Source organism: Camelina sativa, chromosome 19 (assembly GCF_030686135.1).
Source record: "Camelina sativa cultivar CO46 ecotype springtype chromosome 19, ASM3068613v1".
Classification (NCBI taxonomy): Eukaryota; Viridiplantae; Streptophyta; class Magnoliopsida; order Brassicales; family Brassicaceae; genus Camelina; species Camelina sativa.
The window spans coordinates 13,109,237-13,233,361 of NC_141898.1; the positions used below are offsets into that span (position 1 = coordinate 13,109,237).

Below are 124,125 nucleotides of genomic sequence, written 5' to 3' on the forward strand. Positions count from 1 at the left end.
ATTTATATTTATTTTTATTTATTTTTATTCGCCAATCTCTTACTTGATAACACTGTAGACATTGTTGTTTAAGTCTGGGCGAGGCAGTTACTAACTACGTTTTTGTTTTTGAGCGTCATTCAAAAAAAAATGGTTTTATTTAGTCAAAATTTTTGTTGGGAACTATGATTTTTCTTTTTAGTCTACTGCCTTGGTTGATTAATGTTGCAGATTGAATCCAAAATCCGACTAAAGAAAAATCCAAAGGCTGACCAGTAAACCAGAGACATCTGAATTTCCAACATAATCCATAAAAGCCTGAGGTAATTTCTGCGCTTTTCGTTTTACCTCATCAAGGAGATTGATGTTCATAGAGCTTGACTCTTTGTTCATACCTGACAAGTAAGATTTCAAAAGAAAAGAAAATGGTACTCCTCTCCCTTATTCAAGTTTTAAAAAAAATCCTGAGAGTTTTGTTTTAAAAAAAAGTGTGAATAAAAGATGAGATGATTTTGATCAGTTTAGAGAGGTAGGTAAATTACCTGTGACCTCATTATTCTATTCTTGAGTCAAATGATCACACAAAGCTTGGAAGCGAGGGGTAGGTAAATTACCGATGACCCTATTATTCTTCGCCTACAACTTTGAGGAAAAAAAAAAGAGAAGAAGATAAAAAAACAAAGCAAAGCTCGAAGGAAGATAAAATAGAATAAGTCTGGGGGAGAGAAAGAGCACCACATGTTGTACAAGTTATATCTTGCTTGTTATGGTATAGTACGGGAATGAGTCTAGAAGGTTCTTGACATTGATCAAATTGATGAGTTCCACCGATGAAGGCTTAGTGGAGGAAGTAGTGGAATTTGGTTTGAATTTGGGATGCTATGAAAGTCAACGGAGAAGTACATGGTGGTTCGATTTTGATTTGTCTGCTACGCATATGGATTATTGTTTGAATGATCATGGCAATACTTTATAAAGAAAATGAGTTCTTGCGTTTTCAAACCTCTTTCACAGATCTAAGTTTTTGTTTTGCTTGAGGGCAAGCAAAGACTAAGTCTGGGGGAATTGATATATCATGGTTTTTAGGTGTTTTTAATCATGATATAAGTCTTGTTTATAGAGTCTTTTTGGTATTTTTAGAGTCTTTTGAGTCTTTATAGGATTTAGCATGGATGGGAGCATAATGGAGCTAAATAGGAAGATTTGGAGCTTATTCAAGCATTGAGGCTGAAGCTGCAAAGTTGGGAGACGAATTCAGAGAAGGCATCGATCGATGCTTCATATGTGTCGATCGATGCATAGCCAAAGAAGACAAATCGGAAGTTTTCCCACAATTTTTGAAGATTTACATAACCGCCCCAAAATTTTCCATATTTGCATCATTAGTCCCTGGACATGTTTTAAGAATATATTTATAGGATTTTTATGGTCATTGTTTAGACCTAAGCTTTATTTTTCCCTGCAACTTTTGAGAGAGAACCCTGAGAGATTTTTGAGAGTTTTTGGAGAGAAGAATCAAGACTCATTCCAGAGAAGATTCAGAACTCTTTTTCTACTTCTTTTAATTTCTTAATGCAATTTATTCTGAATATGATTTGTGTTCTTACAATTATGTCTGAGTAGATCTGTTTGTTAGGTTTATGGTTTCTCATTAGGGATTTCATGGATTGTTAGATTGATTAATTGTTTGGATTCATTATCTTTCTTGTTCTTCATCATATGTTGTTCTTAATGTTAGATCTTTGATTAGTCATCTAGATTTAGATCTTAGGATTATTAATTGATATGAGAATATAATTGATTTTCCTGACAAAAACCTTTGGTGAGCAAAATTACTTCTTGCAAAGAGATTTGATTTAGTAAATTTGTGAATTTATCTAAATTTGATTTTATTGCTGGTTTTTAACTTGAATTTTGCAAAGAGATTTGGATTTTCGGGTTTTAAAACTTAGATAATATTTGCAGTGAGAACTGATTTATTTTACAATTGTGTTTAGAGTTCAAGAACGGTGCTTAATTATTGAATCTTGCTTGCTTAATTAATTGATCTGATTTTCCATGATTTTCTGAGAATTTCCCTAGGCCTAGCGTTTCATCCATGTGAATTTACATCTCTTTTATTTTCTGTTTTTGCATTGCTATTTAAATTATAATTTTGGTTTAGCATAATAAAAGATTATTAAAACTATTGTGTGATCTAGAGTCCTTGTGGATATGATCCCTAAATACTAGAATGATTTCTTAATTTGAGAGAGTAGCTCTAGGGTAAATTTGAGCATATCAGTTGCTATCCAATCTTTTTTTTGAGAAGGGGTTTCTCCCAAAGGGGTCTAAATGCCACGATTTTGGCTTTAATCCCCAAAACCGAATCAGCAAGTGTCATGAAGGATTATAGGCCTATCTCATGCTGCAATGTGGTATATAAGGTTATCTCGAAAATTCTTGCTAATCGGCTAAAGATGCTTCTGCCTAAGTTCATTGATGCGAATCAGTCTGCATTTGTCAAGGACCAGCTTTTATTGGAGAATGTTTTGCTTGTCTCAGAAGTTGTTAAAGACTATCACAAGGACACCATTTCTCCACGTTGTGCAATGCAAATTGATATTTCTAAAGCCTTTGATTCAGTACAATGGGATTTCCTGTTAAACATACTTGAAGCACTGGAGCTACCTGCAAAGTTCATTCATTGGATCAAGTTGTGTATCTCCACTGCCTCTTTTTCTGTTCAGGTGAATGGGGAGCTCGCATGGTTTTTTCAAAGCACACGGGGTCTGCAACAAGGGTGTTCATTGTCTCCTTATCTGTTTGTGATTTGCATGAATGTGCTGTCTAAACTCCTTGACAAAGCAGCGTCTGAGAAGCGTATTGGTTACCATCCCAAATGTAAGCCTATTCAATTGACACATTTATGTTTTGCTGACGATCTGATGGTGTTTGTGGATGGACAAAAGCAGTCTGTTGAAGGCATTCTAGATATCTTTGATCGGTTTGCTGCAATCTCTGGACTGCGGACCAGTATTGAAAAGTCCATTATTTATATGGCTGGAGTCTCTGATATTTGCTGCTTAGACATTCTCCAACATTTTCCATTTGCTCATGGCCAACTTCCGGTGCGCTACCTCGGTTTACCTCTACTCACTCGACAAATGTCCTCTGCTGATTGTCTCCCACTTCTGGAAAAGGTCTGAGCCCGTCTGACATCTTGGAGTGCACGAACTCTCTCTTATGCAGGTCGCTTGCAGCTTCTGACCTCTGTTATCTCTGGTACACTGAACTTCTGGATCTCCACGTACCGTCTTCCTAGTTGGTGTATAACAAAAATTGACAAATTATGCTCTGCTTTCCTCTGGTCTGGTCCAGAGATGAGTGGCAAGAAGGCAAAGGTCTCTTGGCTAGAGGTCTGTCGACCAAAAGCTGAAGGGGGTTTGGGGGTTCAATCTCTTCGGCTTGCTAACAAATTAAACTGTCTAAAGCTCATATGGAGGATAATGTCGGGACGGGACTCTCTTTGGTGTAGGTGGATCTCTACCACTCTGCTCAAAACACGATCCTTCTGGGAACTCAAATCTACCACTAGTCTAGGCTCTTGGATGTGGCGGAAGCTTCTAAAATATAGACCACTTGCTAAGCAGCTTTACAAAGTACATGTTAACAATGGGACATCAACATCTTTTTGGTATGATAGTTGGAGTAGATTGGGTTGTGTCCAAGAGATCACTGGGAGCAATCAACATATTGAACTTGGTATTCCTTTGAATGCTACAGTGGCTGCTGCGAAAGAGGAACACTATAGGAGACAATATCGTTGTCCCCTTCTAAATTCCATTGAAACTGAACTCGCGGATCTCACTCTCACTGTCGATGAAGACACCTCCATGTGGAAGGGTCTGCACAATACCTATCGAGCGAAGTTCGTAACTCAAGAAACAACTGCTCTGCTCCGTGACCCTCAGCAGGTGGTATCTTGGGCTAAAAGTATATGGTTCACGAACGCAACCCCGAAGTACGCGTTTGTTTCCTGGCTGGCTATTAAGAATAGGCTGTCCACAGGAGACCGTATGCAGTGATGACACTCCAACCAACGCACCGACTGTGTCTTCTGTGGCTCTGAGGAAACCCGTGATCACCTCTTTCTTTTCTTGTCTGTATGCAACAGCTGTATGGACACCGCTTGTACGTCGGCTACTTGGTACCTCATTCACAGTCGACTGGAACACTCTTCAAGCTACACTCAGCGACATCACAGTTGACAAGATCACGCTCTTTACTATTCGTATACCTATCAAACCATTGTTTATCATCTTTGGCAGGAGCGCAACAAGCGTCGACGTGGAGCCAACCCCACTCCCTTCTCTCACCTGGTCAAGCTCATTGATAAGACAGACCGCAACAGGTTCACGTCAATGCGCAATCAAGGGAACTACTCTTATGATGAAGGGATAACCTTATGGTTTGCCACTCGGCCTCCTTGACTACTATCTGTTGTAACTCTTATATCAGCTCTAGTTCAATTTTTGTTTAGAAAATTAAGCAATTGGTAACAGTCATTGTAAAATGGTCTTTTTTGGTTTGAATTAATTTAACATTCAATTCAAAAAAGAATAAAAAAAGAAAGTCGTCGTGTGTTGTGAGAGTCTGAGGGATGGATGGATGTCGACATCCACTGCATCGACAAGATATTCATTCTCGGGGGATAATCAAGTCAGTGAATTTGGTTTTGATCCGCTTGTTACATATCAGACAGGACCTTGGCCAGTTCTTCTTAATTACGTTCCAAGTTTAGTCCAAATCGAGCGACCTGCTGGAGGCAAAAGAAAACGAGGTGCCTAAACAAAGCTGTAGCTACATGTAATATTGGTTTTTGTGTCTTTTCCTTAATTTATCTTGGTCATATTCATTAAATAATCCTCTGATCGAGCGAGCTGGAGGCAAAATGAGAAGAGGAGACTAAAATAACCTCTACATGTGATCTCTTGTAATTTTTTTTTTCTTTAATTTATCTCGGTCATCTTCCTTTTGTTTTTGTTTTTTGTGTTTCTCTTCATTTATCTTTGAACTTATTTATATCTCTCAGTAGTAATTCTCCTTGCTTTAAATACAGCTTTTTTAAGTTTTATGATAAAAACATGTGATCTAAAGAAAGAAAGAAGTGTGTTACTATAATCCAATGACAAAAGTGTCTCTCATGTACAAAGCTCCCTGTTCCGAGACCTCCTTTTTCACCTAAGTAACTACAAGTTGTACTGTACAGCAACTACCCATTCACAAAATCACAACCCACCATCTATTTAAAATCACAGCTAAGCTTGCGTTTTTTGGGTGGGGTTATATGGATATACACCGTGGAAAAAGATTATAATAGATTAATAGTGTAAAAGACTCGGTGTTAAACAAAAATTGTGAAAAAAGATTATAATAGTGTAAAAGACTTGGTGTTATATGGATATACACCGTGGCGTATCAGCCTTAACCTAATTACATGAGTTTGAGGCTCATAACAAAATATCCAATGGCATCATTTGCCTTCTTTACATCAAGTCATTGTAGGCAGCCGTGTGCTGATCTCCCCACCTAGCGTCAAGCTTAGCAGGAGGAGGAGGAGCAGCCAGAGGAGCAGATGGTCGTCAATACCAAGGGCTTGCATTCCAATCGTGGCAAGGGTTGAACATAATAAGTATAATAGTTTATTTGAAAATAATAGAATAGTTTAAGAGTATGTGATCCTAAAAAAGAGAAAATAATAAATAGTACTAAAACTACAAAAATTAAATGTTAAACATAAAGTGTTAGTAAAAACACAACCATCAAAATGAAAATCAAAAATTCATGGTAAAAAATTATTTTGGCAAAGAGACATAACTCTTAAAAAAAATTATATAGTGAAAAGTCATACTGAATCGAGACAATCTTGCCAAAAATATTGTTTAATGTAATATAAATATAAGAATGTTGTAAATAATTATGATAAAGAGTTGCAACTATTATAACAATTATCAATATTTATACTATTAGTAAAATCTATAGTAAAAAAAGTGATCTTAAATGATAATATCGAACGAATGGTTGTAATAAATAAATGTAACTTTCTGATAAAATAATTATAAATTTAAAATATATTTAATCTTTAGTGAAAATGTATCAAGGAAAATTATAGTAAAAGTACACAACTTCTAAAACTAAAATACATATTCTACAAAGTGTTAAGATAAATAGACTCAACTCTAAATTATATTATAAAATTGAAAATTTATATTGCTATAATCATTTCTAAAATCTCTAATTAGATTATAGAATAACATTGGATACTGGATATTAATATATTAATATTTTGATTATTTTGATTCAACATAAATCAGAAAATATGTTTCAACGAACAATGATTTGTTAGTAACTGAAGAAGACACAAATATATATAAATTTCAAAAGATTTGAATATTGAATAGACACAACTATTTAAATTAAAAGTAGTGATGAAAAAATGTGAACAATACATGGTGAAAAGACACAGCTTTACAATAAACAGACACAACCGTATATATTTTTTTAGAATTACAACATATTTTTTTACGAAATGGTACGGAAAAATCACAACTGTTGTTGGCTTTTATCCATATTGCTATTATTATATATAGATTACTAGATTAAGTCCCATGCTAGAGCATGGGTTAAAATTTATTTTATTTATTTTGTATTTTTTCTATTAAATATAATTTATGTGATTGTTTTTAAAAGTTTTTTTGGATAAAACATTATGCAATAAAATCATATGCTAAATATGATGACTTGAAAAAGACATCTAATTTGTAAGTTGTATATTGTTAATGATTCTAGATAAGTACTCTTGCTATAACACTGGTTAAATTTTATTTTATACAAAAGTTTGTATATTTTACATTTTCAAATAAATTTTTAATATGTTGTATTAGTTTATGTATGTGAAGTTATTTCAACAATGTATATTCTACATCATGACTTGAATGTCATTATAAGACATAATTTTGTAAATTTGGTTTTTAAAAAGTGAGTTATTATATTATGAGTAATTTAATATATTGTTATACTTTTTGTTTTAATATAATTGGTTTCTTGAAATTCTTTCATTTTATAGTGCATATTAATGACATTGCTATAACAAATCAATTTAGAGTGTTTATAGTTTCTAACTTTTATATCAAGTTTCAATATTTTAAAAATATTTCAAAATAAATTATTTAAAGTTTATTATATTATATAAAATTATAAAATTCAACAAAAAATATGAAATAGAATTTAAATATTCAAATTTGGACCCGTTACTCAGTAAATTTTTTTAATTCAATAGATATTATTTTTAAAGAATAATATTACTAAAGCTTGAATATTTTATAGATTGAACAATTTATATTTGTTTTTAAAAATTCAACTTATGGTATATCCGGAAATAAAACTATTTTTTAATTATAATAAATAATATGATAACTTATTTGTTTCACAAAATAGACTCATATAAAAAAATGAGAGGTGAAGTATAATGATAATTAACATATTAATATGTTAAGTTAGATATCAAAATATTTTATTTGATGAATAATTTAATAAAGGATATTAATATGGTAAGTTAGATGATATCAAATGATTTTTTTAGAATATTCTCTTTAAGATTTTCGAAAACAACGTGCTCTAGTAATAAAATCTACCAAAAATAAATTAAGGTTGCATCCACTATTTAACTTGTAACCAATAAATCTATCAATTAATCTATAACCTATTTGTAACTAAGTTATTAAAATTATATATCTATAAAATAATGTGGTGTACTTTCGTTTCATTATAAAGGGATGGTTTAGTGTGGTGGGCCGACGTTTTCATGGGCTTGGGCTTCTTATATTAGTTTTGTTGTGTCGTTTTGATCCGAAAAAGATCAGAAGAGCAATAAAAAACTAATCCGATTGAAATGTAGAAGAGTTTTTTTAGACCATCTCCGATGGTTAAGAAATCCTCATGGAGTTTTTAACCATATTTATGATAGAAATATAGCTAAATCAAATTCTAAGAAACTCATGAATGTTTTTTAAAAAAACATACTCCAATGGTAGAGTTCTTAAAACTGAAAATTTGAAAATCAAAATCATATGTACAACATATTTTGACTCTCAGGTTAACTTGATACACAACACAATCGTGATTTGTTCATAATTTAACTTTTGATTTCTTTTAATTAGTGTTTGTTAGTTTATTATTTAATATTGGTTCCTAAAGTTGATACAAGTTACCTAATAAGCTATAAGATTTGTGTCGATCTTAACGTGAAAGGATTGATAAACCTGATAGTTGTGAATTTGTGTCATAGAAATACTAATTTTAGTGGATGTATTATGTTAAACAAAAGATAGTGCATATGTTGTCACGATATATGAGTTGTAATTAACAATTTATATTTCTAAAACTCTATTTTGTAAATTCAAAAACTGAAAAGATAATGTATTTTAAAATTTAAAGATTTAAAGTGTAACATCTGCGAACAAGATATGGCATTTTTGGTGTGGGTGTCGATCGACACCAGGGGTGCATCGATCGACACCAACTATTCCGGATTCAACCGGTTTGTTTTGAGTGCTATTTGGTTCGGTTTGGTTCAATTAGAAATCCCTAAAACCAACATTTATAAGGAAAAGTCGACCTATTTGTTTGAGAGGGAGTTTTGTCGCCGTTTCCAAAAGAGGAAAAAAAAGAAAAGAAGCTTTGTTGAGTGTTCTTGAGCTTTGGGGAGATTATTGGTGGTTTTTGGAGGAATTTGTTGCTGGGATTGCATTAGAAGCTTTCTATGAGTGTGTGGACATCAGTTTTGAGTCAGAATCTCCTATAAAAGAGGTGAGTGCTTGACCATGGCTGATCTAAGCCTGAGATCTCTTTTGTTTGGTTGTTCTTTGTTTGTGTGTGGTGTTTTGCTTGCTTGGATTGGTTGGTTTCGTGTTTCCATAGGTTCCTGAAGCGCTTAGGAGAGTTTGGGACAGATTGGAGGCGATTTGAAACGGAGGTTCGTCGTTCGGATTCGTGCAGTTCGCGTCTGCGAAGGCAGCATCGATCGACACCGACCTAGTGTCGGTCGACACCATGTTGTGCCAGCATCGATCGACACCGACCTAGCGTCGGTCGACACCAGTCTTATCCGAGACTTGTTTTTCCTGGTTTGATGTGTTGTTTGTGTTTTGTTGTTTGCCTTAATATGAGAGTCTCAGTTGCTTGTGTGTATAGCCCAGTAGATGGGAGGATTGCCTCACTGAGTGTTTATCAAATACTCATGCATCTCAATTTGTGTTTGTGGTGCAGGTAAAGACAAAGTGTGATCGTTGAATCAAGGCAATGAAGAGGAGGATGTTCTAGTGGCTCGCTTGGTTGTCTGGCTTCTGTTAGGTTGCTAGAGTTGAGTCCTAGAATATTGTTTTAGGATTGTTGGTTCTCTGGTTTATGTTGATTGGATCATTAGTTTATGATTGGAATTAATACTGGTTATTTATTATTAGTTATTAGATTATTGGTTATTTATTGGTATTGTTATTTCCGTTGTTTGGTGTGATTGTGGTTAGGTGGCTAGTAGGTATGGAACCACTAGTTGTAGAGTATTTATTATTATTACTATTATTATTTATTATATATTTAAAAAAACAGGTCGGGTCGTTTCATAAAGATTGAGATAACTATAACAAATTCGAAAGTTTGAAAAGGATAATTTAAATCATGAAAATATCCTGAAATAATTTTAAAATAAATTTTTAGACATTTATAGTACACACTCAACAAACATAATTTTGTGTTTGGGTTCTCTATTTTATATTTAGGATAAATGGTTGAGGGGAGTAGGGTTTAATATTTAGAGCTTAAGGTTTAATTTTTAAACTTCCAAAAATAACACTATTTACACTTTTAAAATATTTTAAATTTCTTTTTATATTTGATTTTAGGTTTAGGTTCTCTATTTTACATTTAGAGTATTTTTTGAGGAAGTAGGGTTTAATATATAGAGTTTAGGGTTTAATTTTGAAATAGTATAGTGTGATTTTGGAACTTTAGAGATGATGTGCTAAATTTGGAAATAAAAAACAAATTGTCCTTATATTATTGTATATTAGTTTAAAGTTATTTTTAATTATTAATTGTCCTTATATTATTAATTTGGAAATCACATCATCTCCCCTTCTTATGTTTGTGCTATTTGTGAGAATTGTCATTATATTATTGTATATTAGTTTAAAGTTATTTAAAAAAACAACAACAAAATACTAAAACTAAGAAGGGGAGATTTATACTATTATTTTAGGTAAATACTGCAAACATGAAAAGTAAAAAAAAAGTATTTATATTATCATCTTAAAAAAAATCTAAGGTTGAGATAAATTTATATCTAAGCAGAAGAATTCTTTGTTTGTTTTCTGCTCTCACTAAAAGAAATGTTATATTATTACTTATATAAAGTAAAGTTCAAAATATTTATATTGAGTAAAACAAATTATAATCCAAAAATATGTAATTTTTGATTTTAAGGATATCTTAATATTCTATATATACTCATTAGGTGAATGTTAGTTTTTCTTAAGTTTAAGATTTATTAGTTATAAATTAAATAACTATATTATTCATTTAAAAATTTTCAAAAATACAATACCAATTAAACATTCATTTAAATATGAATAAGTAAACAACCAAAATAATGAATCAAAAATTTTTTAAAACATTATAAATATCTTAAACTATTTTTGTTAAGTACATTTGGTCGCGTATGCTCGCGGGTAACTCCTCTAACTATGTTACTTTATGTTTATATTAGAAAAATTACTTCTGTTTCTTATTATTGAAGATTAAATCATAGGCGTCTCTTTTGGTTAATTCTTTTCCATTTACATTTTTGTTGGAATCTTTTTTAGTCTTATAATTAATTTATTTTTTTGTTTGTTAAATTAGTTGGATTATTTTTAAATAATATATTTGCCCACACAATTGTATGAAAGAATCGAATTAGTGATATATTTGACCACAAAAAAAAAGTTTAGACAAAAATTATTTAAAAAAAAAGTTTTTGCCCGGCTAACTCTCCTAGTAAATAAATAAATAAAAAAAGAAGGCGTATTGACAGAATGTATAAACACCTTTGCATTGTATATAATTAAGACACAAAGGCAAATTGTGAAGAAATCAATTATATGAGTAGAGAGAGAGATAGGAAGGAATAATGGGACTTACAGGCGTATTCAGGTGCTAGATAACCAAACGTCCCTGCTACTTTTGTTTGAACAGAGTATTTCCCATCGGCGACATTCTTAACCAAACCGAAATCAGCGATTTTGGCTCTCATGTCATCTCCGAGAAGGATGTTATCGGGCTTTAAATCTCTGTGGATATAGCATTTCTGAGCCAAGTTATGGAGATAATCCAGACCATGTGCCACGTCTAGCGCGATAGTAACTCTCTGTATCCATGTCAGAGGAGAGTTACTACGCTCAAACAAATGTTTTCCAAGATGTCCCTGTGGCATATACTCGTAAACGAGATACCTCTCGTTTTCGTTCACACAGTATAACCCAATAGAGCGACCAAGTTTTTGTGCTTGGCCTTTAAGAGTACTGCTATCTCTGCCTCAAAATCTTCTGCTTCTTTATCATCCATTGCTGACCTGTTCATCTTCTTGACGGCCTTCTCTTTCATCGGCATCCGGTAATTCTCCGTAGTACACTTCCCCAAAACCACCTTTTCCTAACGTTTTACTGAAATCGTTTGTCGCCGCGCGAAGAACCGCCATTGGAATGGTATCAGTCCTACCTTCACGAACGTTTCTTTCCCAAGAGTTGTCAGCAACACTACTACTAGGATTATTCAACGCACTGACGCTATGTGCTCCTTGTCCATCGGAACATTCACCACCACCACCATTAAGAGAGACATCATCACGAATAATGTCTCGGGGTTTTGGATCGCCGTAGTTGTTAGGAACACTACTAGGATCACTCAACGCACTGACGCTGTTGGCTCCATGTCTATTGGAACATTCACCACCTCAGGGGTTCTCAAGATCGGACCAATTAGATTTCCTGTAATTCCCTCTCGTACGAAATTTGTAAACCCCAAATCCTATTAGAGCCGCTGCAGATCAAAGAGATTGTTGCTTTTTGAGAAATCTGGGATAGGTCCAGAGAAATGATTCTTCTGAAGCCAAGCTTGTGACAAGGACGTCATACTCGAAAGCACTTGAATCGTTCCCGACATCCCCACGAGTTGATCGTTGATGCAAAGATTCTGAATCGAAGATTTCGCAAGCGACGGTGGTAAAACGCCGATGATATTTCGAAGAGAAGCCAAGGAATCCAAAATTTCAGGTAAAACGCTGGAGATGTTGGTGTTGTCGAGGTTTATGGTGGTGAGAGAAGAAGTCGAATCAACGAGCTCAGATGGGAAACTCCAAGAAGTCATGTTCTTGTTACCGCTCAAACTCAAACTTATGGAGTTCTAAGTGTTCTTGGTGAAATTATGGCTCTTTCTTGGAGAGAAAAAGTTTGAGATAATGACTTCTAAAGGAGCAGGGGATTAGTGATGGACTAATCATGTTTATGAAGGAACATGAATAAAGATAAAGGTGTAAAAACTTTGGTGTAAAAACTTCACAAAAAAATATTCCAGTTTTGAAATTCTAAATCAGAAGTAAAAAAAAAAAAAATAGAAAAAAGATAGAGATATTTGGCAAAATGATACATTTTTTAAACATAATTAGCAAAACAATACATTCACTAATTAGAAAAAACCACATTTATCACTGTTTGTCTATTTTTTCAGTCTTTTTGCCGTTCAGCAATCTTTTTAATTATATTTTATGCCATTGTATCTTCTTTTTCTCTCCATTTATTGATTTTTCAAATAATTGTTAATATAATTTTTTTAATAAACTTTTTAGATACAAAAAAATCTATATTTTGTTCTTTACAATTTGATATAAATTTTGTTTGATAAATTTTAAATATCATATATATATATATATATATATATTGTATCTGTACACATTTTTAAGTGTACAAATGCCTATACATCTTATTAAGTGTACAGATGTCTGTACACATTATTAAGTGTACATGTGTAATTTTTACAAAACCATTGTGGTATACACATTTGTACAAACATCTGAATCCAAAGAATTAAACAAATGACATTTGTACAATTAATAATGTGTACAGACATTTGTACCCTTAATAAGGTATACGGGATACAGAATTTGTAAAAAAATATTTAACATTATCAAATAAAATCATCAAACAAAATGCATATCAAATTACAAAGAAAAAAAACATAGATTTTTATCTATGTTTGAAAAAAGATATTAGCCAACATTTTTGTTTTAGATCGTTGGGAGCATATAATAAAGAAGAAAAAAATTTGAGAAAAAGAAAAAAAAAAATCAAACCCACTATTCCTCTCTCTCATATTTCTCCGCTTTCTCTCTCACCTTCTATTGTCTTTCTTTCCAAACTATTGACCAGGGTCTTTTAGTAATATTCTTCTCCTCCCTGGGTCCTACTCAAAATTTTATTTCTACTATTATCTATCTCACAACACCCTCTTTTTGCTATTATAAATAGTGTATGTATGTTTTTGACAATTAAGTTTCAAAAATGTACTAAAATGCTAAGAAACCCAAAAAAATATTATAGACAACAAGACCAAATGTGATAAGGTAACCTTACATTACAATATGGAATGTAATCAATCGTTCTCCAGAAGCAGTTGTATTTGTTGTCCTCACTCCTTAGTAGTGAGTTAAGTAACAAAAAATGGTTGATGTAAGAGCAACTCCAATAGACCCTCAAACCTTTAAATTTGAAGGATTTTTGAATTCCAACAGACCTTTAAACCCTCAATTTTTAAGGATTTGAATAGTGAACCCTCAAATTTGAGGGTGCACTATTGAGACCCTCAAATATTTTTACAAATTTTATTTTAGTCCTTCTAATATACATATCTTACAAATAATTTTATTAAATTCAAGTGTTATAAATATACCTATATAAATTCAAACACAATAAATTAAAATTATTGATATATAAAAGATATACCATTTACAAAAAAAAAATTTACAACAATAATGCAATAATTTATCATATATGGGAGCACTATGAAAATAGTTATATTGAGTAATTTTATTCTTTTACATGTAATTTTCTTTTATGTTTTTTGAAAATTACATACTATTTTGTTTTATCATATAAGGTATTGTATTTTTTAATATTTTTTTATTGTGTTTTATATATATATATATATTTATATGAAAGTTTTAATCATTATGTATGTAATTTATATCATGTAGCTTTTATTATGCAATAATGTGTGTTGTATAATAAAATAAAGAATATTTTATGTTGTATAATATAGAAAATATATGTTATAGATTTATTTATGAGTTTCTATCATTATTAGTGAATTTTAGAAACATTAATGGCTATATTGCAAATTAATTAGTTTTTAAAGATTTTTTTGAGGGATTATTGTTGGAGCAAACCACCCTCAAATCTTCATTTTAATGATTTGCTCCCTTCTATTCTATAGACTACAATCTTAAATTTTAGCTTTAACTTTTTGAATAAAGATTTTGAGTCCTAGTAGGCTAGTATAGAGTGTATAGTGTACAGTATAAGAACAAACAAAACCATCCTAGAGATTACGTGTAAAAAGTATATTATACCGCAAAAAAAAGCTTTACAATTTCAGCATCGTCAAAGAGATGGTTTGGGAGCAAGGGGAGTCCCAAGTACTTAACCGGAAGGGAACCAATCGAGAAACCGAAGTCCAGATTTGCTCTACGCTGATCCACCAAAGTGGAGCCAGCCAGGAACAGCTCTGTTTTGTTCTTATTCAAGACCAGACCTGAGATTTCAGAGAAGTAATCCAGTAGGTTGACAATTGCCTGCAAGGATGAGTATTCACCATCGTAAAATACCATGACATCATCAGCGAAGATCAAGTGAGTAACATTTGGATTTGTCGTCTTGGGATGGTACCCTATCTGTCCCAATTGAAACCGCAGATCTAAGAGCCGAGAGAAAATATCCATGCCAATAACAAATAGATAAGGAGAGAGGGGGTCTCCCTGCCTTAAGCCTTTCTTTCCTTTGAAGTAACCGCAAAGCTCTCCGTTCACTGAGATTGAAAACCTGGTTGTTTTAATGCATTGACTGATCCAGTGAACAAACCTGGTTGTTTATATATCAATATTTAGTGTAACTAACACTACTTTCAAAATTACCTTCGAATAAAGATTTGAGTCTAGTATAAGAACAAACATAACCATCCTAGAGATTATATGTAAGTATATTGTACCGGAAGAAAAGGCTTTACAATTTAAGCATCGTCAAAGAGATGGAGATAGAAGTGACCAAGTTTAGTGTATATGTGGTTGTTATTTCGCATATTTGAAACTTCGAGAGCTAATTTGTACACTATGGATATTATGAGGGGTTATTTTTGTAATTTTGAAAATCTGAGAGCTAATTTCTAATCTATGGATACTATGAGGGTCTTTTTATAAAATACCCTACTTCAAGCAATGATGGCCTCTAATTTTGAAAAACTATCTGATTTATTATTGTGTCGTTAGTTATCTTGACTTATTTGGTAGTTAAGTGCCTCATGTTCTCTATGAGGTGAAGTAAACTTTTTCTCTCCAAGAAAAAGTTCTAAGACTTCTTCTCTCACCACCATAAACCTCGACAACACCAACATCTCTAAGTGTTCTTAGTTAAGTGTACAATATCAGCTCAAAAGAGTCAATTAATAGGAAAAACGTTCACATAGGTAATTTGATGTGACTCCACTCTAGTGCGTCACGCCAGTTTGTCTACACTACCATTCTGTGATCGGAGAATCAAGACTCTTATCATATCAAGGAATATATTCACTAAAACCAACTTAATCTAAAATAAATAAAAAATAAAACCAAATAAATTTTTATACTTCAACCAAATAAAAAAATATATAATTCATATAAAATATCACAAATAAAGATTTTAGAAGTATTAAATAAGATTACTAAGTAAATATGAGAACTAAGATTAGAGTTTTAAACTTTATTTACAATAAATCATTAATCAAATATTGTAATTAAACAAAAATGTTAGCAAAAAAGTACAATTATATTTGTTTAAGGGCTTTTCGGGCCCTAATTAACAAAAAGTACAGTTTGTGTACACTCATCCAATGTTAACAAAAGCCCTAACTGAAGTTAATTAGGGCTTTGGAAAAGAAAAAGTGCAGGCTGACCCTCTTATATACAGGTTAAGGCTTGCTTGCTCCCTATTATGATTTTAAATCATTCTTGTGTATCCTTGATGGGGAAGTCTATAGAATCACTCATGACTTGCTATCTACTGGTAAAGTTATGGAGGTTGCTAATTTGCTAATTTTCTCATCTAGCTACTGTTTCATTTGCTAAGGGTATATCACAAAACAGTAAGAACACGATAATATAAAAGACTGAAAATCAGACTTACTGTGATTAAGGGGAGAATCTTGCGTTCCACCAATTGCTTTCTTCTCCAAGTTAGAGATATCCTTCTTTAGTCTTCCAATCTTGCTCAGCGTCGAACCATTGTCGTAGGGTACCGGAATCAGTGGAGATGTCGATATTGTTAAACAAAAGAAGAAGGTAGAAGAAAAGGAGATGAAATGTGAAATGTAAAATGTAAAATGTGAAATGTGAAATGTGAAATGTGAAATGTAAAGTTATTAGGGTTCAGTGTGAGGTCATTATTTGGGTTGGGCCGACGTTTTCATGGGCTTGGGCCTTCTTATATTAGTTTTGTTGTGTGGTGGAGTTGAGAAATGTTTGATGATCCCCAGAGATCCAAACTGATCGAAGAGCCAAGTTTAGCAGTATGTCTATCCATCAGTTTTTATATTCTTATTAATTAAAAGGTATTTTCCATCTCAAAAATTGAGATTTTTATAGTGTCTACGTAAATTGATTTTAATTTTGCTTTCCCTCTGTTTTTATTTTTATCAGTGTTCAAGAAAGCGCTAGACGGTATGTGGAAGGTGACCCAGCGCCTAGCGCTTAGAACAACTAGTCGGAATTTTAAGCGTTTTAAGGCGGTTTAGGCGTTTACAATACGAACATTATATATAATATTATATGTAAAATTATGTAAAAATATATGTTAGAAAAATAAATCATAATAAATCATAAACAAATATTTAGTAAAAATATATTAATTTAATTTAGATTAGTAACATATAAATATTTATAAATATGTATATGAATATTAAACTTAAAAATTTAATTATATGTAGTTAAAAAAATATATACATTAAAATAATTCAAATAATATTATGTGATTTTAGGCTGTATAAGCGGTCATCTAGGCATCTGCTAAGCGCCTAGCGCCTAAACCGCTTTTTTGAACACTGATTTTTATTGATAAAGATGTTCCGATAAAGAAATGCAAATTTCAACCAACTCTATACAAATTTTCTGTAGTTGACCCCTAAAATATTTATTAATCAGTTAGTGAAATTTGCAAAGTTTGATTTTAGGATTAATCCTATCACAAGATGAGAAAAATTACAGATGGCTTTGGGTTATACGTGTGTATACATTTACCTGCACAATAAGTCAATAATGAATCTACTACACATGGGAGAGTCTTAAGGCACTAAGCCATTATTATACCGTTAAATAAAATATAGACAATAATGAAGACAAGGGAATCAGCTAGCAGAGCTTGGTGTCGAAGTTGAGAGTGATGCCCATGCTGAACAGCTCCTGACACAGAAGCTTAGCTCCATAAGGCACATACACCCTAACCACATGGTCTGAGGATTCGCAGACTCTGCAGTAAGGCCCTCTGATCTTTCTTCCACTGCTTGGAGTCCTCTCGATCACATTCGCATAGGTCTTGCATTTTCTGCAGATGTGCATTTGAGAGGAGTCACTTAGAGTGAAGAGACGTTCATGCAAATTGGCGGAAGCACCATGAGCTATTAGGCAGTCTCGCTCCATTTCTCCAAACTTTATTCCCCCGAACCTCTTCCTATCTGCCACTGGTTGCCGTGTGAGCGGGTGGACTGGTCCAGTGTTCCTGAACTTTACTTTGTCCTCTGACATGTGGACAAGTCGCTGGTAGAACGTTGGGCCCATGAATATCAGAGAACGCATCATCTCACCCGTTCTACCGTTGTATACCCTTTCGTTTCCCCATCTTGAAAAGCCAGCCCTAACCACAAAATATATTTACCATTGGCAATCAATCAGGACTCAAGAATCATCAATAATCAAAGAAAGGTTCAATGAATTATGCATAATCAATCACAAGGCTCACAGCATCAATCCTCTATAACATCTTCAACCAGGTAATATTATCAATAAATAGTTCCTACCCGTATGATATCATCCATTTGTGTACTCCCTAGGAAACAACTGTCAATCTGCTATAATTCAATCTTTTTGCTTAACGCCAAGACAGTGTGAAGAATCTACCTGTGAAGCTGCTCAGTGATTTCAGTGACACTCGGAGTGGAGAAAGGAGTAGCATGACGTGTCAATTTGGTGTATGCAGCAGAGCTACCCTCCTTCTTTTGTATAGGACTAGCGATTCCTTTGGAGAGCGCAGCCTCCAAGAGTTGACCCGGTGTTTGCCTAGAAGGGAAAGCGTGCGGGTTTATCACAATATCAGGAACTATGCCTTGGATCGTGAAAGGAAAATTCTCCTGTTCCTCTACATAGCCTAAAACACCTTTCTGCCCATGCATACTGGAAAACTTATCTCCAAGGCATGGAGAACGAACCTGCAATCAAAATGGAACATTAGATTCATCAGAGGAACACATTCTTTGAAAGAAAGCTCGATTCAGTATGATCTGGAACTAACCTGTCTCAGAGAAACCGCAGCAAAATTCTTCCCCACATCATTAGATGATAATACCACTTTTTGCACAATTCCTCTCTCAGTGTGCTTGAGCTTTATACTGTGATCAGCCCCAGACTCCGTGCATCTGCCAATGACAATATCGCCAGTGCTCATGTTAGCACCAATGATAGGAAACCCGTCATCATCAAGGCTGTCTACTTTGCCGATTTTGCTGTGTGTCTTTCCAAACTGAACAACCTCATCCATCTTCTTCCTCTTCTCGGAGTCTTTGCTATCAACCTCTGATTTGTAGCTTCTAATCTGCTCTGAACGGAACATACCACGTTCCAGTGAAGCCTTGTTCATCACAATGGAATCCTCTTGGTTGTACCCGAGATGAACATTCACAGCAACAATTGCGTTCTGGCCATTAAACAGCACTTCTTTTTTAAGACACTCCGACGCCAATGTCTTGAAAAGTGGCTTCTGGGGATAGAACAGCTGCTGGGAAAGTGTATCGCAGCGGGTGTTAGGGTTCGTTGATGAGAAACCAATGGCTTGTTGGCAATGCTTCTGGGACTGGTAGAGAACTCTTCTCCCATGATCGTGGTTTGCAAATGGGACAATTGCACAGCTCACACCCAGCAGGAATGACAAGTCTAATTCGCAATGCGTGTAATTCTTTGGTTCCTTCAGAAGCTGTTTGATTTCCCATGCTGTATTACAGCCTTCTTCTTCTTCAATCCCGATCAGCTCGAGAATCCCTTGGTCAAGAAGATGCTCAAAAGAATACTGTCTCGGTTTGTCTTGCTTCAACTTGTGGAGATTTTCCACAACCAAGAGAGGTCGGAGTAGTCTACCAGCGTCAGTGAAAATTCTCACCTCATTGTCATCTTTATCTCGTTTAACTTCCAACTGCATGAGAAAGTTGTGATACATAAATATATATATAAATGATATACGACATAATAGACACATTTCTGAAAGCAGAAAAATCCAAAGCAGCACAAGACATATGGAAATAACGCTAGACATTTGATGAAACAGAAGATACCTCACGAGGTAATTCACTTCGGCGCCGCCTGCTCTTTAACTCCGCGACAAAGTATTCAGAATCTGAACATAATCCAATCCAGTCTCCATTTAAAAGAACTTTATGTTTGCCACACAATGGTGTGCTGGTATCATCCATCAGCTCTTCCATTCCACAATCAAAGAGCTTTTCCAACACAGGCTCCAAAATTTGAGTGCTAACAAGTCCAAGAAGAGACATGTTCTTCACAAGCCCACAATTTTCACCATCTGGAGTTGATAAAAAGCATACTCTGCCCCAGTGAGACGGATGCCTGTAGCCAACATTACAAACAATGCAGCCATAGTTCAGTTTCCCAACACGAATTAATTGTGTAACCGCTCACATTAAAAAGCAAGCAACCAAAATGGATAGATTGACTAAGGGACAAAGAAACAAGAAAGACAGAATCAGAATATCTTAATATCAGTTTCATCTTTACAAAAAACAGTAATATACACAGATCACAGATGGGACTCTGCAGAAACAGTATAGCCATCATATACGAAATAGAATAAGAACATCACTAATATAGTCTAACGAACATGTAAATTTGAGTAATTGCAGACCATAGAGCTTAGTTAAAAATACGTGGGATATATTTCAATAAAGGAGGGGAGGTGAAAATTTTCACTTACGGATATCTAGCATCTCCAACCTTGCCGGTGTATAGGACTTGCTGTCTCGTTCTCCTCAGATCAATCAGAGTCTGCAATGGATTTGCACGACCCAGATTAGCTACAACACCTGAAACCCTTTCCATCTTCCTGAAAGGATGAGACCATGCTCCAGTGGAGAAGGCTCTAGTAAGCCCATTTGTGATAATGGAAGCATCCAAATAATGCTCAATAGGCTTCAAATCACCATCGCCTGCGAGGTGTTTCTGCATGTTCTTGGTCATGGTTCTTCTAGCATGTGCCAGATGCACCCTTATCTCCCGCTCCAACAGTTCTCCAGCGAGCTCAATTCGCTTGTTCCGGAAACTATCCCTGTTTTCACAGTTTCTTTTCCCCGCATATGCGCTGAGAAGGCACTTCACCATATAGCCCAGGAAACGGGCTTTCTTCTTCAAACCTTGGAGGCATGGAAACAAATACAGGCGGAGGCAGTCATCCACACTTTCAAGAGGAGAGAACTTGGTGCTTTTAATCTGCTGTTCAACATATGCTAGAGCATTGTTCCCACAGCGAAAAGCTTCACAAATTGCATCAGCTTCATGGATAGAAGCTATGAGACTGTTGGTAATGTTTGCATCATCCCCATCGAAAGCAATTAAGTCAATGACTTCTTTGTCTGACGAAACACCCAGCGCAAAGAACATGAGCCAGACTGGAATCTCAGTCGACAAGAAGTACACTGTCAGTACTTTCTCCCTTCTCTTATAGTCTTCTGATTTCAGATTCTCTGCGAGACGCACAATGAATCGATTTCTTTTAGTTTCGGACCTGAAGGAGACTGTCCATGGTGAATTAGAAATCCACAGTCTCTTTGTGCACATCTGTTCCTGAGCTATAAACACCTGCAAAGCACAATATAATCACATTAGGAAGTTGTATAACATCCTGAATATACCTTTTCCAGTATATATTAGGAGAAGGAAAAAAAACTGATGTAACTCACCTTCTCAGCACCCTTTATCACAAAATATCCACCCTGATCAAAGGCACAATCCCCCTTATTGCAGTTTTCCTTTCCTTTCACGCTTGTATTGCAAAGGACAGACTTCACCATGACAGGTATTCTACCAATTAGAATGTCCTGCTTTTTAACATCTAGTATCTTTTTCTCGACATACTCGTCTTGTCCGGTCTTGAATTTGTCACTTTTAACAACACTTTTTGTGAACACCTTGTCAATTCCATTAATAAAGTGAAGAGACAGTTAGACAATAAACAAAGCCGTAATAAGATGAATAAGATACATGGACAGCAACACAGAAACATCATCAAAAGCTTGACAGTACGATTACTTCATCATTCCATCAAATCTAGAAAAGATTACTTCACTTCCAGACAAAGAAGATTGTGGTGGTACCTCAACTTGGACATTTACTTTGATCCTTGCTGAGTAAGTCATGTTCTGAAGCCTGGCATGCCATGGGAGAAACTGAAGCTCCTTGTCATCAGAAAAGAATGTGGGCATCTCGACGGCGACTAGTCCGAATCGAACAGTAGCGTATCTCCAATCATCGGCCTTCTTCTTTGAAATATCAAAAGACGGTTCAACGAGCATCTCACCAAAGGAATCAAACACATTCTGAAGCCCGTGTTTGATGAAGAAGTCGTAGGAGTTGAGCTGATGACTTATAAGTCCATAGTTTTCAAAGAAGGATGTTGCAGCTTTTTTGCAGAAACTCTGGAGAAAACTTTCTCCTAGCTCAGAAAGATTGATCTCCCCAGCAGCCTCGATCTCATCATCAATGTCCATCTCTGGTACCAACGCTTTGAAGAAATGATTACTCTGCATAAATTAAAAACATCATTGCGTTATGAGTAAAATTGTAGAAAGAAAAAGAAAAACTAAGAAATCATCTGTTATACAAGAAACAATGTAGAAACTCAAAATAATAAATGCATAATGTGATTTTTCATAGCATAATTCCATTCTAAGCAGAAGAGCAAACACAAAAACAAGACTACAAAAGAATTAAGTACTTATCATAAGTGAAGCTAATCAAGACACAAGTAAACAACCACAGAACAAACATGAATAACCCCAAATACAAATGGTAAGTGATGAACATCGCCCAAACAGAAGAGAAGTACACAACCACTAAACCACAGAACAAACAAGGTCAGATTAATCGCAGAACAATGATAGACAATTACATACCAAAAAGGCGAGTTAATTCAGAGGTATATGAGAGTAAAAGAGGAAGAATGAAGAGAAAAGTTTGAACCTTTTACACAAAACAATCGTTTTCGTAGTGTCATAACTCACAACTCGTACAAGCCATATTCATAACAAAATTACATACCAAAAGTGCTTAATCATTAGAGTTATATGAAAGTTAAGGGGAAGAAGAAAATAAAAAGACAAAAGTTTGAACCTCTTACATGCAACAATCGTTTTCATAGTGTCACAACCCCTATACAAGCCCTATAACAACAAACATTCATTAAGAACATACAAAATCAGATTAATCACAAAAGAATCATAGACCATTTACATACCAAAAAGAGCTATATGAGATGAGAGTAAAAGGGGAACGAACAAAAAAAAAAAAAAAAGAGAAAGTTTCAAACTTTTACATACAAGAATCGTTTCATTAGTGTTACAACTCACAACCCATACTCAGAACAAAGAGTCAAGCAGATTAGTAAACCAAACCCTGTCGTGCACAGCACAGACACATACGTTAATGCATCTAGAGAAATCAACAGCTATAGTGAAGAAGAGATCAAGAAATTAACACTATCTACAAGCAAAAAAGGAGAGCTTTGTAAACTAAGAACAAAAAAATGCAAAACCGAAAGGCTAAAGCTTTTGAAGAGAAGAAACTGAATCATATATTCTCTGGAATTTCAAGGCTGAAAAGCATAATAAGTACCTTAGATTTCTGAAACTAACACGGTGGAGTAAAACGGCAGTGTCGGAGGAGAGATGAGTAAACGTCGCCGGAACCGGAAAGTCGAAACCCTTGGCTCACCTTTTTCAATGGTTTTCCCAGTCGGAAGAGTGAAGAAGAAATTGGGGACTGTGACTGTCCCTTGTCGAAATAACCGTTATGCCCCTCGCTTTAGTGTGCTTTATTTCTTCAAACATAAAGGGTAATTACGTCAATTTGAAGAATTACTTATGCTTGCATATTGGATATTTGAATACTTGAGTCCTTGAGCTAAGCTAGCTAGCAGTAGCACTAAAAAAGAAGAGTAACGTTTGTTTCTCCGATCATCGGTATGTTCCAACATTTCTATACAACTTTGAATTATTACAAGATGAATACAAAAATTTATACCGGTTAAGAAGACTCAACCAAATAAATCCAATGAAATCAGAGTCGTTACATTTCTGACAATACAAACGAAGGTAGAATAAAAAAGCTTCGAGATGTTACAACAATGAATCAACAACTATGTATACTCTATCGAATGTGCGTTGAGGATTTATTCGGATATGCATTGGTGCGATCTGAACCAATCGTTTGACAATAACTTAACAATTCGTCTCTCAAGCCTATCGTAACCAGAACCAGGCCTTAGAATGCCCGAGTCACCCCAGACGGAACATGAGATGCTGTTCTTACCAGAATCTCCCAAACACCAACCACCAGGCACAACTTCACCATGTTTGCGTCCCAGAAGTTCATGATCGATGCGATCAAGGACAGGGTCATCGAACCTGAATCCTCTTGCAAATGCTGCTCCGGTTTCAACCATTTCTGTGAACTCTTTAGGATCAAGCCGGTGGTATCTTTCCTTAACAGTCTCGTTAGAAGCTACATAAAGTAAGTTGTTGTTGATGATGGTCTTTTTGAAGAGATTTGAGTTGCAGAGAATAGTTGGGAAGTAGTTGGAGAGGGAATCAGGTGTGTTTGACAAGTACATGAGTAGAGTCCGAGGGAAGTTGTCAGTGCCCAAGACACAATGCTCTATAAAATTACGGCTTAACATGGAGAAAGATGGACCTGCCATCATTGCATTTAGTATAATCATTAAAGACATATAACATTATCTCAGAGCCTTATTTTCACCTATGTTAGTTCATTTCACTAATTATAGGTTCCCTAGAGCATACTAAAGAAGTTCTCTACGCAACAGCGTGTTACATGTCAGCTAATATTTGATTAGCATCCATGAGTTCCACGTATCACACTTGGAGGGGAACTGTCAAATGCTAAAAATCAACAAAATTCTCGCAAGGAGAACCATTCCAAGTGATTCCTAGACTTTGGCTTCCCTTTCCTCACAACCTGCTTAAGCAACTAACAACACGTTCTGTAGTCTGTTGTGTTCCAAGCAAGTTTATAGCAATAGATAACAACAATTTTTAGCATCTTCTATCACGTATTTTACCTACAGAATTACGAAAACGAATTACTTCCTACAGAACAGCATGATTAGGGAAAAGGTATCCAGAACATCATGTCGGTCGAATTGATTGCATAACACACACAATATGGTAAGAACAAACAAGATGATTGCTCCACAGAGAAGTGCAAAAAACAGAAGTTAGAGAATAGATGGCACGTAATGCAGCTTGGGAAAGATGAAGATACCTGAGAATAACTTGAAAGCCTTAGGCAATTCCCGTTTCTGTGAAGCGAAAGACATATCAGATTTGTCCACAAGATAGAGCCCTGGATCAACAATAACTGGCTTCAACCTCCTTGACCTACAGGAAACCAATAGAAAATGCTCAAAATTCCCAAACTACATTGAACCTGAGCTCTATGGAATCAAATTAAGCCTACAACACAAAAAGGATGAGTCCAAACAGAATCACAATCTTACTCTTTCCAGCCAATGTAACTAGTGTGGTTCACAAAGTTCAAGTCCTTAGGCAAATGTGACATAATGTGAAGAAGCTCTACACAAAATCAAACTCAGAATCACTTGTAACACAAACACTGAAAAAAAAAAACTCAAAAAGAGAATAAAGAATCCAAACCATCTTGAGTAAGGAGAGGGTAATCATCAACGCTGAGATTAAGAAACCAATCCCAAGCTCCAGACAATCTAAGAAGTATCGAAGCACCATGAAGCGTAGAAGCCATCGGAGACGATCCTCTCTGATACGCGAAATCAGGCTTCCCAATAACATCAACGTTCTTTGCAGCTCGAAAGATCGGTACATCTTGTACATCAACAGCGAGACAGTCTCGTTCGGATTGAGCCGCTAAGCTATCGAGATATAGAAGATACCGATTTCGAGGATGGTAAGTAGCGTAGAGAAGACGAAGGATCCGTCGCGAGTCACCGGAAGATCCAGAGATTAGGTAAGCGATTGATGGAGGAGCTGTATCGGCGGCGATTTTGGATGAGGACGAGGGAAAGAGTCTCGGGTCGGGTCGTAGATCTTCGCGTCGTCCGGTGTAGGAAGAGGAAGAGTGGGAAGAGGAAGAGAGAGAGTGAGGAGGAAACAGAGAGATAGAAACGCGGTGGTGAGGATTATGTAGAGAGTGACTCTCGGTTGCTCCGGTCCGTACTGCATATTTTCTCAAGGCGGCGCGTGTAACACAACGGTCTGTTGGAGAAGAAAGCTAAGTCGAGTATGTAATGGTCACAGACTCACAGTACTACTACACCGCATCCGAAGTCTGAAGATAGTATCTTTTTTAATTTTAATATATAGTTTAGTAATTAAGTAATTATGTAGCTTGCTTAATGGTAACGACGATGTTATTGTGGAAGAGAGAGATTCGTGTGATTAGAGATTATTACAGAAATGGCAACGCGCTAGTCGGGCGGTCGGAATGGACCTAGCGCCTAAGAAGAAAATCGGAGATTAAACGGGGATTAATCGGAGACTAGTTTTAGGATTATTTATTAAATTAGTAATAAAATAAAAATATATAATATTAAATATATGTATAATTCCGTTTATGTTAAAATAAAAATATTAAATAAAATATAAAACTATAGTATTGTTTTTAAAATTATGGTAAACACATAAAACGTAATTTTTAAAGAAAATTTATGATTTTCATAAAAGTTTTGTACATTAGTTATTGTAAAACATCATAAACTCTTAATTTAAATGTCTAAATAACAAAAAAATACTGATTTATATTTGGCTCTAAAAATAATCATTATATACCAAATTATGCGGTTAGTAATCGGATTAGACGGGTTATAATCAAATTAGACATGTATAATTGGATAATTGATACTAGACATGGATTAGTCATTAATCGAAGTGGAGAGTGTGGGCCTAGTGATTTTGCGGGATGTAATCGGTGCTAAGCGGGGATTTTTAAAACAGGATTATATACCGTGAAATAATATGATTTATTACACATTTTATACGGGACAAACTTTTGCAAATGGTACTGTTCAAGTGAGCGGCTTCTTCGCCATTGTAATTTGTAAAGTCAAAATTTACAAATATAAGAAGAGCAATTGCAGCAGCATATTTTCACTGAACTAAGAAGCATCATATAGTCAAAGTATTTAAATTTTGACTATATGAGGCAATAGAAATTAGGATTCATTGTACATCATATAGTGAAAGTATTTTTTATTTTTAGGCTTTTATGCAAACAATTTACTATCCTATTATCTCGAGAAATAAAAAATTAGGATTCATGGAATCAGGAGTGTGTACATAAAAGCCTAAAAGTGTTTTTTTTAAAACAAATTGAAAATGTGTATATATTCTTTTTTTTTGAGAAACATAAATTCTTGTTCATGTAAATTAGTGTATATATTCTTGTTCATGTAAATTAGTGTATATATTTTTGTTCATGTAATTAGTTATAGATTTAAAAGTGAAAGCTCTAACTATAGATTTGACTACTGTTCATGTGAGAGTAGTAAATTGTAACTGCACTTCGTTCAGTATAACACAGAACTAAAAAGCCAATATCATTTGCATAAAAAAAAATATCAATTCATCCAATGTCATTTGCATAAAAAACTTAAAGACATACCAATTCATTTGGACTCGTGATCAATTGACATGCCTCGCCTGTAAATATAAGAATGAACAACCATCGGAGTATATAAAAAGGATAATGATATATATGTTGGTAACCACACTATGCTTCTCTTTAGGTGTTTTCCTCTGTCCCTTCTCTACTTATAAAATTTTCTGTTCACTCTCATGATTCTTGGAAAAAATCAATGTAAGGAATTATAAAAAATAAAAAAAAAATAAAAAAAAAAAATCTTTCACCAAAGCTTTGATTATTTTATTGTCGCCTGAATTAAATTTATATTTTTTTTTGTAGTCACTTATATAACAACATGACACTTTACATCTATATTTTCAAAATAGTTTTTTGTTATTAACAATAAACTACCTTCTCTTTATTTATTTTTGGGGGATTTTTAAAAATACTCATTTTTCTATGTTATTTTTTTAAAATACCTTTTCATGTTGGCCATTTTCAAAAATACCCCTTTTCTATATAAAATCACTAAATTCTAAACTCTAAACTCAAAATACTAAACCCTAAACTCAAAATACTAAACCCTAACCCCTCAAAATTATATCCTAAATATAAAATAGAGAACTCAAACCTGAAAAAAAATTCCAAAAATTAATTTAACTGATTGGAATTGTGTAAAAGAAGGTAAAAATAAAAATATTAAAAAAAAGATGTATTTTTAACAAATTCTCTTTATTTTTTTATAATATACTAGCTATAAATCTTAATATATAATAATTTGGTGGCTACATTTTTATATCAATATTTTTTTTTCCCTTAAAATTTCTGGTTTTATTTCTCATAAAGTGGTACATATCTTAGATAACAGGGTGCCAAATAAACGACAACGACTTCCGGGGTGAACAAGCCCGGTACTAGAAACGAAAAAATACAGGGAGAACAAGAACAGATTTAAGAGGGAGAGAGAGAACGGAACCAAATCAAGAGAAGATCCTGAAGCTTCGGGTAGCGTGATCTCGCCAAGCAGATGTCACGAATCCTCCTGTCGAGCTGGTTGAAAAGGCCTTCTACTGGAGTGCGGGTACCTGTGAAGACACGAGCGTTTCGTTCATGCCAAAGGGTGTAAATGACCGTGTGTGCTACTATAAGCTTCAGAGTAGCCAATTTGTAATCATTTGAGGAATGTTGTAGCCAAAGAAGAAGTCTCTCCCAAGTGTTGAACCCCACGAAAGGAAGATTCATCTTAGAGAAACACCACCTCCAGAGGTCATAAGCGTACGGACAGCGCAAGAAGAGATGATCTCTCGTCTCAAACAAAATATATTTCACATAAGTAGCAGGAGTCATCCTCAATCAAACCCCAGTTCCTGAGTCTAGACAGAGTTAGAAGTCTATCTAGACAACAAAGCCACAAGATGAAAGCGTGCTTAGGGACACAACCTGTAAACCACACTTGCTTGTGCCAATTTACCTCCGGGGATGGAGGTTTGAGTAGATTCCAAGTTTCAGCAAAGCTAAAGCGGTCTTGGGGATCACCGTTAGGCCTAGCCCATAGATAGGTGTCCCTGACGCCATCGCTTAGTTCAATTTCTGCGAGGTGGCTTAGAAGAAGTTCTTCATTCTGATTTCGAGCTCCTCTAAAGATCCACTCGTGTCTTGATCGGGCCTTTGCCACCGTAGAGTCTAAAGGTAGACCAAGTCGAAGATGAGCAGCAGGCCCCAGGAATGTAAACAGATCTCCAAATGGAGTCCATTTGTCAAACCAAAAAGAACAAGACTTCCCATCTCCAATTTTGCATGAGAGGAACGTTTTTGCTGTGTCCCGGAGCTTAAGCAGCTGCTTCCACATAGAAGACCCCTGGTTTGAAGAGGAGAGTTTCCAAAAACACTTTCGTCTCAGCTTATGCTTCCTGCACCAAGCAACCCAAAGTGATCCCGAGACAGAGAACAACTGCCAAATTAGCTTCAGGCCAAAAATCTTGTTCCACACTCTTAAGTCCTTTAGTCCTAGACCTCCTTCTGCTTTTGGGGAACATACTAACCTCCAACTGACTTTTGCTTGTTTGGGGATGTCAGAAGCACCTGACCACAAGAATCTACGGCAAAGCTTCTCAATATCCTTAACACACTTAATCGGGAGGATAAAAGCCGCACACCAATATGCAGTGATATTCTGTATGACAGAAGTTAGCAATTGCAGTCTCCCTGCATAAGATAAATGCTTATTTTGCCAAGATTGCAGCTTCTTTCTTATCCTTTTAACCAAAGGCTCACAGTCTGATCTAGTGAGAGGGTTTGGGAGCAAGGGGAGTCCCAAGTACTTAACCGGAAGGGAACCAATCGAGAAACCGAAGTCCAAATTTGCTCTACGCTGATCCACCAAAGTGGAGCCAGCCAGGAACAGCTCTGTTTTGTTCTTATTCAAGACCAGACCTGAGATTTCAGAGAAGTAATCCAGTAGGTTGACAATTGCCTGCAAGGATGAGTATTCACCATCGTAAAATACCATGACATCATCAGCGAAGATCAAGTGAGTAACATTTGGATTTGTCGTCTTGGGATGGTACCCTATCTGTCCCAATTGAAACCGCAGATCTAAGAGCCGAGAGAAAATATCTATGCCAATAACAAATAGATAAGGAGAGAGGGGGTCTCCCTGCCTTAAGCCTTTCTTTCCTTTGAAGTAACCGCAAAGCTTTCCGTTCACTGAGATTGAAAATCTGGTTGTTTTAATGCATTGACTGATCCAGTGAACAAACCTGGTTGTTTATATATCAATATTTAGTGTAACTAACACTACTTTCAAAATTACCTTCGAATAAAGATTTGAGTCTAGTATAAGAACAAACATAACCATCCTAGAGATTATATGTAAGTATATTGTACCGGAAGAAAAGGCTTTACAATTTCATAAGCATCGTCAAAGAGATGGATATAGAAGTGACCAAGTTTAGTGTATATGTGGTTGTTATTTCGCATATTTGAAACTTCGAGAGCTAATTTGTACACTATGGATATTATGAGGGGTCTTTTTTATAAGATAAAAACACTTTAATTGTAGTCTCGTTTCTTCAAGCAAGAAGAGATCAAATCTTTTTCAGTGTCGTCGTCCTCACAGAACATCACTACTCTCTGTGGTTTTCTCAGTATCAAAGCATCATTCATTTTCCCGAGAAAAGTAATAATGAATTCGAACATTCCCTCACAATCGAAACATCAGAACCAGCTTAATAATATGCAACAATCTTTCTCCAATCTCCAATCCCAATGCTCCAGTTTACTCCACAACGTTTCGCAAAAGCTTAACCCAAATATCTTCTCTGCTCTCAACTCGTTCCGAGATCAAGCTAAGCAAGCTTTAGATTCCGGAATCTCTCGCTTCAATCCCGTTTCTCGCTCTGGTAACGCTCCCCTCTGGGCGAGAATTTCTGAGGGCGACGGCGGCGGTGGTGGGGCGAGGACTCAGGTGACGGCTCCGGTTCGCGGTAGTAGCGGGAAAGGGTTATCAGCTGATGCTATTGAGGAGAGATTAGCGGGAGTTCCTGTTTACGCGTTGAGCAATTCGAATGAGGAGTTTGTTTTGGTTTCGGGTACTTCTACTGGGAAGTCTCTAGGTTTGTTGTTTTGTAAAGAGGAAGATGCGGACACGCTTCTTAGACAGATGAAGAGTATGGATCCTCGTATGAGGACAGAAGGTTCTAAAGTTGTAGCTCTTGCTCTTAGCAAGGTAATTTATTAAAAAATCTTTTCTTTTTGTTTTCATACTTAGTCTCCTCTGACACTTTGATGTGTGGTGTTGTTGAAGGTGTTCCAGTTAAAAGTTAATGGTGTGGCATTTAGGTTGATTCCTGAGTCTACTCAAGTGAAAAATGCTCTCAAGGTTAGTTGGATTTTTCCATAGTCTCTGTATGTATTTATATTTGGATACTTCTAAAGATGCTGTTGAACATGATTGACTGTTATCATTCTTTAATGAGGAGCCTTTGTGTTAATTTCTAATAGTTAAGTCAGTTAGCTAGTGTGGTAATTGATTAGAAGGAAGTTGAGGCAGAAGGAGAGGGGATTCTGGATTCGTCTAAGCGTTTGTTTGGGGTTTAGGGGAGCTTTGGATGCTTTAGAATTCATCTTAGGGTTCTATCATTGGTGCTTTTGATTTGGTTTGTTCTCAGTTGTCTTCTGTACCTTGATTTAGAGAGTGGATAAATAAAGAGAGAGTTGTTTTCTCTTTTATTATCAGACTCTTCCTCTATATCACATAGCGTATGGGTAAATGTAAACCCTACTCCTAGACCATGGAGATGCAAGAGTTAGGACTTCAGGTGACTCTTTGGATTTTTGTGTCATGGCATTGGCATCCCTCTTCTGGCTAGGAAATTCTATGTTGTTTGTTGATATTGATATTGACAACCTTTCCTGCGCCAACAAGTGGTTTTCTTTAGGAGTACACTAGGGTTTCTCTGCAGCATATAGGTCTTATGGATGTGATTCTTCCTAGATGTACCATTGTTTTTCTGAAAACAGACTGTAGCATTTGGTTAGACACAGTGAAAGTAAATTACATGTCTCTTCTATATGTGTATACAGGAAAGGAAAACAGCTGGTATCGATGATGATGACTTCCATGGTGTTCCTGTTTTCCAGGTAATGTGCAAAAAGAACCAATGCTTTTAGTGGTTGTGAACTTTGGGTTAGCATTCTCGTTTTTACTCTTATCTAGTTTGTCTATAATATAGTTTCTGAGACTATTATTCCGGCTGCATTTGCATATCATCTGTGGAAATCGCAAAAATTTGAGATGATTGCTTCCTTCAATGTTGAGACATGTTGTTCTCTTCTAACAATCTGACTTTGTGTTCTCTCAGTCAAAGAGCTTGATTTTACGAAGTGAAAACATGAGTTATCGCCCTGTTTTCTTCAGAAAGGTTAGTTAAACTTAAAATTACAACTTACAAGACCCAGTTCACCTTTGTCCATACACTGGTTATATGGTCCGAAAGATTGAATCTTGGTTGAGTTTTGACAGGAGGATTTGGAAAAATCCCTAGTACGAGCGTCCAGCCAACAGAACCGACTCAACCCTGCTCTGAAACCAGGCGATATTCAGGTTTTCTTGTTATTTAACTTTAAACTCATATATCTTTGTCAATCCATGATTTTCTCATCTCATATTAAAATGCATGAATTTGTATTCCAAAGGTTGCAGTATTCGAAGATATTGTCAAGGAGATGAAGGTAAAAAATCTAAGAGAAAACACCACAGACGTTCAGTAGTAATGCATTTGACTTTAAGAATGATGGGTTTTGCTGAATCTGTTTCCCGGGGGTTTTGTATCGAAATTGCAGGAAAGCACAAGTTCAAGCTGGGACGACATTGTGTTTATACCGCCTGGTTTTGAGGTTTCAACTGAACAAACCCAGGAGTAGAGGAAATCCTTGGAGCGTCAACCCGAACCCAATCCTTCTCCATTTTCACATTCCTATCTCATCACTCAACAACGTGGATGAAGACAGAGAGTTAAGAGATAGGGTTGATGATGTTCCCCTCCATTAACATTCTTCTCAAAATTGTTGCTTCCTCTATGTCGTCCTATGATTTCTAGCCTCCTTATAAGTTTTTTCTAATGACATATTTCGCTTTGAATTCACTCTTATAGTACTAGAACAAAGTAAGAGTAGCAGCTGGTACTAATATTTACTGTCATGTTTACATTTATTTTTAAGACGAAATTTTTAATCCACGGACGACATATTCCTATGAAGTGGACCTGGTTTTTGAGGTTCCAGCTGAGCAAACCCAAGAGGTGAAAAATCCGTGGAGCTTCTTGTTATTACATAATTTGATCTAATTCTATTTATAATATTCAAAACTCTTTTTTGAATGAAAAATAAATTAAATATGCGAAAAAAAAAATTTCATTTTTAAATATGAGAAAAAATGAGAACTCTTGTTGAGATAATCAAAACTCTCTTTTGAAATGAAAGTTAATTTGATTGAAAACAGCTTATTCTACAAACCACAACATGTTTTCGCTGCAATCATTTTTTTTAACTTTATTTTGACACGCAAATAAAATTGAAAATAAACATGTAAACAATTTTTTTTTTTTTGTGAGATTTAAACATGTAAACATTATCAAGAGGAATTCATCCAAAAATAAACATCAGATTCTTTTTTATTTCGTTGACTTGGCCTCACCACATTTCTTTTCTATTTTTGATTTTAGTTTTTCCCCTAATTTAATTAAAAAACTAAATTAAGTGTGTTTGTGTGTATCATGTATATATATTGAGAAAAACAGCAACAACTATTTGCAAATAATACACACAAGACTGTTTCTCCAAAAAAAAAGGAAAAAAATACACACAAGCCTTCACTATAGTTTTGAATCAATCATGAGATATCTTATTTCATCTATACTTTTATGTTTTCTTATGTTCCTCGTTATGAACAATGTTAAAGGTAATATATTATTCTCGACTCTCGTTTAGATTTTAAATACATTTTTTACAAGCTACGAAAACATTAATTAATTAGTTCAATCATACAAGATGGTTTGGAAAAAAAAGCTTCAATCTTTTCGTAATTGTTTAACTAAAACATCTTATTGTTTTTAATTGATTGATAATAGGAATTGAGGCGAAACCAGCATGTCCATATGACTTGAGGAACCCTGGAAAATGTGGGGCTAACAAGATTCAGTTTTGTGTGGATGAATTTAAAAAGACTAAACATTTTTCTAAGAATATTACTCAGAATATGACCCGTTGCCGGCCGTGTATATCATGAATGGATTGAATTAACTTCGTGAAGTTTCATCTTATAATAAGAAGTATATATAGAACAGAAATATAAATCAATATAGGATTATAAAACTATTGATTATATATTGAAAAGAGTCATACATACTCAACTTATTTATATGATTATTAGAGAGAAATCCACACCATGCGTGGGACGATGATTAAAAATGTAATTGCTAAAATAATGTAATAATAAGTCTTTAATTAAATTGCATTAAAAACTAATTGAAAAAAAAAACAAAACAAACCCACAAATTTTTTTTTTCTAATCCACAAATTTAATGTCACTTACAAAAACTTAGACTTCTATATTAGAATTTTTGGATTAGCATTCATTTCCTCAATATCACTTTGGAATCCATCAAAAGAATACATAATATTACAAATGTTGTTGATATTTCAGGAGAACCTTATACACATAAATCAAGAGTCAAGAACCTCGTCAAGAATATCATAACATAAATAAGCAAAGACTGCAAAGTAATTTTAAAGATGAAGACGTAGAGATTTTTTAAGAGCTACTCAATGAGTGACATGATTTTGTATATAGGCCTAAAAAAATTGGAAGAGAAAGACCACGATCACAATGCATTCAAGGAAGTCAATAAATAAATTGGCAAGGATCCAAGGCGGCGACAAAGTACATGCATACATCAACATATCCACATGCTGCAGCAAGACATCTTGGACCTCTGGTCTCATATGTTCATTGTCAACCAGTTGACAATGTTTATAAATGTATTTCAATAATTATTGTCAACCAAGTGTTGCCTTTTTGGGGACAAGAATTGAAATACCATTTTTTTTTTTGAAAAAAAATCTGAAATACGTTGACATGTTCAATAAGAAATTTCTAAGTACCAGCCGGCAGCCGCAAGTAATTACTGGTTTTTTCTACCAACATTTTTTTTTACAAATATTTTTATTAAAATTTAATATAAAAAAACTATTTTTAGTGTGTATCAAGTATATATAACTATGAGTTTCAAATAAAAAGAAAATTACTTATTTCATCTAAAAATACTAAACTTTATGCATTAAAAAAAAGGAACTTTTGATTAAATTTTGGAGTCATGAGGTGTGTTACTTCGTTCGTAGTTTTGCGTATTCACATGATCCTTGTTTTGAACAATGTTTAAGGTTAACTATTAAAAAAAAATAGTCTTGGTTGCTTGAAAAATGAAAACAGTAGAAGTGGAAGCACAAGCACCGTCTTGGTTTTCAAGTGCCTTCTCAGGTTTTTGGGTTTCAAAACTCTCGTCTTGTTCAACGTGTGACCATCCTTTCCAAGGATCTTTGGCGCACGTACGGAATCCAAACACCGCGTTCGTTCTTTTGCAACGTCAACGATAATGGTTATTAAAGTGGCTGATTACGTGATAGTGGTCGGTCATCCTTCACTTCGAGTGGTCTTACTTTGTGGGGCAACTCTTTATCCTCAAAACTTGTTGTCCTTTTTTTTTATCTTGTCACCTTTATGGTTCCAAGTAAAGCTTTAAAGCTTGTTTGATGTATGTCTTAAGTTTATTGTTTGTAGTTTATTTTATCCTCCTGTGTAAATGTATCGGTGTATTTGGCTCCTCTTCAAAGGAACTTTAAAAACCTTTAATCTAATATAATGGAGTGTTTGATGGAAAAAAAAAAGCACCGGTTCCTCTATGTAAATTAACCGGTTATGAAACTCTAGGAAAATGTCCCACTGACGGAAACACATTTTGTCACCGCGAAATTGATCAACGTAATGTAAAATGTAAGCGTTGTGACTGTCAAAACACCATATGGCGAAAGAAAGAACACCATCGCTGCACATGTTATATGAAGAGATTCCTTGCAATCATTAGGTAAAAACCAAAATATTTTTGCCAAAAGTAAGAGATAAGGGACGTACGACCGGACTTGATTTATGTGAGTCTCTTTGGAATTGATTTTCTTTTCATAAGACACACTAGGCACGAATTGAATTACTTTTTTATTCTAATCAAATTTATAAAAAAAAAAAAAAAAATGAGAATGTTTTTGTATCGATCATCTCTTATTCACTCTTTATTAAAATTATATGATCAATTATTTCATAAAACTCTTGTGATTGTTGAAAATGGTCTCTCACTTGATTATTGTATAGTTTATAGATATACCATTTAGTTATTGAAAATGGTCTTGTAAACACCTTAATAAGAGACCTGGGTCTGGGGTAAGTAATATGCATATCAATGATCGAGAATAATGCGCTTTCGAGAACAGCTAAAAACAAGTGAGGGACCTCTATCTAAGGATAAATGATGAACTTTATAAAACTCTGTTTCTTTCTTATAATCTCAAGATATTTTTACAATATTGAGTCATATTGTCTTATATAGAATCTCTAGAAAATAATCTAGAATTAAGTGACTCATCACTCTTGATAACAGTTGTAAATAGTTTAGTCTTTATCCTTGTCTTGTAGAATTTCAAATTGGTTATAGAGGAGAGGTTTTGCAGAAGGTACAGTCAACTTTGTCTTGACTTGGTTTGCAAACTGGGTCTTTGTCTTGATGGGTTGTTTTCTAGCCCACTTTGCTTATCTCTCTTATATTCCCCCTCAAACTTGTGGTGGGCGAAACATCAACACCAAGTTTGCGTCGAAGATCCTCAAACTCTCTCCTTGGTAATGACTTTGTGAATATGTCAGCCAGTTGAAGTTGAGCTGGAACGTGTATAGTCTCAATGTGTCCAAGTGCGACATGTTCCCTGATGTAGTGGAAGTTAGTGTCAAAGTGTTTGGAGCGTTTGTATAATGCTGGATTGGCACTTAAGTAAACAGCAGAGAGGTTATCACACTGCATCAGAGTAGGAAACTGTTGCGAGATTCTCAGATCACGAAGAAGGAATGAGAGCCAAGTAATTTCATGAGCAGTAGCAGTCAAAGCTCTGTATTCAGCTTCGGTTGAGGAATTGGAGACCGTTTCTTGTCTTCTAGCTGACCAGCTAATCAGGTTGGGACCAAGATGAATACATAACCCGGTGGTGGAACGTCTAGCCTTCTTACACCCGGCATGATCACTATCATAGTAAGCCGAAAGAGATAAGTTGGAGCTTCTTCTTATATGTAGCCCCATATGCAGAGTTCCTTTGATGTAACGAAGAATTCGTTTGAGGAGTCCAAAGTCAGAGACCGTTGGCTCATGCATTCTCTGACAAACAAAGTTGACGGCAAACTGAATGTTATGCCTGGTGATTGTGAGATATTGGAGCTTTCATGCAAGGCTTCTGAAATACGTTGGCTCGGAGAAAGGTTCAGAGTTCAACTTGTCCAAATTTTGTGGAAGTGGAGTGGGCATAGGATTGCAGTTAGACATAGCAGCTTGATGTAGTATGTCTGAAGCATAAGCGGTCTGGTGAAGAAAAAACCCAGAAGAACATTTATGAATCTCAATTCCAAGAAAATAGCTTGGAGCTCCAAGGTCTTTCATAAAAAATCTCTTGTTCAAAGATGTGAGCAGATCTTGTAAGAGAGCCTGATCATTCCCTGTAAGAAGCATGTCATCAACATAGATTAGCAACACCAGTGACTTACCATTTTTATGATAAGTGAACAGAGAAGGATCAGATTTGCTGCAGGTGAAGCCAAACTCAATCAAATACTTGCTGAATGTGTCAAACCAAGATCTAAGAGCTTGTTTGAGTCCGTAGAGTGCTTTTGTAAGGCGACACACATGTGATGGCTTCTTCTCATCTACAAAACCAGGAGGCTACAACATGAAAACCGGTTCTTGCAATTCTCCATGAAGAAACGCATTAGAGACATCAAGCTGTTTTATCTCCCAGTCTTTTGCAGTTGCCACATCAAGGACCATTCGTATGGTTGCAGTTCTTACTACAGGACTGAATGTCTCAAGATAATCCAGTCCTTCCTCCTGATCAAAGCCCTTGGCAACAAGCCGAGCTTTGAGCTTGTCCACAGATCCATCTGGCTTGAGTTTGGTTTTAAAAACCCACTTGCATCCTAAGATGTTCATCTCTTCTGTAGGTTCAACCAAATCCCAAGTATGCACAATGTGAATTGTTGTAATCTCATCATGAGCAGCATCATTCCATCCAGGATGTTTTAGAGCCTCTGTAATATTTTTAGGTTCTTCAGGAGCAAATCTTGATGTGAGAAGAACATACCTAGTGTTAGGCTTATGAATTCCTGCCTTTGCTCTTGTGGTCATGGGATGTAGATTGTTGGCTTGTGATACACAGAGTTTTAAACCCTATTTTCCTACTGCAAGTGCACAGCAAAGAAGTAGTACTTAGGGGTTGAATCCCACGAAGACCAAGTTTTACTCTATGGTTCTATTGGTTCAATTTCAAGCTAAGACAATTCAAGGTTGGTTTTTGGTAACAATTAAGCGATTAAAACGGTATAAAAAGGCAATAAACAAAACACTAGATCAGGGGTAATTCTTGGGAATTTCAGAGATAGCAACCAAACAACTATTCAGGGCATAGATTAAGTACCAGTCTAGAACTCAAACATAAATATAAACTGATCCACTGTCGTGGCATCAATAACTCTATCTGATCGATTCTGTGCGGAAACGCGGAGCACGTGCTCAGACATCCGGAGCACATGCTCGGCGGTCCATAAACCCTAAACTGTCGTTTGAGCCCAGAATCGCAGACAAGCATTAAAGAACAGGAATGATAAGTTCACAAATCACCTACACATCAACTTTCGCAGGTCTAGGATAATTTGCCCACTAATGTCTTTTCTAGCAACCTATTACACTTTTGATGAATAGATAAACCTAAAATCATAGATTGGTTGATCAAATCAACCTAAGCATTAAGACTAACAATAGTGAAGACAATCGATTATATAAAGCCCTATTTGTGTTCTGTTGCTAACCCATGAAACCCCCTTGAAACCCCCTAATCTAGCAAAGAAAACTACTCAGACATAGAGAAATGAATCATAGCAAAAGATGAGAAATTCAATGACATAAAAATAAAAAGGGTTCAGAGTATGATTCACAAGGTGGCCGCTCTTCCTCTCCCTCACAAAACGTCGCTCAAAAACCAAAAAGAAAAGTATATTTTCTCTCCTAAAAACCCTAGGTTAAATAGCATACAAGTAGAGAAAAATAAGGAAAGAATCCAAATCAAATCTCCCTATTAAAAATCGATCTCCTCCCTCTTTCTCTCACAAAGGATCGCCTAAAATAAGGGGAATTAGGCAGGGAATCGGCGCCTCGATGCTTGCCACGTGTCGTCATGAATCCGTAGAGTTGGGAGCATGTGCTCGGAAATCGGGAGCATGTGCTCCTGGGTCTAAAATCAGCTTTTCTGCTCCAATTCAACTTCTTTCTGCTCCGATTGCTCCTGCTGTTCCAATCCTTGCTTTTAGCTTCCTAGCCTCTTATTATAACCTGAAAAGGACTCAAACAACTACAAAACTATCAAATAAACAGGGTCAAAGTGAGTCAAAACCGTAACATATCAGCTTGTTGCTCTTCTTGTTGTTGTTCATGCTCTTCATCTTCCTCTGCAGTGGAGTTGTCAGTCGCTTCACTTGTAGAATTGTCGATCTCATCGCTTGTAGAATGTTCACTCTCACTGAGAATGTGGTTAACAGCATCCTCGTGTATAGCTGCAAGAATGGGATTGTTGAATTGGTTTGCTGCAGGTTTCGGCAATGAAGAGTGATAAATCGGTGAGGGAAGAGACTGTGTAGCATTTGAGGTGGATGATGCAGAGGAGGTTTGTCATGCTCGAAGAAGAGTTGTTTGATATGTAGGAATCAGAGACTTGTACTATTAAGTAAACAGAAAACAGCTCTCATCAAACACCACATGGCGAGAGATGTAGACCTTACCTGTTGGCGGATAAAGACATATGTAACCTTTATACTGAGTGTGATATCCCAGAAAAACGCATTGTAGAGACCTTGGATCAAATTTATGAGTCGCCATAGGTCTAAGGCAGGGATAGCAAGCCAAACCGAAGACTCGCAGCATAGAATAGTTTGGCTTTTGCTTAAACAGAAGCTCATATGGACTGATGTTACCGAGATTTGCAGAAGGGAGCAGGTTTGTGATGAAGCTTGTTGTGAAGAAAGCCTCGACCCAGTGATGAAGAAGCGTATGATTGTGAAACAACATCGACAAACCAAGCTCCACAAGATGTCTATGTTTTCGTTCTGCAACCCCATTTTGTTGAGGAGTATAAGGACAAGATATGCGGTGAATGATTCCATGTTCTGACAAATGATGTTTTAAGAGATTGCTTATAAACTCTCCACCCCCATCACTCTGAAAAACCTTTATCTTTATCTTGAATTGATTCTCAACCAATTTCTGAAAAACTTTAAAGATAGCAAGAAACTCAGATTTTGTACGCATTGGATAGAACCATGTGAACCTTGAGAAATCATCCACAAAAACAGCATAGTATTTAAATCCTTAAATAGATACAACTGGTAAGATCACAGTGTATTCGATCTATGGGACATAAAACACATGAATCGGAAGAAAAAAACTGAAGTCTACTACTCTTCCCCATATGGCAAGGCTCACAAATGGAGGTGGTGCTGCTCTTATTTAAAACAATCTCCTTGCTGTTCTTAAGTTGTTGAAGAATATGATAATTTGAGTGTCCAAGTCTGTGATGCCAAGTCTCTTCTGAAGTTGCACATTGACGGTTAGAGAACAGGGCTACAAATTCACGATTCCCCAACACATAAAGTCCACTACTTCGTGGACCTTTTGCCACCACCTTCTGAGTGGTTATATCAACAATACAGACTTTGTTAGAATCAAACCAAACCCCACAAGGAAGATCATCACATAACTTAGAGACAGAGATAAGGGATTTTTGCATATCTGGACACACCAAAACATCATTTAAGGTGATCGTACCTGAAGTCGAAGTAATGGTGGTGGATCCAACGTGAGTTATGGGAAGATGAGCTCCGTCTCTAACTAGCACAGTGTCGTTGCCAGTGTAGGTTATTGCAGACTGCAGATTACCAGTGGAGGGAGTGACATGAGCCGTAGCACTGGAGTCTATGACCCAATCATTCCCATCAGAGACTTGCGGAGTCGAAAAAACTTGAGCAATATCAGGACGTTGATAGTTTTGATCAAACTGGTTGTAACAGTCAGATGCCAGATGACCAACATGCCCACAAATCTGACAGACAGGTCGCTCTCCACTTACTTGAGGACTGGACTGGTGTTGAGAGAAACCTCGGCCTCGTGAAGAGTAACCACCATGTCCCCTGTTTTGTCCAGATTGGCCTCTGCCACGATATCTTCCTCTAGATTGATTGTCGTACCCACTTTGCTGAGCTTGAAAGGCTAGGTGTGGAGTGACAAAGTCGGGAACACTATAGGACCTGAGCTTGGTGTCAAAGCTTTCTACTTCAGAGACAACATCACCAAAGCTAGGAGGATTGAGCTTACTCAGAGAACTTTGAATCACAGTCGTGATTGGGCCATAATCACGACCTAATCCATTCAAAAACCCAAAAATCTTCAGAGACTCGTCAATAGGTTTGCCAATAGAACCCATAGCATCACAAATATTAATAAACTCACGGCAATACGCAGCAAAGGTCATATCTTTCTTCTCTAGAACTCACAAGCTACGACGAAGTGTGAACTCTCTAGCAATGCTACTTTTGTTAAAGTTCTCAGCTAAAGAAATTCAGATATCCCTAGAGGTGGTGAGATTGTGAACATACCCGAGTACCTCTTCTGACAAGGTTCCAAAGAACCAAGAATGGATGAGCTGATCTGTGCAGAACCATGACTCATATTGCAGATTAGGGATCTCCGTGGCGGTGTTGCCGGTTGTTGACGAGGTGGTACGCGGTGGAACGGTGATGGCACCATTAACGAACCCGATGAGCTTTTGATATGACAAGAGAGACTCAAACTGAGTTTTCCACAACAGATAGTTGGTGTTGTTTAGTTTGATAGTAACGGTACTGGTAACATGAATGTTATCAGGGAAAGGATACGCAGTCGCCATTGAAACACATGTGAAGGTTACAATAGCTCTGATACCATGAGGATAAACGATGAACTTTATAAAACTTTGTTTCTTTCTTATAATCTCAAGATGCTTTTACAATATTGAGTCACATTGTCTTATATAGAATCTCTAGAGAACAATCTAGAATTAGGTGACTCATCACTCTTGATAACAGCTGTAAATAGTTTAGTCTTCATCCTTGTCTTGTAAAACTTCAAATTGGTTATGGAGTAGAGGTTTTGCAGAAGATACAATCAACTTTGTCTTGACTTGAGATGAGATTGTTGACTTGGTTTGCAAACTGGACTTTTGTCTTGTTGGATTGTTTTCTGGCCCACTTTGCTTATCTCTCCTATACTATCAATGGATGCTAATGCCGAGAGCCATTCCTACTGCATGTACCTCGAAGTAAAATAAACCTTGTGACAATCTGTCTTGCTCCATTTGGCCAGAGGCTTTCACCTGGTCTTTCCCGAACCTTAGGGGGATTAGGGGCTTCGGCCCTGAACCTCCTAGTTAAAAAAAAAAATAATAATAATAAATAAAAATAAAAAAAAAACGATTTTGATAAGTAATCATAGAGTATATATATATAAGGAACAGTGCTTTAGCTATACTCAAATCAGAGAGATGGTTACCAAATTTTATATTATTGAGCGATGTATTAGATAGATGGCGTCTCCCTCCGTTTCTCACCAGAGAACGGGCGACGGAAGAAAGCACCACGTCGAATAAGCCCAATAAGAGTTATTTTGTAACAAGTGGGTCACTGGATTGTGTAAGGCCAACGAGTAAGTCAAATAATGCGTTTGTGTTGTTAGCTTAGTTTAGCTAAGGTTAGTTGTTAGAGTTTGCTTATCTCTTTAGCTAAATTAGAGTGATGTATACGGAATACTAGACTTAGCAACCAAAAAAAAAGGAACCTACAAGTATTGCAAATACGATAGATCAAATATCAAATCAACAATTAATCAGATATTTAAACCTAATAAAAAAATTACACTTATTATAACAAAATTCTAAGTATAATTCTTAGTATCTTTACGCGAGTTTTACAATTGTCTAAATTTTCGACATAGAAACTACCATAATTACTGTTTGAGGCTTACGCGGATTGTATATATCATATATAGATGATATGAGTGTGCGAGGAGTAGAGCATAATTTGATATCATTGCTTTTTTTTTTTTTTGTGCAAACTTTTTGATATCATTGCTAGGGAAGACAAATGATGATGTGTCGACTCCAAATTCCATGAATCTGCATGCATACACGGTTACGGCATATATGATATACCTGATGTAAGTTTTTTTTATAAAAAAGAGTATGGCATTGGATTGAACTCGTGACTATATATTAGTCAAACAAAATTTATTAATTTATTGAAATGGATGATTGGACACCATAACCATTCCTTATTTAATGTATTTTGGAAGAAATTAAAACCAAACCATAACTCAACGTATAACTCCATTTATTGATTTCAATATACGTATTGGTTACACTGTATAAAATGAAAATATATACTGCAAATTTAAAATTTATTTCAAATATATGTTATTTTAATGTAAATTTTCAATAAATTTTTTAATTTGTATAAAATGAAAAAGACATTTTTTGATTTTATTTATTATGTTTGATATAATATTTAAAACATATAATTTAAAGATAAATTGTTAAGACATGCTGGAAAAAATAAAGTGCAAAAAGACACGTATACAAGTATTTTCCACTAGAATTCTATAAAACAGAAGTATATTTTATAAAATATAATAAGTTTACAGACCATCGGAGATGGTGATTGTAAGAAATTCTAAATCAACTTTTCTAAACTCAAACCTATTAAAATTAAACCATTATACTAAAAAAAAATAGAGTTAGTTTTAAATACAGAGGTTTTGGAACCAATTCTAAGGCTTTGGAACCAAAACTTTAGTTTTAATTTTTCTAAATTATATAAATAAATAAAATTTTCAAATTTGGAACCATGGTTGGTTGGAGATGGTCTTATACACATTATTAACATCTGGATTACATATAACTTATTACATTTATTACATTCAATGTATAGTTTTGTGCTAAAAATGGATATAGTGTTGAAATGTAATATAGAGGAGTTTCTTCACAAATCTACTCTAGGATTAATTAACCTATGACCTCACTAATATTTTAATGGAAGTGTTATAAATTATTAGGCAAACGCAAAAATATTCTAGTCTTCTTATGATTTTTCTTTTCTTTTTTGGTTTTTGCAATTAAAAATTGTCTTCTTAATTTCTTGTATATTCTCTCCATCGCTAGATCGCACTAGAGCAGATAAGATCCACATAGAACTTTGAAATGTGTACACTAATTAATTAGTAACAAAAACACCCCAAGATTTATATTGACTAATGTCGGATGTAATCTGCAACTAGGCATGTCAATTAGGCTAAAGTCTGCGGGTTGGCCAGTCCGGCTGGGCTTAAATATATATGTCCAGAAAAAATCGGGTTTTTCGGGCTCAGTTCGTTTGGGCAATAGGGTTTTTCGGCCTTAGCCCGGCCGAGCTCAGCCCAATCCGAAAAGCTCTTTAACAAATATATTTGTACGTTTCTGTTCACATTTTTGTTTGATTGCAATATTTGATTAATAATTTATTGTAAATAAAGTTGTAAACTCTAATCCTAATTTTTATATTTACTTAATTGCCATATTTAATACTTTTAAATTTTTTATCTATGATATTTTATATGAATTATATATTGGTTTATTTGGTTAAAGTATCGAAATTTTATTTAGTTTTAAATTTTTTCTATTAAATTAAGTTGGTTGTAGTAAATATAGATGAGGCTCGAAAATCTTTCAGACCAGACCGAACCGAACTCAAACATATGCAGGCTTTACGGATTTCGGGTCGGGCAGGGCCGAGCCAGCCCGATTGACACCCCTATCTGCAACTTGCATGTTTTCAAATTCACGTGTTTATGTATTGCTTCATGTTAGATATTGTGTACAGTTTAACTTATAATTAAGTTTCTAAATCGATTAATATATATATCAAAAATTCTTTTCATTTTACTTAGTCCATACTCCACTGTTAATACACTCTCTAGTTGCACTTACACACCTCTCTCTCTCTACATGTACAGATGATAAACGACAGATTCAGATTTACATAACGATGAGATTTTATATAGTGTATAATATTATATAAAATGTATTATACAAAATTTATATGTGTTTTCATTTTTTCATCATGTGCACACAAAAAGAAAAAAAAAGAACAAATGCTAATTAATAATCTGATTTAAAAATCCCCGTCTAGTACCGATTACGCCCCGTAAAATCGCCCTTTCCGCCTCGATTAATGATGAATCTCCGCCTAGCATCGATTATCCGATTATACCGTCTAATCTGATTAATTCCCGCTTAATTTTGTATATACCAATTATTTTTGGAGCCAAATATAAATCAAATATATATATATTTTTTGTTATTTAAACATTTAAATTAAGATTTTATGATGTTTTACAATAACTAATGTACAAACTTTTAATTAAAATCATACATTTTTTTCTTAAAATTACATTTTTATGTGTTTACCGTAGTTTTAAAGACAATACTTTAGTTTTATATTTTATTTGATATTTTTCTTTTCACATAAACAGAATTATACATATATTTAGTACTATATATTTTTAATTTACTATTAATTTAATAAAATGACCCTAAAACTAGGTCCCGATTAATCCCGTCTAATCTCCGATTTTCTCGCTAGGCGCTAGGCCCACTCCAACCGCCCGACTAGCGCCTAGCGGTTTCAAAAACATGGATATTGAGTAATGAATGACATGAGAAGTAATAATGATAAATCTGGTTACAGATTTAATACTACATTATTGTGATCAGCTTAAAGCCTTATACCATCTCCAATGGTTTTCCTTATTTTTTTCTCTATAATAGAGAAATTCTATAATAAAGGTGAGTTTTACTCCAATTCACCTTTGTTCTCACCTCTAAAATAGAGATTGCTATTTTTTCTCTATTTATAAAGGAACCTTTGTAAAAAAAAATAGAGCTCCTCTATAATGTAGTATTAAATAGCAATCTCTATTTTAGAAGTGAGAATAGAAGTAATTTGTTGAGATTTGATCTATTGATATAATTATTTTAAAGACGCCAGCGAAGTGGAACTAAATCTGAAGATGTATAAAATAGGAGTACAAATTACTTTGTTGATGTTAATTGTTTTATTTTAATGTTGTTAGATGGATTACGTTGGTGTCCATCGCACGAGTAATTCAAAACCTCCTCGTGTCAAATAATAGCTAGCTAGGGTAGATAAATGAGTAGATCTAATAGCTTGCTATACAAGTTTCTTTAAAAACCTATTAATACTCGGTCACGTTTCATAGCAAATATCAAAGGAAATTTTTCATCCCAATAAAAATATTTTACGTTTGAATCCGAACACGAAAGCCAGATTCAAAATCTCTATATTTATGGATTAGGCTTTAGAGTCTTGTGTTTGGAAGAATTGCGTATAGCATTGGAATCTTTTAGCACTATTTTTTTGTTTTGTCAACAATTTTTTTTTAAAACGTACACCATTCATATTCAATTTGTGGGGCGTGCCTTATGCTATAAATGTGTAATTAGATTATCTCAAACGAGATATATAAAATTGGAACGGAGAAATCTCCCACGATAAGATTAAAATATTTTGCTAGTCAACCATGATACACTTGTCGCTTGTGGAGCATGATCCTACACAGATAAGTTTCAATACTCCCAAGCTTAAACTGTTGTACTACCGTGACTAATGGTGTTGTCAATTTTGATTCGGTAATTATAAGCACAGCTCTCTCTGTCTTTGAGAGTAAACCAAATCGCTTTCTCTTATGACCTTACCCGGCTTATTTTAAGAACTGAGTAATGTGGTGACTTTGAAGCTATGGTCTTTCCAAACTTACTTTAAGGGTAAGATAGTTTTTATTATCTTTTGTATTTCTCTGACAATTTGAGCATTAGTTTCATTTTCTTTGCAGGTTTTTAGTCTATTCAGAAATTTTTCAAAGATCTACGACAAGAAATGCAAATATCAATGAAGCAGTATTAAAAAATTCAAATATTACATAATAATTCCATGTATAATGTGCTTCTGTCAAATTTAGAGTTATTTTCTAATTAGTGTTTGGTTGACCAAAAACAAAAATGTGCCTCTACCACATGATTACGACACAGATTTCACGAGAGGAAAGCCAATCAGATCTTTCAAAACTAAAAAAAAAAATCCGAATAAGACTTACCGAAAAAGCAAAGAGGAGGGAAGAAGGATGAAATGGATGATCGGAAAAAAAACTTGCACGATTGAAGAATGATCAAAGAAGCATTTGCAAAAATACTTTTTTGTTTATTTATTTGATTAAAAAAGTCTATATTTATCGGCAGGATAAATTCAATACGTTTTGAGGAATTTATGTTTTTGATCCGGTAATTATTAGGTTTTTGTAGCTTCTCCTAGTGCATCGTGGAAAAGTGGTTATTGAGTTCACTTTACATGTGTTTAATTTCTTTTCATAGATCTCTCCCCCAAATTTGAGTTTGAGGATTTGTGCAAAGTTATTTTTTTAGATTTCGCCTCACTTATGATAGCTTTAAATCCAAAAATTGTGGATCGAACCTTTAAAGTTGCATAATTAAAAATGAGTATTGTGAAATTAAACCAACTTCACTACGAAACTTGTGAATTTGGTTTGGAGGATTTGTACAAAAAAATTCCATTCTATTCTTGTGGTTGCTCAGAATTCAAAAAATGTGTAAATAGAACTGATTATGACCTTACCCGGCTTATTCAAGATATAAAAAAGTATTTACACAGATATATTATAATACAAATAGTATACCCAAACACAATAAATCAATACAATTCCGATGTAAAGGTTAAATTAACTCTAACTACACTTCGGTAGGTTTTTAGGCAATAGATGTATAATGTATAGTATAGTCATCTCATCACACGAATGATAAAGTAAAATTCATCAGTAAATTAAATGTTTTTTAAATATATTCTTTAATAATTTTAATATTTTGAAATTATATTAAGAAATACAGTAGAACCATTAATACTCTTCAAATTAATACTCGCTATAAATTAATAAATTTTTTCAGTTCCGAATTGGGCCAGTATAATAAATGACACATTTCGATAAAATAATAAGATAATAATTTTTTTTGAAATCCTATGTAAAAATATGGTCTCATCAATATCATAAATTAATAATCATATAAATTTATATATATATATATATAGTTATCTAAAATTTTTTAGTGAAATATGATTCTATTGTTCTTTGTCTATTCTTGAATTTGCATTCTTGTTGGAGTTCATCTCTAATTTTTTCATTGTTGCATTTTCAAATCGTATCCATAAATTGTGAAGAGTCATAGATGTGATAATTGCTTCTTTAGTAATTGGTTTTAAAGGTACCGCAATATCTTCTGCGACTTCATCATTACCATCAATGATAGTAGTAACAATTTTTTCTAAACTCTAAACTTCTAACATTTCTCATTTTTACCTAAATAATCTATTAAACAATTGACATTCATTCTATTACGATAACCAATATTATAAATTAAGAAAATTCTTCAAAAATATGAATTATAACAAAAGTATCTTATTTTATAATATAAAATTTTCAATATGAAAATGAGAAAATCTCTTTATAAATTAATAAAATATTAATTTATCGATAAATTAATAATTATTAATTAATCGATAAATTAAAACCTCTATAAATTAATAAAATTTTATGCTCCCGACCTTATTAATTTATAGAGGTTTTCCTGGAGAACATTTATTCAAATGTGAAGAAAGATAAAGGCATGCTCCAGGTTTGATGGGAGAAGAAAGAGAGCTGGCAACAGCTATTCTCTCACTGAAAGATCACTCTCCTCTGTCCCGCACTCCTCTCTTTCTTTTTTGTTTCTTTCTTTTCGACAGCTTTCATTTGATTCTCGATTTTAAAATTTGAATATCTTACTCTCATTTACTGATTTACATAAAACGTATATGTATGTATGTAGTATGTACTATATAATCTCTTTATTACGAGGCAAAAAAAAGAAGAAAAAGTTACAACATGTTTCTTAATAATTCACTAATAGTAAATGTAGAAATAATAAGAACAAAACTACTTCTAAACTTCTAAGGTTTACAACATACATCATTAATGTTCATCTTAAATCTTAGATAAGAGTTTCAAATCTGCATGGGATTATAAAAGGGAAAAGTATTCATTAACGTGATTTTTAATCCCTTTTAATTTGTGGTTTAAGGATGATAAGTATTTTAAGATTATAAATTCAACAAAAGAAGAAAATAATGCTTTTTCAAACAATTCAAATAAAAATAATTTCTGAACTTAGACAACTGTAGTTGGCTTCCCAAGGCTGCTGCTGGTGCTTCACCTATATATATACCCTATCCTCTTTGAAAACTCATCTCACATCACATTTCAACACTCTCCTCGAACAAACAAAATAAACCCTTAAACTTTCATTTCTACAATCTTTCCCCTAATGGGTCAAATCTTGAACCCTACCGTGTTACTCACCCTTCTGGTTTTAACAATGGTTGGGACAGTTTACTCCGGTAACTTCAACGAAGAGTTCGACTTAACTTGGGGTGAACACAGAGGCAAAATCTTTAGTGGAGGGAAGATGTTGTCACTGTCACTAGACCGGGTTTCCGGTTCGGGTTTTAAATCCAAGAAAGAGTATTTATTCGGAAGAATCGACATGCAGCTTAAACTCGTCGCCGGTAACTCCGCCGGAACCGTCACCGCCTACTACGTAAGCCTTCTTCTTTAAGAAACACTCACTTTTGTTTTGGTTTTTTTTGGTAACAGAAGACTAATGTAAAAGATGTGTTTGCAGTTGTCTTCAGAAGGACCAACACACGACGAGATAGATTTTGAGTTTCTTGGTAACGAAACAGGGAAGCCTTACGTTCTTCACACTAATGTCTTTGCACAAGGCAAAGGAAACAGAGAACAACAGTTTTATCTCTGGTTCGACCCAACCAAGAACTTCCACACTTATTCTCTTGTCTGGAGACCTCAACACATCATGTAATGACAATTAATCAAAAACATCTAACGATCAACACTTTTTTATGTTTCTTTTTATTGTCTCTTGACATTTGTGTGTTCTGTTTTACAGATTCATGGTGGATAACGTTCCAATCAGAGTATTCAACAACGCAGAGCAACTTGGTGTTCCGTTTCCCAAGAAACAACCAATGAAGATATACTCGAGCTTATGGAATGCAGATGACTGGGCTACAAGAGGTGGTTTGGTTAAGACAGATTGGTCTAAGGCTCCTTTCACAGCTTACTACAGAGGATTCAACGCAGCGGCTTGTACTGTTTCTTCAGGATCATCTTACTGTGATCCTAAGTTCAAGAGCACGTTTACTAATGGTGAGTCTCAAGTGGCTAATGAGCTTAATGCTTATGGGAGAAGAAGATTGAGATGGGTTCAAAAATATTTCATGATTTATGATTATTGTTCTGATGTCAAGAGGTTTTCTCAAGGATTCCCACCAGAGTGTAGGAGGTCTAGAGTCTAATGTTTTGTTGTTGTTTAGTGAAAAATTATCTTTGTTGTTTTATTTAAAATAAAATTGATTTGATTACTTCACTGGCCTTTGCTTACTCCCATGACAATATTCATTCTACGAGTCAATAAATGTGTCACGGGACTCACTATACTGTCGTAAAAAGATTTTAAAAAAGAAGAAGCTGTAGATTCTTGAAGTTGCGAACGCCAGTACAAACAAATAATTTAAGTATGAACACTTGACAAACATGACTTCACCTAATAAACCAAATTCCAAATTAGAAGGTACAAAGATCACGTGTAGAGGTGTCAACTTGAAAGCAAGAGTTCAATGGGTTGGACACAAACATGACTTTGTCTATAAAAACCAATCCAAATCAAAAGCCACAAAGATCACAGCCAGAGTCCAATGGTTTGTATCTTGATGGGGCTGCTTAATCCGGTTTAACACTTCTAATTTAAGGCAAACATGAAGAAATAACACCTATATTGTTGTTATATGCAACTTGCTAAGAGATCGCAGGAGGTTTACTTTTATAGTCTTTTAGTATGTACATAGAACAAGAGGTCATACTTTTAAAAATGAAAAAGAAACCTGATAATAAATAAGATCACATGGACTATATGTATAACCGCAAATTTGATCTATGATGCTTCTATCCTGGTTAGAAAAAGACAGCTAGTTGTACCTCTCACTTTTCAAAATTAAAAACATGAAATTTGGATATTCTGGAGACAGATAATGACATTAAGGAAAAAAGTATCTATACTAGTTGCTTCAGGGTGATCTAGTGATCAAGTTGTTAGGTTGGGATGCTTTAACGATCGTCTTCTCGTGGATGTAATGAGCAAAATTCACTCTTGCTCGTTGTTCGTTCTGGAGACAAATATATGAGCAGTGAGAATCATGTGTTTTAAACTGCTTCAACTAACCAGTCTTAAAATAAAGCAGAATGAGACAATTGATTATGGATAACTCACGGGTATTCTGCAGTGAACTTGAAGGTCATCGTTCATCTGGTGGAGACGGCTTTTTGCTAGCTCTGCAGCCTCACCAGCTCTCTTCGAAGCTTCACCAGCCTGTTTACAGAACAATATTCAGATTCAGTAAAAGCCTCCAAGATAAAGTTGCACACTTGCACTAATCCATTGACCAGTTAACAAGTTACAAGTCTGTAATGGTGTGGTTAAACATATTTCTTCTCAGCTTAGTTACTTTAGTGAAGTTATTGAACCAATAAAACTGATAAACCTAAGAGCTTGATTGGTGTGACTCTACCACTAAAAGGAACTGTTGTGAAGTTTTGTTTTGAACTCACCTGACTTTTGTAGTCATTTTGATCTGCTGATTTCTCCAACATGTCCCTGAGACGAGATATTTCTCCAACTAGATCCAACACCATTACTTCAGTATCTTGCAACTGATTTCTTGAGAACTCAAATGCTCTTTCAGCGTTTAGACGGAAAGAGGAGCAGTTCAAACAAGAGCATGAACCTCTACATCCTCTCATACTTCTTCTCAGAATCCCTTTTGAAGGAGAAACGGAGGGAGGAGTTGCCAATACAGCAGAAGAGTCAAGCAGCTCAGCTGTTAGTTGCTCTGCACTGATTTTTGCTTCTGTTTCCCCTGCACCATTCATATTTTCTCCGCCCACCAAATTGTTGACAAATGTTTTGGGCAATGCAGATGAAGCAACCTCACTTGAACTTCTCGAGCCAACAAGAGGAGATGATAATGGGATCTCAGAGCCTAAAGGAGTTTCTGAGTTCTTTTCAGTATCTGGGATGACATGCTTAACTTGTGTTTCTTGTTCCTTGTCAATATCAGACTGTTCTGGAGATACAGATAAATGTTCACAAGGAATTGACTCTTCGTTTTCGTTAGAGCTTGTATCTGATTCTCCAGCAGCATTAGATGTCACCATTTCCTGTACCCCTTCATTCTCAGAGACTAATGTCGATGATGGAGTATTCTCCTCTGTGTTCTTTTGCTGATCTGGATGATCAACTGTTTCAGGCACACCTAGATAAATCAGCAAAGACAAAGAACCATCAGTATCTCAATCTGTCAAGTTTCTTTTCCTTCCAACACAAAATAATCAGGCAGATACTAGCCACCAATATACATTAAGCAACTAACTGTACCAATACATTGTTACTACTAACCCTAGATATAAATAACTAAGAGTTGTATTGGATTAGGAATAGGCTTACAAGGATTATTTTCTTGAACATCTCTGAGATATGGAAGCATTCTTCTGTAATTAACGGAACCTGGTGTTTTGAATAACTTGCGCCTAGAGCATGCCTGTTTCATGTCAAAAAGAATCTCATTATTCTGGACTTTCCATGGCCAACATGGAAGTGACCTTAAAACTAAAGCTAGAACAAGCAAGGTTTCTGCATAGATAAAATCTTTTACAGCTTTCTTGTTGGGACTGGACGCAATAACCCTCTTCAAAGGACTAGCGTTTCTAAATAAGCTTCCAGCTGAATCTTTAACTAAGACCGTGTCAACAGACTGCGAGACAGGTTTGGTGGTTTCAGGAAGTTGGCATTTGGGTGTCATCAATTCACTAACTTCCTCCTCTACATCTTCACCAGTTTCTCCAGCTTCTCTGTTACAGGACAAACTAATATCTGGAGGATTCTGGCTTAAAGGTTTTGAGCACCGCGTTGATGACGTTCCATCTGTAGAAACAATTGCCAAATTAGCATATCAATCTCAATATCAATTTCAATTTCCCTTTTGATGAATATAAATAAAACCAAAGACTTACCATCTACAACTTGCATCAAGTAAGGAAGCAATCTCTTATAGCTTAAAGAATTAGGGTTCTTGAATATTTTAGCTATAGAACATGGATGAAGAACCTGTGCGAATACACACATCAAACGAGAATCAAATCAAGCAACCAACATAAACATAGTACCTTAAAATGTAACAACTCAACAAAATCCAAATACCGATTTGTTGCTCCCGAGATTAGTAGTAACGCTTCTCTTCACTGATGCTGCTACATTGATCTCTTCATTAACCAATTCAGAACCAGACGGCGTCGTTTGAATCAACTCCTCTGCTTCTACATTTCCTAATCCACAAGCATGAGCTTTGATTCCATCTTTTTCACCAGAAACCAAAAAACACAAAATCATTATCAATAATTATGATCCAATTCTAAAAGGTGCCTTAAAAGATCAAAGAAACTTACTGTTCGAATCCGGACAGTTGCAACGACATATATGGTATTGTTCTTCCTTGTTTCGGTTTCTTCCTTTGCCGTTAAATTCGCAGTCGTCGGTGGAGATTGGATTCGGGGAGAAGACGCGTCTGAGACGCAGATCCTTGATGGTGACTCGCGGAGGATACGTTCGATCGATTTTTCCGGGGAGTGATGGTGATGGATGATGGACGCGAGATCGGTTCACTGTTTGAGATGCGAGTCTCTGGTGGTTCTGTGATTTTTTAGTAGCGAGGATCTCTGTAGCTGAAGGAGACGAGAATCGCATCCTCTTCCGTGGGATCTGGTTTGGTTCCGCCATAGCTTGAAGCTTCGTCGAGAGAGAGAGAGAGAGAGAGAGAGCGAGAGTTTTTTTTAATATTTTATTTGGCGGGGATATAACGAAAAGGTTGTAGATGTTTTGGCGGGAAACTAGATGGCGGGAAGCGTGGATTTTGTGCGGGAAATAGTATAAAAGGGCCTTACAGAATATTGTTGAGATAGGCCCATGTAGCCCATTATGAATATGGTCCACAACAGTTGTGATTGTTGCTCTCTTTTCGTATTGCTAAAATCAAACCGGACGGTTTCAAAATCGGTTCAATTGTATTACGAACCTATTGTTCGCTTTGTTTTATATAAACCGGTTTAAATTTAATCTGTCGTATAAGCTTTATGCAAAGAATATATATTTTTTATGTGTTGTAATCAAAGATTACATTTACATTTTAATCGTTGAAGCCTAATTTATTTAATGAAAATATAAGTAGCAAGGATATTGTATTAAATATTGTTGCATTTGGTGGAATTGGTAGTGCCGTGTAAATCTAACTATTCTTAATTAAAACATCTTACGGTAATATGTTTAATTAATCTCTGTTACACAAAAACAGCTTCGTGTAAAGTGGAAACGCATATTGTCAATCAATAAGGCAATATTTCTATTCTCGACAAAACAATAACTAGTTTGGGACACCCCGAAAAGGGAAAAAAACCTTACAGGACATGCAGACACAGGAACAGACTGTCATATATGCAAATGCTGATCCAGTGATCATCACCAAGTTTCTCACGTCCACAAATATATAAAAAGCAGATAACGCATTTTAATCATTTTATATCATCAGTAAATACTACTGTATAAAATCTCTATAGATAGACCATGAATTTAGGACAAATTATTTTTCTCTTTTCTTCCACAATACAGCAGCGCCGCCAAGATTCGTAAGAATGATTTAGTCACAGGCTCACAGCTCATCATCGATGTTTTAAATGCATATAAAACAACACACACAGCTCATCGAATGCTCTTTATGTGCTCTACTTTACTAATATGTCCTCATTCATTCATTTGTATATCTATAAACCATATATGCAAAATAATTTCAACTCATATCAAACGTCTAGTAATGCCAACCAAAATCAAGTATTAGTATCATATTATAAACTCCCTTCTCAATCTATACACCGAAATGTTACCGTGAATGTGTAATCGATTTAATCGACAGCCCATATGTGTTTAGATTATGTGGTTGTAATTAAGTCACAAAATTTGAAAAACTATATTATAGCTGTGTCAACATTTTAGGAAGTTGTCTAATCGAACTAAATTAATAAGTAGATAAGAAAACCTATATTACAAAGGTTGATTTTCAATTAACCAAAATTTTATGTTGGGCGTTTAGAAAAGTATAAGGTTGTGACTTGTGACCATGTCATATTGTCATGCCAATTTATGTTGATAAATCATTTAGAAACAAATAATTTTTATGTAGTATCATAGTACACAGATTCGATTACATCAAGTAGCATGTATCAATCGAAAATATGCGATGATTTTTTTAAAGTAGAGTGTATATAATTACTTTTCCATTTTTGCTTCAAACTATATCAGATTAGCTAGGTCGGTTGTATTACAATAAAATTAAATGCACGTTACATCTTTTATTTTTAAAATACATTTGTCTGACAAATTTGGTCAAAAGAAAATGACCGCCTCTCTTTGGAGAGGTTTTTTGAGGTTATAATAAGCCATTGACTCTTAATTTTCTATTTGGAAATGTTAAACAAATTCCAATCGTCTTCTATTTTAATAACTAGGGTGGTAAACTAAAATATAAGTAATATATCTTTAATTTAATAAACCATAGCTTTGTTGAAAAAAAGAAAAAAAACAAGAGAATTATACAAAAATTTAAAGACCTAAAGGAGAGCTTGTAATTATAATGCCCAAATACCCAAGTAGTTCCACTTCCATGCATGTTCTTATGTATTTTTTTTCTCATTAATATTTGTTATCATAGAAATGAGACCATTCTAGAGTTTATATTAGTTTATATTATAGACTTACTAGATAAGGATCCGTCTGATGGGCGGATTTAAAATTTTGTAAATAAAATAAAAATTTAATAACTATATATTAATATTTATTGTACATTATATGATAACTATACTGATTTATATCATATACAAATCTTTTATGTATGTTACTATTAAAAGTGTATTCTTTACATCTAGGTATATTGTATGTTACAAATATATTATTTACCATCACCTAGAAAATGTTTATATGAACAAATTAAGTCAACTATCATATGGCTTTTTACTTTCACTTTTGCATAGTTTCTTTAATCACTAAAATTGTTGGCTCAAAAAACATTCTGAATAAAAAATAAATTATGTCACAATAGTGTATGACTAACCAAAGAGAGAACCTCGGTTCTGCCCTCCTCCATTATTGAGACATCCTTGCGTCCAACCTCCTCCACCGTGGACAGAACCTTCGCTCCACCTTCCTCCCTTGGGGAGATAACCTTGCGTCCAACCTCCCCCACCCTTGCGTCCAACTTCCTCCACCATAGAGAGAAACTCGGCTCTGCCCTCCTCCTGTGTGGAGAGAACATGTTTACGTCTTTTAGCTATCTCAAGGTGGTTTGCTCCAGCAACCAATGAAACTAAAGACCTTTTTCCAACTTCACAAAATCTTTTGATAGTAACTGATGTTAAATTTCTCAATGTATTCATAGAAGTTTCTTTGACATACCATGATATAGCCTCTGTCTTCAAGCTCATATGGATCTATCAACAACGATTTATGTTTTTCCAATCTATCTATGTTTGTTGTAGGCTTTTGTTTGATCAGCCTATTTTATCCTTCCATTAAGTTGATGACCTTCTCCTCTTTATCTCCTTTTGAGATTGAACGAATAGTAACAATTATGTTTGCACAAAAAAAAGGTTTATGACCAACCAATCAAGGTTTGAGAAATTAGAAAAAACATAATTTGATCTAATTAATGAATAATAGAAAATTATAAGCACGGTAATATATGAATCTCAAATAATTAAAAGATGAAAATATAAATTAAATAAAACAATCTAAAACTACTACAATAAATTTTAAAATACAGTATTAGAAAAAGAAGATGCATATATTAATCTTCCATTTTTTTTTTGGTCAACATATTAATCTTACTTATTTCAAACTGAAAATGTAGAAAGTATAAAATTTTACCAAGAAAAATAAAGCTAGTCGAAATTATTTTGTTTGGTGAAAAATGTCATCATCTCTTTGCTTATATAGAGGGGTGTATATACAATCTTTTTCCTGTTAAGATTAACAAAGTTTTTTTTTAGTATAATAAGATTACAATTATCTTATGCATCATTTTACCAAGCTTGAAAACTGTGATTTTTTATCGTTAAAATTGACATGTGTCACGATCAGATGAGTTACTAAATTTGATATGTGATTTTTGATCGTTAAAATTGACACATGTCACGATCTGATGAGTTATTAACTTGGATATTTAATCGTTAAAACTGACACATGTCACGATCTGGTGAGTTTTTAACTTTAATATCTGATCGTTAGAACTAATACGTGTCACGATCTGGTGAGTTACTAACTTTTGAAAACCAAGCTTTATATAATAAGATAGTAACAAATTGTCGGTGTTCAGTTACCAATTTTTATCTGAATTAAAACACTCACAAATTTTGGAAAAACAAAATTTCTAATGAAAGCTAAATATAAAAGTTACGTTGTGTATATCAAGCTCTCGTAAATCACCCCGTGTGTAATATAGCTTAGATCTTGGCGGAATCCGTCGCCCCAAAACAGTTCCACGATCATTGGAAAATCACCAAAACGAGTGTACAAAATACATAAGAGATTTTTTGAGAAAGAAGAAGAAATATGATGAAATCCTACTTCTCTATGACTCTATCTCTCATGGATCTGATCATATACAACACCTAGCCCATTGAAAGTGTAACAATCTAGCTGCTAAACATGAGTCCAAGCTAAACTTTAATTTTAGTCCATCATTGCTCCATCTAGTACAATGCTTAGAGATTCACCTTAAACAATACGTAGAACAAATTAAAAGACTAAGAACTCAAGACTAACTATAACATTGTTCACATTGGGCGAGTTCTTTCCATGGATCCTTCTATTGCCTTCATCTCTCATAACTTAAATATAGAAGTTTCACTCATACTGTCACACATAACATTAAGTAACTAAATACAATCATAATGAAAAACTTGCTTATAGTCATTCTAATTAGACAGCATATTAGCTCGAATTATGTAATAGACGAAATATGAATTAATAAAAAAAATATATGTAAAATCTAGACCATTACGCAAGTCAGTTTGGTTAAATTTACCCCAACATTGCATGTTATCAATTTCTCTAATAAATAACCGATCAAGTTGCATCATAAATTAAGAATTTCCCATTTATGGAAATATAATAAATGAAAAATAATAATTTGCTCCACGCAAGCTTCGAATCACGGTGTGGGAACTGGGAAGGCTGCATCAAAGCAGTGCAATGAATGTTGCATCAGTAGGTATGCCGTATGCATGCCGGTCAACACAATCTATATAGGCTGTAGCCATTAGCCACCACTATAGAAACTTTGTGGTCCTCAGCCACCAATAGGTTCAAGGTTCGACCACATTTAAAAGAATCATTTCTTAACACATATATAAAATTCCAGTTTTGTCCAAAAAAAAACAATATAACTCCATTACTACCTCTTTAAAGTTAAGCTTCAAAAATATTAATTACCGACCATACTACACCAAACACGAATTATGATTCCAAAATTAATCTCCATTATTACAACCACCTTCCTTCAATAATTATTTCAATCAATTTATCCTTTTTCCATTATTATCATCCATATAATAAACATATATCATAATCAACAAAAAAACAGAATCTCTGTATTCATTAACTATTACAATAACATTTTATACAAAAAAAGAAAATATTGTAATAAAAACGCGTATTTTTTTTTTTTTTTTTTTTTTTTCTGTTTTCAAGTGAATTTATATAAACAGTAGTATATTTTTTTTAAACGGAACGGGACGGGGACTAAACGGTTAGGTTTATAATAGGCCTTGACACCTCACTCCTCATTTGCTTCCATTCATCTTCTCTCTCTTCTTCCAAAAATCAAAAAACAGAAAGAACAAAAATTACCAAACCCTAAACCAAATCCTCCTTCATCATCATCTTCTTCCTTCTTTCCTTCTTCATTTCCAACGCGCCGCGCGTGTTCACTTCATCAATGGAGGCTCCAACGCCTCTCCATCTTCTCTTCCTCCTCCTCCTCCTCCTCACCACATTCCTAACCACATCCGTCGCCGACGACGGAGCAGCAATGCTCGCTTTAGCTAAATCATTCAATCCTCCGCCGTCAGATTGGTCAACAACAACATCAACCGGATTCTGCCAATGGAGCGGCGTAAGATGCACCTCAAATCGCGTCACTTCAATCAGCCTCGCTGATAAATCTCTCGCCGGCGTTATCGCTCCTGAGATCTCGACTCTCTCCGAGCTCAAAACCGTCGCTCTTCAGCGTAATAGACTCACCGGTAAAATCCCTTCGTTTGCTAAACTCTCTTCTCTCCAAGAGATCTACATTGACGAGAATTTTTTCCTCGGAGTTGAGACCGGAGCTTTCGCCGGACTCACTAGTCTTCAGATCTTGAGTTTGAGCGATTGCAGGAACATTACTCCTTGGGGTTTTCCATCTGAGCTCGTTGATTCGACTTCCCTCACTACCATTTACCTCGACAGCACTAACATCTTCGGAGCTTTGCCTGACGTTTTCGATTCCTTCGCTTCTCTTCAAAACCTCCGGCTATCGTACAACAACATCACCGGAGTTTTGCCGCCGTCGCTTTCCAAATCTTCGATTCAGAACCTCTGGATCAACAACCAACTCGTTGGGATGACCGGAACGATCGAAGTGCTCTCGAGTATGACGTCATTGTCACAAGCTTGGCTTCAGAAGAATCAGTTCTCTGGACCTATCCCAGATCTCTCCAAGAGCGAGAATCTCTTCGATCTACAGCTCCGGGACAATCAGTTAACCGGAATTGTACCTCCGACGCTTCTTTCACTCAAAAGCTTGAAGAACGTTACTTTTGATAACAATAAGCTGCAAGGTCCTTTTCCTTTCTTCCCACCGGATGTTAAATTAAGCACGAAAGGAAACGTATTCTGTACTAGTAATCCAGGACAGAGCTGTAGTCCTCAGGTGACGACGCTTTTAGCTGTGGCTGGAGGTTTGGGGTATCCGCCAATGCTGGCTGAGTCTTGGAAAGGTGATGATGCTTGTGGTGGTTGGGCTTATGTTTCTTGTGATTCAGGTGGGAAGAATGTTATCACTTTGAATCTTGGGAAACATGGATTCAATGGCTTTATATCACCGGCGATTGCGAATCTCACTTCTTTGAAGAGTGTTTACCTTAATGACAACAATTTAAGTGGTGTTATCCCCAAGGAGTTGACGTTGATGACTAGTTTGCAGTTGATTGATGTCTCCAACAACAACCTTAAAGGGGAGATACCGAAGTTTCCAGCTTCAGTGAAGTTTAATTACAAACCGGGGAACTCTCTGTTGGGAACTAAAGGTGGAGATGATTCAACGCCTGGAACTGGTGCTGATACTAGTGGTGGTCCTGGTGGGTCTTCTGGTGGTCATGGTGGTAGTAAGGCTCCGGTGATCGTTGGTGTTATTGTGGCGGTTTTAGTTTTTCTTGCCATTTTAGGATTTGTGGTTTACAAATTTGTTATGAAGAGGAAGTATGGGAAGTTTAATAGGACGGATCCTGAGAAGGCTGGGAAGGTTTTGGTTAGTGATGCTATATCTAATGGTGGTGGTAGTGGTGGATATGCTAATGGACATGGAGCTAATAACTTCAATGCGTTGAACAGTCCTAGTAGTGGTGACAATAGTGATCGTTTCCTTCTTGAAAGTGGAAGTGTTACCATTCCAATGGAGGTTCTTCGTCAGGTGACAAATAATTTCAGTGAGGATAACATATTGGGTAGAGGTGGTTTTGGTGTTGTATACGCTGGGGAATTACACGACGGAACAAAGACTGCGGTCAAGAGGATGGAATGTTCAGCAATGGGTAATAAAGGAATGAGCGAGTTTCAGGCTGAGATAGCGGTACTCACTAAGGTCAGGCATAGACACCTGGTCGCTTTATTAGGTTACTGTGTGAACGGGAACGAGAGGTTGCTTGTCTACGAGTACATGCCACAGGGAAATCTTGGACAACACTTGTTTGAGTGGCGTGAACTCGGATACTCTCCTCTGACATGGAAACAGAGGGTGAGTATTGCTCTAGATGTGGCAAGAGGTGTGGAATATCTCCATAGTTTGGCGCAGCAAAGCTTCATCCACAGAGATTTAAAGCCCTCTAACATCCTTCTAGGAGATGACATGAGGGCCAAGGTTGCTGATTTCGGACTGGTTAAGAACGCACCAGATGGGAAATACTCTCTTGAAACAAGATTAGCAGGCACATTTGGTTATCTAGCTCCAGAATATGCTGGTAAGTTCACATTATTCTTATCTCTACTCATGTTAATTTCACAATGTGCCTAGTCTGTGTTATGGTTCTATGCAATACATTCTGCCGTTTGTGTTATTTGTGCTTATAGTATCTGCATTGGATACTGATCTTATACTTGTATATGGTTGCAGCTACTGGAAGAGTAACGACGAAAGTGGATGTGTATGCATTTGGAGTGGTTCTTATGGAAATATTAACTGGAAGGAGAGCTTTAGATGATTCATTACCAGACGAGCGATCTCATCTAGTAACATGGTTCAGAAGAACGCTAATCAACAAAGAAAACATCCCCAAGGCGCTCGACCAAACCTTAGAGGCCGACGAGGAAACAATGGAGAGCATTCACAGAGTTGCTGAGCTTGCAGGACACTGCACAGCCCGAGAACCTCAACAAAGACCAGACATGGGCCACGCGGTAAACGTGCTAGGTCCACTAGTAGAGAAATGGAAACCGTCGTGCCAAGAAGAAGAAGAGAGTTTCGGGATCGATGTAAACATGAGTTTACCTCAAGCTTTACAGAGATGGCAAAACGAAGGAACATCATCATCGACAATGTTCCATGGAGACTTCTCTTATTCTCAGACACAGACTAGTATTACTCCAAAGACCTCTGGTTTTCCTAACACGTTTGATTCAGCTGATGGTCGGTGACACCAAACTTTGTGTCGATCTGTGTTAAATCGGTGTTACTAAGTTTTTTCGTTCTGGTTTTGGCTTCTCTCTTTTTTTTTTTTTTTTTAATGATATGATGATTATATGTAATATGTTGTAAGCACTAAAGCACATATGTATCTTGTATTTGCGTCTGACCACTTTGAGCTTTTGCATTTGTTCATTCTTTTTAAGGAAAAACTGTATTACGTAGCTTTGGTTTTGTAGAAAAGGGAAAAATATGAAAACCAAATGTTAGTTTGAAATTTGAAGTGCTGTAACTAGAAATCTTTTGCTTAGCTGTGAAATTTGTGAACAAAGTTTCTGTTATTTTCTTTTTTTGTTTGTTTAGTTTTAATTTTGCCGCGTGAAACGGATATGACTTTTTTAGATAAATGTAAAACGTCGTAATCATTTGAAGAGTTTTTTACAGGCTGTGTTTAATTGAGGAGCTATAGAAAGCCAAAGACTTATTTGCCACCTTTTCTGGCTCAAATTTTGGAGATAATATTTTGGGTGTTTGTTTTTGTTGTTGTGTTGACTGTTGTGCACAATCTCTTATTTGGTTAATTGGTTTAACTAATTCTTATCTACCTCTTCTTTTCCTTTAAGTTTTGATGTATATATAGTTATATACTACTAGATTAGTTATCACAAATCGAAGCTTAATATAAAACGAAATTATGATATGATAAAGGTTAATAGTAGAAGCAATTTTGAAATATGTTGTCTAAAGAGAGTATATTTTAATAATATAATTTAACGTTAGAATGGGAAGAAAGTATAAAGAAATAAGTGATGGGAAAAGAGAGCACAGATCGGGGCTGGAAATTGATTTGGAGACAACAACATTAGGTGAAGCATATGATGGGGTGACGATAAAAAGAATGTCAAAAGCAAAGATCCAACTTTAAAAGTGAATAAAGAAGAGAAATAAGCATGTTACTATATTCCCCATTATCTTCAATTTTCTTTATAAAAAAAGGAATAAAAGTTTGATTTCTATATGTTTCTTTTTTGTAATACTAAAAGATGGAGATTTTTTTTTAAAAAAAAACTTTAAACCTTAAACCCCAGTTTATGTGTTAAGGTTTTTTTTTCATATTTGTCTTTTCATCTTTACTCGACATTCCAAATGGTTTATAATTGCAATTGGCAAAACATGTAAAAGATAGGTTCTAAAAAAGAACATTTTATATTTTTGCCATATATTTGGAAAAATAGGTTATATTACTAAAGTAATTGCAAAACAGCTAAAAGATTGAGATGTTTAATTCTAAATGTCTATATCACTACTCATATACGCTTCTTTTTCTAAAAAAAAAAAAAATGGACATCTGAATTATCTATTAGAAGACAAAAAGTTCAAAAGAAAAGGCAAATAACCTTTTTGTGTTCTGTCTAAATTAATATGTTTAGGAACCTATTCACATGTGCATCGGTAATTTGGTCTCTTGACTTTATCCTCTCCATAATGATTCCACAACGCTAAACTATTGGTTTACTTATTTTAAAAACGCATTTGCTTAGTATTAAACTAATGGATTTGGATACGCGTAATGAAAAAGATGAAACTATTCTGATACTCTTATTTTATCATCTATGCTAATGCTAATGCTAATGTCATGACATCACATAGATTCTCTTTTGAATGTGGTCGGACCTACTTTTTAACTTATTATGGTTACTTGGTCCCCTTGCTAATTGCTATCCTAATTTGTCTTACATTATTTTCTAACCACAATTTACATTTTAGAGAATTTGGGCAAATGGGTGTTGGAGAGTACAAGTAAGATACGTTTGGGGACCAAATAAGAAGGTGTTTAGTAGACCTTCACCTTAGCTTAGTTAAGAAGGTAATTACAAAAGAAATAGTGAAAGCCCAATATAGGCCTATGAATAAATAGATTGAGACATATCCTCTATATGTTAAAAGGTGACGTGTGAGCTCCGTACCCAATTTATTGTTCACCCTTAATATTTTATAAAATTACATAAAACTGTCATTGCTATATATATATATATATTTATCAACTGTCACTGCTATTCAATTTATTTATATACACAATATTTTGCTCTTAAAAATTCTAAAATTGGTAAATATTATTCAAAAATTGATAAATATTATCCCTTACATATTTTCAAAATTAAATTAATTTCACTTTGTATTGTAATATAATAATATAACTATATTATGAGATATAAAAATATATATATAAAATCATATCTTCAGAAATATAAATAATGTTACCTTTCTAATAATTTTATAAAGCTCTAATGCTGAAAAAATCAAAGATCATTTGAAACTGACTCATTTTATTCTTTTGCTAAAAACAATAACTATATTTGCCCAAAAAAATATATGATCACCAATTAACATGAATATATACTTTAATTTGGATAACTATGTAGTTAAACATTATATATAAATATGTAGTTATAGTGTTTTTATAGAAATCTTAAAATTTAGAAATTCCAATCCAAGAAAAAATGAAAACAAGTAATAATATTATACCAATAGCTGAGATATATAGGTATCTAATGACTAATAAAAAATTATAAAATTCAGTGATATAATACCATAACTACGACCAATTATATAAGGGATCTAATGACCAATTATAGTCTTCCTCCTCACGAAACAATTTAGTAATTATATTTCTCCATCAATTACAGATACATATATTACTTAAAAAACTAATAATATCCAAATTAATAAAATTCTCCTTAACAAAATATCTTATGGTATCTCCTATATAAAATACTCACGCTTTATATCTCATTTTATTATTTTCCCTTCTCTTACTATATTATTTACATTAAATTGTCATTAGTATAACTAAGGAATAATTCATTCAATAATTGAAGAAAATCTATACTATTAATTGGTGAATACAATTAAGGGTTAAAAAAAATCATATCAAATATCCAAGTTGACAAACTGACCCAATTTACATATTAAGAAGAAAAAAAATTAAACAACAGATTTATTATATTTTAGGAAATCACTCAAACTAATTCCATAGTAATCATGTTATGAGAATTTTGTGTGGGTATATTCATGTATGACAAAATACAGGACGAGAAATTTTGGGAACAAGAATTCAAGCAGAACATATGCGGACATACTATTTACTCATATGAATTACGAGGAATGGGGTTTTCTCGGGTCAAAAATTTTAAACATTGCAATTAGATATATTAGATGGGTTTGATAGCTTAACAATTATATTTTTTCAAAAATTATGTAAAATAACTCTGCATGTACGTGCGGGTCCGAACTTAGTCTACTTTTATTTATACTCCACAAGATTACATAAAACCAAGTTTTTGATTATATGACTTCCTCACTGAACGGTTGATATATATTTGAAAGATGCTCAAAACTCTACATGTACAATGAAACACAATTTTTACTACTCACTTTGCTTCTTCTTCTTCTCATTGTGGAAACAATAGACAGGAGCCTGCCATTTCTCGTCTTCTAGGACAGCTCCAACCTCAAATGTCATCACATGAGCTTCCCTCCCTGCAATTATCTCTCACAATTTGGTTAATCAAGACAAGTAAACTGATTAACTGACTCATAAAGTCAATAGTATCAATCATTTGACCTGTATAGAAGATCCATTGTACAGGTCTCTTGGTGACAACATCCTCATAATACCATAAGAACTCAACCTTCTCCCAGACGTTGCATAAAAACCCATTTACATGTCGTTGGCCCAAATACTTTGCTCCATCTAGCCAATTTGGCCTCAAGATTCCAACCTTGAATCCAGTTAGACAATCACATTTCCAAGACTAGTCTCAGCAACTTACTAGAATACAGTTCATGTTTCTGAAAGTAAAAACAGTAAAGATCTACAAATTGTACTCTACATGACGTTTGCATAAAACTTAAGTGTATCATCAAAAAACAATGCTCTGAGAAACCTTATGTTCCTATCATAAGCAAAATTTTCCCATCCAAAGTCTTAAGATCTCTAAAAAATGTTAGTCCAAAAATATTCTCAAGTCCTCCTCACTATTTTTAGTTAGGTTCCCATTGTGGCTCATTATGACCATCACTTGAGTGAATTGTAAATTTTCAGATGAAGATAAGGTTTCTATCAATCAATTTGAAGAAATCAACGCATTGCTGTGGGCATTCGTTGACACGAAAACACCCATTTGCTTGCAATAAACACTGATATCTAAGAAGGAAGAGTAGTAGGCTATACTCTCCAAGTTATGAAGAAGGACCAGAGGCAACTTCAAAAAGTCTCAACTGAATGAAATGTCATGACAAAAACTTAGGACAGGATCTCCAAATTTCTTTTCAATTTCGAGACACTACAAAATTCACAGGAATCCAAAAGTTGGCCTTCTTGCTTCAAAGTTCAAACTGTGATATATTTTGGTAGTTCTCTAGCCAAAAAAACATTACAAATTCTCCTCAAAATCGACATAAACAGCAAGAAACACACATATGTGCCACTATGCATTATGAAATTCACACTAAGAGAGTTGTCATTATGCAATTCACAGTGTAAATCTCTTAAAGTTTATCACAAATAAAATTCACAAGGTCTTAAAGTTTCTTCTTCTTTCTTCAAATTTGATCAATGTATTAGTCAATTACACGAAAATTCTCCAAAAAAAAAAAACCACAAAGACTAATATAAAGAGCCTGAAACAGAGGAAGTGATGATAAAGATTAAAGAGGATTCTAACCTCGAAATGAACGGTGCGGCAGGTTCTGGATTCGTCGAGGGAGTAATAGAAAGAAGTGCCATTGTTCCATTCGAGGTCATATTTGAGCCTGCCAAGCTGCTTCTGAATGATGTTAAAGTTACGTCCATTGACCCAGTCGTACCAAAGGTCTACAATTTCCAACGATCCGGATTTATTCATCAACATCAACGCGTGAAACTGCTCCGGCCATGGCGCAGGAACCGGCTCATCATCTCCAGCGGCGGCTGATGATTGAACGAGGAAGAGAACGATGAGGAAGTAGTAGATTGGTCTGAAGGAGTACTTGTCGATTGGTGTGCTCTTGTTTCAGACAAGATGGATAACACTTTACGGTCACAGTAACGTTTTAATACCCTTGCAATCAAAAGTTTATTCATCAATAGCCTTTTGTGGTCTAAATACCCTTTGACAAAGAGTTGACCAACATATCTCATTTTTACCCTTAACCCTAACCCATTTTTATTTAATAAATCAAAAAATTTTAAAAAGAAAAACATGTGGATCCCATCAATTTTTCTCCACCAATCGGGTTCCTTCTCTCTCCCCTCTCTCTCCTCTCTCTCTCCCGATTTCTTCCTCGCTCCCCCATTGTTGCTCCTCTCCCCTTTCCAATCGATACAAATCGAGTCCATAGAAATCGATTTGATTCCAAACGAAAGCAAAAGATTGGGATTGAAGCAAACAACAAAGCAAAGCAAAAGATTCAGGTGATATTCTTACATTTATTTACCAATGCAATTAGGGTTCTTGTGTTGTTAAGGTTCATCCTAAAGCAATTAGGGTATATACCTTGAATGCTCATTCAATTTATTCTCATTTGTATTAGTGTCGAAATGGGTCGCATACTAAGTGGATTCTAACACTTCATTCGAACTGAATCGTAAAAATATTCCGAAATAAATAGTGATTTTGTGGAGTCGATGTAGTACAACTGGTAGACTAGGTATAACTGATACGGGTACAATCGCTAGCTAGTATTTGGTACAACTGGTAATAGTTTGGTACAACTTAGACGGGTACAACTAGCACAAGTTTGGTACAACTTGGTAATACTATTTACACGACAGAGGTTCCAATGTGAGTTTTTTATTTTATTTCAGGCACAATGAATAATAATCGTCGGATAATCATCGTTTTTGATTACGGGGGATATTATGCAACAAGGGAAAATGAACTAAGATGGATTTCAAGAGAAAAAGTTTATCAATCTCTTAGAATGGAGACATCTATTGAAGAGGTTAGTTATTCTGCATTGGTTCAGAAAATATGCAGAAAGGCAAAGGTTGATGAAACTATGACTGAGCTAAAATTGAGTTACGTTCCCGAATCAGTGCATCCTAAGAGACCGATACACATACGTGATGATGATGATCTGATGTGTTATTTGGAAATGAATCCAGATCAATTCCAAGTTTTGCATGTGGAAGTCGTGAATGATGTTGAAATAAATCAGGGGGATGGAGCAGTGGGCATTGGGGTATTCGAGGACGGTCCGTGACGATGTACGTGCTAAGATTGTTCTTCCTAATTTTTATGTCACAAAAAGAGGAAGAAAACCAACAAAAAGATTACATCAGCCAGAGAACATGGACGCAGGAAGAAGAAGAAAAATTCGAGTAGGAGCTGGTTTGATAGTGAGGGTTCTCGGACTTAGTTTCTTATTTGGAGAACTTAGTAAAACTTATTTTTCCCTCGGTACAACTATTGTCATTTGTGTGTGTTTGTTTTTTGTGGATTATCTTGATAGACATGTTTGCTTATCTTTAAGGGAAAACTTATTTCAGTTAAATTGTGATTATCTTCCTTAGGTTAGTTGCCAAAAATAATTATATTATTATTTATAATTAAAAATTGTAATTAAACTTTTATAATTAAAAATTGATAATTTAAAAAAACAAAATAACTATATTATTATTTATAAATTTTCAAATAAAAATAAATATGACAATTGTATAAATAATTAACAACAAAAATATTAAATATACATTACTAATTGAAAGAAAGAATTGTCATAACAATTTTCATTATATTCAAGGTTTATCATGAAACACCTTATACTTTAAGGGTTACTTTGTCGTTGTAAACCACATATAATTACAAAAGTTTAGAAAATTATGTTTTCAAACATATGATCGCATGAACATGTGTAAATGTATCTCAATTAACCATAAACCATGTGTGCAACTAAAATTATTGGGTTTTGACATGGTATAACTAATTACAATAAAAAATTTGGAATTGTACAACTTGTCAAGATCGGTACAATCTGAAAACTTGGAACAACTAGTGCATTTTGGCGGCTACACATGTGTAAATTGGCGGCTACACGTGTTTAAATTGGCGACTACACGTGTTTTTTATGTGTCAAACAAAATTTTAATTTTTGAAAAATTAAATTGGAGCGAATTATCTAGGGCTTCCAATCGATTTGCGATTTTGGGGGTCCAAAAAAAATTAATTCCTCTCCCCTCTCCCTCTCTCTTGCGATTTCTGGGTCCAAAAACAAAAACAAAATTTCCTCTCTCTGGGTGTTTTGGGTTTTCGATTTCTGGGTTTTCGATTCCTCTCTCTGGGTTTTCGATTTCTTGGTTTTTGCGATTTCTGGGTCATCGCAAATCTTGAAATCTAATATAGACAGCTGAAGATGGATAGGAGCAGAGATATGAAGAAAATTAAAAAAATATGTTTTCTCGTTTTTTTTGGATGTTTTCTTGTGGTATGTCTCGGAAGATGGTACGACTAAGTAGAACTTGTTCTTGGAAGATGGTACAACTACGTAGTACTTTGTAATAGTACAACTAAGTAAAACTTGTTCTTTGTAATGGTACAACTAAGGATCGTTTGTGTGGTTCCATTTGCCGATTGCCGGTAATTTGTCTTGTTCTTGTGTGTTATTTTGTCTGCTTAAACACACAACATAAATTTTGATGCAAACTGAGTGTTGTACTTAAAAACATAGTTGTACTTACTTTAACATTCCAACCAAGTTGTACCTAAAAACATAGAGTTGTACTTAAAAAAGAGAATTGTACTTAAAAAAAGAGAGTTGTACCTAGTTAAACATTCCGAGTACTTAACAAAAACCATAAAAACAACCAAAGAGTTCACATACTGACTCATAAAAGTTCACATACTGACTCATAAAGGTTCACATGCTCCTTACTTTTTCGAGTTTTTCTGCCTTGTTATAATAGGAGTCCTTACGACAACGGAAGGTCCCGTCCCCTTCTTACACCGTGCGAAGCAACAACATCCACATACCCATCAACTTATGATTCGAATCCTTAAGCATATGGAAGAAATGCTTGAACTGTGGGTGCCCTAAAAACCAATCTAACTCCTCTTCTTTAAGATGACCGCCTAATAAGTTTACCGTCTCTGAAATAAAACACTTTCCAGACATCTTGAAAGGCTTCGTATACTGGGAGTAATCGAAGTACATATTCAGAGGTTGCATTACGTCGCATTCATCCTCAGATCCCTGCAAGACACATATCTAGTTATACCAAGTTTTTCTAAGTTATACTTTTTCTAAGTTTTCCTAAGTTATACAGTTATACTTTTTAGAACGAATTCTTATTTGAACGGTTATACAATATAGAGAAGATACATACCGATGAATCCTTATCATTTGACTTCTCAATTGAGTTCGTCTTATCGGAATCACGTTCAGATTCATCCCCACGATTTCCTTCTTCTTCGAGATCTGTTGGGGGATTCGATTTTTCTACATAGCTTGGGTTCTTTGTACGAACCATTACGACTCTTGCACACAAAAAAAACAACCGATTTCAACTTCCACTTCACTCCAATTCATGAAAGAAATCGACGAAACCCCAAAATTGAAAACCAAATTACCGAAAATCGAAACCCATATTACCGATTTTGAAAAACAAATAACCCAAATTCGAGAAACACCAACCGATTTCAACTTACCCAGAATCGAGTTATCCTTAGTTGCACTTGAGGGAGAAGAATAATTAAGCGGGATTTGATCGAGGGAGAGGGGATTTCGTGAATGAAGGAATTCGAAAAGTTGGTTGTTAAAGAGGAGATCCGATTTTAAGTGGATTGTCCGAATTTTGTGGGTTTGGGTGGGTATAAGGTGGTTGGATCTGTAAATAACAAAAGGATATTAGGGCTTTTTGTCTTTAACCACATTTTTGATTAAAAATATATATATATATATATATATATATATGTTTGTTATTATCGAAGGGGGATATGAGAATAGAAGTTTGATTGCAAGGGTATATTAGATTTTAGTCTGTTTTATTAAGATATATCTTTCCACGGTGGAATATCTTTTTTTTTTTTTTTTTTTTTGGCTCAACATCAACTTATATTCACCAAAGTCAAATTACACTTGGTTTATCCACCATTACATCATATGTTATCCAATTTGGCGCTAATGAGTATAACTTAGGATCATAATTCTGTAGAGAAAGAGATTCCCTTGCTACTCTATCAGCCACTTTATTACAACCTCTAGGAGAAAAAACGATCTTGAAATCGGAAATGGTAAGGAGCTTCTCATGAATGTCCTGTAGAATTGGTGCAAACGCTGGCCAGCATTCATCACTATGCACTAAGTTGACTGCCCCCACTGAGTCCGATTCAAAGATAATACGAGTATAGTTCAAACATACCATTGATGCAATCGCCCTCCTTAATGCCTCTAATTCTACTTCCAAGACAGAATGTGCTTTCCGGATAGCATGTGCTCCTACCCACAAAACTTCACCATTATGGTCTCTAAGAACCCATCCTGTACCGCTGTGATTGGTCTCCCCCATCCAAGATCCGTCAGTATTACATTTAACCCAACCGTTCTGTGGGGGTTCCCATTTTGCAATGGCTCTGTTTCTCTCTGCAGTACGCTCCCCTTCATTTCCTTTCTGTTCTGTTCGTTGAGTCCATTCTTCCATGTCCTCCAGAGCTTTCATGACCGTATCCTGAGCAGTGTAATCCTTTCCCTGAAAAATGAGATTATTCCTGGCCTTCCAAATTCGCCACAACAACCAGGGTATCACTTTGCTTAAACCTTCATATTGGGGCAGTATTGTCTGGAGATTTAGAACATGGTACATATTAGCATAGAATGAATCACTCCAATTGCCTCCTGGGGGAGCCGGAATAGGTGACAAAGCCCAGACTTGTCGAGCGTAGGTACAAGAGAACATCAAATGATTAATCGATTCTTCTAAGTTTGGGCACCTTGGACAAGCATTTTCTTTGGATAGATGACGAAGATACAGGTTCTTCGCCACTGAAATACTGTTAGTCAGGCACTTCCATAGAAAATGTTGGATCTTTGGGCTGGTTTCAGTTTTCCACACTTGTTGGATGAGAGGATTTAAGCTGGGTTGGTCCACCTCCTGTAATCGTTTTCTGGCATTAATAACTTGAGTGATGACCCAATACCCTGACTTCACCGAGTAGTGACCAGACCGTGCATAATCCCATGTATAACCATCCCGTCTGTTCCTTCCCATCGGGCATAAATCCTCAATCCAATTCCTATCGTCATCAGTAAAGATCACATCCAGAAGGTCTCTCCGCCATTCTTTCCCATTGTCAATGAGTAAGTCGCTTACTTTGGTAAGCCTAGACACCGAGCTTCTTAGTGTAGGTGGTATGTGTTTGGTTCGTTGGACGCTCCTGGCAGGTTTCAGCTGAACCCAATGATCTTGCCATATGTTAGTTGATCCACCATCACCAATTACCATTCTCGCCCCTTGCTTTAAAAGCTCCTGCGCCTGAAAGATGCTTCTCCACGCGAATGATGGTCTGGAGCCTAGTTTTGCTTGTAGAGGATTGGTTTTACTGAAATATCTACTTTTATATATTCTGGCCATCAGCGTGTTTGGACAAGTTAGCATCCTCCAAAGCTGTTTTCCGAGTAAAGCTATATTGAATGCTTCAATGTCTTTAAAGCCCAACCCTTCGTCCTTCTTTGGTTTACTCAGCTGGTCCCAGGCTTTCCAATGCATACCCCTGGAATCTTGATTATTTCTCCACCAAAAGTCAGCCATAACAGATGCCATTTGTTGACAAACCTTCTTTGGGATCTTAAAGCATGCCATGGTGTATGTTGGCAAAGCCATTGCCACCGCTTTCAGTAATATTTCTTTTCCCTCAGGAGAAAGAAAGTTTGTTTGCCAACCTGAGATTTTTTGTTGAAGCCGCTCCTTTAAGTAATTCAGGATGGTAACTTTAGAACCACCAAAAGCTTCCGGAAGTCCTAGATAAAATCCTTCTCCTCCTTCTTCTGTGATCCCAGTTTTACTTTTGATTGCAGGTCTTCTCTCCTGAGGAATATTCTTCCCAAAATAAATGCTTGATTTTTGATAGTTTATTCTCTGCCCAGAAGCTAGACTGTACTCATCAAGAATGCTTAATAAACTTTGAAGCTCCTCCTCCTTCTCCCGACAATAGAATATACTGTCATCAGCAAAGAGAAGGTGAGAGACAGGAGGAGCTCCTCTTGCAACTGGAAGGCCTGTAATTGATCTTTCTTTTTCAGCTTTCTGTAACATTCTGACCAACATCTCCGTACATAGAACGAATAGGTACGGCGATAAAGGATCTCCTTGTCTCAATCCCCTTGTCGGGACAATCTCTCCATAGGGAGTACCATTGAGCAGAACTTGATAGTTTACCATGGTCACACAGCTCAATAGAAGACTAACCCAGTGTTCAGAGAAACCTAGCAGCTTTAGTGAGTTCTCCAGGAAAGACCATTCAATTCTATCAAAAGCCTTAGATACATCTGTCTTGATCGCAATGAACTCTGAGGAACATTTATTATTCGAATTGAGAGCATGAATTAGTTCATGTGCCACCAAGATATTGTCTGAAATCAGTCTTCCTTGGATAAACGCTGCTTGAGTATCAGAGATGACATCAGGCAAAACTTTCTTAAGCCTATTCGCCAACACTTTTTCAATGATCTTATAGATCACATTGCTTAAACTGATTAGCCTGAATTCCGACAATTTCATCGACTTATGCTTCTTTGGGATCAGACAGATATGAGTTTTATTCATTTCTCTATCCATTTGCCCTGTTCTGAAAAACTCTCGGACCATCTCCAGCAAATGATCTCCTAAGACATCCCAATGCTGCTGATAAAAGTGTCCTGTCATACCATATGGCCCAGGGCTTTTGTTCGGATTAATGCTAAAGACAGCTCTTCAGACTTCTTCCCTTGATACTGGTTTTAGAAGCTGCTCATTCTGCTCTAGGGATATCTGATTTCCTGCATTCACCCTCTCATCAATCTGGTGCCCTACATCCTCCGAGGTGAATAATAGTTTAAAATACTTTTCAGCAAGACGTCCTAAATCCCTGTCTGCAAACCATTCCTTTCCTTCTTCATCCACAAGACATTGGATTCGGTTTTGTGCTCTTCTATTTTTGGTTGCAGCGTGAATTCGGTGTTCCTATCCCCATTATTAAGCCAAGACAGTCTGCTTTTATCCTTCCAAAACTGCTCCTCATGTCGATACTCTTCATTCAACTCCTTTTTTAGTCTTGCAAACTCTGCTTTCCTGAAAGGGATTTGACGGGTAACTCTATCAATATGGAAGTGTAAGTCATGAATCCTCCTTGTAGAGCTAGGTTGATTGTCTCTCTTCCATCTGGATATAACTTTTCTTCATTGAGCAATTCTCGCCATCATTGAGTCATTATTTGAGTTTCCCACGCCTTTCCAGAAATCAGCAATTAGCTCTTTAAAACCCTCTCTAGCGCACCATCTTTGATCATATTTGAACCCTGCCCAACTCTTCCACTGTTCACCCAAAAAACAGGTTATCAAAGGACTATGATCAGAGCTTACTTTTTGCAGATATACCGCTTGTGCTTGAGGGAAAAGCTCCATCCAGAATTGATTTGCAACTGTTCGATCCAGTCTACATTGCACCAATTCATTGTTTCTATTGCCAAACCATGAGTATTGGTAGCCCATATGTTTGATTTCCCATAATCCACAAACCGAGAGCATCTGTCTGAACTCCTTACAGGAAGCTTCCTTTCTCATTGGGCCTCCAAGCTTCTCCGAAGGATCTATCAGCTCATTAAAGTCTCCTTTTAAAAGCCAGCACCCTCGTCTATTAATAGCAATCCGCGAGAGCCTCTCCCAAAGCTCCCCTCTCTCGCTTTGAACTGGTTCTCCATACACACAAGTTAGGTAGAATTCTTTGCCTTGCCAAGAGACCAAGGCATCAATCATCCTCTTATCAGATTGGATAATTTTCACAGACACTGAATTTTTCCACATCAAAGCAAGGCCTCCACTCTTACCAACTGGTTCTACCGTATGCAAATCAAAATAACCTAAATGATTCACTACATTCTCCAAGTAATCTCGCTTTTTCTTGGTCTCACAGAGGAATGTTACCTCGGGAAAATACCGACCTCGTATCTCCCTTAGGTGTCGAACTGTAGGGGTATTCCCCACCCCCTGACAGTTCCAGCTCAATATCCTCATATTGATCTCGAAGGGTTGGAATTAATCATCAACCCTTCTTTCTTGTTTGCTCTCCGTTTCCCATAAGCAGGGATGTCGAGAGACTTTGCTGCTATAAAAGCAGAATGAGCTGCTACTGGAGCAGAATGTTCCGATTGAGTGTTAGTCACTCCATGTCGTGGACTAGAGCTTGAGGTTTGGGAACCCAATCTTTCAAAGACTGTCGAAGCGCTCTTCTGTTTATCAGCAGGGGATCCTCCTTTCTTACCATGATCTAGAGAGAGCAAGGGTAAGTCGTCTTGATTCCCCAACCTTTCAAAAACAGAAGGAGACTGAACAGGTATGTCTAGGTCACCTAAGCGAGCCCTCTTTGTATTTCTATCCCCACTATTACTTAATCTCCTTCTTTTTGAAGGCGTGTATGCTGATTCTCCTGAGCTTTTTGAACTTTTTGGGCCATCCCCTTTTGCAGACCTTTGATCCTCAGCTCTAGTCACCATCTCCTTAGGTCGCCATACCTGAGCTACACGGGAGGAGGTTGTCTGATTGTCTTTCTTCGGCCACTGAAGTCGTTCTTGCAAGTCTTTCTTGTTTTTGGCCGACGGTTCAGAGTGTTCCGATTGAGACCCAAAAGACCTTCTTGCCTCGTTAGATTGTTCCTGATTTTCTACCACAACCCTCTTGCCTTTGCTTTTGGATCTTCCAGGGTCCTTCCCTAAATCTTTTTTGGTGCTCCTTTTCTGGGATGCACATTTAGCGATTTCAAAAGGACAATTTGTCTGGTCATGAGTGAGTCTCATACATGAAAAACAAACCTTCAAAAGCTTCTCATATTCCAACTCCACCTTCACAATCTCCCCCGAAGAGAATTTCACATTCTTTACAAATTCCAGCGGATCATCAGCCTTAAACCATGCTCTGGCTCGCACATATTCTAACGAGGAAGAGCTTTTTGCGTGTAGCTCCACCGCTTCAATCTGACCCCGGGGCTCTATAATGCTCTCCACTGCTTGTTTTTTCAGAAGGTGAATAGGGAGATTTCTAATACGAACCCAGAAGAGGATCCTATTAAGAAAATCTGGCCCTGGATTAGGTTTCCATTGGTCAAGTGATACTATCCAGCCATTCACAAACCAGGGACCTCGAAACAATACATGGTATAGATCTCCTTCTGATTCAAAGATAAATTGAACTCTATTATCTCCAACTCCTCTTCCTTTAACCCTATCTTCCATACCCCAGATGGGTGGCAGCGCTTTAACTAGACCTCCCACCTTATGAACCGAAGGGTTAAGACAACGCACTATAACACTCAAAGAGTTTTCTTCAATCAAATCTTCGTTCCCCAGATCCGGGACTTCCACCATTTCTCCTTCCCTTAATAGATTACGCTCTCTCAACTCATCCATGAGGGATAGTTCTTTCTTCTTCCTTAGTCGATTCATCTTAAAAGCACTTAAGACAGAAAGCTTCTCTTCAGAACAGATCAATCTCTCCAAAATATCCCTAAATCGACTCACTGAGAGAACTAACCAGAGAACTGAAGCCAAACTAGCCTAATGAGACAGCAAAATTGACAAGATTCAATTGCTGAAAGAGATCTAGGGTTTTACTGGATAAAATCAGATTCGCCGCCGCTAAGCTCTCGAGAGAAAACCCTACCCTCCAAGATTCGCGGTGGAATATCTTATTTAATATTAGATGAAAAATGCTTTTAAATATAAAATAAAAACTAAATATTTCTTTCTTTTCATGTTGTAACAACATGTTTGTTGATGAGATATAAATTTAACATTACTATTAGCAATAAGTCTACAAAGTTTTTTTTTTTTTTTTTTTTTTTTGTTAAAGGATATTCAAAAAGTCTACAAAGTTCGAGTGAACAATTTGGGCAAAGCGTTGTTGGTAACCTTTGAACCAGCAAACCAACCAATCTTCTTTTAAACATTTTATATACTAACTTAAGACACAAATTATAGAAAGAAACACCAAAAGAACTGTGAGAATTCAAGAAACAATTAGTAATAGTTAACCAAAAAGCTTTTCTTGCATGAATGATTATATCTAATCCTTAAACACAAATCCATTAATCTCTCCTTTTAAATACTCCTCAACAAAGTCTCTTCTCCTTCATTCCAAATCACTCTCCTCTTCAACAAAAGAAAAAAAAAAATATACAATGTCTCGTTTTGCTCTCTTCCTCTTGACTCTTCTTGTCCTTTCAAGTAAGTCTCATTACATACATATACATTAAGATTACTTAAAACACAATCTTTCTTTTTATATAACTGTCTAATGTTTTTTTTACAGGTTCACGTTGCTATGCGATTGGTTCCCAAAGCAACAGAACAGTGTTAGCACTTGCAAGCAGGATTGGGATCAACTATGGGAAATTAGACAACAATCTTCCTTCTCCTTACCAATCAATCAACCTCATCAAATCCCTTAAAGCAGGCCACGTCAAGCTCTACGACGCTGATCCAGAAACCCTAAAGCTCCTCTCTAAGACCAATCTTTACGTCACCATCATGGTCCCTAACGACCAGATCATTTCAATTGGCGCTGATCAAGCCACTGCTGACAACTGGATTGCCACCAACGTCCTTCCTTTCTACCCACAAACCCGAATCAGATTCGTCCTCGTTGGAAACGAAATCCTCAGCTACAGTTCTGATCAAGACAAACAAATATGGGCCAATCTAGTCCCTGCCATGCGTAAAGTTGTGAATTCTCTTAGAGCTCGTGGGATTCACAACATCAAAGTCGGGACTCCTCTAGCCATGGACGCTCTTCGTTCGAGTTTCCCTCCCTCGAGTGGTGCGTTCCGGGAAGATATAGCTGTTCCGGTGATGTTACCGTTGTTGAAGTTTCTCAATGGAACAAACTCTTTCTTCTTTCTTGATGTTTACCCTTACTTCCCTTGGTCCACTGATCCGGTTAATAACCATTTGGATTACGCTCTTTTCGAGTCGAATTCGACTTATATCGATCCTCAAACCGGTTTGGTTTACACCAATCTTCTAGACCAGATGCTCGATTCGGTTATCTTTGCAATGGCCAAGCTCGGTTATCCTGACGTCCGTCTCGCAATTTCGGAAACCGGGTGGCCTAATGCCGGTGATATCCTCGAAACCGGTGCCAATATTCTCAATGCCGCGACATATAACCGGAATTTGATCAAGAAGTTGACCGCTAACCCACCACTCGGTACACCAGCTAGGCGCGGTGCACCTATACCGACGTTTTTGTTCTCCTTGTTCAACGAAAACCAAAAACCCGGTTCGGGAACAGAGAGACACTGGGGCATTTTGAATCATGACGGTACACCTATCTACGAAATAGATTTCAGCGGTACAAGATCGGTTTCAAGCTTTGATAAGTTGCCTAAACCGAGTAACAATGTTCCGTTCAAGGGGAGTGTGTGGTGTGTGGCGGTAGATGGGGCAGGCGAGGCAGAGTTAGGGCAGGCACTCAACTTTGCTTGCGGAAGAAGCAATGAAACTTGTGCAGCGTTGGCGCCGGGGAGAGAGTGTTACGCACCGGTCTCTGTATCTTGGCATGCAAGCTATGCATTTAGCTCGTACTGGGCTCAGTTCCGGAACCAAAGCTCTCAATGCTACTTTAATGGCTTGTCCCGTGAGACGACGACCAACCCTGGTGAGTTTCTCTAAACTTGTCTCACAAGAAGAACTCTAAACAGACGTAAATGCAATTTTATTCGAAATTGTAGTTTCTATATGGAGTAAGGGCATTTCTTGACACCAAAATAATATTATGTTTGTTATTTGTAATGACTACTTATTTTTATTATAGGAAACGAGCGTTGCAAGTTCCCTAGCGTTACCCTGTAAGGGCTGCCTCGTGTGACTTAGGCGTGTTGTGTGGAGAAGAAAGAAACAAAAGCTGGATCTTTCGTATTAAGTCAATCTAATTCTTGATAATTTGTTAATTTCCGTTTTGTTCCAAGCTTTTACGATCCTTGTTTCCTATTGTTGAGAAAGATCGAATAATCTATATAAAGAAATGTTACTAAATATTTTGATGCAAAGATTGCAATCCCTGATCTTGTCTCATTAGGTGAACCTCTACATTCATCCTTTTCTAAAATAAGAAAATAAAATCTGTATACATATAATTTCGTTCTAATTGTAAAATCTAAAACCTGACCACCTCATTTGTAAACCAAAACCAACATATAATTTCGTTGTAATTATAAAATCTAAATTCTAACCACCTCATTTGTAAACTCAAACCGACATATAATTTCGTTTTAATTGTAAAATATAAACCCTAATTCTCATTTATAAACCAAACCGATATATAATCTCGTTTAATAGTAAAATCTAAATCAAGTCAATATTTAACTTTCTTTAAATAAAAGTATACAGAATTTGTTTCCTTAATTTGTTATTGTTCTTTAATTTAATTTAAATTTATTTTTAAATAAAATATTAGATTATAACATTTTGATTGGTTGGACCTCGTATCGTTTTGTGTCTGGTTTGTGGCTAATATGTAATGGCTACAAAAAATATATATACTTTTTATCAATTCTAAAAATTTTATAAGATTTACAATATATTTTTAGATATTAGATATTATACTCGGAGATTCGATCCAACTATTTATAAAAAAAAATTAAAAGCTTTTAAACAAATAATTATACAATATTTATAATATATATACAAATTTACTTATATATATATAGATAAAGAAAATTTATGTTTATAAAATACGCACATACTTGAATAAATATCAATTTTTTAATTGTACTTTAAATAAAAAATTTTAAAGGGACAATTTTTTGAAATGTAATTTTGGAAAAAATATATTTTTTTAATTAATAGGAATCATAATTTTTTTGGTAGATTGATTTACAACCTATATAAGGTGAATGACACGCAAGTAATTCTAAAATCAAAGTTGTAAATAAATATATTAATCAATTAATGTCAAAAAAGAAAAAAAGAAAAAAAGTCATATACAAATTGTGTATGATCAACTCTGTTTTGTTTTTATTATCTCTGAGACTCTGAAGTTGCCATGCTTCTGTAGCGGTGCCAACCAACTTGGAACTGATCTTTCTTTCTTTCTTATTTTTCTCTGTGATATAATCGTAATCACGACATCGACATGCTCTCTCGTCTCTTTCTTCTTCTTCTACCTTTCTTGCTTCTTCATCTCTCTCTCTTTCTCCTCTCATCTCTCTATCTCTATGCAACAAGCAACCTGACAATAACCCTTTCTTCATCCTCTACTCCTCAACCATGGCGTCAACGTCTCTGGGACCTTCGATTCTCGTTTCTCACGGCTCCTCTGCTCCTCAATTTCAAGTTTCTGGGGTCAGGTTGGTGTTTGGTTACAAGGGTTTTGGCCGCAGACGGGGTTTTCGAGTTAGCTGCGAGTCCACGGCGAGTTCTTTTAATCACTCACTTTGAAAATTTTCTTTTATGGGTTCGATTCTTTTGTTGCGAACTAAATTAAAAACTGTTCCTTTTTGGTTTGTGGACTTTTAAAAAATTGCTCCTTTGACTTTGATTTTAGAAGTAAGTAATCTGAAGAAGGGTTGGTTTTAGTTTAGCTGTTGCACTAAACCAGAATAACAACGAGTGGCTCAGTCTTGTTAGTTTAGGATACTTGTCTAAGGTAGTGGCTAAGTCTTGTTAGTTTAGGATTAGGATACTTGGTTTAAGTCTTATGAAAAGCTGAATTGACTTTGATTTGAATGGTATGTAACACCAGTTGTGTATCTTTATTATAGATTCAGGAGAAGGAGTTAAGGCGGTGTTCACCTTTCTTGGAACGCTCATCATTGCCAAAGGAGGCAGCTTTGCGCTGTAATGAATGGAAGGCTGTTCCTGATATTTGGAGATCATCTGTGGAGAAGTACGGTGACAAAGTTGCGGTGGTGGATCCGTATCATGACCCGCCTTCTACGTTCACGTACAGACATGTAACAACTGCTTTGCTTGAATCACTTTAGATCTCCATACTTTTGGAACAGAGGTTTTTTTTAAGTAGGAGTCAGAACTTAGGGAAACAACTGAAGCTCATGAGTTAAAAATTGATTGGCCATCAGCTTTTATTTATCTATTAGTTCTGTAATGTATAGACATTCTGAAGCTGCATATCTTATCTGCTTGTTAATAAGTAGTGAAGGTGCTGAAGATGAACCATATTTGTATGTTTGGAAGCATACTAAATTGATACTTTTAATGATTATTGTCTGGCATGTCTCTTTGTGTTTGTTATTTTTATTACAACTGTATATCTGCCTGATAAATAGGTGGGTAATAACTTTTGAATTTTTCAGTGATGTTAAATTTGGCTGAGTATTTCGATGCTTTCATTTCAATCATCTTAAAACTGCAGTTGGAACAAGAAATCTTGGACTTTGTTGAGGGTTTGCGAGTCGTTGGAGTGAAAGCAGATGAGAAGATTGCACTTTTCGCTGATAACTCTTGTCGATGGCTTGTTGCGGATCAAGGTATGTGGTTTATTATATAGAAACGCTGTAGGAAACTCACTAACTATTGTCTATTACATAATTTGCTTAAAGCTTGAGGCTTACCCGTTATTGGATTATGTCATGAAACTTGGAAATTGAGCTTGTCATTGCTTACTGTACACATTAACTATCGGTCATTTCCATTCCAGGACAACCAATGATCTGTTGAGATATGTTTTGGGGTGTTATTTTCTTTTCGTCCTTATAAATGATGCTGCTTCACCTTTTCAAACACCTATCTATCCATTCTTTAAATGTTTCTGTAAGGGAAAATGGTTCAACCTTAAGACTTTTAAAGTTTTTACTTTAGTTCGAAAGCCTTTCATTTGATAGATAATCATCTGTGCCTAAATTTCATGCCCAAATAATGAAATTCTAGTGAAGAAAGCATGAAAAGTCTAGTGATGTTCACATGTTAAGTTGTTTTAATTGCCCTGCTTTACTGCAGTCATTCTAATTATGTCGTTTGGTTCTTCGATTTTTCTTTTTTCTCCGCAGGTATTGGTATGTTTACCTACTCTTTACTACTTTATGCCAGGTATAATGGCTACAGGAGCAGTCAATGTTGTTAGAGGATCTAGATCCTCTGTTGAAGAGTTACTGCAAATATACTGTCATTCGGAAAGGTACATCTAGACCTTTTTGTTCTTTTGTTGTTTAAAGTGAATATCTTACTCGAGTGAGAGGTTAACAAATTACTTTATTCATACCAACCACATTTACTTACCACTTGTGTCATCAAAATTTCTTGTTTTCATGAACCATTTTTAGAACTTCTGTCACTTCAGATAGCATTTTGCCGTTTTGCTTAGAGAGATTTCATTTGGTTTCATAGTGATCCGCAGTCTTGATTAGGTGTAATTTTAGTCAACATCTTGATTTCACATTTGTCTTATTATTCTTCATTATGTGACTTTCTATAGAGGCGTAGTTAATCAAGGAGATTCGTAAATGACAGAGACAGAAGTCTTTGGTCCTTCCATATGATGTCTACTGTCTGATTTCGTGCAGCTAATGGTTTTTAGTTGTCTTTTGAATTACCTACTATGCGCGTCTCCAGTTCCTTGTTTTCAAATTTTTTTACAGTACAGAGTTGTGATTTGTCTTGCAGTGTTGCTCTTGTTGTGGATAACCCTGAGTTTTTCAACCGCATTGCCGAGTCATTTTCTTACAAGGCACCTCCAAGATTTGTGATTCTTCTGTGGGGGGACAAATCTTCGTTGGTTACAGTGGGTAGGCAGACACCAGTCTATAGTTACAACGAAATTAAAAGATTTGGACAAGAGAGACGTGCAAAATTTGCAAGATCTAATGATGGTGGTAAGTGCTAAATCTACTTTCTTTATATAGCACTTTAGTGTTTTTGGGAGTGCTAAAAAAATAAATGACTGCAGGGAGGTATGAATATGAATTCATCAATCCAGATGATACAGCCACAATTATGTATACCAGCGGAACCACGGGAAATCCAAAAGGTGTTATGCTCACCCATCAGAATTTGTTACACCAGGTTCAAGGCCAATACTTCTCATCAATTTATGTTCACCTTTATAAAATACTGAGTTTGCTATTACATTCTGAAACAAGTTTTGTTTGTTTGGTATCTTGAACTACTCTACAGATAAGAAATTTATCCGACTTTGTACCTGCTGAAGCTGGGGAAAGATTTTTAAGTATGCTGCCATCATGGCATGCCTATGAACGGGCTTGTGAATACTTCATATTTACATGTGGAGTAGAGCAAAAGTATACGTCTATAAGATTCTTAAAGGTATAGAGAGATTAAAAGAAACATCTTATCATTGAGATTGTGAGACGTTCAAACTTTGCAGTGACTCAAGCATTTTATTTTATATTTTTCCCTTTGGATTTGAAACTTTTTTTTTTGTTTTTTGGTACAGGATGATCTCAAGCAGTATCAACCACACTATCTCATTTCAGTTCCTTTAGTATATGAGACACTCTACAGGTATGCAACTTACAAGATTCAAATACTTTCAGATAGGTTATACTGTTACTGAAGTTTACTGATAAGGGCTTATGAGTCACTGTTCATATACATATGTTATATATATTTTAAAGCCATCTCTCGCAACTGAGAGCTAAGTATAAGATTTCCCTCATGGCTGTATCTACTCGGTCATTCAAGATTTACAGTGAATTTCTTTTCTTCCATGATTTCAGTCATTATCTAAACATCTTTCTCTATTTTCTGGGAATTGCAGTGGGATTCAAAAGCAAATTTCTACAAGCTCCCCTGCTCGTAAATTTGTGGCGCTTACATTGATCAAAGTCAGCCTTGCATATACGGAGATGAGAAGAATTTCTGAGGTTTGCGAACCAGATGTGTCCTCTTTAGTATTTCGTACTGCCTAATAGTTTGTGGTAATAGAGTTGTGATAAGTTCTTTGTTCTTGTATGCAGGGTCTTTGTTTGACAAAAAATCAAAAGCCTCCAATGTATATTGCTTCGTTGGTGGATTGGTTGTGGGCGAGAGTAGTTGCGTTTGTCTTATTGCCATTGCATATGTTGGCTGAAAAGCTTGTCCATAGAAAAATTCGTTCCTCTGTTGGAATAACAAAGGTAGTATCTACTTCCTTTTCTTTTACTAGTTTTATAGTTCGAGGCGAAGAAAGATTCCTTAACCTTATCAGAAAGATTGTAAGACTGACTTGCAATCTAACCTTTGTTTCCTCCAGGCTGGTGTTAGTGGAGGTGGTAGCTTACCTATGCATGTTGACAAGTTTTTCGAGGTTAGACTGCCAATATTGCTTCTTGAGATTAATGTTATTTGTTTTTGGCATTTAAACAAGTTGTTTTGTCCATATGTAAACAGCTTAGTTCTTTATGCAGGCCATCGGTGTGAATGTACAAAATGGGTATGGTTTGACAGAAACCTCACCGGTTGTCTCTGCGCGGAGGCTTAACTGTAATGTAAGTTTAAACTTTCACCAAAATGACCTTTTCTTTTGTGATCATGGGAAAATAAGCTCTCATCTTGCACCAAATGTTTGGGTCACAATCAGTCCAAAAGAGCTATAAAAGAAGACATAACAAGTCTCCTATCTTTTACTCTCTATGTTATGTTACTAAGTGACATATTTGTTAAGATAATTTTTTATGAAGGTTCTTGGCTCAGTTGGGCACCCTATTAAAGATACAGAATTCAAAATTGTAGATCCTGAGACTGGTTCTGTTCTTCCACCTGGTTCAAAGGGCATTGTCAAAGTCAGAGGCCCACCGGTGATGAAAGGTTACTATAAGGTGATACACACTTTCTGCTCTTTGTTTACGACAAATTTTTGACCAGATAGCACAAATTTACAAAATTTTAGCCTTCAAGATTTTGTTTATGATTCTTCTGTTCATGAGTATATATATTGGCTTCTATGGTGTTGTTAAAAAACTTGTTATAATCTGTGTTGTGCTTTCCGTAAACGTTGATGGCTATCGAGATTTCTTGTCTACCCCATATTTTATCCAGAAAGAAATGGACACCACTTAACTAGTCTATGTATAACTCTTTTCATCTTGAACTCATCATTCCTTATCTAAAGAATCTCATTGGAATCTAGATTTCTTGCAATCTATTTCTTTTTTTTTTGCTAAATATGTGAACTCCTGAAACATTCTTTGTGATTTGGATGAAGGCTTTGGGTTTGGTGGTTAGATCAAGTTAACTCATCTTTCTGTTGATTACCTCAGAATCCACTGGCCACCAAGCAAGTTATAGATGAAGATGGATGGTTCAATACTGGAGATATGGGTTGGATTACTCCTCAGCACTCAGTAGGACGGAGTCGTAGCTGTGGAGGTGTCATCGTTCTTGAAGGTCGTGCCAAGGACACAATTGTACTATCAACAGGTATGTCATATTTGTTACTTTCTTGAATTAAAATTCTGTTTCCAACTGTCTGTATGATTAGCATACATTTTAAACACCGCATGTATTGTTAAAAACGTATGATAACAGCTTGATCGTTGTAGGTGAAAATGTGGAACCATTGGAGATTGAAGAAGCAGCCATGAGAAGCAATTTGATTCAACAGATAGTGATTATTGGACAGGTACTTGTTGGAAAGTTTGATTTAGGAACAGTGGTATGGGATGTTTTACGGATTTAATCTTTGGATTTCGATGTGGCCATAATCTTTCGTTCTCAGGATCAACGCCGCCTCGGAGCTATTATTATCCCAAACAAAGAAGCAGCAGAAGGAGCAGCAAAGCAGAAGATTTCACCTCTAGATCTTGAAGTCAATGAACTTAGCAAGGAAACGATAACAAGCATGGTCTATGAAGAACTGAGGAAATGGTACTGATCCAGAGACCAAGTGTTACTCTTTGAGCATCTGGATCCCTCTCTCTCTAATGTATGATTTAAGCGTATACTTGCCCTAATCGTGCAATTACTCATATATAAACCATAATGCAGGACATCACAATGTTCGTTCCAAGTTGGACCTGTTCTGATCGTGGATGAGCCTTTCACGGTATGTTCATTTGTTCGGTCTCATTCATAATCTTTTCATTTGGGACTCAAAATATTCAGTCCTTATGTTAACGTTCTATGTAATATCTTTACAGATAGACAACGGATTAATGACACCAACGATGAAAATAAGACGGGACAAGGTGGTTGATCAATACAAGAATGAAATAGAAAGACTCTACAAGTAGACTAGAAATTTTAGCATGCTCCTTTACGTTCACCTTGTTAAGCATTAGAAAAATTGGACCAGTCCTTATTCCAATTGTTAATATAAGCTTCAAATATCGTTCACGCAGTATAATTAAGCATACCACTTCATGAAACATAATAAACTTTTTGTTCTTCGACTATGATGAATTATCCAGTTCTGCAGTCCTATAGATACTTATTAGATCTTGTACGATTCATAGAACCAGTGAAAATCAAATTGTACGTTTAAGTATTTAGCGATATCTTGACTTCTATGTGTAGTTGTTGATACAAATTTTGTATAGCTGGATTAAATTAGCCTCACAGTGACAATTTTTGACATTTAACTATTTATCACTTCAAAGTTATCCACTTCAAAGTGATAACATTCAACTCGAAAGTGACAACTTTTCACTTCATTATCACTTCAAAGCCAAAAGATGGAAGTGATGCTTTCTTTTGTATTTCATGTAAAACAAATGATAATTATAGCTCTAAAATGGAGGCCATGCTTACGTCATAAGATGTAAAAATATACCTTTTTGGTGACTTGACAATATTAAGGTGTGCTAAATGTGTTAGAGCTTCACCTAACTAAGGGTTCGTGCATTTCGTTTGAAGATCGAATGAGCCGATATGTATTAGTCTATTAAATAAGAGCATTTTCAAAAAAATATTTTTTTTTTATGTCATTTTTCAAAAATACTCTTGTTCATTTTTAAAAATACATTTTTTAATATACAAAATGACTAAATTATAAACTCTAAACCTTAAATATTATACCATATCCCTTAACGTTATATCCTAAATGTAAAATAGATAACCTAAATCTAAAATAAAATTCTAAAAATTTATTTAACATATTGTAATTATGTAAAAGATGATAAAAATAAAAATATTCAAATAAAAATATTTTTGAAAAAATATATTTTAAAAAGGCCATTTCTAACAAATTTTCATTAAACAAGTATAAACCAAAGATGTATGCTAGATTTCTACTGAGAGGTTTGAGCTTATCCTGTTGGGTGAATGAGTTATATTATCTACGAGGTAAGCAAAGTGATGGTCTTTTTTTTTGTTTCTCGTCGATGGTCTATTAAAATAAAATAAAGAATAGAGCAAAGGTTCAAAGAAATAGTAAAACGATTATATTGTCTAACTTCAGCAATGCCAAAAGAAGCCACGAAGGGCCACCAATGGATAGATACGACCTGAGCCTGCCTACCATCCCGTGTCACACTCTTAGCAAATGTCTCGTGCCGACGTATTCGTTTTTTTCTTGTTTCTTTGTTTTTTTTTTCATATTTATAAAACAAAATGATTAGTGATGAATTAAAATAATAACGGTGTTTTAATTAATACATATATTATTAGTTTATTTCCAAGTTCCAACTTGCAGAAAATATCAGTATATAAAGCCAATATATGCAGAAGTAGCTGCTGCATTACTAAGACAGCTTAGTATAGAGATATAGAAACTGAGATGGAAGCGGCGGGTGAAGATTGCTGTGAGAGCGGCCCGGGTTACGCCACGCCTCTCGTTGCCATGTCTGGTCCACGAGAGAAACTCATCTATGTTGCTGCCTTATACACCGGTAACCTGTTTATATGTGGAGTGGCATTAAGAGTCATTATTTGGTTTCAAACTTTGTTATGTCGGCTCATGGTTTTTGGAAACTGGTTTGGTCCAGGAACCGGGACGGCAAAGCCAGATTACTTAGCGACAGTGGATGTGGAACCGAGTTCAACGACATACTCTAGTGTCATCCATAGATTACCAATGCCTTTTCTTGATGACGAACTTCATCATTCAGGCTGGAACTCTTGTAGCTCTTGCTATGGTGATCGTGCTTGTGAAAGACGTTACATCATCTTGCCTTCTCTTCTGTAAGAAACTTAACAACATCTCTCCTATGTTTCTTTTGTATCTGAAAAGTTCTCATGTATTGTGATCTCATCTCACACATGTCGGAAAAAAGGTCTGGTCGCATCTACATCATCGATACGAAAACAAACCCGAGGGAACCATTTCTACACAAATTTGTGGAGCCAGCGGAGGTTTTGGAGAAGACGGGATTGGCTTATCCGCATCAACCTCATTGCTTAGCTTCCGGAGACATTCTTGTGTCTTGTCTTGGGGATGAAGATGGAAACGCAAAAGGCAGTGGGTTTCTCTTACTTGATTCCGAGTTTAACATCAAAGGAAGGTAACCTCGAGAATAACGGATTTGTACTGTTTCTTAGATGGCAAGAAAGAGGAACCAGACCTAATTGCTCACTTAGGGATTTTGAGTAACAGCTAATTTAATTTAAATTTCTTTTAAAAGGTGGGACAAGGATGGGAACAGTCCTTTGTTTGGGTATGATTTCTGGTACCAACCTCGACACAAGACGATGATTAGTACCTCTTGGGGAGCACCAGCCGCGTTTACCAAAGGATTTGACCCCAAGGACGTCTCTGATGGCTTATATGGAAAGCATCTACATGTCTATAGTTGGCCCGACGGAGAATTGAAACAGATACTTGACCTCGGTGATACCGGACTTTTACCCTTAGAGGTAAACTGACTCTAATCTTGCAAAACCTCAGCTTATACTAGTTTCTTCTTCCGCAAGAAACTGCATTATCCTCCTCTGTTCTCGTTTTACAGGTAAGATTCTTGCACAACCCGGATAAAGCTACGGGATATGCGGGGTGTGCGTTGTCGAGTACTATTGTAAGATTTTTCAAGAACGATGATGACGCATGGAGCCATGAGGTATACAATGAATCTTATTCTTCATTTCTTTTGATTTTTTTCTTCCTAACTATACAAACAACCTCTCCAATTTTAAGGTGGCTATATCAGTGGAACCTCTGAAAGTTGAAAACTGGATTCTCCCAGAAATGCCAGGGCTTATCACTGACTTTTTAATCTCACTTGACGACCGGTTCCTCTATTTTTCCAACTGGCTTCACGGAGATATTCGCCAGTACAACATCGAGGACCCGAAAACCCCTGTTTTAACCGGTCAACTATACGTAGGTGGGCTAGTCCAAAAGGGAAGCGATGTCTTGGCCTTAGGAGAAGATGGAAAGACGTTTCAGTTCGATGTCCCTAAGATCAAGGTCCGTTGAACAAAATCTAGAACGTGTTACTTGTCCTACACGCTATTGTAATAATTGGTGTTTTTCTTGTGTGAAGGGTCAGCGTCTGAGAGGAGGTCCTCAGATGTTTCAGCTGAGCCTAGATGGGAAGCGACTGTACGTGACGAACTCGCTGTTTAGCGTTTGGGACAGACAGTTTTACCCTGAACTTGTGGAGAAAGGCTCACACATGTTGCAGATTGATGTTGATACAGACAAAGGTGGTCTATCCATAAACCCTGACTTCTTCGTCGACTTTGGGTCCGAGCCAGATGGTCCTGCGCTCGCTCACGAGATGAGATATCCTGGCGGAGACTGCACCTCTGATATCTGGGTTTAGTTTGTTTCACTAAACAAACCATTTCTATGGAAACTCCTTTTTTAATAATGGTTTTGTGTGATACTTCAGATGTGTTAGAAGAAAGGATATTTTCCTATTGTTAATATTCTCTATTTGTGCATCTCAGAGACTATATGTGTAATACTTCAGATGTGTTAAATATCTCTTGTTTGGTTGATCATGTGCTTGGAGAGCTTGTGCAGATTTGGGTATCATAGACTCATAGTATGGTTTACACCTTTAGCCTCATAGTGATCTTTCTCACCTTGGTCTTTGATTTTTGCATCTTCCGCATGTTTCATCAAAAAGGGTTTACTACCAGCAGCAGTAGAACCACGATCAGAAGCCATCAAAACGTATATCAATTTCTCAGATGAAGAAGCAAATACGCATAAAGCTAAATCCCTAATTGGAAAATAACAAACTAGTAAGAGCAGAGCCTAAAACTACAAAGAGCAATTTATGCCGTCCTAAGGGTTTGCCGCTAATCGAGAAAAAAAACAATAATAGAAAAAAGAATATTATATATACCTCTGAGTCTCAAGTTGAATCTCCATAGATTATTTAGTTTTCTTCACTTTTGTGATACTTATGCTTCTTATTTTAGGTTCTCCAGAAAAAGGAGTTCAATTGAAGAGATTTGCCTAAGTTAGCAACATGAGTCCACGACTTACGGATACACAACTTAGGCAGATATTTGGTAGCTGTGGCATGATGCGCGTGGTTTTTCGCTTCAAAATCTTTTACCTTAAAAAGACCACACGACGGCTGAAAATGCACAACTAATCGGTAGTAGTATTTAAGGATCGATCCCATAGAGAGAAAGTTGTTGTTTAGAGAATCCGTCGGAAGAAATGTAAGGCTAGGACTCAACAAAAATGGGGTTTTGGTTGTCACGGTCGTAAGTAAGCAAAAACGTAAATAAAAGCAAGTAAAATAAATGAGAAAAGCGTTGGGCATCAAGAGGAATCGCATGAGTTTGATGATCTATCTATCTAGGATAAGTTGTTTATCTAAGACTCAGACTATGAAATACGAATGAACCGTTAACTTATAGATCACAAGCTAACCGTCTAAGATCCCTATACTCCATTACTCAACTATCGCAGGCAACGACGCACAGATCAAAGCATTGAAAACATGTTTCATTCTAATCCATGAAGTTCCATAGGTAAGGGGTATGTGCTTCCTATGACACGACACATCTAAGCTAGGTCAAGCACATGTGCAAGGATTTGGCGATGAACACACACTTTAAATCATAGTTAGTTCATGAGGCTAACTTAAAGCATTAAGGAAAGACTTAGAATTAAAGTATAGAATAAACAGAATATAAATCTAACAAACCCTAAAAATTGCCACCTAAACTAAGATCATCTCCCCCTTTGATTATCCCTTTAAACTCAACTAGAAAACTACTCTAGCATGATTAAGGGAATCATCAAAGCAAGGTTTAAACAATTCATAAACATAAAATAATAAATAGAGAAAAGGGTTTTAGATATTATTTCAATGGTTGTAAACAAAGTTGTAAAGATATTCTTCTTTTAGAAACAAGAACAAAGCAAATAGAAAACTAAAGAGTTTGGTGATCTTCAAAGCTTCAAGGAGAGGAACGAGAGAGGGCTCTGGTCGTGGCTGCTTCTCTTCTGGTCGAATCCTAGGGGCTGTTTTGAGGCACTTTGAAGGCACATTCTAAACCCTAGGTTTAGATGAGTATTTATAGGGTTTTGTAAGGGTAGAAACGTATTTTCTTGTTGATTGTAGGACAAAGGGCAGCGTAGGAAGGTTCTAGAACGTGGTGAAGGCTTGGAATGGGCCGCCGTGATGGTTGCTGGTCAGGCCTTCAATAAAAGCCTATCGGCTGGATGTTTCTCTATGCGTCGGTTTATAACACGTTCTGCTAAATTGGGCATATCTTCCAAATGGCTAAACGAAATAACTTGATTCCACTTCGAGGAGAAATATGATTCTTCCATATTTCCATAGAAACCAAGCTTGTCAAAATGTGAGTCCTGGAAGTTCTTCAAAAGTAGCCCGTACTGTAAAACTCTGAATCTTTCCTGAAATGTATTTTCCTTGTCTTTTGGTCCTTTTTGCTATAAAACCTGTAAAACCTTCTTGAAACCTAAAATAATTGATAATAGACATTAAAGCCTTGAAATCATGTCAAACTCTTCCTAAATGCATACTAAAACTATAGCTAAAATAGGTAAAATAATGATGTTATCATGGCACAACAGTTGATTGTACTATAACTGATTCAAAGAATCTTGCCTACATAGAATACTCAAAGCCCTAAGAAGCAGCAGCAGCTTTGAGTTATTTGAACCATATAATTTATCTGAAGAAGGAATTTCTAAGATATTATAAGTTAAATGCTTCAAAAGGAAGATTTAGTTCTTGATTTGAACATAAAGCAGTTTAGTTTTCCAAAATGAGAAAACTCCATGATCTATCTATATTATAAATTGTAACGTGTAGCCAATCTCTTTATCAAGAAAACTCCAATGAACAAATCTTTTCAATCGCCAATGATCTCATCATCTTCTTTATTATCTTTTACTGGTTTAATCTTTGGATTCGATGTGTCCGTGATCTTTTGTTCTCAGGATCAACGCCGCCTTGGAGCTATTATTATCCCAAACAAAAAAGCAGCAGAAGGAGCAGCAAAGCAGATAATTTCACCTCTAGTCCTGAAGTCACTGAACTTAGCAAGGAGACGATAACTAGCATGGTCTACGAAGAACTGAGGAAATGGTAATGAATCAGACCAAGTGTTACTCTTTGAGCATATGGATCCCTCTCTCTAACGTATGATTTAAGCGTATATATACTTGCCTTAATCAAGCAATCACTCATATATAAACCATAATGCAGTACATCACAATGCTCGTTCCAAGTTGGGCCTGTTCTGATCGTGGATGAGCCTTTCATGGTATGTTCTTTTGTTCAATCTCATTCATAATCCCTTCACTTGTTCTATGTAATATCTTTAAAGATAGACAACGGTTTAATAACACCGACAATGAAAATAAGACGGGACAAGGTGGTTGATCAATACAAGAATGAAATAGAAAGACTCTATAAGTAGCCTGGAAATTTTAGCGCCCTTCTTTACGTTTACCTTGTTAAGGATTAGCAAATGTGGACAAGTTCTTACTTCATTGTTAAAATAAGCTGCAAATATCAGTTCACGCAGTATAATAAAGCATATCACTTCATGAAAAATAATAAGCTTTTCGAAAAATTGGTGAGAATAGAAAAACTTTTGCTGATGTGGCTTGCGACTCTATAGGCAATCTAGGGTTTTTTTTGCTTGGTCCACAAGTCTGATGTCGCCGGCGGATCTGCCGACGTCTCCTGGGGTTTGTGAAGTTCGGGAAGGTGTATATGGCGGATCTCTGGCGAGTTCAAGTAAGATCGCACATTCTCCATCGATCGAGGGTTCAAAGTCGGAGGGAGATGTCCCTTTTATTTCTGCTTCAAACTCGATGACAATGGATACGATGGATCAAATACTATGGGTGAAGGAGGTTCAGACAAACAAGTTCACAAAGCAAGATTTTGTGGTTTCAGAAATCGATGGTAAGAATGGATTGGTGGTGCCTAAGGATGTATTCGTGGATGCTAAGCCGCTTTGGGAGAATTTTCTAATTGGAAATTTCTCACTGCCTTAGCTCCACATGTTGGGAAAATCCATATGATCGTTAATAAGATATGGCGTTTGGGGGACAAATCTTCACTCATTGATGTTTTCTCTGCTAACGATACGACGGTTACATATAAGATTCGTAATAAGGGTATGCGACATAGAATCCTAAATCGAGGTATGTGGAATCTTGTGGGGATACCTATGCTTGTGTCAAAATGAACTCCTTTTGCAGAGGAGGCGCAGCCTGCATTGAAGTTCGTCCCTTTGTGGGTAGTGTTGAAGAACATTCCTCCTTCTTTGTTCACAGATAAAGGGCTGGAATTTCTGTCTCATGCAGTGGGGAAGCAAATACGCTTACACCCGAAAACGAAGGCTTGTGCTAGCTTTGAGGAAGCCCAGATACTAGTAGAAGCGGATCTAACTAAGCCACTACCGGCGGAGTACCATTTAGCTGGGGAGGAAGAGGGAGAATTGGATGTGGTGATCAAGTACTCTTACCCATCGTTGCCTCCACAATGTCACAGGTGCAAGAAATGGGGCCATTTGGAGACCGCTTGCCTTGCTGAATTTAAACCCTCTGAGAGTTCTCCCTCTCAAAAGCAGGTCAATAAGATATCTAAGGTGGTTTCTGCTAATGCCAAATTGGCGGAAGGAGAGAAGGCAAGCGATTTAGAGAACTTTGCTGATATGTCTATATTTTGCTTATTCGTAGCACGTATTTGTCATGCATTTAGATAGGATAACTAGTTGTTTTATATCATTTCTAGCCTCTTTTATACACTTTGCATATTTAGGTAGTTCTTGCATCATCTTTGCATACATTGTGCATTTCGGAGTATTTCACGTATCTAGGAGACGTTGGAAACACATCCGTTCGAGCCACGTTCGAGCCACATTTGAGCCAAGTTTTGATCCACGTCTCGAGCCACATCTCGAGCCATCCGGTCGAGCCCACGTTTGAGCCACTCAGTCGAGCCACCCATCACGCGCGTTACTCGACTTCGTTCGAGCCACCTCGGTCGAGCCACGATGAGATTGCACATGTCAGGAAGACGCCCCGTCTCAAACGCTTCAGGAGATTCCCAAACCGACTATTTGCATTGTCGTTTTAATTTTTAGGGATTTACATGTTTTTACTATAAATACATTTTGTTAAGTCTTGGCCTGGGACATCTTTTATCTCGTTTTTGTTCTTTTTCTTAAGGTTTTACCTAGCCACCAAAAATGTTCTCAGACTTTGTAATCCGATATCTTTGAGTTTATTCAGTTTTTGCATTTGATTTCTTCTACAAAGTTGTTCTTCCCATTTTTATCTATCTAATGATGCTTAATTCAATTTTTTCTGAGTTTTTATCGTTGATGATGATTTCTAGATCCGAGTAGTGTTAGGGTTCTTGAGGATGGGATAGATTAGGTGGAGGATCTTAGGATGTAGGGTGTTTAATCTTTGATTTGTATGATTCCCTTCTGGACTAGAGTTAGAAATACTTGTTTCTCTCTAATCCATTGGAACTAGGGCTTAGACATTTCCGCACCCAAAAGGTGTTCGATGAAATGTCTGACCAACTAGTGCCAGAGACATACATTCCTAGCCTAAGAGATTAGTTGTCTAGGATGTTTGTTGACGTGAATGAACTTGTTTTTCATGCTTGTTTGATCATGTTTCTCTAGTGAGAGCTAGGTTTGGAAGTGGTTGAGTCTGAGTAACTTCTGTCAAGAGATTGGATTAGCTAAGTTGTGATGTTCATTGTTTAGGGATAGTTTGCTTGTGGCATGTTAAACACTCTATAGACTAGGAGACTCCACTGACATCAATTACTCCCATCCTTAGGACTTCTATCTTTTTGATTGATATTGCATTCCTGAGACCGTTTGTGATCCTGCTATCTAGTTCACGCTTAGAATCATTTTTGTTTTTTACTCATATTTACTTCTTATCATACATTTTCGTTTCTAATTTTGTAACTCATTTTCGTTTTGCATTCTGATTATTCTAGGATTGTTAGTCAAACACTCTTTTGAATTGGCTTAACTTATGATTTCTTGATTGCATCTTGATTGCTAGCAACATCCCATTTGGATTGACACCTTAAGTACTACAACACATAAGGTTAATTGAACCTGCTAGGACACAAAAAAATTTTAGTATCATCTGCAATGGTACTAGTGCAGGAAGGGGACCAGCACTATGATCATGGATAGATCACACCTAAAAAAACTGGAAGTAAACTGACTAATAGTCCAGGGAAAAAAACAATAGATCTAAAACTTGGAAATGGCTCACTGAAGCTGGTGCTGCTGAGGGTGGAACTCTCACTGAAGCATACCCTTCTCTCAAATGCTTCCTGTGGTAACCATAGGTTTAGCCCCGAGAATATCAACCCCAAAAAACAACACATAAAGGGCAGTATACCTTTGTGAGAGTCCATTCCTCGTGCTTCCAATGAGTCCTCTAAAGTTGGTTACAATCCTCCTATTCCCGCTCAGAGTAGGAGACACTCCCACCAATAGTTATGTCAAGTTTTTTCTGGAATGTTCGTTGTTTCAACAAAAATTCTAAACATTCCTTTCTTTGAAATTGGATTCAGTATGACAAGTTTCAGTTTGGTTGCTTGCTTGAGACGAGGGTAAAAGAGGGTAAAACTGCTAGTATTATCAAGTCTGTCTTTCCGGATTGGTCTTACTTGTCAAATTACTCTTCACATCGGCTTGGTCGTATTTGGGTTGTATGGAGTTCGTGTGAGCGAGTTACAACATTTTTCACGAGCGCTCTATTGATCACCTGCTCAGTTTTGCTTAAAGGTATGGAGGAAGAGTTCTTTGTTTCTTTTGTTTATGCTTTGAACACTGTGGAGGAGCGGAAGGTCTTATGGGCTGATCTGAAGAACCATCAGGATTCACCTATAGTATGTAGTAAACCTTGGATGATCTATGGCGATTTTAATGAGATATTAGAAGGCGAGGAGCATTCTCTCTATGATCGCGGTCTAACTATTTCCCCGGGTATGCAAGACTTTCAAGAGATTGTCAGATACTGCTCTTTTACTGATATGCAGGCTCATGGACCTCTTTTTACTTGGTGTAACAAACGAGATGTGGGGCTAATCTGTAAGAAATTTAATAGATTCCTTGTCAATGATGTTTGGATTCACAAATAATAACAATCACATGGCGTTTCTGAGCCAGGAGACTGTTCTGATCATCTCTGATACCGTATTAAAATAGGGGACGATACTCTGTGCCCATAGAAGCCTTTTGAATTTACAAATGCTTTGATCCATGACCCCAGATTTAAACCACTGATCAAGGAGTACTGTGAGAGCACTGAGCGGCTTTATCACTCTACTTCTGCCATTTTTTGCTTCTCAAAGAAGTTAAAGGCACTCAAGCCACACCTCAAAGCCATGAGCCGTGATCGCCTAGGAGCTTTAACCAAAAAAACAAGGGAGGCCTATACTCATCTCTATCACTGTCAAGGTGAGACTCTAACTCACCCCACGGGAGAAAACATGCATCGAGAAGCCGCAACTTATAGTCGATGGTTGCATGTCTCAGAGCTGGAGGAGCGATATTTGAAGCAGAAGTCCAAGCTCCATTGGCTACAGATTGGTGATGGTAACAATAAAGTTTGAAAAAATGTTGCAAAGGCTTGAGAGGTTCGCAATGCTATTAAAGAGGTCACATGTGTAAACGGCTCTGTTGCAGATACTCAAAAAGGGATAAAAGCAGAAGTTGTCCGCTTTTTCCATAAATTCTTGGGACATAAGCCATCGCAATATAATGGAATTACATAAGAGACTATCTATGATCTGATTGATTTTTGCTGCTCAGAAGAACAGAGGACAAACCTGTAGAAAGAAGTTACGAAGACTAAGATCAGGGACATTCTCTTCTCAATGCCACAGGAAAAGAGCCCTAGCCCCGATGGATACATAGTGAATTTTTAAAGGAATCCTGGTCTATTGTTAAGAGTGATTTTGTGACATCAGTTCAGTCTTTCTTCCAGTTTGGTTTTCTTCCCAAAGGGGTTAACACTACTATTTTGGCGCTCATTCCCAAGAAAAAGGAGGTGAAAGAGATGAAGGACTATCGCCCAATATCATGTTGATAGACACATAAAAGATTATCTCAAAACTTATTGCCAATCGACATAAACAGCTCCTTCCGAAATTTATTTCTCCTACTCAATCTGCATTTGTGAATGATCGCTTGTTGATGGAGAATGTTCTTTTAGATTCTGAGATTGTAAAAGACTTTCACAAGGAAACTATATCTCCCCGGAGCGCCATAATGATCGATATTTCAAAGGATTTTGATTCAGTTCAATGGTTCTTCCTTCTCACTACTCTTTCGGCCCTAGCTTTCCATCCACAGTTTATCCACTGGATAGAGCTATGTATTACCACAACGTCTTTCTCTGTGCAGGTCAACGGTGAATTATCAGGTCTGTTTCGAAGTGAGTGAGGGCTCAAGCAAGGTTGCTCCCTCTCGCCCTATCTCTTTGTTATTTGTATGCAAGTCTTGTCTGCAATGTTGGATAAAGCGGCTTGGGAACGCTTTGTTGGCTATCATCCCTGGTTTCAAAACCTGCAGCTCACGCATTTGTGCTTCGCTGATGACCTGTTAGTATTCACGGACGGTACTAAAAACTCCATTGAGGGGATTCTCAAGATCTTTGACAAGTTTGCAGAGTACTCGGGTTTGAAAATTAGCCTAAAAAAATCTACATTGTATTTGGCAGGCGTCAAAGATACATACCAGGCAATAATAATGAGTTCTTTCCCCTTTGCAGCTGGTGCTTTACCAGTCCGGTATCTAGGGCTGCCTCTTCTTACAAAGAGGATGACCACCAATGATTACTCTCCTCTCATTGAGAAGATCAGGGAACGCATAAGTAGTTGGACGGCTCAACATCTCTCATTTGCAGGCCTCCTACACTCATAAGATCTGTACTCTATAGTCTCACAAACTTTTGGATGTCCACATTTCGCCTACCACGAGCTTGTCTTACTGAGATTGATAACCTATGCTCTGCTTTCTTATGGTCAAGCCCTTCTTTGAGTTCCAAGAAAGCAAAAGTGGCTTGGACTCATATTTGTTTGCCTAGAGAAGAGGGGATTGGGACTGCGATCGTTGAAAGAATCAAATACAATTAGTTGCTTAAAGCTCATTTGGAGAATAATTCATCAAACTCCTTGTGGACTCAATGGATTCGGCTTTACTTGCTGCGCAAGGGATCCTTTTGGTCAATTAAAGCTAACTCCTATATTGGTTCATGGATGTGGAGAAAGCTTCTTAAGCTTTGCGAAGTCGCAATAAGTTATGTGAATATGAGGTACAGAGTGGCAGCACGGTATCCTTTTGGCATGATAATTGGTCAAAAATGGGACGTTTGTTGGATATTGCAGGACAGCAAGGCTGTATAGATATGGGGATTCTAATACATGCCACTGTGGTCGATGCTCTGTCTCATAGATAGAGACGACATCTGGTCGAATATCTTAACCAAATGGAGTTGGCTCTCGAGGAACTCCGAGACCGGGGACATACTGAAGCAGAGGATATGGCCCTCTGGAAGGGGAAAAAAGATTGCTACAAGCGCTCTTTCAGCACCAAGGAGACATGGGAAATCTTACGCGAGCAAAGAGCAAGGGTAAGTTGGTACAAAGGTGTTTGGTTTCCTCAAGCCACACCGAAGTACTCTCTACTGGTTTGGCTCGCAGCTCTTAACCGTTTAACAACAGGTGACGGTATGCAACAATGGAGTGGTGGGACTCTCACTACTTGTGTCTTCTGCTACTTCCCTATTGAAACACATGATCATCTTTTTTTCACCTGCCCCTACTCGATAGAGACTTGTACAGGCCTTATGTCAAAACTTCTTGGTAACAAGTTCTCAACTGCTTGGGTGAATAATGTGGCTCTCCTAACAGATACAAATTTAGAGAGGGAAAAGCTCTTTTCGTTGAGATACGTTTTCCAGGCCATAGTCCATATCCTTTGGACCGAACGAAATAGACACCGGCATGGGAACCCTCCAACGCCATCCACTCTATCCATCAAGACACTAGACAGGCACGTACGAAACAGACTACTATCCATCTATGACCAGGGCAATGGCTGTTATGCAGACTGTATGGCTTTATGGTTGGGTTCGAGATAACTCCTTCCACGACACAGAGATTTTGTTTTTTTCTGGTTTTTTCTGATTTAAACCACTATAGTGTTTCTTAACAAAGTCCAACACAAAACGCTTTATATAAAAAGTATTTTTTTTAAATAAATTTTATATTTTATTCAAAAAATAATAATAATAAGCTTTTCGTTCTTCGACTATGATGAAGTATCCAGTTCTGCAGCACTATAGATACTTATTAGATCTTCTTGTACGATTCATAGAAACAGTGAAAACCAAATTGTACGTTTGAGTATTAGCGATATCTTGACTTCTATGTGTAGTTGTTGATACAAATTTTGTATAGCTGGGTTAAATTAGCCATTTAGCCTCAAAACTCGAAAGTGACAACTTTTGACATTTAACTATATTATCAATTCAAAGCTATCCACTTCAAAGTTATCCACTTCAAAGTGATAACATTCAACTCGAAAGTGACAACTTTTCACTTCATTATCACTTCAAAGCCAAAAGATGGAAGTGATGCTTTCTTTTGTATTTCATGTAAAACAAATGATAAGTATAGCTCTAAAATGGAGGCCATGCTTATGTCATAAGATGTAAAATATATATTTGGTGACTTTATAATATTGAGGATTAGATTAGTATAATTTAGGTATGTTAAATGTGTTAGAGCTCACCTAATTAAGGGTTTGTGCATGTTGTTTGAAGATCGATTGAGCCGATTAAACAAGTATAAACCAAAGATATATGCTAGATTTCTACTGAGAGGTTTGAGCTTATCCTGTTGGGTGAATGAGTAGTTGTTGATAGAATATTGCAAATTGCTTATAAATTTGATTAGGTGACCAATGATTTGTACATAATATATATTATCTATGAGGTAAGCAAAGTGATGGTCATTTTTTTTTTGTTTCTCGTCGAAGGTTTATTAAATTAAGATACGACCTGAGCGTACGTACCATCCCGTGTCACACTCTTAGGCTACGTCTTTCTTTTCTTTTCTTTTTTTCATATTTATAAAACAAAATGATTAGCGCACAACTAAAATGATAACGTTGTTTTAATAAATATATTAGTGTACTTCCAACTTGCAGAAAATATCAGTATATAAAGCCAATATATGCAGAAGTAGCTGCTGCATTACTAAGACAGCTTAGTAGAGAGATATAGAAACTGAGATGGAAGCGGCGGGTGAAGATTGCTGTGAGAGCGGCCCGGGTTACGCCACACCTCTCCTTGCCATGTCTGGTCCACGAGAGAAACTCATCTATGTCACTGCCTTATACACCGGTAAACTATTCTAGCTCTTTATATATGGAGTGGAATTAAGAGTCATCAAGATCAAATACTGTCATTATAAGATTTGGTTTCAAACTTTGTTATGTCGGCTAAAGGTTTTTGGAAATTGGTTTGGTCCAGGAACCGGGACGGCAAAGCCAGATTACGTAGCGACGGTGGATGTGGAACCGAGTTCAACGACATACTCTAGTGTCATCCATAGACTACCAATGCCTTTTCTTGATGACGAACTTCATCATTCAGGCTGGAACTCTTGTAGCTCTTGCTATGGTGATCGTGCTTGTGAAAGACGTTACATCATCTTGCCTTCTCTTCTGTAAGAAACTTAACAACATCTCTCCTATGTTTCTTTTGTATCTGAAAAGTTCTCATGTATTGTGATCTCATCTCACACATGTCGGAAAAAAGGTCTGGTCGCATCTACATCATCGATACGAAAACAAACCCGAGGGAACCATTTCTACACAAATTTGTGGAGCCAGCGGAGGTTTTGGAGAAGACGGGATTGGCTTATCCGCATCAACCTCATTGCTTAGCTTCCGGAGACATTCTTGTGTCTTGTCTTGGGGATGAAGATGGAAACGCAAAAGGCAGTGGGTTTCTCTTACTTGATTCCGAGTTTAACATCAAAGGAAGGTAACCTCGAGAATAACGGATTTGTACTGTTTCTTAGATGGCAAGAAAGAGGAACCAGACCTAATTGCTCACTTAGGGATTTTGAGTAACAGCTAATTTAATTCAAATTTCTTTTAAAAGGTGGGACAAGGATGGGAACAGTCCTTTGTTTGGGTATGATTTCTGGTACCAACCTCGACACAAGACGATGATTAGTACCTCTTGGGGAGCACCAGCCGCGTTTACCAAAGGATTTGACCCCAAGGACGTCTCTGATGGCTTGTATGGAAGGCATCTACATGTCTATAGTTGGCCCGAAGGAGAATTGAAACAGATACTTGACCTTGGTGATACCGGACTTGTACCCTTAGAGGTAAACTCTAGTCTTGCAAATCTCAGCTTATACTACTTTCTTCTTCCACAAGAAACAACATCATCCTCCTCTGTTTTGTTTTGCAGATAAGATTCTTGCACAACCCGGATAAAGCTATGGGATATGTGGGGTGTGCGTTGTCGAGTACTATTGTAAGATTTTTCAAGAAGGATGATGAAACATGGAGCCATGAGGTATATAATGAATCTTCATTTCTTTTGATTTTCTTCTTCCGATCCTAACTACAAACAACATCTCCAATTTTAAGGTGGCTATATCAGTGGAACCTCTGAAAGTTGAAAACTGGATTCTCCCGGAAATGGGAGGCGTTATCACTGACTTTCTAATCTCACTCGACGACCGATTCCTCTATTTTTCCAACTGGTTTCATGGAGATATTCGCCAGTACAACATCGAGGACCCGGAAAACCCTGTTTTAACCGGTCAACTATACGTAGGTGGGCTAGTCCAAAAGGGAAGCGATGTCTTCGCCTTAGGAGAAGATGGAAAGACGTTTCAGTTCGATGTCCCTAAGATCAAGGTCCGTTGAACAAAATCTAGAACGTGTTACTTGTCCTACACGCTATTGTAATAATTGGTGTTTTTCTTGTGTGAAGGGTCAGCGTCTGAGAGGAGGTCCTCAGATGTTTCAGCTGAGCCTAGATGGGAAGCGACTGTACGTGACGAACTCGCTGTTTAGCGTTTGGGACAGACAGTTTTACCCTGAACTTGTGGAGAAAGGCTCACACATGTTGCAGATTGATGTTGATACATACAAAGGTGGTCTATCCATAAACCCTGACTTCTTCGTCGACTTTGGGTCCGAGCCAGATGGTCCTGCGCTCGCTCACGAGATGAGATATCCTGGAGGGGACTGCACCTCTGATATATGGGTTTAGTTTGTTTCACTAAACAAACCATTTCTATGGAAACTGGAACAGAGCGCATATTTTTATAATGGTTTTGTGTGATCATCAATAAATAAATTAAGAAGAATGTATCAACTTGAGATACAAAACATAAACATATGTGAACCATCAAGACAATAGCTCGTGAAACATTAATGGTCCATGACTACATCATACAATCAACTATAAAAAAACATGCATGTTCATGTCAAACAAAGTTTAAAATCAATAGGAACGCACAAAAACCCAACAAGTAACATTTTCATTAAATACTTAATAGGCCGACGTGCCAGCTTAATACAAAATGTTAAATTGCTTATATGGATGACTTGAGAGGCCTCAATGATCCCCTTTTATTAGATTCCCTCTTCTTCTTTTTCTCAATTATCTAGAAACCCTAGAACGGCATAAACTGATCTTTGTAGATTTTTGGGTAACGGAAGCTTAGGCTCTGCTCTAACTGATTTGTTATTTTCGAATTAGGGATTCAGCTTTTTGCGTATTTGCTTCGTTCATATAAGAAATTGATACGTACGTACGTACGTTTTTGATGGCTTCTGATCGTGGTTCTGCTGCTGCTGGTAAGCCCTTTTTGATGAAACATGCGGAAGATGCAAAAATCAAAGACCAAGGTGAGAAAGATCACTCTCAGGCTAAAGATGTAAACCATACCATGAGTATATGATACCCAAATCTGCACAAGCTCTCCAAACACATGATCAACCAAACAAGGGATATTTTTAGGTGCTTATATATATATACCTCTGAGTCTCAAGTTGAATCTCCATAGATTATTTAGTTTTCTTCACTTTTGTGATACTGATGCTTTTTATTTTAGGTTCTCCAGAAAAGGGAGTTGCATTGAAGAGATTTGTCCAAGTTAGCAACATGAGTCCACGGCTAAGGCTGTACAACTTAGGCAGATATTTAGCAGCTGTGGCACAGTAGTTGATTGTCTTATAACTGATTCAAAGAATCTTGCCTACATGGAATACTCAAAGCTGCTTTGAGTTATTAAACCATATGATTTCCTATGGTAGAGTTTTGAACGTTGAGATTGCAAAATCGCTTCCTCAGAAACCTTCTTCAGATGACAATCCTTCATCCTCTCACTACCAATGATGATGTAACAGGCCGTAGCCATGAGCTTGCAGCAGCTAGAGCTGCAGAGAGATAGGCTACGAAACTGAGACCTGATATGGAATTGTTAATGGTGAAGAAGAAGAAGAAGCTGATTAGAGAAAATCTAGGACCTATATATATGTATGGCTCTCTCTAGTTCCTTTCTCTTTTTGATAACATTGTCGTTTTTAAAAAGCTGATGAAGCACCTCTCTTGTTGAGAATCTTCACAGCTTTGTTAGCTCGGTTTTAAGATATAGGTAGTAGAATTTTTAATATAAGGGAGAAAATGTTGTTAAGATAGTATAAGTCAAATGCTTCAAAAGGAAGATACAATTCTTGATTTGAACACAAAAGCAGTTTAGTTTTTTAAATGAGAGAAAACTCCATGAAGAAGACTCCATGATATATCTATATTATAAATTGTAACGTGTAGCATAACTCTTTATCAAGAAGACTCCAGTGTCTTCAATCCCCAACGATCTCATCATCTTCTTTACTAGTTCTTCTTATCCATTTTGAATCTTTTGTGTTGCGATGTTGTTGGTAATATATAGAGAGAGAGAGAGAAAAATATATCTTGGTTTATATGTTTTTCTATAAATCTAAAATCCAGCGAAATGCATATCTTACTTAATCCATGATGCATATCTTTCAGTTTTGGTATGTATCATCAGCATCGCTTCTATATATAAATGAATCCATCCTTGTACAAACCCTAATACTTATCTCCGCATACCGCAAATGGCTAACCCTAAAGTTTTCTTTGATATGACCGTCGACAGCAAACCGGCAGCTGGCCGGATCGTGATGGAGCTCTTCGCCGACACGACACCACGGACGGCCGAGAACTTCCGAGCCCTATGTACCGGCGAGAAAGGCATAGGGAAGTTTGGAAAGCCACTCCACTACAAGGGATCATGCAATCACTCTGTGTCCCCGAAATTAATGTTATGTGGAGGAGACTTAATTGTCGGAGACGGAACCAGAGGCGAATCGATCTACGGCGAAACATTCGAGGATGAGAACTTCATCAAGCAGCACACCGGTCCAGGTATACTGTCCATGAGCAATGGTGGTCAAGACGCCTGTCAATAACGATTATGGGTTTGTGGGCTCGTGGACATGAAACCGTGATTTAGGCCTTAGTTGTGTTAGGCCCAATAAGAAGTCGGTTCTGGGATGAAGTGGTCCACACTTGTACGAACACAGGACTCTGCATCCTGTCGAGTAGCAGATCGCGACAAGCTTCAGCGTGGAGCTCAAGGGAGCCTGCTACAGAGTAAACACGGGAATTAACAGAGGGGACAAAGAGGTTTTAAAGGGAAGGACAAGCGGACAGAAGAGTAAGACAAGAGAAAGAGTTACTTTCTGCGCAGAGTGTGTGAGAGAGGGTTTTTGGGATTTTGGTGAGAGTTCTTCATCATCTTCAATATTCTTCTTTTAGGGTTAATCTCTTAGCAAGGGTGAGTGATTCTCTGGTTTTATTCTGTTCTTTGTTCATAGTGGAACCTCTAGTGAGCGGTCAAGCTCACCGAGACGTACCTTGGCTGGTCTAAGTCTTGGGAACTCGTAAATCCTGTGTCTCGTTTATTTCCTGCTTGAACCTACAAACAACAACACAAACGTAGATTAAGTCACACAGACCAAGTAAAAGCTAAACGAAGTTTCAACAAATGGTATCAGAGCTTTAGGTTGTAGCTTAAGGGAGTCTAAGGTACGAAATCTAAGAAAGGTGTAAACTTTGTGGGTTTTCTGAGTCATAGATCTGTAGGAGTTTGTAGATTGTGTCTCTGAGTTAGTAGTGGTGTTTATTCACTAAGTTGTCTGGTAGAAGACCTAGGTGAATATGGAACCTACTCAAGGAAGGTTTGACGTAGAAAATTTCGATGGTGAAGGAGATTTTGCTTTGTGGAAACACAAAATCTTGGCTCAGTTAGAGATTTTAGGACTCGAGTCTACTCTGTTACCGGTCTCAGCTTTCGTGAAAACTGGAGATTCTAAAGACAACGTTGCTGAGGGAGAAGACCAAAAACAAGCAGAAGAGCGAGTCCAAACAGATCCTAAGTGGCTCGACAAGGATCAGAGGGTGAGAAATCTTTTAAGTTTGAGTCTACAAGATATTGTTCTGAGAAAGGTCATGAAAGAACCTACAACATACGACATGTGGAATGCACTGGAATCTGAGTATCAAGTTAAGACACTTCCACACAGGTTCTATTTGAAGTATAGTTCTATAGCTTCAGGATGGATAGTTCGAAGAATTTGGACAAGAACCTGGATGTGTTTAACAAGTTGATATCAGTTTTGTCAAGTGTTCATGTGGAGATGAGTGACGAGGATCATGCAGCAATTCTCATGAACAACTTGCCTAAACAGTTTGAGGGTCTCGTTCACACTCTCAAGTACAGCAGCAGAAGAAATACTATCACTAGGAAGGAGGTTATCAGGGGAGCTTACTCTATTGAGTTGGAGCTAAAGGATAAAGGGATATACAAGTTGCAGTCAGAGAGTGAAGGGTTGGTCATTCAGGCAAGAGGAAGAACAAAAAAGAAGGGTAAAGGAAAACAGAACAACAATCGGTCTAAATCTATACCTAAGGGCAGAGAGTGTTGTATATGTGGAGAAGAAGGACATTTTAAGAAAGATTGCCCAAAGAAGAAACAATCAAACAGTAGCAAGAACGAGATTGGGGAAGCTAGTGTTGCTAAAGCTGAATGGGCAGAACCAGTAATGTTGTGAGTCTCAGTGAACGTTGATAGAGAGGAGTGGATTCTGGATTCAAGCGTGTTCATACCACCTCACATTCAGAAAAGATTTGATGTTTGATGTGGAAGAAATAGATGGAGGAAGAATCCTGATGGGAAATGATTCCTACTATGAAGTAACCGCTATTGGGAAGATAAAGATTGTTAATTACAACAATACTTCAGTTGTATTAACACAGGTCAGGTATTCATCAACAACTAGAAGAAACTTAATCTCTTTGGGACAACTAGAAACACTTGGGTGTTGGTTTCAATCAAGGAACTTCAGAATGCAAGTGTTCTATAAAGAGAGAGAAGTGTTAGCTGGTGATTACAAGGACACTCTATACTTCCTAGATGGTAAACCTGAGGTGGAACAGGCCAATGCGACTGTCAAATCAGTAAGTACAACTGATTTGTGGCACAGTAGATTGGGTCATATGAATGCAAAAGGACTACAGCTGTTAGTCAGGAAAGAGCTAATAAGCTCAAGCACGTTTAGAGATTTTAAACAGTGTGAATTCTGCATTCTCGGAAAGGCTCACAGGATATCATTCAAGACAGGAACTCATACATCCAAAGAACCATTGGAGTATGTCCATTCGGATTTGTGGGGATCTCCTAATGTCACTCCAAGCTAGTCTAAATGCCAATACTACATGTCATTTGTTGATGATTTCTCAAGAAAGGTGTGGGTCTATTTTCTCAGGACTAAGGATGAAGCTTATGAAAAGTTTGTTGAGTGGAAGACAGTCACTGAGAATTAGTGCGGAAAGAAATTGAAAACCTTAAGGACAGACAATGGTCTTGAGTATTGCAACAAGACCTTTGATGACCATTGCAAGCTTCATGGTATCTTAAGGCATAAGACGTGTCCATACAACCCTCATCAAAATGGAGTTGCTGAGAGGCTAAACAGAACCATACTGGAGAAAGTAAGAAGTCTCTTAATCAAGACCGGATTGGGTGAGTCCTTCTGGACTGAAGCTATATCTACGGTGGTGTATGTGATAAACCGAACACCATCTACACCACTAAATTTTGAAATTCCAGAAGAAGTATGGTCTGGAAAAGAACCAGATTACTCACACTTGAGGAGTTTTGGATGTCTGGTCTATTACCATGTTGATCAAGGGAAGCTCAAACCTAGAGCTAAGAAAGGTGTCTTCATGGGATATCCCCAAGGTGTGAAAGGTTACAGAATCTGGAGCCTTGAAGATAAACGGTGCATTGTCAGTCGTGACACTATCTTCTGTGAGGATATTGTCTACAAGGATATCGGGAAGCAGTCTATTGAATTAGACAAAATATCTGACTCTAAAGGGAAGAAGAAAGTCACTTTCGAGCTTTTTGAGGAAGACAATGCTGGTGAATCAAGTGCTACAGGAGAAACTTCTGGTGAAGGTGGAGCTACGCCTGTTTCTGATCAAGAAGATGAAGAAGGCTCAGAAGGAGAGTCTGATTACGAAGTTTCAAATTCGCCTCTAGATAACTACTTATTGGCAAGAGATAGAGTCAGGAGAAACGTTAAAAAGCAAAGTAGATATGTTGAGGCAGATATCATTGCTTATGCTCTTAGTGCTGCGGAAATGATTGATGATGATGAACCTAATACTTATCTAGAAGCTATCAGTGGACCGTACAAAGAGCAGCAGATAGAAGCAATGAAAGAGGAGATGGAATCTCATAAGAAGAATCACACTTGGAGGTCCATTCCAAGGTCTGAAAAACAAAGAACTGTTGGTTGTAAGTGGGTATTCAAGTTCAAACCAGGGATTCCAGGGGTTGAGGAGCCTAGGTTCAAATCTAGGTTGGTTGCTAAAGGTTTTTCACAGATTGAAGGAATCGACTATCATGAGGCATTCTCACAATTGGTTAAACACGTTACAATAAGGCTGTTTTTATCAATGGTGGTTGATCGTGATATGGAACTAGAACAGTTAGATGTAAAAACAGCGTTCTTACATGGAAGGTTGGATGAGAGGATACTTATGGAACCACCGGAGGGTTTCTCAGAAAGTGATAATGAGGTGTGCCTGTTACAGAGATCTCTGTATGGGCTAAAACAATCTCAAAGACAATGGAATTTGAGGTTTGATCAGTTTATGAGGTCACAAGGGTACTCAAGAAGTCAATTTGATATGTGTGTGTACTTCAAGTGTTACAAGGAGGACTGTTTCGCGTATCTACTACTTTACGTAGATGATATGCTGGTGGCTGCTGAGGATATGTCAGAGATTGTCAAACTAAAGACAATCCTAAGCAGTGAATTCGAAATGAAAGACCTAGGAGCAGCAAGCAGATTACTAGGCATGAACATTTCAAGGGACCGAATCAAAGGTGTATTGAAGTTGTCACAGCAAGGTTATTTGGATAAGGTTCTGAAGCGATTCAGAATGGAAAATTCCATGCTAGTTCAAATACCTTTCGATTGTCAATTTAAACTATGCAGTACTAAGGATAAAGATAAAGCTGAGACCGAAGCCAGGATGAAAAACGTACCTTATTTCAGTGCTGTTGGGAGTTTGATGTATGAAATAGTGGGATCATACCCAGATCTTGCTTACGCAGTTATCATAAGAGACTCTAAAGATTTAAGTCTGACATTCAAGAAATCTGAGCAGTTTAAAGTTAGAGGGTACTACGATAGTGATTATGGAGTTGACCGTGATAGAAGTCGTTCGATCACAGGATATGTGTTTCAAGCAGGAGGAAACACAATCAGTTGGCGCTTAGGGCTACAACAGGTAGTAGCTATGTCATCAACAGAAGCTGAATACATGGCTCTAGTGGAAGCAGGTAAAGAAGTGTTGTGGTTAAAGGGAATTACCAAAGAATTGGGATTTCCGCAAAAGAGTGTAGAGATCTTCTGTGATTCTCAAAGTGCGATCTGCTTAGCGAAGAATAATGTGTACCATTCGAGAACTAAGCATATGGCTATTCGTCTTAACTTCATTCGAGACGTGGTGGCGGATGGAATAGTGGTTGTGACAAAGATCGGGACTAAGGAGAACCCGGCTGATATTCTCACGAAATCGGTACTGGTGTTGAAGTTTGAAGAAGCTTTGAGTCGTCTGAGAGTGCTCATAGACTGAATTGGCTCCGGTTGAGGAGCTATTGTTCCGGCAGGTAAATGTCGGAGGTTGGATCCGACAGGTTAATGTCGGGGAAGGAGGAGAGACGGTGAAGTCTCTCAGGGTTGTACCCAAACCAAAATCGAGGTGGAGAATGTCAATAACGATTATGGGTTTGTGGGCTCGTGGACATGAAACCGTGATTTGGGCCTTAGCTGTGTTAGGCCCAATAAGAAGTCGGTTATGGGATGAAGTGGTCCACACTTGTACGAACACACGACTTTGCATCCTGTCGAGTAGCAGATCGCGACAAGCTTCAGTGTGGAGCTCAAGGGAGCCTGCTACAGGGTAAAAACGGGAATTAACAGAGGAGACAAAGAGGTTTTAAATGGAGGGACAAGCGGACAGAAGAGTAAGACAAGAGAGAGTTACTTTCTGCGCATAGTGTGTGAGAGAGGGTTTTTGGGGTTTTGGTGAGAGTTCTTCATCATCTTCAATATTCTTCTTTTAGGGTTAATCTCTTAGCAAGGGTGAGTGATTCTCTGGTTGTATTATGTTCTTTGTTCATAGTGGAACCTCTAGTGAGCGGTCAAGCTCACCGAGACGTACTTTGGCTGGTCTAAGCCTTGGGAGCTCGTAAATCCTGTGTCTCGTTTATTTCCTGTTTGAACCTACAAACAACAACACAAACGTAGATTAAGTCACACAGACCAAGTAAAAGCTAAACGAAGCTTCAACAACGCCTACGATTCTCGATTCATGATCTGCATGAGGAAGTATTGCGGACTCGACGACGTGCACGTCGTGTTCGGCCAAGTTGTTGAAGGGTTAGATGTGCTCAAGAGCATTATGGAAGATGTTGGAACTGATAGCAGGAAGCCTTCCAAGACTGTGGTGATCGTCGACTGTGGTGAGATTTTCCAAAAGACCTAAGAGATTATTTCACATAAATATAATGGTAGCTTGTGTCGTCTTGATGATTGATGTGTTTTTGTACTTCTTTCGTTTGGATTTGACTTTTGGAATTTAGATTGGCTACTACCACTGAATAAACGATAAGCATATGAACCTTTTTTGGTCCTATATATGAACCGGTCAGTTTGAGGTTGGATTAATGAAACATACAAATTTTTGGGTTTGTATAATTTAGTGGCGGGCAAATCCGGTTGGTCGATTTAGCTCATACTAGACATAGCAAATAGACTATAGTCAGTTCAATACTATAGTCAGTGAAGCAGAGGAAGAGCATGACTAACTTCATTTTCTTATTTGCATTTTGTCAGTAAGGGAAAAACAAACTGTTTTATCTATCTTTCCTGCTATATCGGAATAAATGATCCCATGATTTGTTTGGTTTTTTTTTTTTATGCTATCTAAAGGCATAAAATGAAAGAAATAAGCTTTGAAGAATTGGTTTCTTTTTCAGCAGATGATATTATTATGGTTTTAAAAACTTTTAACTTTTGTTTTGAACAATGATGTGAATTGATAATGCTTTGGTGTGAAGCAAAATGAAGTAAACAAGTTAGAGCGTGTGGGTCAATGGAAACAGCTCAGCTGATGTAGTTGGGTTGTTGAACTTGTTTGGTGGCATTTACACTGACTCCTTTAATGATGATTTTTAACCTCCTAACCCCACTCATTTAATCATAATGACCGCCGTAATTACTTACTTTCTTTTCATATGAACTAAACACAACTTTAAAGTATTATAATCAGATCACTACAAAAACATGTGTATTTTTATATAATTGTTTGAATGGTGACAATTTAATTAAATACATATATATATATATATATCTTAAATTGATAATTATAAAATTTTATTGAAAGAAGATTATTATCTAAACAATATTATCTCTGATTCATAAAGATTGATGTTTAGAAAATTTTACTCATTTTAAGAAAATAATAATTATTGAGTTTAAATATATTTTTTTCTTTGACTAAAGAGATATTATTTAATTTTAAACCAATAACAATTCAAAATTTTAAATATTTTCAATGATTACTTCTTAAAGTTTACAAAACATCAATTTTTGTGGGACAAAAAAATATCTCAAAACATCAATTTTTATGAGACAGAAGAAGTATTGTTTATAAAACTAAAAAGAGAAATTTAAAAAAAAAAAAATAGTATCATTCCGATATTAAAAAAAAAATGTGTGAATTCTTAAAGGAACCAAGTGGACCACAATAAAGATTTTAAATTGGATACGCAATTTATTAAAAAAAAAAAAGGAATTATTTAATTAAATACATGATGTTTACAATTCAGTTGAACTCTATCTAACTTAAACCGACCCGGTTTAACTCCAACAAGAGTTACTTACTTGGAGTTGTCGTAACTCGTAACACAGAGACATCACACACCGACCGACATGTCGTCAACATCCTTAGCTCTCGTTTACTTATCCATACTGTGCTTTCAAACCCATCTCTCTATCTCCACCACGGTTCCGATTCCGTCGGAGAACGGAGGAATCGATGCAATGCTGACCCGGGGCGGCGTAATCGGAGAGGAGGAAGGAGAGGAGATGATGATGCCATCGGAGATAAGCCGGAGAGTGATGATGATGCGGAAACGGTACATAAGCTATGAAACATTGAGGAGAGACATGGTTCCTTGTCAGAAACCAGGTGCTTCTTACTACGCTTGTCGCTCTGGTCAGGCTAATTCTTACAACAGAGGATGTAGTATCATTACTAGGTGTGCTAGAGATACTAACGATATCAAGAACTGATAACATTGGGAAATGGGGAGGCTTCTTTTTTAGTTGTTGTTTTCTTTGAGGATGTCTGAGTTTGAAATGCAGATGCTATGAAGATGATGCTCTCTCTAAGGATGAGGCAAATGTAATCTTATTGTTACTGTGTGTTTGTTTTGTAATGTTGTTGATTAATACTTAATAGTGATATGTGATTTTGAATGATCTGGTTATAATTGATATCTATATTCTTGGTTTTGGAGTGATATAGATGGAATATTGTAGGAATTTTAGGATAAAGTTTGGGTTTTTAAGCTTTGTTCAGGGTACTAGGGAACCAAATTTAGAAGTTTTGATGGCATTGTATGTGAAGAATTGAGATGATTCTTATGTAGTTTTAGTGGGAAAATTTATATCTTTAGTATGGAGTTTGGTACTCATACAATGCTGAGTTTGGTTTATTCTTGTAAGTTCAAGAACCTTACTCTTGGGAACTGCCATCAATATCTTCCTCAAAACAATCTAAAAACTGCTCACAAGCAAGCATCAGTATCATCTTGGAATATAGGTAGATCACCACGAAATAGGCTAATCAAAACGCCATACAAAGAAGTAGCTCTTTTGCTTTTCAGCTAGCAGCAGATTGGATTCGGATTCCGATTGGTAACATTGGTGGTTAGTATACAATTCGAAGAAGCAAAATGTATCCAATAATATGAAGTAGAAAATAGCTTTGCATATTTTTGTTTTCTCCCTTGTTCGAAAAGTAAACAGAACAAAGCATAAATAAGCCTAACAATGTATAACAAAAGCTAAGTTTAGTTGAGATATATAAAAGTAGAAATGGAAGAAAACCAAAAAAAAAACAAAAAACAGCCTTTCAAACCAAGAACAACCCCCTTATTCATACCAATACTTGGCCACCTTCATCAAAGGACCAATATCTCATATTACCCCGACCAGACCAGACCAGATCCGACCGGACTCAAACAATTGCCAACAAACGGCTTAATCATAAAACCATACAAACCCCTTGGTGTAAGAAGAACCAATCAATGCTCGGCTCTTTAATCTTCTCAGTACCTGTAGTTAGCAGGCTTGTAAGGACCTTCAATGGGTATGCTGACATAGTCAGATTGGTCCTTGCTAAGCTTGGTGAGTCTTGCACCTAGCTTGCCCAAGTGAAGTGCAGCTACCTTCTCATCCAAGTGCTTAGGCAAAACATACACCTTCTTCTCGTACTTCCCGCTCGACTTCTCGTTCCAGAGCTCAAGCTGTGCAATCACCTGGTTGGTGAACGAACACGACATCACGAAACTAGGGTGTCCAGTTGCGCATCCCAAGTTCATTAAACGACCTTCAGCTAGAACAATGATGCCTGACTTGGTGTCTGGAAACACCCACCTATCAGTCTGCGGCTTGATGGTAATACGTTTCACACCAGGGTAGGTCTCGAGCCCTAACATGTCGATTTCGTTGTCAAAATGACCAATGTTGCAGACAATGGCATTGTTCTTCATCTTCCTCATGTGGTCAACCATAATAATATCTTTGTTTCCAGTTGTGGTAACAAAGATATCAGCTTCTGAGAGAACATCCTCAAGAGTTAGAACTTGGATACCTTCCATAAGAGCCTGAAGGGCACAGATTGGATCAATCTCAGTCACAATGACACGAGCACCAGCGGTCTTCATGGCTGCAGCACAACCTTTTCCAACATCACCATAACCACAGATAACAGCAACCTTTCCGGCAATCATAACATCAGTAGCCCTCATGAGACCGTCGGGTAGCGAGTGTCGGCATCCATACAAGTTGTCAAACTGTATAAAGCAAACAAATCATTAGTGAAACAGAGCAAAAACAGAGAAAAAAAACAGAACATATATCATTAACAATATCGTCCACATTTTGGTAATGTAAACATTGCATTATTATTCACACAAATTAGGCAAAACAGTATCAGATCTAGTCTTCTAAAGCTACAATGTGACACATATAGATCAAAATTAGCAATTACCTTGCTCTTGGTGACAGAGTCATTGACGTTAATGGCAGGGAACAAGAGAGCTCCAGTCTCCTGCATCTGATAAAGCCTCTTAACACCAGTGGTAGTTTCCTCAGAGACACCAACCAATCTCTCCTTCATCTTATGGTACTTCTTAGGATCAACTTGAAGACCTTCTTTGATAATCGCCAACACGATCTGAAACTCGGGGTTATCAGTAGACGTCGGGTCAGGGAACGTACCAGTCTTCTCAAAGATCTCTTCAGCTTTAACACCCTCATGGATCAAGAGAGTAGCATCACCACCGTCATCAACGATTAGATCAGGACCACCACCGGGACCCCAGTCAAGAGCTCTCTCCGTACACCACCAATACTCTTGAAGAGTCTCACCTTTCCAAGCGAACACAGCGGCGGAGTCACGAGCGATGGCGGCCGCGGCGTGGTCTTGAGTTGAGAAGATGTTGCAAGAACACCATCTGACTTCAGCGCCAAGAGCGGTTAGGGTTTCGATCAAGACGGCGGTTTGGATCGTCATGTGGAGTGATCCGGTGATTCTTGCTCCTTTGAGTGGCTGAGATGGTCCGAACTCGGTAATGCAAGAGACGAGTCCAGGCATTTCGACTTCGGCTAGCTCGATTTCGAGACGGCCGAAGTCGGCTTGAGACATGTCTTTGACCTTGTATTCACGGCCACTTGAGGTTTTCTCAACAAGCAACGCCATTTTTTTGAGTTTTCTTTGATCTGTGTGGATCTCTGTGAGTGATGTGGGAGGAGACAGGGGAAGGTAAGGGGAGTGAGGTTAAATAGATAAAGGCGGGAGTGAGATGGACGGTTGAGATTAGTTTGTAGAGAGAGTTTGGTGGATCTGGTAAAAGACATTGACTTTTCATCTTTCCCTTTTTTTTTTTTTAGATTATCCGAAAAGAGTGACAATTCTGTTTTTGACTACCTCTGTAAAAAAATTCTTAATCATGCAAAAATTAGATTTGGTTATCTACTTAGTACTAATTTCTTTGCAAAATAGGGGACAAGAAAAACAATTCTGTTTCGGATATAAAAATTCAAACTAATTAATCTGACATTATGTTATGAAAATCAAACTATTTTTTGTTATTATATCATCAATTTTTAAAAAGCAATTACATGCAAATTTGGTCAACGTAGGTTTTAAATTTGGTTAAGCTCTGTTCCTGCAATTTCATAAAAGTTGTTGCTATTTTAAGGCAGCAAAATTAGGTTCAAATAAAGTCTTTGGACGAGGAAAGTAACAAATTAAACACGTTTGTTCCTAGTACTAACATAATAGTTAAGGGTAAAACTTGTTTACGTAAAAATATTTTGAGTTATATATTAAAGCGAACAGGTGATTTATCAAATGGACTGCATGCACGACCGAATGTTAAAAATTTTAAGAATATTAGAATTTTTGTGCATGATGCCAATTTTTTTACCAATAGTATATTCCGGATGCATTAAACCACAACTAGCAAACAAGCCTTCACATACTGCTTTTAGCAGCAGGTCAGGATTTTACTTAAAACGAGGCCACTTGCTGTCGTTCTTGATAGATCTTCTTCTTCTTATACGTCTGGTGGGTCACTACTCACTAGTGTCGTTCTTCCATTATCTCTGCCTTTCATACCGATATTTTCATAAGAAACCGACCCCATTCATAGTTTGTGTGTGGGTCTCTCCTTGTAACCTATATTATTGAATGTACTTTATTCTTAAGCCAAGCATATATTTTGAACGTCGGTGCCGAGTATGTGCACCGGATTGTGGAAGAGCGTCGGTGGATCTGAATTAATACCCTACCATCAACAAGACAAATAATAAACTAAAGGCAAAAGTAAGGTGAATTCATTAACTATCCATTTTTTGTGTGTTTCCTAAATATTTTGAGTATTTTAAACTAGAAATGAGACGTTGCAACTTGCAAGTATAGGAGCGATGTCAGTTTGTTCCTTTGATATTTTGCAAAAGATATATTAAGTATATTAGTTTATGTAAATTTTATATTAGTTTATGTATATTTATAGTAGCATGGCAAATGTGAATCAACCCGAGTTATAAAGTCCATAATATCGTTGAGAAAAAGTTATCTATTTATCTTACCCTAAGTATTTTAGATCAGGGGGCAGGCTGCTAGCTAACTTGTGTTTTTTCTTTCCGTGGAGCAGAAGTGTACACCTCTCATCAGGCACGGCTCAATAAAATTGAGGTCCCTGAGCTGAAAAATAGAAAAAGACCGCTTTTCTTTATGTTATTCTGAAGTAAAAAATTTTGGACCCTTTTTTCTGAAGAAAAAAAAAAACAAAAATTTCAATGGACCCTGTGCTCTAGCACCTCTGGCACATGCCTAGAGCCGGGGCTGCCTCTCATACATAAGCAACTTTTTTCTTTTCTTTTTGTTAACATACATAAGCAACTTTTGTAAGAGATACATTGTGTATTTAATATAAGAACAAAAAATTAGCTTAGTGCCTTTCTATACATTAACTTGGCTTAGTACTTTTCTATACATTAGCTTAATCAACAACCAAAATGTACTATCAATTCTTACCTAGAAACGAAAAAAGTAAAAGTAGAAGAAATAAAGTTCAAACATTGATGATCGTCACGATGTCGACAGATATTTTTATAAGTTACACGGTGTCTATTTTTTTTTGTGTAGAAGTGTCAAGGGCCACGCCACTCATTATGAAAGCTCCATAATTGGTATTGGTAAAATCTAATTCCAAAAAGATAACTTTGGCACTTTGTGCCTTTTGTGGTTCGGTTCGGTGAGAATTCCTCTATCTCAACTAACACATTCCCAAAAGTTTGTTTAAAAACGTGATTATGTTTGTGTGCATGTTGATGTATTACTATGGGCCATTAACGGGCTATCTCTTTTTCTAGTGAAATTTTGCGCTTACTTAAATAGATGCTAAGGAAATATATTTAAAAAGAACGGATACCCAACTGATGAATCCACGAAGAGAAGTGCTATGGCATAAAAAGAACAAAGTTGATTCACAATCTTTACAATCTCAAGTGAATTGGTTTCATGTTGTTACCAGGAACTACAAGAACGTTGATGTAATCTAATAAGATCATCAAGAGCTCCGAAGAATTCTACTAACCTACTCTCTCGTTAAGCCGCTTTGATGATCTTTCTATTTCAAGATTGAATTCTACAAAGTTAGCTAAAATTTATTCTGAAGCATCTACCTCTTTTTGAAATAATTAATCAAGGAACTTCTGTAAAGCTGCTAGTATTAGTTTTTCATTTTAATAGATGAACCATTAACTGAAACGTGTGTTTTTGTAACACAAATGACGGATGTAGTGAAACTAAAATACAAAATTCCACTAGTATCAGGCTATCAGCCCAACATTGTAAGAGCTTTGTGATGACCTTTACAAACAATATTTTTAGACAGTTGGACCTCACCCCTCACTAAAATCCATGTAATAGTTAAAAGACAAAATATTGGGCTTATTAGTATATCCGTATATGAGCTATTTAAATGAGGATCAGTTTGTGTTCGATGATTTCCTGTAATAAGTATATTGGAATTAGTTGGAAGAACGTGATGCTATTCATAGTCATTACATTGATGATATTACGTTTTCACAATTAAAAAAAGAGTCATTGTCTTGCCTTGGCACATGGGAAAGGGAAAGAGATTTCTTAATATTTCTCTAAGAAAAAGAAAAAAAAAACAAAAATTTCATGCATTTCAGTGAACGTCGACCCTCGCCAGACATATCAAATCACTACATCTCAATCCTCATTTTTCCACAAAAACAAATTGTAAAGTTCATTCGGGATCGATTAGGGAATAAATTGAATTACACAATTTAATATCACATATGATTCGCATCATGACATCAGTACCTCTAGATTGTTCCTCGCATTGATTAGAGTGGTGAAAAAAGCATGTCCATCTGAACAAATTATTGGGTTCAGAAGTTGCAGATGTAGCATATGTTGGTCCATACTCGCAGGTCGCAGCACTATATCCATGTTTTTTTATATGTCGTCGGTTAAAATTTTAAGATTCTTAAAAAAAAAAGAAAAATTAACGTATATATACATTTCTTATAAGAACGTCTTGAATAGTCATTTTGAAAAAGAAAAAAAAAATTGATTAGTCTATATGTCATTTTCTCATCATAAATTTTCAACCTGCCGACAAATAATTAGTTAAAATCTATGAATACACAGTTGATAATATAGTATGGTTATAAACAAGTGGCATAATAAAATTAACTAATATAAGAGTCCACAAATTCTAAGTAGGGAAAAGAAAAAAAAAAGAGAATGTGCGCTTCTCTATAAGAATTATATAATCAAGTGACAACGACTTCATATTTGATTTTTATCATCGTATGTAGTTGGAGTTAATTACTTCATGTTTAGAATTGGTGTTATCTAGTTTCTCCCATACATTTTCAACTTTGTTATAAAGAACTACATAACCTCATCCACAAATTTAATGCCCCCATCGTCTCCATAATGTTCCATGCAACATCTCTCCCATTTTGAAATTAATAATCTAGTATTCCTATATCATATCTCTCAAAAATGTGTGCTCGGAAATATATATAGACGTTCATTTTTGTTACTTCATGTTGACTCTTGTCTTTTCGAGTAGATTTGTAGGGAATAGTTTAGGAGAAGAGTCATACGTGTATATAACTTTTATTGTAATAACAAATATTGTATTTGATAAGCCCTTGAAGAAAAGAAAGAAAAAAACACTAAAATAAACTGATCATAATTGCTACAACCAGAACAAGTTAGGGTTATCCGTTTAGGACACTTGGCAAACCTAAAGATCATCCCCAACTTATTTTGTTCAATTGCAACTCCAAATATATTAGTAATTATCAAAATTTTAACCACATAATCGGATCTATCAGTCTATTCAACATTTGTACAATAATAATTGAGGAGATGATGTGAAAAAGAAATGAGGATAAAAGTATCTTCCCAACCAAGAAGAAAATGTACCTCTGCCGACAAAAAAGAGAGAGAGAGAGAGGAGGCAAAGAGATATTTGTGAAATGGAGAAGGAAGTGTAGTAGTGAGTTGTGAATGGTCTTTTCAAGTTGCAAGAAGCCAAACTATCGAGATAAATGCTAATTGGTCAACAAAGCCACTGTCTCTTTCAGAACTACTGGATTGGGAAATGGGCTTTTGGCTAAGGTAAATCTCTCGCTTTCTTGTTATTTTCGAAATTTTTGGTCGGCTATTATCTTCATGTTTTTTTTTTTGTGATAAAATATAACTTCATGTTAGTTTAATAACGTAATATGAACGTTCCGTTCACCTTTGTATCTGTGTTATTTGAACCATAACTATAAATTACTAGGTTTGAAATTTGGTGGCAATAACTACATCCTTTGACTTCTATTGAACTTCGATTTGCGGGAGTTGTATATATATATCGAACAAAAGATGGATAGATCTACATTCTTATTATTCTTCTTACACTTACACCTATTCCATTGCGGATCATTGGATTCTACAACTATGGGGAAAAAAAAAAAAATAGACACGAGCGACGAGAGTCAAAATTAATTGCCTCATTTAATGCTCAACGTGTTATGGCCTTAACTACAACAACTCTTTTGTTAATAATCTTAGTTACAACGTCGTTGTTTAATTAGATCATCATAACTGATCAACCCACCAGTATCGCTGGTGTTGGTGTCAACTCATTCTACCTTTCTGTTTTTCATACATTCTATTTTCATACCGCATCCATAGTTTATAGTCTCTATTTGTGGAACCTAAAGCTTTTTGTCGCTGTAGATTAGTATTATGACTGAATAATCAATGTATTCATATGAGAATATTTTAACGCTGATATACCTTTTGGCTTTTGGCCGCAGCTAAGTAAAAAAGCAGAAATACGTTAATTTTTAACTTATAAAGGGATGTCGAATTAGTGGCTATGTTTAGCTTTAATAATTTTCTTTTGAAACTATGATTGGAACACTGAAATTCCCAAACTTTACAGCTTCTTCCTGACAAAAGCAATACCATTTACTGCTATGTCAGCTCTATCGTATTCGTATATGTACATTAGAAGCTGTAAAGTTTTATAATCTTTAATGGAACTTGTATTCCGTTATTTTGATTGCCCAATTACGTTTCTTTTTTCTTTTTTCCTTATCAATGCAAGGACGAGTTGTTTTATAGAGTTGGGACACATATTGCATATTCGAATTGTTGCCATAGTAAAATTTTATTTCTCTATGTAATTTATATATTTTTAGATTGAATGATTAAAATGAATTGAAAAAAAAACCAAGTTGGTGTGAAGAAATGGATTGACTAAAGCTTAATATTCGGTGAGTATATTACATATGTCTAAAGGTTTCAAAAAGCTTATATGCTGATCTTTTGGAGTCGTTGACTTTTGTTGAATTTGTAATTTGTTTGCACTTTCATTGTTTGTGAGAGAAAGAAATAAAGAATAGTAGCCAAATACTTTATACTAGATTAGGACCGAATAAATTATTTATAACTAAAACATAAATTATAAATTATATTTGTTAGTTAAATATGTTATAATTATATAATAATTGTTAATTTTATAGTTTAAAGTTTAAACCATATAATACTGCAATATAATTTATTTTTTACATAATATTTATTAATCAATTTAATTAGATATATCTATTTTCGGATACCGATAGTATTAACAAAATAATGAAATAATGTTTTACCCGTTTAACACCAAACCGGTCACGCTATATAACTCTGTCCCGATATATAACTCTGTCCCGAAATATTTTAACTCGCACTATATAATCTTCATTTTTAATATTTATTGTTTTGTCTTATAAATATTAGATTGAGTTGATATGTTATTTATTAAGGTTGTAAACCATTTACATTTTATAAGATTGGCGCTTCTTATAAAGTTTAAACATTTATAATACTTGAAATTCTTAAAACGGTTGAGTATTTCTCATATTTGAAGTTTCGTAAAAGTTTAAATATATTATTAATATTTTAAAGGTCTTCTAATATTTGAAGTATCATATTGAAATATTTATAATATTTATACTTCTTATAAAGTTTAAATATTTATAATATTTGAAACTTCATAAACATTTAAATATTTTTAATATTTTAACATTTTATAAAGTTTAACTTTCTAAAAACTATAAATAATTATAATATTTATACTTTTTATAAAATATAAATATTTATAATATTTAACTTTTTAAAAATCTATAAAATAAAGAACTGAAATTTTTTTTTAAGTTTGAATGTCTGATAAATCAAGCTTTCTACTCATTTTTATTATGAATCATTTTGGTTTCTTTTATAGTATGACTCTGAACAATTACCCAATTTTTTTAGGCGACGTGGGATATTGTACCCGTATTTTTTAATTCATATATTGAGTATTGTATGTCCGCTTTTAAACATTTGTATTATATCATATGCAGGAAAAAATCATAATTTTTATTAACTAAATGTATTATAAAATAATTCAAAATAATTTAAATATAAATTCAAATAAAAATGAAAGGGAGTCATATATTTATGTTTGAATGACGTAGAAAGATTTATTTATTTTTTTAAATCTTACTTATAATTAATTTTGAAATTTTTGGTAACTAATATTAAAGTCAATGCATTAAATGTAAAAACTTTCCTAAAAATATTTTTAAGCAAAAACTGCTGCAAAAATACTAGTATAGATTTGAATATTTAGTACAACAAAACACATTTACTAAAATAACTTCTTTAATGTAATATTGGTTAATTAATTATAATTAAATATTCTTATAATTTGTCAAAAATTGCACAAAAATACGGGTTTAAATCTCACTATTGTTTACTCATATTTTTGTCTTTTAGTATGTAAAAACAAGTGATAAACCTTAGCTTTTTGATAAAGACAAGTTATACAAGAAATATATATGCAGAATATTAGAAAATTACATATATCATTTCTTAAAAACGATCCAAATCATTTACACGGAATAACCGTACCGACAAAGAGTTCCGTTTTCAACTAAAAAAGCCTTTGAGAAAGGGACAAATATAGGTAGAGACTCCAAAGGCTTTTTGCCAAATCGCTTTCAGATTATTATTAAGTAACGAATTTTCAATCTTAATTTTCTCAAATATGGCTTGGACTCACCGACACTTAAGAAAAGAAACAAGAGATTAGTTTGCCAACAAGAAAATAACCTCTTCTCACCGCCGAATGGTTTCAATTAGCTTAAGTAAGCCTAGCTGACTCTGACTATGTGTCATCTATCGAACAAATTCCAATTTGGAAATTATTAGTTGCTGCAAAACAGCAAAAGATACGTCGCAGTAACTTTTTTTTTTTTTTTTTTGCTAAATCGTCGTAGTAACTTACATAAGCAAAAAAATATATAACAGAGAAAAAGGGACGTGGGTTACATAAAGAAATAAATGTATGCTGTAATTTCTTTTTGATTGTATATTTCTAAATTGATGTATTTAAAAAAAAAAAAAAAAAAAACATTGGAGGTATTCTCAAAATATTACCAAAAAAAAATCTTTCATGTCCAAACTTACCAACAATTTTGTCGATTACTTTGATTAGATTATGTCAAGAAATTCACCCAACATGCAATTTTATTTTATTTTTAAACATATATTTTTAAAAAATATATTATCATTTTCATAGTCGGATCACTGCGATGTCACCTCTATCTCACCTCTTGGTAAACCATATGTTGGTCTCAAAAGCTAGATCACGTCTGGGAGGCCTAGCTCAGTTTACCTGAACCAGTTAACTTTTATAACCATGCATGCATGCATCCATCTCATATTTTGAAGATAGTGACAAAAAGTCAAACTAGTGATAAAAACGTTTTCATCACCTGTAGTATGCAATTAACCCAACACTTACCGAATATTTGTCTTGCTCAGTCACAAAACCATTCGTCTGGGCCGATGATCTTCTATGATTTTGTTGAAGATCTCTTATATAAAA

General features: G+C 36.0%; 16 protein-coding genes and 3 pseudogenes across 30 annotated transcripts; 12 read left to right on the forward strand and 7 right to left on the reverse strand.

The window, feature by feature from the left end:
- Nucleotides 1-4,173: 4,173 nt before the first annotated feature.
- Nucleotides 4,174-12,420, reverse strand: LOC104767807 (receptor-like kinase TMK4 pseudogene; annotated as a pseudogene).
- Nucleotides 12,421-17,517: 5,097 nt separating this feature from the next.
- LOC104766291 (DNA-directed RNA polymerases IV and V subunit 2-like) lies at nucleotides 17,518-23,635 on the reverse strand. Of its 4 annotated transcripts, none has more exons than XR_015591008.1 (9): nucleotides 23,459-23,573; nucleotides 22,965-23,007; nucleotides 21,943-22,368; nucleotides 21,529-21,756; nucleotides 20,547-21,427; nucleotides 19,891-20,182; nucleotides 18,858-19,729; nucleotides 18,467-18,774; nucleotides 17,518-18,203 (listed from the first exon to the last, which is right to left on the reverse strand). XR_015591008.1 is itself a non-coding variant. In XM_087501838.1 (9 exons), the coding sequence occupies exons 3-9, from the start codon at nucleotides 22,333-22,335 to the stop codon at nucleotides 17,702-17,704; spliced, it is 3,498 nt and encodes a 1,165-aa protein (XP_087357964.1). In that variant the 5' UTR covers nucleotides 22,336-22,368; nucleotides 22,965-23,007; nucleotides 23,459-23,628; the 3' UTR covers nucleotides 17,518-17,701. The 4 variants fall into 4 exon arrangements, 2 of the variants coding, with proteins under 2 accessions (XP_087357964.1, XP_087357963.1); XM_087501838.1 differs by having other exon boundaries at nucleotides 18,858-19,751; nucleotides 23,459-23,628; XR_015591007.1 differs by lacking the exon at nucleotides 22,965-23,007 and having other exon boundaries at nucleotides 23,459-23,628.
- A 173-nt stretch (nucleotides 23,636-23,808) lies between these two features.
- Nucleotides 23,809-26,251, reverse strand: LOC104766292 (beta-glucuronosyltransferase GlcAT14B-like). 2 transcript variants are annotated; one of them, XM_087501839.1, is made up of 4 exons: nucleotides 25,519-26,251; nucleotides 25,362-25,437; nucleotides 25,127-25,242; nucleotides 23,809-24,535 (listed from the first exon to the last, which is right to left on the reverse strand). In XM_087501839.1, the coding sequence occupies exons 1-4, from the start codon at nucleotides 25,622-25,624 to the stop codon at nucleotides 24,015-24,017; spliced, it is 819 nt and encodes a 272-aa protein (XP_087357965.1). In that variant the 5' UTR covers nucleotides 25,625-26,251; the 3' UTR covers nucleotides 23,809-24,014. The 2 variants fall into 2 exon arrangements, with proteins under 2 accessions (XP_087357965.1, XP_087357967.1); XM_087501841.1 differs by having other exon boundaries at nucleotides 23,809-24,923; nucleotides 25,519-26,169.
- A 2,160-nt stretch (nucleotides 26,252-28,411) lies between these two features.
- Nucleotides 28,412-29,969, reverse strand: LOC147920508 (uncharacterized). The gene is made up of 2 exons (XM_087501103.1): nucleotides 28,932-29,969; nucleotides 28,412-28,702 (listed from the first exon to the last, which is right to left on the reverse strand). The coding sequence occupies exons 1-2, from the start codon at nucleotides 29,967-29,969 to the stop codon at nucleotides 28,412-28,414; spliced, it is 1,329 nt and encodes a 442-aa protein (XP_087357229.1).
- A 482-nt stretch (nucleotides 29,970-30,451) lies between these two features.
- LOC104766293 (protein TIC 22-like, chloroplastic) lies at nucleotides 30,452-33,219 on the forward strand. Of its 2 annotated transcripts, none has more exons than XM_010490146.3 (7): nucleotides 30,452-31,187; nucleotides 31,266-31,340; nucleotides 32,045-32,101; nucleotides 32,323-32,382; nucleotides 32,484-32,564; nucleotides 32,657-32,692; nucleotides 32,804-33,219. In XM_010490146.3, exons 1-7 carry the CDS (start codon nucleotides 30,645-30,647, stop codon nucleotides 32,882-32,884), a joined length of 933 nt encoding a protein of 310 aa, XP_010488448.1. In that variant the 5' UTR covers nucleotides 30,452-30,644; the 3' UTR covers nucleotides 32,885-33,219. The 2 variants fall into 2 exon arrangements, with proteins under 2 accessions (XP_010488448.1, XP_010488449.1); XM_010490147.3 differs by having other exon boundaries at nucleotides 30,496-31,187; nucleotides 31,275-31,340.
- Nucleotides 33,220-35,440: 2,221 nt separating this feature from the next.
- On the forward strand, nucleotides 35,441-36,102 carry LOC147920509 (putative defensin-like protein 251; annotated as a pseudogene).
- Nucleotides 36,103-49,152: 13,050 nt separating this feature from the next.
- LOC104766294 (putative xyloglucan endotransglucosylase/hydrolase protein 16) lies at nucleotides 49,153-50,947 on the forward strand. Its single transcript, XM_010490148.2, has 3 exons — nucleotides 49,153-50,098; nucleotides 50,183-50,376; nucleotides 50,468-50,947. Exons 1-3 carry the CDS (start codon nucleotides 49,826-49,828, stop codon nucleotides 50,874-50,876), a joined length of 876 nt encoding a protein of 291 aa, XP_010488450.2. The 5' UTR covers nucleotides 49,153-49,825; the 3' UTR covers nucleotides 50,877-50,947.
- A 493-nt stretch (nucleotides 50,948-51,440) lies between these two features.
- LOC104766295 (uncharacterized) lies at nucleotides 51,441-54,466 on the reverse strand. Its single transcript, XM_010490149.3, has 8 exons — nucleotides 54,079-54,466; nucleotides 53,834-53,988; nucleotides 53,647-53,740; nucleotides 53,289-53,557; nucleotides 53,081-53,174; nucleotides 52,186-52,889; nucleotides 51,848-51,946; nucleotides 51,441-51,743 (listed from the first exon to the last, which is right to left on the reverse strand). The coding sequence occupies exons 1-8, from the start codon at nucleotides 54,407-54,409 to the stop codon at nucleotides 51,645-51,647; spliced, it is 1,845 nt and encodes a 614-aa protein (XP_010488451.2). The 5' UTR covers nucleotides 54,410-54,466; the 3' UTR covers nucleotides 51,441-51,644.
- Nucleotides 54,467-59,390: 4,924 nt separating this feature from the next.
- On the forward strand, nucleotides 59,391-62,892 carry LOC104766296 (receptor-like kinase TMK4). Its single transcript, XM_010490150.3, has 2 exons — nucleotides 59,391-61,953; nucleotides 62,106-62,892. The coding sequence occupies exons 1-2, from the start codon at nucleotides 59,673-59,675 to the stop codon at nucleotides 62,624-62,626; spliced, it is 2,802 nt and encodes a 933-aa protein (XP_010488452.1). The 5' UTR covers nucleotides 59,391-59,672; the 3' UTR covers nucleotides 62,627-62,892.
- A 3,003-nt stretch (nucleotides 62,893-65,895) lies between these two features.
- Nucleotides 65,896-67,734, reverse strand: LOC104767808 (uncharacterized protein At4g14100-like). Its single transcript, XM_010491782.3, has 3 exons — nucleotides 67,343-67,734; nucleotides 66,241-66,397; nucleotides 65,896-66,155 (listed from the first exon to the last, which is right to left on the reverse strand). Exons 1-3 carry the CDS (start codon nucleotides 67,526-67,528, stop codon nucleotides 66,043-66,045), a joined length of 456 nt encoding a protein of 151 aa, XP_010490084.2. The 5' UTR covers nucleotides 67,529-67,734; the 3' UTR covers nucleotides 65,896-66,042.
- Nucleotides 67,735-77,933: 10,199 nt separating this feature from the next.
- LOC104766297 (putative glucan endo-1,3-beta-glucosidase A6) lies at nucleotides 77,934-79,884 on the forward strand. Its single transcript, XM_087500887.1, has 3 exons — nucleotides 77,934-78,061; nucleotides 78,147-79,493; nucleotides 79,650-79,884. Exons 1-3 carry the CDS (start codon nucleotides 78,016-78,018, stop codon nucleotides 79,685-79,687), a joined length of 1,431 nt encoding a protein of 476 aa, XP_087357013.1. The 5' UTR covers nucleotides 77,934-78,015; the 3' UTR covers nucleotides 79,688-79,884.
- Nucleotides 79,885-80,803: 919 nt separating this feature from the next.
- Nucleotides 80,804-87,183, forward strand: LOC104766298 (putative acyl-activating enzyme 16, chloroplastic). Of its 8 annotated transcripts, none has more exons than XR_015590645.1 (18): nucleotides 80,804-81,247; nucleotides 81,598-81,789; nucleotides 82,209-82,323; nucleotides 82,883-82,970; nucleotides 83,456-83,664; nucleotides 83,739-83,854; nucleotides 83,966-84,115; nucleotides 84,246-84,313; nucleotides 84,570-84,675; nucleotides 84,769-84,927; nucleotides 85,044-85,097; nucleotides 85,198-85,278; nucleotides 85,523-85,608; nucleotides 86,050-86,209; nucleotides 86,332-86,411; nucleotides 86,508-86,656; nucleotides 86,777-86,834; nucleotides 86,929-87,183. XR_015590645.1 is itself a non-coding variant. In XM_010490152.3 (18 exons), the coding sequence occupies exons 1-18, from the start codon at nucleotides 81,104-81,106 to the stop codon at nucleotides 87,019-87,021; spliced, it is 2,160 nt and encodes a 719-aa protein (XP_010488454.2). In that variant the 5' UTR covers nucleotides 80,816-81,103; the 3' UTR covers nucleotides 87,022-87,183. The 8 variants fall into 8 exon arrangements, 2 of the variants coding, with proteins under 2 accessions (XP_010488454.2, XP_010488455.2); XR_763991.3 differs by having other exon boundaries at nucleotides 80,816-81,247; nucleotides 85,471-85,608; nucleotides 86,508-86,714; XR_015590646.1 differs by having other exon boundaries at nucleotides 80,816-81,247; nucleotides 86,508-86,714.
- Nucleotides 87,184-87,988: 805 nt separating this feature from the next.
- LOC104766300 (selenium-binding protein 3) lies at nucleotides 87,989-90,670 on the forward strand. Of its 2 annotated transcripts, none has more exons than XM_087500776.1 (8): nucleotides 87,989-88,072; nucleotides 88,188-88,617; nucleotides 88,714-88,909; nucleotides 89,002-89,229; nucleotides 89,350-89,581; nucleotides 89,674-89,781; nucleotides 89,859-90,131; nucleotides 90,208-90,670. In XM_087500776.1, the coding sequence occupies exons 2-8, from the start codon at nucleotides 88,506-88,508 to the stop codon at nucleotides 90,487-90,489; spliced, it is 1,431 nt and encodes a 476-aa protein (XP_087356902.1). In that variant the 5' UTR covers nucleotides 87,989-88,072; nucleotides 88,188-88,505; the 3' UTR covers nucleotides 90,490-90,670. The 2 variants fall into 2 exon arrangements, with proteins under 2 accessions (XP_087356902.1, XP_087356903.1); XM_087500777.1 differs by lacking the exon at nucleotides 87,989-88,072 and having other exon boundaries at nucleotides 88,087-88,286; nucleotides 88,422-88,617.
- Nucleotides 90,671-93,824: 3,154 nt separating this feature from the next.
- Nucleotides 93,825-99,300, forward strand: LOC147920510 (uncharacterized). The gene is made up of 10 exons (XM_087501104.1): nucleotides 93,825-94,077; nucleotides 94,170-94,319; nucleotides 94,377-94,804; nucleotides 96,733-97,284; nucleotides 97,393-97,759; nucleotides 98,379-98,472; nucleotides 98,570-98,621; nucleotides 98,738-98,843; nucleotides 98,886-98,955; nucleotides 99,072-99,300. Exons 1-10 carry the CDS (start codon nucleotides 93,825-93,827, stop codon nucleotides 99,298-99,300), a joined length of 2,301 nt encoding a protein of 766 aa, XP_087357230.1.
- A 353-nt stretch (nucleotides 99,301-99,653) lies between these two features.
- LOC147920511 (uncharacterized) lies at nucleotides 99,654-100,307 on the forward strand. Its single transcript, XM_087501105.1, has one exon. It carries the CDS (start codon nucleotides 99,654-99,656, stop codon nucleotides 100,305-100,307), a length of 654 nt encoding a protein of 217 aa, XP_087357231.1.
- A 739-nt stretch (nucleotides 100,308-101,046) lies between these two features.
- LOC104746893 (selenium-binding protein 3-like) lies at nucleotides 101,047-103,594 on the forward strand. Its single transcript, XM_087500778.1, has 7 exons — nucleotides 101,047-101,573; nucleotides 101,703-101,898; nucleotides 101,991-102,218; nucleotides 102,339-102,570; nucleotides 102,657-102,764; nucleotides 102,839-103,111; nucleotides 103,188-103,594. The coding sequence occupies exons 1-7, from the start codon at nucleotides 101,462-101,464 to the stop codon at nucleotides 103,467-103,469; spliced, it is 1,431 nt and encodes a 476-aa protein (XP_087356904.1). The 5' UTR covers nucleotides 101,047-101,461; the 3' UTR covers nucleotides 103,470-103,594.
- Nucleotides 103,595-105,343: 1,749 nt separating this feature from the next.
- On the forward strand, nucleotides 105,344-105,697 carry LOC104766301 (peptidyl-prolyl cis-trans isomerase-like). Its single transcript, XM_010490156.3, has one exon. The coding sequence runs from the start codon at nucleotides 105,344-105,346 to the stop codon at nucleotides 105,695-105,697; it is 354 nt and encodes a 117-aa protein (XP_010488458.2).
- Nucleotides 105,698-112,711: 7,014 nt separating this feature from the next.
- On the forward strand, nucleotides 112,712-113,350 carry LOC104766302 (protein RALF-like 24 pseudogene; annotated as a pseudogene). The gene has a single exon (XR_015590700.1). The product of XR_015590700.1 is annotated as a protein RALF-like 24 pseudogene (transcript).
- Nucleotides 113,351-113,822: 472 nt separating this feature from the next.
- LOC104766303 (adenosylhomocysteinase 2) lies at nucleotides 113,823-116,052 on the reverse strand. Its single transcript, XM_087500859.1, has 2 exons — nucleotides 115,149-116,052; nucleotides 113,823-114,951 (listed from the first exon to the last, which is right to left on the reverse strand). Exons 1-2 carry the CDS (start codon nucleotides 115,857-115,859, stop codon nucleotides 114,205-114,207), a joined length of 1,458 nt encoding a protein of 485 aa, XP_087356985.1. The 5' UTR covers nucleotides 115,860-116,052; the 3' UTR covers nucleotides 113,823-114,204.
- Nucleotides 116,053-124,125: the final 8,073 nt, after the last annotated feature.

Excerpts from the sequence above, each read along its gene's own strand:
- LOC104766291 (XM_087501837.1), bottom strand. The coding sequence starts at position 22,335 with ATGGACATTGATGATGAGATCGAGGCTGCTGGGGAGATCAATCTTTCT. Across the intron at positions 20,183-20,546 it reads GTTGGAGATGCTAGATATCC|GCATCCGTCTCACTGGGGCA; the intron begins GTAAGTGAAAAT and ends TGTTGGCTACAG. Across the intron at positions 18,204-18,466 it reads ATCACTGAGCAGCTTCACAG|GGCTGGCTTTTCAAGATGGG; the intron begins GTAGATTCTTCA and ends TTTTGTGGTTAG.
- LOC104766292 (XM_087501839.1), bottom strand. The coding sequence starts at position 25,624 with ATGGCTTCTACGCTTCATGGTGCTTCGATACTTCTTAGATTGTCTGGA. Across the intron at positions 25,438-25,518 it reads CCCTCTCCTTACTCAAGATG|AGCTTCTTCACATTATGTCA; the intron begins GTTTGGATTCTT and ends GATTTTGTGTAG. Across the intron at positions 24,536-25,126 it reads GGCTTTCAAGTTATTCTCAG|GTCCATCTTTCTCCATGTTA; the intron begins GTATCTTCATCT and ends CAATGATGGCAG.
- LOC147920508 (XM_087501103.1), bottom strand. The coding sequence starts at position 29,969 with ATGGTATTTTACGATGGTGAATACTCATCCTTGCAGGCAATTGTCAAC. Across the intron at positions 28,703-28,931 it reads TCAAACCTCCATCCCCGGAG|ATGAATCTTCCTTTCGTGGG; the intron begins GTAAATTGGCAC and ends TGTTTCTCTAAG.
- LOC104766293 (XM_010490146.3), top strand. The coding sequence starts at position 30,645 with ATGAATTCGAACATTCCCTCACAATCGAAACATCAGAACCAGCTTAAT. Across the intron at positions 32,102-32,322 it reads ATGGTGTTCCTGTTTTCCAG|TCAAAGAGCTTGATTTTACG; the intron begins GTAATGTGCAAA and ends GTGTTCTCTCAG. Across the intron at positions 32,693-32,803 it reads ATATTGTCAAGGAGATGAAG|GAAAGCACAAGTTCAAGCTG; the intron begins GTAAAAAATCTA and ends TCGAAATTGCAG.
- LOC104766294 (XM_010490148.2), top strand. The coding sequence starts at position 49,826 with ATGGGTCAAATCTTGAACCCTACCGTGTTACTCACCCTTCTGGTTTTA. Across the intron at positions 50,099-50,182 it reads GAACCGTCACCGCCTACTAC|TTGTCTTCAGAAGGACCAAC; the intron begins GTAAGCCTTCTT and ends ATGTGTTTGCAG. Across the intron at positions 50,377-50,467 it reads TGGAGACCTCAACACATCAT|ATTCATGGTGGATAACGTTC; the intron begins GTAATGACAATT and ends TCTGTTTTACAG.
- LOC104766295 (XM_010490149.3), bottom strand. The coding sequence starts at position 54,409 with ATGGCGGAACCAAACCAGATCCCACGGAAGAGGATGCGATTCTCGTCT. Across the intron at positions 53,989-54,078 it reads CAACTGTCCGGATTCGAACA|ATGGAATCAAAGCTCATGCT; the intron begins GTAAGTTTCTTT and ends CTGGTGAAAAAG. Across the intron at positions 51,947-52,185 it reads AAAATGACTACAAAAGTCAG|GCTGGTGAAGCTTCGAAGAG; the intron begins GTGAGTTCAAAA and ends TTCTGTAAACAG.
- LOC104766296 (XM_010490150.3), top strand. The coding sequence starts at position 59,673 with ATGGAGGCTCCAACGCCTCTCCATCTTCTCTTCCTCCTCCTCCTCCTC. Across the intron at positions 61,954-62,105 it reads TCTAGCTCCAGAATATGCTG|CTACTGGAAGAGTAACGACG; the intron begins GTAAGTTCACAT and ends ATATGGTTGCAG.
- LOC104767808 (XM_010491782.3), bottom strand. The coding sequence starts at position 67,528 with ATGTTGATGAATAAATCCGGATCGTTGGAAATTGTAGACCTTTGGTAC. Across the intron at positions 66,398-67,342 it reads GCCGCACCGTTCATTTCGAG|GTTGGAATCTTGAGGCCAAA; the intron begins GTTAGAATCCTC and ends ACTGGATTCAAG. Across the intron at positions 66,156-66,240 it reads ACAATGGATCTTCTATACAG|GGAGGGAAGCTCATGTGATG; the intron begins GTCAAATGATTG and ends AGATAATTGCAG.
- LOC104766297 (XM_087500887.1), top strand. The coding sequence starts at position 78,016 with ATGTCTCGTTTTGCTCTCTTCCTCTTGACTCTTCTTGTCCTTTCAA. Across the intron at positions 78,062-78,146 it reads GACTCTTCTTGTCCTTTCAA|GTTCACGTTGCTATGCGATT; the intron begins GTAAGTCTCATT and ends TTTTTTTTACAG. Across the intron at positions 79,494-79,649 it reads TGAGACGACGACCAACCCTG|GAAACGAGCGTTGCAAGTTC; the intron begins GTGAGTTTCTCT and ends TTTTTATTATAG.
- LOC104766298 (XM_010490152.3), top strand. The coding sequence starts at position 81,104 with ATGGCGTCAACGTCTCTGGGACCTTCGATTCTCGTTTCTCACGGCTCC. Across the intron at positions 82,971-83,455 it reads ATATACTGTCATTCGGAAAG|TGTTGCTCTTGTTGTGGATA; the intron begins GTACATCTAGAC and ends TTTGTCTTGCAG. Across the intron at positions 85,279-85,470 it reads CGCGGAGGCTTAACTGTAAT|GTTCTTGGCTCAGTTGGGCA; the intron begins GTAAGTTTAAAC and ends TTTTTTATGAAG.
- LOC104766300 (XM_087500776.1), top strand. The coding sequence starts at position 88,506 with ATGGAAGCGGCGGGTGAAGATTGCTGTGAGAGCGGCCCGGGTTACGCC. Across the intron at positions 88,618-88,713 it reads TGTTGCTGCCTTATACACCG|GAACCGGGACGGCAAAGCCA; the intron begins GTAACCTGTTTA and ends GGTTTGGTCCAG. Across the intron at positions 88,910-89,001 it reads ATCATCTTGCCTTCTCTTCT|GTCTGGTCGCATCTACATCA; the intron begins GTAAGAAACTTA and ends GTCGGAAAAAAG.
- LOC147920510 (XM_087501104.1), top strand. The coding sequence starts at position 93,825 with ATGTCGCCGGCGGATCTGCCGACGTCTCCTGGGGTTTGTGAAGTTCGG. Across the intron at positions 97,760-98,378 it reads TTGGCTACAGATTGGTGATG|ATTCTGAGATTGTAAAAGAC; the intron begins GTAACAATAAAG and ends ATGTTCTTTTAG. Across the intron at positions 98,956-99,071 it reads GCTGGTGCTTTACCAGTCCG|GCCTCCTACACTCATAAGAT; the intron begins GTATCTAGGGCT and ends TCTCATTTGCAG.
- LOC147920511 (XM_087501105.1), top strand. The coding sequence starts at position 99,654 with ATGGAGTTGGCTCTCGAGGAACTCCGAGACCGGGGACATACTGAAGCA.
- LOC104746893 (XM_087500778.1), top strand. The coding sequence starts at position 101,462 with ATGGAAGCGGCGGGTGAAGATTGCTGTGAGAGCGGCCCGGGTTACGCC. Across the intron at positions 101,899-101,990 it reads ATCATCTTGCCTTCTCTTCT|GTCTGGTCGCATCTACATCA; the intron begins GTAAGAAACTTA and ends GTCGGAAAAAAG. Across the intron at positions 102,219-102,338 it reads GAGTTTAACATCAAAGGAAG|GTGGGACAAGGATGGGAACA; the intron begins GTAACCTCGAGA and ends TTCTTTTAAAAG.
- LOC104766301 (XM_010490156.3), top strand. The coding sequence starts at position 105,344 with ATGGCTAACCCTAAAGTTTTCTTTGATATGACCGTCGACAGCAAACCG.
- LOC104766303 (XM_087500859.1), bottom strand. The coding sequence starts at position 115,859 with ATGGCGTTGCTTGTTGAGAAAACCTCAAGTGGCCGTGAATACAAGGTC. Across the intron at positions 114,952-115,148 it reads ACTCTGTCACCAAGAGCAAG|TTTGACAACTTGTATGGATG; the intron begins GTAATTGCTAAT and ends TGCTTTATACAG.